The 111,973-nt window shown below is 45.0% G+C and overlaps 2 protein-coding genes and 1 long non-coding RNA gene across 7 annotated transcripts; all 3 read left to right on the top strand.

Moving 5' to 3' along the window:
* On the top strand, positions 8,275 to 14,777 carry LOC110261426. The gene is made up of 2 exons (XR_002345509.1): positions 8,275 to 8,790; positions 14,312 to 14,777. It is a non-coding gene; the product is annotated as an uncharacterized LOC110261426 (long non-coding RNA).
* CSNK2A2 (casein kinase 2 alpha 2) lies at positions 31,918 to 73,656 on the top strand. Of its 4 annotated transcripts, none has more exons than XM_021093948.1 (12): positions 31,962 to 32,065; positions 32,852 to 32,963; positions 43,779 to 43,880; positions 46,919 to 46,969; positions 57,247 to 57,306; positions 61,757 to 61,840; positions 62,840 to 62,950; positions 63,251 to 63,352; positions 63,838 to 63,938; positions 65,417 to 65,565; positions 67,505 to 67,598; positions 73,211 to 73,656. In XM_021093948.1, exons 1-11 carry the CDS (start codon positions 31,962 to 31,964, stop codon positions 67,579 to 67,581), a joined length of 1,053 nt encoding a protein of 350 aa, XP_020949607.1. In that variant the 3' UTR covers positions 67,582 to 67,598; positions 73,211 to 73,656. The 4 variants fall into 4 exon arrangements, with proteins under 4 accessions (XP_020949606.1, XP_020949609.1, XP_020949607.1 ...); XM_021093949.1 differs by lacking the exon at positions 73,211 to 73,656 and adding an exon at positions 71,880 to 72,097; XM_021093947.1 differs by lacking the exon at positions 73,211 to 73,656 and having other exon boundaries at positions 31,918 to 32,065; positions 67,505 to 72,085.
* Positions 79,303 to 93,988, top strand: CFAP20 (cilia and flagella associated protein 20). Of its 2 annotated transcripts, NM_001244786.1 has the most exon segments (6): positions 79,339 to 79,645; positions 90,118 to 90,197; positions 90,895 to 91,006; positions 92,379 to 92,567; positions 92,921 to 93,031; positions 93,557 to 93,988. In NM_001244786.1, coding segments are annotated over 6 exon segments (582 nt in total). In that variant the 5' UTR covers positions 79,339 to 79,561; the 3' UTR covers positions 93,563 to 93,988.

Genomic DNA, 111,973 nt, shown 5'->3' with positions numbered 1-111,973 from the left:
CCTCACCCGTGCTGCCTGCTGACTCTCCCTCTGCCCCTTCATAACACCACCTCTCCATCTCTGCTCTAGAGATGCTTCCATTCCCACAACCCTAACCTTCCCTCCTAGATGCCCTGGAAGAATGTTTCCTGTGGACTCCATTTCCCAGGCTCCCTTGCCTGCTGACTTCTGGCTGTTTTCAGCCAATAAGAGGGGTACTCACAGGAGGCAGGGGGTGGGAAGAGAGAGCTTCCAGGGTATTTCTTCCCTGCTCCTTCCCTGCTCCGGGACCCCAGTTCAGGTCGGGCTGAATTCCTTGAAGACCATACTTCCTGACATTCCCTCATTCACAGGGCCAGCCCTCAATGGACATGGGTTTCGCCATCTCTCCCCTTCACTTGACATCTAGAATGCTGCTGGTCCCTGGATGCCTCACCGTCTTTGTTGGATCCCTTAGCTCTCCTGCCCATGTGGTTGTAAATAGTCCTTTTACTAAGGTCTCTTCTGTTGAAATGCGTGGAATTCTGTTTCCTGCAGGACTCTGACTAACAAGCGCCTCTGGACTCCACCTGTCTGAGGAGTTCATCTCAGCTCCAAAAACTGTCAGAGACGTTTGCTGTGAAGATATCCCTGGGAGAGACAACTCTTGAATAGAAAGTCATTCACAAGGGTAGACCATTCATTCCTTTTCTAGGAGTCAGGCTTTTTAAACAGGAAGTACAAGGCATCTAAAAGAAGTAGGGAAGGGGCTGCCTGAAAGGTGGGGGAGTCAGGTGCAGAGTGTTTTAGCGGCCCAGGGTTCCAGTCCTGACTTGGCTCCTGGCTGCTTAACTTGGATAATTCACTCGATGTTTTCTGCTTTTTAGGGCTGTACCTGCGGCATATGGAGGTTCCCAAGCTAGGGGTTGCGTCGGAGCTATAGCTGCTGGCCTACACCAGAGCCACAGCAACACGGGATCTGAGCCACATCTGCAACCTACACCACAGCTCATGGCAACGCCGGATCCTTAACACTGAGTGAGGCCAGGGATCGAACCCGCAACCTCATGGACACTAGTCAGATTTGTATCCACTGTGCCACAACCGGAACGCCGTTGCTCAATGTTTTTGTCGCTCAGTATCCACTCCTGTGAAATGAGGATGACACATTTTAAGTGATGACTCTATGCCTCTTACAAACTTCCTCTTGGGCTCAAATGGGACAGAGTAAGAGAAAGTAGGAGTTTGGAAAGTATGATGTGAAGATGGGAATTCCAGCACCTCTTTCATCTTTAAGGAGCCACTGCCCTGGTTTGTCATCAGGCCATAGCAGATTTTTATGAGAAAAACTGACTGAGCTTGAAAGTTTCAGAAATGATAATTGTGATAATTGCCATTGTTATTTCTTAATATATTTATTACCAATTAGGTAGCATTATTGTTGCTTAATGAAAACACGGCAGTTACTGCTTCAGTTACTATTTGTTGAATGCTCGCTATGGGCTAGATGCTGTGCTAACTAAGCATGTTCTACGCCTTCCCTTGTTGCATCCGCATGATGGCTCTTTGAGATACACGTACCTTTTTAACCCCCATTTTACTCATGCAGGGACTGAGGTTCAGAGATGTTTAGCGGCTTTCCCAAGGTCACATAGCTATTCTGGGTGGGGCTGAAATTTAAACCCAGCTTCACCCCACTCTGCTCTGTCCTCTCATCATATTTGCCCCATTAGAGCAGTGTTCTCAGCCAAGGGGGTGGAGGAGACTATTTGCTTCCCCCCACCCCCTGCCGGGACATTCTGTAATGTCTGGAGACATTTTTATTTGTTAAAACTGAGAAAGAGGGGTAATACCATTTCTGGAGTGGAAGCCAGGGGTTGTGCTTGCATTAGTTTCCAGGGCTGTCATAACAAATCACTGCAAAAGGATGGCTTAAGACATCTCACAATTGTGAGACTTGTTGTCTCAAGTCTAAACGTCCAAAAGCAAGGTGTGGGCAAGGCCACACTCCCTCTGAGGGCTCTAGGGAAGAATCCTTCCTAGCTTCTCTTGGCTCCCAGCAATCCTTGGCATTCCTTGGCCTGTAGCTCTATCACTCTAATCTCCTCCTCCATCTCTATGGCTTTCTTCCTTGCATCTTAGGTGGCCTCTCCTCTTTGCATAAGGGCCCTAGTCACTAGACTCAGGGTCAGCTCTTTTTTTTTTTTTTTTTCTTTAGGGTCAGCTCTAAATCCGAGATGATTTCGTCTCAAGATCCTTAACTAATCACCTCTACAAAGATCCTCATTTCAAACGAGGTCACTTTCTGAGATTCTACATGGACACGGATTTTCAGGGATGCTGTTCAACCCACCACACTCATAAATACGCTGCAACACACAGGACCATCTCCCACAGCAAATAATTATATCAAAATATTGCTGCTGCTGAAGTTGGGAAACCCTGCTTTAGAGAGAGTGATTTCTTCTCTGGGAAGCAAGACCATGTGTCTCTGAAAGTCTCAGAGCAGCTTGAGATCCAGAGGCCACCCTCTCCCTCCACTTTTCTGGGACCCCTTTTCTGACAGCCTCCAGTATCTCCATGTGGATGCTGCCCCCTGCCTGGCATCTTTGTAGAGCTATGCAATTTGACTTAAGAATCATCTGCTCAGATCCACCCAAAATATTAAGCTTCAACCATAAATAAGTGCCTGGCCTCTTCCCTCCAAAATCAAAGGAACTCAGGCTCACAGGCAAATGACTATTTGCATGTTATGGCAAAGGGACTAGCCCTTCAAAGTGAACCATGATCTGATGGCTGCCATGGCGTTTTCTTCTAGTCTTTCAACAAATATTTGTTGAACACCTACTATGTGCTTGGCCCTGGGGATACAGCAGTAAGCAGCAAGGCTGGTGTGTCTGCTCACATGGAGTTCCCAGTCCATGTAAACAATTACAGTCCAGTCGGGGCGTGCTACAACAGGGAGGTACAAGGCACGCACATCTCAAGGGGTCATGGAAGGCCTCCCGGAACGAGTGAGTCTAACCTGAGATGGGAAGACTGAGTAGGATTCAAATCCAGGTGAGTCTGACTCTTTAGTCCAAACTCAAGCACAGCCTTAGCCCCCAAGAGAAGACCAAGAGAAGAGTAGTATTAGAGAAGAGAAATCCTGTGCAAAGGCCCAGAGGAGAGCGGGCAGGTTTGGGGAATTGAGAAAAGGTTGTCTAGACGTCACCCCTTTAAGAAGACAGTAGGGAGGGTCATGACTTACTCCCACCTTCTGGTTTATCTCCAGAAAATCAGAGGCATGTAGCTTAGGGCCCAGGGCCATGGTCAACACCACTTGTGTCTCCTGCTTCCTCTAGATCATAGAGGAGCAAAGGGGTTCAGATCCTGGGTTCGGAGGTGAACACAGCCTGAGTTCAAATCCCGTCCCAGCTACTTACTTGTTTTGTGGCTTGGAGCAAGTCACCTCACTGAGCCTCATCCCTTAGAACCATAGTGCTGCCCCCAGCAGTGTGTGTGTGTGTGTGTGTGTGTGTGTGTGTGTGTGTGTGTGTGGGCGCGCATGCGCGTCTAAGGGGGTCATGAGACCCTCCTGTAAGAGCTCAGCACAGGGCTTGGCACCCAAAAAGAGCCCAGGCCTTCGGGTCTGTTTTTTTCTCATCTTTGGCCATGAGCCCAGGTCCAGCCTCCTCCTGCATCCAGTTTCCAGGGAAGCTCTCTGGGCTGAGATGAAGGGTGCAGGAAGTGGGGAAAGAAAATGGGCCCTCTGTTAGGGCATTCTTTTTTTTTTTTTTTTTTTTTGCTTTTTAGGGCCACACCCACGGTATATGGAGGTTCCCAGGCTAGGGGTCGAATCTGAGCTGCAGCTGCTGGCCTACACCAAAGCCATAGCAACGCAGGATCTGAGCCGCATCTGTGACCTACACCACAGCTCATGGCAACGCCAGATCCTTAACCCACTGAACGAAGCCAGGGAATGAACTCAAAACCTTATAGTTCATTCGTTTCCACTGCACCATGATGGGAACTCCGGGGTATTCACTTTTTAAAAAGTATGCTTAGTTATAGAGTTCCTACTGTGGCCCAACTGTTGCCACAGCTGTGGCGTTGGTCGCAGCTCTGGCTCATATTCAATTCCCAGCCCAGGAACTCCATATGCTGTGAGGCAGCCAACAAAGGGGGGGGTAGTTAATTAAAGAATAACATAGACCAAAAGGTACACAAATCATAAATGTATAGCTTGACAACATTTCAAACACTGAGCATACCTGTGTAACCAGCACATGGCTGGAAAAGCAGAACATTACCCAGAAGCCCCCCAAAGACTCTTTCACTGCTGCCATCACCTCCGTGGGCAACCAGGACACCAACTTCTGAAGCAGGCAGAGCACTGCCTGTTTTTCTATTTATACAAGCAGAATCACGAAGCACAGACTTCTTAGTGCCTGGCTTCTTTTCCTCGCCATCGTGTTGATGAGAGTCCTCCACGTTGGCGTGGGTGGTTATAGATCACTCATTGCTGTGGTTGTATGGCGTTGCATTGCGTGCATCCACTCCACTGTTGATGAGCTTTGGGGGAATTTCCAGCATAAGGCTATTTTAATAAGCACCGCTAGGGACATTGTAGTAAATGTCTTTGGGTGAACATATGTAGGCTTTTATGTTAAATACAAACTTGGGAGTGCAATGGCTAGGCCATAGCATGCTCAGCGTTAGCACGTGCTGCCAGGTCTCCAGAGTGATCATACCAGGTGTTCACTTCCTAAAACAATCACGCTGCCTTCCTTCCCCAATGGTCAATCTTTCGTTCACACACATTAATGAAGCCTGGATCTGGGCCGGGCACTGGATGAACTATTGCAATGCCAAGGTAGAAAGATCATGGGCTAGCCTGAGATCATAAATCAGCCCTTTGGGGATCACATTAATAATCCCACTCTAGGAGGTATATTTTTGATACTGCATTATTTTTAATTTTTTATTTTGAGATAATTTCAATTGCAAACTATAAGAACTGTCATAACACTATTTACCTAGATTTTCCACATTCCCTAAACATTAACATTTCACTACACCTGGTTTATCATTCTCTCTCTCTCTCTCTCTCTCTCTCTCTCTATATATATATATATATATATATATATATATATATATGTATATATATATATACATACACACATACCCATACATTCATACATACAAATGTAAAACAAAGATACATAGATGAGTGATAATCTATACAGGAAAGGAGTTGAAAAAGAGGAGTTCCTGTCATGGCGCAGCGGAAATGAATCTGACTAGGAACCATGGGGTTGCAGGTTCGATCCCTGCCCTCACTCAGTGGGTTGGGGAATCTGTCATTGAATGAGCTGCGGTGTAGGTTATGGACGTGGCTCGGATCTGGCGCTGCTGTGGCTGTGGTGTAGGCTGGCAGCAACAGCTCCGATTAGACGCCTGCCTGGGAAACTCCATACGCCACAGGTGCAGCCCTAAAAAGACAAAAGACAAAAAAAAAAAAAAAAGAATTGAAAAAGAATGGATGTGTGAAATTATCACAGAAATTATCACAACACTGTAAATCAACTATATTTCAATAAAGCTTTGAAAAGATACATAGATAAAACAGTAGATCTTTATCTATATTTTTCTTACTCAAATATTTCTTTTTTCCAACACATCTGAGAATGATTGTGGACCTGAGGTACCCCTTCACCCCTAAATATTTCAGTCTGTGTTCCCTAAAAGCTACATTATGTCATAAGATTATAAAAATCAAGACGTTACATTGATTTCATATTGTGATTTAATATAGAGATCTTATTTAAACTATGTCGATTGTCTCACTAATGTATTTTATAGTAAAATAAATACATGAGCTTTTCTGGTCCAGAATGGCATTGAGTGGTCATGTGTCTTCAGTTTCCTTTGATCTGGAACAGTTCCTTAGTCACTATTTTTGTGACCTTGACATTTGTGAAGAGTCAAGGCTGGTTATTTTGAACAGCGCTTCTCAATTTGGGCTTGTCCGATGTTTCCCGTGATTAGATTCAGGTTCTGTATCTTGGGGAGAAAACCCACAGAGGTGATGTGTCATTCTCAGTGCAATGGGTCAGGAGGCATTTGATACCATGTGATGTTAATTTTGATCAGTTGGTTAAACTTCAGCACATGGCTGGTTTCTCTGCTGTAAAGTTACTGTGTTTCTCTTTGCTGTTCTCAAGCATCTCGTGGGAAGATACTATATAAATATATAAATATTCTGTTTCTCATCATACTCTCACCCACCATCATCAGTGGTTCTTGCCTGAATCAGTTGTTACAATAACAAGTGCCAAATGGTGATTTTTCTAATTTCAGGATTCCTTTTATAGGTATTATTGGAATTCTATTCTATTTATTTACATCTGGATAGACTCATGAGTACTTATTTTATTCTATGAGTTGTAATCCCTTACCATCATTATTTAATTTAATGCTCAAATTATCTTACATCTAGCCAATGGGAGCCTCTTCAAGTTGGCCCCTTTGTCCTTTAGATGTGTCCCCACCACTTGTTCTGTGCTTGCTTACTTTCCGACGAGCTTAAATGTTCATCGACATTTCCCTCGCCCAAATCTGAAATCAGCCATTTCTCCAAACAGCCCTAGTTTCCTTAGCAGAGAATTTATACTTCAATTTTAAAAAGGAGGAAGGGAGAACAAGGAAGAGGAGGAAATCAAGGAAGAGGGCAGTAGGGGGTTACAATTATTGTGGAATGTGTTTAAGTGTTTACATTTACAAATCAGAAGGGTTTTTTTTTAACATGATGCAGGAGTTCTCTTGTGGCACAGCAGGTTAAGGATCCAGCATCACTGCAGTGGCTCCAGTCACTGCTGTGGTGCGGGTTTGATACCTGGCCTGGGAACTTCCCCATGCCATGGGCATGGTCAAAAGAATGTGATGTAAATATAATTGTACTCCTCATAAGATAATTATACCAAAAGCCTACATTTGAGGTTCTTCCTGCATATGGGTCCAAATTATCTCTCCGCCTCCCCAGCGCCCTCTGCTAATGTGCTCAGATGAGGAGGAAAGGGAATTCCACAGTGTGATGGTGAATCTCAGTGAGCTCAGCTCTGGCTTCTCTGACACTTGACCTTGACTCCCACCCCCAGAGCAGCTTTTTTAGTATCTATTTTATATCTTCAAATATTAGGATTTTATTCAGTTTTATCTGGGGAAATTTTAGGGCAGTGGGGTGGGGTGATTTCAAATCGTGGATCTGCAAGTGACTTAACATCTCTATGCCTCAGTCACCTCATCTGTAAAATGGGCATTTACTGCCCCCAAAGGATTTTGGAGAGAGTGGCACTCGTTGATGTATGTCAAGCACAGGGAGAAGCAGCTGGCACCTAGAAGTATTATTACCCATGATGGTGGTGGCTGTCATGACTTCAGAGAGGCTGCTGCCTTTAGAGATACCTTCCCATTCTTAAAGTCATCAGGACACTCCCTGCCCTCAAGGATTGGTGCTCACAAACTATTGTTCATAGCCCAGGACTGGAAGATCTCCGCTCTGACGTGTCTTCATCCCCAAGCACCTGCAGGCAGCTGTGCATCAGTCAGGAACGTTTCCAGTGCAATGACAGAATCCCAACTCCTACCAGGTTACACAAAACAAGAATCCGTTGATTCCAGGGGTGCTCTCTCAACCATGCAGGCCCCAGGGACAGCAGTAGCTCTTGCTGATTTCCTTTCATCAACTCTCCTCAGTGACCCTGTCAAGTATGCCACCTGTGTGCTGCTGATGCACACATGAAGTCTGTCCTAATCAACCGCATAAGAAGGGACAGACATTGTGACAAAGTTGTGAGCTTAGAAATACTCTGTAAACCTCAAAGCCTTAGACCATGTTGGGGGTGTTGGTGTGTAAGTCAGGATCCCTCCTAGTCTTGGTTTCACCTCCTGAGTTCCACTGAGTGACATGACAAAGAGGAGAACTGGATTTGGAGTCCCAAACCAACCACCACCTTCCCTCTTATAGCTCCTACTTGCTGTGTGACCTGATCAAGTTACTCAGTTCCTCTGAGCCTCCCTGAGTGAAGAGATATTGTGGACCTGCCCCGAGGGTCTCTAGGAGAATGATGATGGTGGGAAGGGATTGCTCAAGTCTGGACTTCCCCACTCACTGTGCGTTGTGGGGCTTCTTGGGTATCTGCAGGTGCCTCCTTCCTTCTCGCTGATGGTTCTATTTATTAACATTTTGGCCGCAGAGGATCCCAGTCCTCTGCCAGCCACTCTCTGCATGACCTTAGAGGTAACCTCCTGTACCAACCGCCCCTCCCCTGCCCCGTGACGGTCTCTCTGAGCCGATCTGCGGCTCCTAGACGGCCAGCACACCATCTGTTTCATCCACTGTCGGATGCCCGTGCCTACAAGAGACCAGCACAGACCAAAAGCTCGATAAATAGCTCCGTGAACAGAGGCAAAGAGGAATCAGGGAGGACCAACCGTTGTTTTACTCCCAGGCGTTAACCAACAAAAAGAAGAATTATAAACACAAAGTTACAGAAATCGTCCGCACGGCTAGCGGGGCATCACCTGCCCGTGGGCTTCTCGCGAGACTGACGCGAGATCACGTGCGTGAAGCTCGGCGCAGTGTTCAGCCAGCAGATGCTCCATCGATGTCAGGGGGATTCGCAAACAAGGACCCCCTCAGAGACCGGCATTGTCTGAGGGTCCCTCTGCTCCTAGCAGCCTGGCACCAGCTGCTAAGCTTACATTGGATTCCAAGGAGGGACATCGTTGTCCTGGGGACAGAGGTGTCTTTCTGCTTCCTTCTCGAGGGACCCTGCGCCAGATGAAAAGGTAAGGAGAGGCTGTGGGCCGGGCTGAGAGGACACCGCCCTCAGCTCCTAACCTGCCCCTCAGATAAGTGGTCTCTTTTTTCCAGGCCTCAGTCTTTCCATCTGGAAAATGGGCATGTTTACACCAGCAGCTTCTGCCTCACAGGGGTCCTGAGGGCCAAATGAGGAAATCATTTAAAAGCTCTTTTAAATAAAAGGTCACTAAGGAAGCTCAATGGATGATGAAAACCTTTCACACTCCCAAACCAGACCTCACAAGGCCCAAGAGGTGCCCAGATACCCATTTTAAGACTCCTTCCCTGCTGCCCTCTATCCCCTCCTCTTCATCCTTTGCTCTAATCAATGGGCCTTGCACAACCCCCACCTCCCCGCCCTGTGCTGGCTCCGAGAGGGCTTTGTGTAAAGGCAGGGGTTGCAATGGTCCCTTATTTCTGTTGACTTGGAAAGGACTCCTCCTTTAGAATGACTGAAACAGGGTGCTCTATAGGCCCCAGCCCCACGGGCAGCTCACAGCCATCTCCACCCCTCCTGAAAGGTGAGTCACTCTGTCAACATGCCTGTCTGATGTCACAGCTGGTTCGACCAGATGCCCCTGGAGCTGGGCCCCCACCCTGGCCTCGCTGGAACCCTCACCCTCCTCAGTGTCAAAAGCCCATGTCACATGCCAGCCAGAATACCAGGACCCCAAAGCCCCACCTACTTAAAATCTTTCAGAGTATCACAGTCCAACAATTATTACTGAATGACATAGAGGAAAAAAGGGAAGTTTTCTCTCCCTCCCTCTCTGCCTCTATCCATGCCCCAAAGGAAACCACTATTAACAGCTTGCTGTAGAATTCCTGTAGCGGTGCAGCAGAAACAAATCCGATTAGGAACCATGAGGTTGCCGGTTTGATTCCTGGCCTCTCTCAGTGGGTTAAGGATCTGGTGTTGCCATGAGCTGTGGTGCAGGCCCCAGTGGCTCAGATCCCGCATTGCTGTGGCTGTGGTGTAGGTGAGCAGCTGTTGCTCCAAGTCAACCCCTAGCCAGGGAACTTCCATATGCCACAGGTGAGGCCCTAAAAAGACAAAAGACAAAAAAACAGAACAAAACAAAACCACAAAAACAGCTTTCTGTGGAACATCCTGGATTCTGTACAATGCCTATTCTATTTTATTCATTAGGATTTTGGGCGGTTTTGTTTTGTTGGCTTTTTTTTTTTTTTTTTTTTTTTTCTTTGATTTAGGTGCAGCATATGGAAGTTCCCAGGCTGGGGATTGGATCGGAGCTGCAGCTGCCGGCCTACACCACAGCCACAGAGCCACAGCAACACAGGATTGGAGCCACATCTGCAACCTACACGGTGGCTCACAGCAACGCCAGCTCCTTAACCCATTGAGTGAGGCCAGGGATTGAACCTGCATCCTCATGGATACTAGTCGGGTTCATTACGGCTGAGCCACAGTGGGAACTCCTAGGGTTTTTTTTTTTTAAGTTTGTAGCGTTGTGTTCATTTCTGATGTACAGCAGTTATACTCCCATGTATATTCTTTTTCATGTTTGTTTCCATTATAGTTTATGGTTTATGACAAGACATTGCCTACAGTTCCCTGTGCTATATAATAGGATCTTGCTGTCTATTTTTTTTTTTTTTAATCATCAGGACTTTATTTTTTGGAGCAGTTTTAGGTTCACAGCAAAACTGAGGGGCAGGTACAGGGATTTCCCATATACTCCCAGCCCCGACACATACCTAACCTCCCTCACTATTAACATCCCCCACCGGAGTGTGCATTTGTTACAAATGATGAAACTTGATGTATGATAATCACTCCAAGTCTGTAGTTTCCACTATGGTTTACTTTTTGGTGTTATGTATTCTGTGGGTTTGGACACAATACATCATCACATGTATCCATCATTACAGTATCATAGAGCGTATTTTCACAGCCCTGAAAATCCTCTGTCCTTTGCTCATTCACCCCTCTCTCCACCTCCGACCCCTGGCCACTAACCCTTTTATTGTCCCCAGAGTTTCGCCTTTTCCTAAATGTCTTATAGGTGGACTCCTATTGTATACGGATTTTTCAGATGGGCTTCTTTTACTTAGTAATATACATTTAAATTTCTTCCCATATCTTCTCATGGCTTGGTAGCTCATTTCTTTTTCTTTCTTTCTTTTTTTTTTTTTTTTTTTTTTTGGTCTTTTTACTATTTCCTGGGCCGTTCCCGCGGCATATGGAAGTTCCCAGGCTAGGAGTCGAATTGGAGTTGTAGCCACCAGCCTAGGTCAGAGCCACAGCAATGCTGGATCCAAGCCGTGTCTGCAACCTACACCACAGCTCATGGCAACGCCGGATCGTTAACCCACTGAGCAAGGGCAGGGACCGAACCCGCAACCTCATGGTTCCTAGTCGGATTCGTTAACCACTGCGCCACGATGGGAACTCCCTCTTTTTCTTTCTTTTTTGGCCACCTGAGGCATATGGAGTTCCTGGGCCAGAGGTCAGATCTGAGCCACACTTGCGACCTAAGCTGCTGCTGCTGCAACACTTGATCCTTAACCCACTGTGCCAGGCCTGGAATCAAATCTGTGTCCCAGGGACTACAGCGCTCTAGGGATACCACCGAGGTCATTGCACCACAGTAGGAACTCCCCTTCCTTCCTTCCTTCCTTTCTTCTTTGGCTGTGGCGTACAGTGGCGTGTTGTGGGATATCAGTTCCCAGACAAGGGATTGAACCCCGGCCACAGTGGTAAAAGCATCAGATCCTAACCACTAGATCACCAGGAGTTCACGGTAGTTCATTTCTTTTTTTCTTTTTCTTTTTAGGTCTGCACCTGTGACATATGGAAGTTCCCAAGCTAGGGGTTGAATCAGAGCTACAGCCGCTGGCCTACACCGCAGCCACAGCAACGCAGGATTCGAGCCACATCTGTGACCTACAGCTCGTGGCAACGCCAGATCCTTAACCCACTGAGTGAGGCCAGGGATCAAACCTAAATCCTCACAGACACTTCGTCCATTCCTTAACCTGCTGAGCCACAATGGGAACTCCTGGCTCATTTCTTTTTAACACCGAATAATATTCCATTGTCTAGATGTACCATAGTTTATTTCTCTATTCGCCTACTGAAGGACATCTTGGTTGCTTTCAAGTTTTGGCAATTACGAATAAAGCTGCTATAAACATCTGTGTGCAGGTTTTGGTGAATGATTGCTGGATCATATGGTAAGAGTATGTTTAGTTTTTAATGAAAACACCAAATTGTCTTCCAAAGTGGCTATAGCAGTTTGCAATCCCATCAGAAATGAATGAGGGTTTCCTGTTGCCCCACATTTTCTCCAGCATTTGGTGTTGTCAGTGTTCCAGATTTCGGCTATTCTAATTAAGGTGTGTAATGGTATCTCCTTGTTGCTTTAATTTGCATTCCCCTGATGACATATGCTGTGGAGCATTTTTTCATGTTTGTCATCTGTATGTCTTCTTTGGTGAGATGCCTCAGGTTCTTTGGCCCGCTGTCTAAATTGGGTTGTTTATTTTCTTAATGTCAAGTTAAAGTGTTCTTTGTAGATTTTGGATAACAGTGCTTTTTTTTTTTTTTTTTTTTTTTTTTTTTTTTTTTGCTTTTTACGGCCACACTTGCAGCATATGGAAGTTCCCAGTCTAGGGGTCAAATCAGAGCTACAACTGCTGGCCTATGCCACAGCCACAGCAATGCAGGATCAGAGCCGCGTCTGCGACCTACACCACAGCTCACAGCAATGCCAGATCCTTAACCCACTGATCGAGGCCAGGGATCGAACCAGCAACCTTATGGTTCCTAGTCAGATTTGTTTCCACTGGGCCATGAAAGGAGCTCTTTTTTTTTCTTTCTTTTTATTTATTTATTTATTTATTTTTAGATAACAGTGCTTTTTCAGATGTATTTTTTTCTAAGTATTTCCTAACGATCTGTGACTTGTCTTCTCATTCTTTTGATATATATTCAACTTGTAAAATTTAATTAAATTTTATAAGTAATACAGAATTTTACCTTCTTTGGGAAAAAGCTGCAGAACAAAATCTACCTTAACTTTTACCTCCCATTCGAGTCCACTCTCACTGTGACCTGTGTGTCATGCTTGTTGCCTCTTCCAAGTGTATTCTTCCCCGTTTTTCTCTTTGTGCTTTTTATTTGTATATATTTCTATTCCTCTGGGAAATATATAGCTCTATTTTGTGTGCATGTGTTTTACATCAGTGCTGGCATATTGTACTTATTATTTACCTGTCACAGTTGTACTGAATCCTGAAGACCCAGCCATGTCAAGACATACACAGCTATCTCATTGTAAGCATAGAGTTGCACGCCATTAAATGATATGTCACAATTCATTTAGCCTCTCCCTAGTGACATACTTGAGTTGCTCTCATTTTTTTCTTTTGCTCCTTTACAAAAGTTTTTTTTTTTTTAATTTGATCAAATTCATGCCTCTTGAGAGTTTCCTTCATGGCTCAGCAGTTCATGAACACTTAACCAGGATTCATGAGGATGTGAGTTTGATCCCTGGCCTCACTCAGTGGGTTAAGGATCTGAAGTTGCCATGAGCTGTGGTGTAGGTTGAAGACGCAGCTCTGATCCTGCGTTGCCGTGGCTGTGGTGTAGGCTGGCAGCTGTAGCTCTGATTCCACCCCTAGCCTGGGAACTTCCATAGGCCGTGAGTGCACCCTCCCCAAAAAATTCATGTTTCTTAATTGTATTAAGAGTAAATAAGATTCCAGTGTTTACAGCAAAAATCAGTAATGCATTCCCTTGCCTCTCCCCTTATATATACATTTATATATCCTGCTCCTCTGAGAAAATGACGTACTACTCTTTCAGCTGATTCTTCTGGTGTTTGTCTCCATATTTCTGAGTAATATGCTTATATGCTCTTGGTTGATGTATCAACCTGAGACATTTATCTTCTGTCTTCTTATTGGGGTAAATGCAAATTTCTTGCTTTATATGCACCACACCCACATACTTGCCTCTGCTCTCTCTGTCCTTCCCATATCGTTATATGACAATTTTCTGGGAGTTCTCTGATGGCCTATCGGGTTGAGACTCCTGCATTCTCACTGCTGTGGCTCTGTTGCTGCTGTGCGGTGTAGGTTCAATCCCTGGCCCAGGAAGTCCCACATACTGCCTGTGTGGCAAAAAAGAAACAAAAAACAAAAATCAAAAAATCCAAGCGAGAACCTGAAATAAATGTTGCCACTCATTAAAAAAAAAAAAAAATTCTGGTTAAATCAGTATTCTCTGTTTACATTACTGTGACTGTGGAAGTTTTGTGTTTTTTTTCCTGCAGCAGTAGTTCTCTACTCTAACAGTACCCAGGGAGCTTTAAAATCACCTAGGGAAATTTAAATAATCCTGAAGCCCAGCCTGCATCCCAGTTCCATTAAGTCAGGCTGTCTTCTACTTTTTCCTTCTCAAATGTCCATGGGATTTTTATTTCTGCTCTCACATTTTTAATTTGCAAGAACTCTTTCTTGTTTTCTGTTTGCCGCTGGTAGCAGACACTGCTGGCATACGCCCTTGGCATTCACCCCTGTGCGCTCCCCAAGGCTGTTTACTGCAAGAATCTATGATGCTCTGCCCAAGGGCTGAGTTCTTCCAAGTAGCATCCTCAGCCTGAGCACAAGACAAGCTGGAATTAGTGAAGGTCACGTCTCCTGGAAGCAGTGGATCCTTATGCACCGCTTGAGACACCTCCGAGGGATATTCTGTACCATCTTCAAGGATTCCCCAACGAGATCAAGCTCCAGATGCCCACAGTAGTTAACTGGCTGGAATAATGCACCTTTTGTTGGCTTCCTGTTGCTCCGCATCTCACTTCCCAACTCCTCAACCAGTATTTTCTCGGATTACCTTTCCATAATCACTTGCACTGAATCATTATCTCAGATTTGGCTTCTGGGGAAACACACCCAAGATATCCCCCTTTTTTAATTTAATAAAATCTCATTTGTGTTTCATGGATGCGATAACTTATTGTTTCTCTGAGAATATTAATTGTAGGGAGACCTTACATTTGTTTAATAAGTTTCACTCTTGGAGTTCCTACTGTGGCACAGGGGATCAGTGGCATCTCTGGAGCCCTGGGACTCAGGTTCAATCCCCAGCTGGGCACAGTGGGTTAAGGATCTGACATTGCTGCAGCCATGGCATAGGTCACAGCTGTGGCTTGGGTCTGATCCCTGGCCCAGGAACTCTGTATACCACAAGATGGCCAAAAAAAAAAGTTTCACTCTTGCTGCTACATGGAAACTTAGCTTGGCCCATAATATCTACAAGTTAGCTTTCTGGGGTCTCTCCAGAGATAATGCTCCAGTGTCTCAGGGAGGGTATGTGCCTGGCTAACAGCATCCTTAGAGCCAAGAGGTGGGAGGAACCAGGTCTTCCTACTCAGCACAAAGACTTTCCTGTTACATCCCAGTTTGCAGTATAGTGACTCTCCCTACCTTCTGCCAGACGTAGGTCTGGAGAATCCCCAGTTCCATTTTTTTGTAGAACAAACTTCTGCCAAGGATGAGATGGGGTAGTTGCCTACTTGCATCAGATCCGAAAGGGGGTCTAGGTGATTCTATTCCGGTTACAATTGCTAAATAAAAAGTTACCTCAAACTCATCAAAACAGCATTTATTTTATCATCTGTCATAGTTTCTGTGGCTAAAGAATTTAGGAAAGTCTCTGCAGGGTGCTTCTGGCTTGAGATCTCTAGTGAGGTTGCAGCCAGAAAGTGACTGAAGCTGGAATAGCAGGGGGCCAAAAATATCTCTTTCTGTTTCTGTGTCTCTGTCTCTGTCTCTCTCCTTAGTCTCAGGTCCAGTCCACGGGGTTTGGGGCACTACTTTGGGCTTCCTCACAGCATGGTGATCTCAGGACAGTCACAGCGCTTACATGGAGGCTTAGGATTACAGCACTGTGTAAGTTCCAGCTTTGGAAATTACGCAGCATAACCTCCACTGTGTTCTGTTGTTACAAGCCTGTCCCAATTCAAGGGGAGGGGACAGAAATTCCATCTCTCAACAGGAGGAGTGTCACGGTCATCCACGTGGAGTGAGAGACAGCTGTGATCATCTTTGGAAAGTACAACCCTCCGCGGTCGTCTCACTGCATCTCATACACAGCTCCTAGCCTGCTTCTGCTGGTGGTCCCTCTGCAGCTCCAACACGTCGTTCTGATTCAGCTCCTGGCATTTTTAGATTCAGTGCAGAAATATTTCTGCGTCTCATGGGCGCCCCCCTTGTACAGATCTACAAGCTGGGCAGTACTGAGTAGAACCATATCTTAGGGGTGCCATTTATCTTGTAAACACTGACTTTGTTTACTTGTTTTGATCATCTTCCAGCGGGTGGCAGGAAAAGGGGTGCAGTGGGAAAGAGCATATTAGGTCCATTTCCCACCAGATGGAAGTCAAGTATCTAGCGCTACTTCCTCTTCATCCAATGAAGCTGTAAGCCTAGCGGGGAGTCTGGCTGCTTGTTGGCACCCCCTTCTGCAGGTACCTTCAGCTCTGCTAACTCACCTGCTCTCCACCTCCTCCAAATTTAACACCTCTCATCTGCTACTATCCTCTCACCTGCTCTGCTCTTTTTGGTTCTTCTGTGGGTTGATAGGTTTCGGTCAGATACTTTGATTTGCGAAGGGCTTTGGGAGGGGGCATGTAAAATACTATTATTTTAACTGAAAGCACCATGCTTCCATTTTTTCCCCTCATATAAATTGCTGCAATAAAATCTTGTACACTTAAGCAAATGTTAATACCTCTCTGTATAGTTGACTTTTACAAAAATGCATCATGCTATACACGTTGTTGGGCAATTCCCTTTTTTCAGTTAATGTATCCTGGGCATCTCACAAGGTCAGTCTACCTAGATCTGCTTTATTCTTTATGATAAGAGTGTAATGTCCATGGGAGGGACAGAACTTTATTCCAGAGGAAAGCAAAGGGGGGGAAAAATCTCCTTTTCATCATCCTTATTCCCCCAGGCAGAGGGATGGTTCCCCAAGGGGCACCCCCAGGTCGGGGAGAGGGTTTGGTGGGAGGGGATAGCATGTACATAGGTGGTGTAACTATATCCATGACTCCATGTACATAATCATAATCATAATGTAGACACTTCAGATCCTAATTTTCCTCCCATGGCTTTATTGTTAAAAACCAAGTTTTCTCTTGGAGTTCCCATCTTGGCTCAGCGGAAACGAATCTGACTAGTATCCGTGAGGTCACAGTTTCGATCCCTGACCTCACTAGGTGGGTTACAGATCTGGTGTTGCTATGAGCTATGCTGTAGGTGGCAGGCGCAGCTCGGATCCCGTGTTGCTGTGGCTGTGGTGTAGGCCAGCAGCTGCAGTTCCAATTCAGCCCCTAGCCTGGCAACCTCCATATGCCATGGACACAGCCCTAAAAAGACCAAAAAAAAAAAAAAAAAAAAATTAAAACCAAGTTTTCTCAACTTAGGCACAATTCACATTTTGACTGGATGATTCTTTGTTGTGGGCTGGTCTGTGTGTTGGAGGATGTTGTGCAGCCTCCTTGGTCGCTACCCACTAGGGTAGCATTTCCTCCACACCCCCAGCCAGCAATGACAAACAAAAATGTCTCCAGACTTTGCCTAATATTCCCTGGGGCAAAGTCACCCCCCCCCACCCCCGTTAAAAACTGATTTGAAGTTCTCTTAGCAACAAAGGACCCAGTTAGCTGTTTTTGCTTCCTTTGTTTCTGGTAAGACTAGTTGGTTATGATTTTCTAGGAAAGGACATAGGTTTCCACGATGCTGTTCCCTGGAGTTGTTAAGATGGGGGGTAATTTCTCTCAATTTACGCCCAGATTTTTTTTTTCCTATCAAGTTTATTTACTGGTTTTCTTTTAAATAACTTTGAAAAACTTTGAAATGTAATACATATTTATGATCGAAAGTTGTCAAATACAGAAAAGCATAGAAAAGAAATTTAAAAATTCCCTTTAGGCTCCCTTCAGATAATTATTGATAATAGAATTTTGGTGATTCCCCTAATAGCCTTCCAGTCTTTTTTCTCCCTCATTCTCTGTATAGGATGTGTGTATATAAATATGCATATTGTGTGTATAATATTTTTTTTTGTCTTTTTTTTTGCTATTTCTTGGGCTGCTCCTGCGGCATGTGGAGGTTCCCAGGCTAGGGGTCGAATCGGAGCTGTAGCCACCAGTCCACGCCAGAGCCACAGCAACGCGGGATCCGAGCCGCGTCTGTAACCTACACCACAGCTCACGGCAACGCCAGATCGTTAACCCACTGAGCAAGGGCAGGGACCGAACCCGCAACCTCATGGTTCCTAGTCGGATTCGTTAACCACTGCGCCACGACGTGAACTCCCCTATTTTTCATATAGCATGGTAATCTCTCCTCTTGCTTAGGCCCCAGATGATTCTGTATTCATGCATCCAGAAAGCTACTCCTTACTGTTTAAATTCTGATTGTGTATACTGATTAAGCCGATCACTTTTTGAAATACAGCAAGTGACCTCTGTTCCCTGTTAAAGTATAACTTTAAAAGCATTAAAAAACATGACTCTCATACAAATGAGCATGCACCCAAGATATATTTAATTTGCTAATGAGGGAACCAATAGGACAGTGAAAGATGGTGCAAAGCAGGATTAGAGGAAAAGGCGTTATCCAGTCCATCAGGAAAGGCACGCTAAAATCAGTTTGCTAGAGTAGAGATAACACTGATTAATATCCCACAGGGCAGTAAAACTGTAACCTTTAGGTTGTCCTTTCTACCAGACAAAAACCATTTGCATCTCTACCAAACAACATTCTGCAAGTTTACACACAACTTTATAGGATCCAGTCCCCAAGCAACAGGAAAGTTTGTCAAACAAAGGTACATCCCCCAGATAAAGAAATCATTCAGAGGCGGTCTGTTAAACAATGCTCCAGCTCGAGCTTAAAGGAGACGCACACCTCCTTCTGCCTTATTTTCAAGTTTGGGATAATTTTTCTTAATATCCCTATTGAGAGCTGCTTCTCCAGGCAAATTCTGCAGTGTTTCCCTAAGGGAAAGGGCCGTAGTCTCTGCGGTCTCCTTGACATCTTCCATCTTGCTGCCTCTTCCCACATTCTGGGGAGGCGAGCCCCCAGGGACCTGGATATTTCCCATTAACTGTCATGTTGGGCCAGGTTTCCTATTCCATATGGCCCTTCTCCTTCCTCTCTCTCTTTTTCCTTTCTTACTTACATTTAAAAAATATATAAAACCGCTTTACTGACATGTAACTCCCTTGCCACACACTCATTTAAAGTGTACAATTTGGAGTTCCTGTCGTGGCTCAGTGGTAATGAATCCGACTAGGAACCATGAGGTTTCGGGTTCGATCCCTGGCCTTGCTCAGTGGGTTAAGGATCTGATATTGCTGTGAGCTGTGGTGTAGGTTGCAAACTCGGCTCAGTTCCTGCGTTGCTGTGGCTGTGGCGTAGGCCGGTGGCTACAGCTCCAATTTGACCCCTAGCCTGGGAACCTCCATATGCCGAGGGAGCGGCCCTAGAAAAGGCAAAAACAAACAAAAAACAGTGTACCACTCCATGTTTTTTGGTGTATCCACAGAGATGTGCACTAAGTTGTTAAATATGTTTATCATCCCCCAGAGAAACCCTGTACCCATTAACAGTCACGTGCCATTACCTCCCAGCTCCTGGCAAACAGTAGTTTACACTCTGCCTCTATGTGTTTGCCTACTCTGGACATGTTCATGGAATCATAACAGCATGTGAGTCTTCTGTGTCTGGTTTCTTTCATTTAACCTAATATTTTCAGGGTCCATCCATGTCGTACCATATATCAGAATTTCATCCCTTTTTATTGCCAAATTGTATTCCATTGGATAAATATATTATGTTTTTATCAGTTGATGAACAAAGAAGTTGTTCCCGCTTTTGGGATCTTATGAAAAACGCTGCTATAAATATTAATGACAATGTTGCATTAATATAATTTTGTGTGGATATATGTTTCCATTTCTCTTGGGTGGAGTTTCAGAAGTGAAATTTCTGAATCATAGAGTAAGGTTATGTTTGACCTTTTTAGGAGGTGCCAAGCTGTTCTCCAAAGCAGCTGCACCATTTTACATTCCCACCAGCAGTGTAGAAGGGTTCTAATTTCTCCACATCCTTGTCAGCAGCTGGTATTTTATTAATGCCAGCCTAATACTACCTAACCAGGTTCATTTGCCCAGTGTGCAATAAATCAAAATGCTGATATGCCTAGTTTTTCCGCAAAGAAAGGGTTTATTTAAAAGGGAGCCAAGTGAGGAGATGGGAGAACAAATCTCAAATCTGCCTCCTTGAAGGGGGATGCTTGGGATATTTATGGGTTAAAGAAATAGGTTGGTCTTAGGGGTGGGGAAGGATGTAGGAAAAGGTGAGATAATTGGTGTTCTCTTCGGGCATATCTGAATTACATGCTTCTTCATGGGATGCATGTTCAAAAATGGAGGTGCTTAGCATGACCTGAGGGTGGAGTTTTTGGCCATCTGACATCCAAAGGTCACCTAGCCGACACTGGTGCATGCCCAGTTGGAGGGTCAGTGGCCCCACCCTAACTTGCTCTGCTCTAACCAGACACCAGCTGACTCCAAGTGCCTGGACAAGAACTCTGGCAAACATCTTACTATTTAGGCTACGTGCAACTTGGAGGACGTGCAAGGTTTTTCGTAGCAACAATTAAAACTACCTTGATTAGTGGAGGCAGGTTACAGGTGTGACGGACGTACCTGATGATTACCTGCGGTTTTACTGGTGGCTGTGCAATGGTATCTCATTGTGCTTTTGTGGCCTTGCTACTTAAACTAGTCTTGCACAGAAAACAATTTTGCATACCATCGAGGTACTCAGCCCAGTGGCCTCAGTTATAAGCTTCTGTTGGTGAGTTGAGTCTGATGGGTGAGTAAAGGCTGCCTTGCTGAGCCATCCCATAGATGGCAGCTCCCAGAGGGCCAGGGCGGCTAGACCAAGCCCTGTTCACCTTGGGGAAAGCATCTAGAATGTGTAGTCTTCTGGCCAAGAGTGGATTTTGTTTTCTGGTAAATGGAGGTGGGAAATACCCGGGTTGTTGTGTGAGGCAAGAGAGGGGAGGAGCCCAGCCTGGTGCTGGACTGGACCCCTGCAAAGAGGTCCCAGACCTCTGTAAGCTGTCTTTTGAGTCTTGGCCAGAACAAAATGACCTTCTTCAACACGCTGCCAAACTGTCAGAGATTCCACCACTTTCCCCGAGCTAAGTAAATAAGTTGCCACCTTTTAAAAAATGTGAATGGTTCTGGGAGGAGCAGTCATCTTGCAAGGAGTCAATACCTTATTGTGAATTAGCTTATCAGATAACTACTCACATCCTGCAGAGACAGGGCTGGGAGGAAGTGGGAGTTTTGACTCATTGGGAAGTGGGGGGAGGGACAGGAGGGAGCTCTAGTTGAAAAGGGGTAGCTCTGCTCAAGGGGTAATATCTCAGGAGGCTAGGACGGGGCCAGAATTGGGATCAGGAGCCTGCTGGGAAAGTTTTCACCTCCATTCAGCAACTGATCAACAGAGATCATGTGTAGTTTAGTGTATGTCTTATGTCCTGCTAAGTGCTTTGCATACAAGTGTTCCATTTTATTTATTCAGTGATTAACAAACAATTTCGTGCCCCGCCATCTCTCACACTCAACATGCTACATCTAATTTATTGCAGATTCTGTTGACTCCCCCTGAAAAATGATTCTGGAATCTAGCCCTTCCTCACCACCTTCCTAGCGGAGTTGCTCATTCACTGGTTTACTGCTGGTCTCTCCGGCTCGTCTTCCTGCTTCCCTCTTTGCTCACTAGAGCAACCCTTTGAAAACAACGTCTCTCCTGTATTTGATGCTCCAGTGCCTTCCTACCTCGGTCATTATAAAAACCGAAGTCTAACAATGGCCTACAAGGCACTCGCTACCTGAACTATCCTCTCTTACCTGGCTGACGCCATCTGCCTACTGGCTCAGCTACAAGACTCCTGCTGTTCCTCAGACACGCACGAATTTCTTGTTCACCTCGGAGCCATGGCAAGGACTGTGTGTTCTGTCTAGAATGTTCCTCTCCCAGAAACTGCATGGTTTATGCCCCTACTTGCTTCAAGTCTCAGCTTAAATGTTGCCTCCTCAGAGAGGCCTTTCTTACCACCGCCTCCTCCACCTAAAAGAGCTTACAGGTTCCAGATTGCCCACCATCAGAAAAGAGGGTTACAAATATGGGGAGGGAGAAAACTAGAATCAATTCTATGGTGTAATAGTGGAATTAGAGATATGGAGTGAACTCATGGTTTCCAATATACGCAGATCTAGAGAGAAAGAAACATAGAAGGAAATGAGGTGTGTGTGTGCATACATATATATATATATATTCTCTAGCTCAGTCCCCTGGAGAAGGCCTGGCAACCGGTCCAAAAGAGTGAGCATGACTTATGCCCAGATCTTGGTTTCAAAATACTCTTTTCCGCTGAAAAGTATCAGGACACCTTGGAGAAATGGTTGATTCTGGGCCTGGAACATAGAAAGTACAAGATGGACTTGGAACATTTTTTTGTGCCAAAAAATTGAAAAGTGCTCAAAGGATGATAGAACATCAAAAGGATACAGGAGCCAGCTTGAAGGAGCTCCCACCAGCCAGATAAGGGACAGTTTGAACATCAAAATAACTGATGACAAGAAACTGACTATAATTCATTGAGTAAAATAGGAATCTTTGAATTCATGACAATATAAGGAAATACATAGAATGTTTGATGAGGACAAGGATAATTACCAGTTTTCAAAACACTTCCCCGTAAAATACCTAGTCCTTAAAAAGGTAAACGACATGAATGTACAGTGGAGAAATCTGACAGACACTACCTTAATAATCAAGTGATAGACGTTAATACCTCGGGGAGTTCCTGTTGTGGCTCAGCGGTAACAAACCTGACTAGTATCCATGAGGATATGGGTTCGATCCCTGGCCTCGTTCAGTGGGTTAAGGCTCCAGCATTGCTGTGAGCTGTGGTATAGGTCATAGACACAGCTCACATCTGGCATGGCTGTGGCATGGGCTGGCAGCTGTAGCTCTGATTTGACCCCCTAGCCTGGGAATTCTATATGCCACAGGGGTAGCCCTAAAAAGAAAAAAAAAAAAAGTTAATACCTTTGGTAATGGGATGATAGAAAATATACATCACTTGATAGGATGGTATGAGAAAAATGTGGCATTATTTTTGTAATATTTCTGCCAAGGACATATAATCTGAATCAAATCATGAAGAAATATTAGATAACCTCAAATTGAAGAAGAGGCAACAAAAGTACTGGCTTATAATTTTCCAAAAGAAACTGAGGAACTGTTCTAAATTGAGAGAGAATAAAGAACCATGACAGCTGTAAGTATGTGTGGTAATGGACATTAACTAGACTCAATGTGGTGGTCATTTCACAGTATATACACATATATCAAATCAACATGCTGTGCACCTGCAACCAATGTCATAACTCAGTCATTGCTCAGTTTTTTAAAAAAGGAACAACTAAAAGCCACATGTTCTAAAGGACATTACAAATGGCAATTGTGGAGTTCCCCTCGTGGCTCAGTGGTGAACAAATCTAACTAGGAATCATGAGGTTGCGGGTTCGAACCCTGGCCTTGCTCAGTGGGTTGAGGATCTAGCGTTGCCGTGAGCTGTGGTGCAGGTCACAGATGCGGCTCGGATCTGGTGTTGCTGTGGCTGTGGCGTAGGCTGGCGGCTGCAGCTCCAATTAGACCCCTAGCCTGGGAACCTCCATGTGCTATGGGAGCAGCTCTAGAAAAGGCAAAAAAAAAAAAAAAAAAAAAAGGCAAACAAACAAACAACAACAACAAGAAAAACAAATGGCAACTGTAAGGGGCAAATGGCAAAATTAGAACAGGGTCTAAGGATTCTGACATGGTCAGAATGACACAATTCTTGTGTAAATTAATTAGGGTGAGTCCCTGCTTGATTCGACTGTGGCTCCAGCAACCTCAAAGTTCTAGTGCATTTGCCACTGGGGCCACCTTCTCCCAGCTGTCTCTGTCACCAGTGTTTGTGTGTCCTCCCTCACTTTCTCAACGAAGGGATTTGTCCCCACCTTAGCGTGTAGAGTTCTGGTTTTCTCCTTGGGCTCGGATTGCCTTTCTGGGGCTGGCAGGTCATCCACAGGAACTCCTGTTGTACTTTATTTTATTGCGGCAGCTGAGCTGGCAGGCCTGTGCCTTCACAGGGGCAGCCCAGCACTAGCATTTGGGCTCCCCGTGTCATCTTCTAGTCAAACAGGAAGACTTCTGCAAGCATCCAGAAAGGATATGCACTTCCTAAAAAGAAAAAGTAGAACTTTCAGGTGCATCATCTTTTAGTTTAGCTGGTTCTTTGTTGTTGTTTTTGTGTGCTTTTTGTCTTTACTCCTCAGGCTATATCCCCTTGTATCTGTTGGAGGAAATAAAAGTGTCACATTTCAAGCTCAGAGTCTTCTAAACAGAGGCCTTAAGATGAGGAAGAGAGGGGGCTGGGAACCCAGGGGGGAAAGCCCAACATCAGGAGGATTCCTCCAGACCCTTTGCCTCCAACAATCAGAGCAGCTTTCCTGCTTTAAAATAAGACAAGCCGGAGTTCTCACCGTGGTGCAACAGGATCCATGGTGTCTCTGCAGTGGCAGAACACAAGTTTGATCCCCAGCACAGTGGTTCAAGGATCTGGCATTGCCGCAACTGCGGTGTAGGTTACACCTTCAGCTTGGATCTGATCCCTGGCCCAGGAACTCCATATGCTGCAGGGTGACCAAAAATGGAAAACGAACAAGAAAAAAACACCAACTCTAAATTGACAAGCAAATATCTGGGATTTCTGTGGTGACAAACTCGCAGGGACAGCTAATACTACTGTGCTTTGTTTTTATTCTATTCTATTCATTTCATTTCATTTTGCTTTTTAGGGCCACGTTTGCGGCACACTCAGGCTGGGGTCGAATCAGAGCTACAGCTGCCAGCCTGGACACAGCCACAGCAATGCCAGATCCAAGCGGTATCTTCGACCTATACCATAGCTTACAGCAACACTGGATCCCCAACCCACTGAGCGAGGCCAGGAATCGAACCTGCATCCTCATGGATACTAGTCATTTCTGCTGAGATGCAACGGGAACTCCCTATTAATTTTCATACTACATCTATAATGGGAAAAAATGCTAAATTTTATTTAGAGGTTAGTGAAGAAATTTTTTTTCAGCCACGTTTATGAGCTTGCTGATTTCTAGCCAACCACCAAGTTAAGGACCCTGGGTTAGCACATGGTGAGTCTGACAGCCCAGAAATGGCTGCAGGAAAGGACTCACAGAAAACCCAAGGAGGAAATGATTCAGGCTGAAATCAGGGCCAATGCTGTGGGCATCTAGACAGGAGGGTGGAAGGGAGCTGCCAGCTGGACAGAAAGCCAGCTGGACCTGGTGATGGATAGGAAGTGGGAGTTGATGGTGATTCTGGACAATTTAGAAGAGCATTTGGTTTGCCCGGAAGAGGATAAATGTTTTCGAAGTACAATGGCCTTGCCAGAGGGTGTAGTGCCTGCCTCAGTAGCGTTCAACCCACACCCCTCCAAATGCCCCCCTCAACCACTCAGGGTGGGCGCAGCTCTCAGGAAAATATTGTCTGCCCTCCAAAGTATCCCTCCACAGTCACTTGCCAGTCTGTGAGGAAGGATCCTGCAGGACCTTAAATGCAAATCCCTTTTAGAGAGCTGTAATTTACATTTTAGTCTGATTGAGTTTATCTATCTTTCCCTGAGAATAATGGGAGGGTTTAAATTTACTGAGCTTTTCAGAATAGGTGGGTGATGGGGGCAGGGATGAAAAGTGTGACCCCAAACAAGGCTGAGTAAAAGGGGACCCCACAGCAGCACCAGCAGAAAATTTCTGTTTTTAGTCTGGGCAGGCTCTGCCACATCCCCTCACCCCTCTTGGAGGGCATTTTCTGGGAGAAGGGCACACCATCATCCACACTTTAAGGATGATGAAGAAAAAAAAAGAATCAAAAAATGATATCCCTTAGCACGTGGTAGGAATGGACTCAGGTGGAGGGCTGCTGCCAGTGGGGCTCAAATGAACAACTTGATTCACCTGCCTGGAACCTCAAAGACACACAGAGGTGGGAGCCCAGCAATCCCTGTGGATGCTTTGGATTCCAGAGGGAATTAAAACCCTACTCCCCCACCCTCTGCAACCTCCCAACTGGTGAAGAGCCCTCATAAACCCATAGATTGTTGAAGGGAAGGGCTAAGATAGTCAACAGCATCTACACATTGGTTATTTTTTCAGACTGTAGGAGCAAAATCAGGGAGTTCTGTGGTTCAGTAGGTTAAGGCTCCAGCATTGTCACTGCAGTGGGTTTGATCCCTGGCTGGGGAACTTCCACATGCCATGGTTGGGGCCAAAATTATAATAATAATAATAATAATAATAATAATAAAAGTAAAATCAAATGATTCCAAGACTTAAAGGCACTTACAGTATCTCCTTGCTGTTCTTTTCCTATGCATTTGTTACAAGCCTGAGAATTTACCTACAAAGTATGTGCATACACTTTGGTACAAAGCAAAGCAAAAGAGCATATCTTATATTTTTTTATTGCAGAGAAAAAGGCCCGGAAGAATACATACCAAACTGCAGGCATGTGGTAAACATTTTATCTCACTGACTGAATTTCTTGAAAAAATGTTTGGTAACTATATTCTACTGAATGAGTTTCTTATTGCTGTTATAACAAATTCCACCAACTTGGTGGCTTAAAACAATACATATTTATTATCTCACAGTTCATGGGTTCAGGAGTTCAAACTTGCCTATGCCATGGGTGCAGCCCTAAAAAGACCAAAAAAAAAAAAAAAAAAAAATCCTGTTTTAATCACATCTGCAAAGTCTCTTTTTCCATGTAAAGTCATATATTGACATACTCATCTGTCGCAGAGACTAGAAAGTCGATATTTTTGGGAACAAGGCTGGCATCATTCTGGTTATCACAAATACTTGTGTAGTTTAAAAAAAACTATTAAAAACTTTATATAATTTTTATTATATAAAAATGCTAGAATTTTCTCATTACCTAAAATCCCTGATAGTCATAATTTCTAAAGATGTCTAATATTTCACTGTAGGGATACACCATAATTTATTTAACCTGTCCCCCAACTGGGTATATTCAGGTTGTTTTACATTTTCATGATTTTAAAATGATGATTTTCATGAAGAACATCTTTGGGTCTTTTGAGGGATATATTGAATCCGAAGTAGGTTAAGAGGAGTTGCCTGGAGGCCTAGCGATTAAGGACTCGGCCTTGTCACTGCTCTGGCTTGGGTTCGATCCCTGGCCTGTGAACTTCCACATGCTGCAGGTGCGGCCCCCCAAAAAAGAAAAAGAAAAAGCAAGAAAAGAAGTGGGTTAAGAAATAGACCTGGTGGTCAGAAAGACCGGAGTTCAAATCGAAGCTCTGCTTCAGTTATCCATGTCATTGGAGTCTTGGTTTCTGCAACTGCAAAAAGTGGATCTTTACCACAGCTTCAATATCACTGGCTTTTTTTTAAAATTTAATTTAATTTAATTTAATTTAATTTAATTTTATTTTATTTTATTTTTTTCCCACTGTACAGCAAGGGGGTCAGGTTATCCTTACATGTATACATTACAATTACATTTTTTCCCCCATCACTGGCTTTTTAAACAGCTTTCTTGAGATATAATTCACATACCACACAATCCACTCCATACGGGGTTGAATTCAGTGGCTTTTAGCCTGAGGGTTTTTGCAGGATTCAATGATATTGAACACACACACTGTTACTACTCTGGATAATTCTTTGATCATAATTTTCATTCTTTTCTTGGACTAGGTTCTTAGAACCAGTAATATAGTATAACAGCATGTAACAGCCTCAAATATTGTGGAAATAGGCCTTGTGAAGATAGAAGTTGTTCTTGCAAGGGTTTTTTATGGGGCGGGGAGAGTTCGGAGAGTTATTTTTTAGTATTTGGATAGAATTGTGGGGCATAGGAGGAGTTGGTATGAAATTGTTGGGTGAGTTGACTCAGGACGCCCTCTTTCCTTCTCCCTTGTGTAACCCTGAATTATGCTCACCCCAAACCCACACACACAGAGCAACTAGGGGAAGTCATTCTGGTTCACTGAATGGCCCTGGCATGTCTCCCACCCCTGAAGAGCCACTGGACTGCCCCTCTCCATATCCATCCAGTGAGAGTTGCATTGGCACCATCTCTGGTAGCCCATCTTAATTCACACCAAGCACATTGCATGGCAAACTGGCAGGAAGGAGAGGAGGTGGGTCTCCACCAAGTCTACGGGGTGTCCGATCTACCTACTAAGAAACCACAAAGGCATACTCCATTTGGCCGTGGGAGGACTGACTGCAGATTTCATGGCCGAGTTAGCAAAGTGTCAGGCAAACCCAAGAGCATGTTGCACCAGAGCGATGTGTGGGTGAATCCTCAGGCATCCCAGCAGGCGTGGGAGCAGGTTACATGAGATGGGTGTGGGTTTGCTAGTGAGGAATGAGAGGAAGGTGCAGGGAGGGTGGGTGGGGTCAGAGGTGGGCGAGGGTGGAGGTGAGGAATGGGGCCCCAGCTGGGGTTGGACCTAGTAGTTAGACCAGTAGTTTGGAACCATTTTTGGGTCATGGCCTCATTTGGGAATCTGATGAATGCTAAGATTTCCTGCACACGCACACACGCACGCACACACGCACACACGCACACACACACACACACACACCCCAACCCATAAATCTTGCACACAGTGTCAGGAGTTCCATCAACCTAAAAAGCTCATCCAGGGGCTCAGGATTAAAAACCTCCGGTCTAGACTAGTTCACAGGGACTTGTCACAAAGAAATCCAAAGGCTGCATTAAGAATTTGAGAACATTTGTTTTTTTGTGTGTGTGACAGAGATTTGGGGAGTTTTGCAGGTTTGGGAATTAAATTCCAAGGCCCACTTATTCTATAAATGGTTTTTTCTTCCAATTTTTATTTTGAGAAATTTCAAAGTACCAAAAAATTGCAAGCTCACATAGTCTTTAATCACATTCCCCAAGTGTCAACATTTCTCCTGAATCTCTCCCCTCTCCCCGTTCGTGCTTGTGCTCTCAGGAACTTATGTCTCTCTGCAGAACCGTTTGAAAGTTGCAGATATTATGATACTTCATCCCCAAACATTTGGCATGTAATTTCCAAGATCAAGAAAGTTTCTTGCCTAAACACAATATAATCCTCTCACTCATAAAACTGAACATCGATACTTTGATACTTTTATGTATTCAAGTTTCCCAAGTAGCCCCAATACGGTGTCCTTTTATCTGCATTCTTTCTCCTTCCCTTCCTCCCTCTCTCCTTCCTTTCCTTCCTCCCTCTCTCATCGGGGATTGAATCCAGAATTATACACTTTATTTAAAATAGTTACATCTCTCAGTCTCCTTTAATCAAGAGCACTACTCCAGAGGTTTTTTGGGTTTCTTTCTTTTTTTTTTTTAGAGTCCAGGCTAGCTGTTTTGCAGAAAGCTCCCCAGTTTTGATTTGTCTGATTAGATTCAAGTTAAGGTTTGGCGGCAGATGTTGTGTCCTTTCTTGGTGCAGCACATCAGAGGGTCCCTTGGTCCTTTACTGGATGATGTCAAGTGTGATTCAGGATTAGAGTGATGACCTCCAGGTTCCCCTTTGTAATTAACACGTGCTCTGTAGGGTAACACTGTATTCATTGAAAGCCTTGAGCTGTGGCAAGTGCAGGGTGAGCCAGTGGTGAGCACCTACCTAGACTCAGTTTTTGCTCTTATGCTGTTTTTACAGTGGAGGAAATAGACAATAACCTAAGAAACAAATAATTACAAGATATGCAATTTTCTGAAGAATGTGGATGGGTGTTGAGCACTATCAACTCTAATATTTAAAATGAACTTAAAGCACTGGGAACTATATCTAGTCACTTATGATGGAGCTTGATAATTTATGTGTGCCTGGGTTGCTGTACAGTAGAAAATTGACAGAACACTGTAAACCACGTATAATGGAAAAAAAATCATTAAAAAATAATAAAATGGGAGTTCCCGTCGTGGCGCAGTGGTTAACGACTCCAACTAGGAACCATGAGGTTTTAGGTTCGGTCCCTGCCCTTGCTCGGGGGGTTAGGGACCCGGCGTTGCCGTGAGCTGTGGTGTAGGTTGCAGATGTGGCTCGGATCCTGCGTTGCTGTGGCTCTGACGTAGGCCAGCAGATACAGCTCCAATTAGACCCCTAGCCTGGGAACCTCCATATGCCATGCGAGCGGCCCAATAAATGGCAAAAAAAAAATAAATAAATAAATAAAATGAACTTAAAAGTGAGACTTGGAGAGGAAAAAGGAGTCAGGCAGAGAAAAATGGAACTGGAGGGGGTAGAGGTGATGTCGGCCAAACTTGGAGGGTAGAAAAAACTGAAAGACGGGCATCTCAAGGAGAGCAATGTGTAGGGAAAGGCCCTGGTCAGATAATAATCATATTGAGCACTCAGTATCTGCTAGACACTGTTCTAAGTGTTTTTCATGGTTTATTTTGTCTAATCTGCTCCATAGTCGTGTGAGGTAGGTGCCATTACTGCTTTTATTTTGTAAAATCCACAGCATAGAGAGGTTAAGTTATTGGCCCAAGGTAACACAGCTTGTAAGTAGCAGAGCTGGCATTCAAACACGGAAGGATCTAGCTTCAGAGTTTGTTCTCTTAATTGTATCAAGAAGGAGGAAGCAGGGCCTCACCTAGAAAACAGAATATGAAAAAGGATTGGATTCAAAGCAACCCAGGCTGAGTGATTAAAAAATGTGGGATGGAAAAGCAAGACCAAAGAAAGGCCCAGAACATCAAGGAGAGAAGAGTGTTCAGGGCTAGAAGGCAACCTAATAAAATAGGCCAAAGTTTGGTTGGCCACCCCACCCTCAGTCCATACCCAACTCCTAGCCTGTCCCTTCAAGGCAGGACTCTCACAATTCTCCTGCTCTCTGTCCTCCCAAACCAAACCAAGGTATTTCTATGGTCTCAAAGTGTCTCCACACATTTTGCTTATTAATTACAAAGGGAAAAATAGGAACTTTACAGTGAGTAACTTGGCTGACTCCAACTTAACCAAGTGAGGATATGAACATAAAGAGAGTTCTTAGGGAAGGTTCTGGAAGGATATTTTGGGGAAAATGTAAGATAAGGGTTTTGTGGATGAAGAGAGAAGGGGAAGTCTGGAGGTTCAAGAGTCTGTGGGTGGCAGGGGAGAGTCTATCAGGGAAGATGGGCTGTCTCTGGGAGGGGTGGGGAAATCAGGAGTTGGAGAGGTTCTGAGTGAAAAGAGCAAGTTTCATGAGGGAGGGACTTGATGGGAACAGTTTGGGTGACAAAAGTGTCACAGCAGGGTCGGTATGAGAGGTCTGGTGGTGAAACTCTGGATGACGAAAGGGTAGAGAGCTTTGGGGTAGGGGGTCTCTAGGAGAGTCCTGGAAGAGTAGGCGAGGGGGCAAGGCTCTAGGACAGCAGCCTGTGGGCGGGGAGGCCCTGTGATGAGCGCTTTCTGCCAGACCAAGGATGGGTAGATTTGGAAGGGGATCCTGGAGGGGCGGGGTCAGGGGCGGGACCAGGCCGGCGGGCGGGTCCCCCCGCGCTGCAGGGGGCGCTGTGAGGCTGGGCGGCCCCGGGCCGGGCGTCGGCCGCTCCTAGTGAGCGCGGCCCCTTTTCCGGGTTTCCTCCTCCTCCTTCTTCGCCGCCGCTGCCGCTGCCCCTTTCCCGGCCGGCGGCTGCCGCTGCTGGTGCCGCCGACGCCGCCGCCGCCGCCTCGGGGCCGCGAGCCGAGCGGAGGCCGCCGCGGAGCGCGAGCGCCATCCGCCCCGCCGTCCCGCCGGCAGCTCCAGGGCCCGGCCGGCTTGGCCGGCGCCCCCCGCGCCCCCAGCCCGCCCGCCCCCGCGGGCCCGGCCTGGCGCGGCCGCCCGCCGCTGCGCTCCTCCTCCTCCTCCGGCGGCCCGCGGCCCGCCGCCTCCTCCGCCCGCCGCCCCGCGCCCCCCGTCGCGCCGCCGCCGCCGCCCTCGGCGCCCCGCGACGCCCCCCGGTCCCGCCCGCCATGCCGGGCCCGGCCGCGGGCAGCAGGGCCCGGGTCTACGCCGAGGTGAACAGCCTGAGGAGCCGCGAGTACTGGGACTATGAGTCTCACGTCCCGAGCTGGGGGTAAAGCCGCCGCCGCCCCCCGCCGGGCCCTCTCACTCCCACCCCCGCCCGGCCGTCCCCCCACCCCCCGCGCAAACCGCACTTGTCCCCCGCTGTCTATCTCCTCGCCTGCCCCTTTGCTGGGCCTGCGCTTCTCCGGTCTGGGGTGGGAGGTCCACTCCCCCCACCAGTGCCCTCGTCTTCCTCTCCTCCCTTCCGCTTCTCCCTCCCCGTTGTGCGTACCCCTTACCCCAGGGTATACTTCCTTACAAGTGTAGGGGTCCAGGGACCAGAGCCCGGTGGGAGTAAGGGAGCAGCCTTTCCTTTTACGCTTTGGGGTTTCTATTGGGGTGGGAAGTCAGCAGCTGTCCTCTTGAGCTATTAAAATTCTTTGCTTTTCTATTTTTTTGAAATGAGGATGGGTGGGAGGAAATTTTTTAAGGATGTCCAGATTCGCAAGGCAGGCGGTGTCTACCTTCTGGGTGTGCAATAGAAGGCAGGTGCTGGGCGGAGGGGCACCTCTGGGCCTCCGGGATGGATGCTTTGCTCACCTCTAGATTGAGTCAGACCCGTGCCTTCCACCTTATCTCCCCTAAGTTATGAGGGACCAATTAGGTTAGGAACTGCGTCTAGTGCGAGGAGCCAAGTTTATGTTGTGGCTTTCATTTAGGGAATGAGTTGTGGCATGATGTGTAGACACTTCCAAGTGCTTGATTAATGGAAGCGCCTGGATGGGGTGTGTAGTGGGCATAGGCTTGGTTAATCCTAAGTCCTGCCATTTATATTTGTCGCTCTTGGCTTTCACAGTAATCAAGATGATTACCAGCTGGTTCGAAAACTTGGTCGGGGAAAGTATAGTGAAGTATTTGAGGCCATTAACATCACCAACAACGAGAGAGTGGTTGTAAAAATTCTCAAGGTGAGTGTCTTATGAGCGGCGTTAAAGTTTCTTTTTCACAGGTCAGAAGGATATGAACTATTTCAGCCACATTCTCCAATGAGCAGTTTGAGCTCTCATTTTGCATCTGTTCTGTCTGATGTCCCTCTCCTACTCCTCCCACCTCATTTTCCTGTGAACTTTCAAGAAAATCTGCAGAAATAGGCAGACCTGTTTCAACTCTAAGTGTGATGGTTCAGGAACATGCTTGTTCTGAAATGTAATTAAAGGCTTCCAAAGTGAAACTTCCAAAGGGGCTCCATTTATTAGAAAATAAATAGGCATTCAGAAGCAAAAAGAGCCTTTTCATGAAGATCCTATCAACGCAAAGGCTCCTCAAGTACTGTATATGTTATTCCAGAAAGTTGTAAAAAAGTAGCTTCAAGGATGCATTTGAAACCTGAGTGGAGGGAACCACTCCTGTGGAAAAATGACTTGTTTTTTCCTTCTTGGTGTTAAAAGTTTCAGGTAAGATGGATATAGTGAGCCAGTAGTGCCAGGAAGATTCATTGTTGCTTATCAGCTAGTAAACGTGAAGTTGGGTTGTTTTGAATTAAAGCAAAACAACCTGTCTAGTTTATAGAACCCTGAATTTGTTAAAGATACCTTTTGTCATCTCTTGAAGGAAGGCTTGATCTTGATGAACATGAAGAGTTGGCTAAATTCTCTTCTGAGTAACTGGTTGTGTAGCTTTGATAATGTGTCAAAGGCATATAAAAAATAATTCTTAGACTCTTTTCAATGATCATTGCCTGATCATTTAATGTGCGTGCATGTCATTTAGTGAAATCACGAGAAGACCAAAGAGTTGATTAGTAGGAGCATATAAGCACTTTCACATATACAAGAGTTCCAATGTGGCCATTTTGGAGAGGCTCTGCGAACAAGAATGTAGGATTGAAAAGCTGTTTTTGTGCCTTAAGTAAAGTTGGGGCAGCTGTGTCCCGATTTAAAAAGGGAGGTCAGGCTTCGACTATCAGAAAATCACCTTTCAGAAAAGTGATTGACTCTGTTACTGCTACCATTCTAGCCTTGTGATGAAGAGGCAGGTTTGCAGAGAAATAGGCAAGTTATTTGTGCTGTCAGAAACACTGGGGGGGAGATGTGAGGAATTGATACTGAAGATAGGGAGTTTGACTCTCCTCTTCCCTAAATATGAACTGCTCCTACAAAGTCACGTGGTCTTTATTTTTTTTCTTCACAAATATTTAAAGAAATATTCCCATCAGAGAAGTCACCTGGGAAACCATACAGTTTTTTTCTGTTAAACATTAGCATAAATGTTTTTAATAGAGCTACTTAAAATCTCTCTAGGAAATAAGCAAGGCATAAATTGACATTAGGAGTACCCATATCCCACTGTTGTGCAATCAGAAGAATAAACTGCTGACTCTAAAGCAATTCCAGAAAAATGTCTAAACTTTGATGTGATGGTAGCATTTTTAGAGTAAGTATGCAACTTCCTGTGGCGTCTTTTGAAAGGGAACCACATTCAGGTGTGTATATAAGTAATAGTACATTCATTTAGGGAAGTGTCATATTGCCCTTTTGTCATCCTTGTGGAGAACTTCATAGCCTCAGTTGCTGGATAGTTTTCCCCTGCTCTAAAGATTTATAGGATATGTTTAGGGTACCCGATATGGAAACTGAAGGACATTTTTAACCAACCAGAAATTTAGGCACCAAGAAGCATATCTAACGTCACTATGTTGAAATAACCCTTGGCCAGAACTCCTGTTTCCTATTTTTTTCCTCTCTCTTACTGTTTGTTTTAGTGTTAGGTTGTAAGATCTTAACATTGAGCACAGAGTAAGTTCCAGTGTTCTAGAATAAGTCTTGGGAGGCCCCTGTGATGCTCTAGTTAATGAAGTGTTAGTTCTTAGATCTTTTTCACACACGTTCTTTTCAGGGTGCAGCCTGAACCACCTTGTTTCCACTGGTGAAAACTACTCTCAGTCTCCGTTTTTCAAAGCCCTATGACATTTCTGTCCGGATTTGTTCTATCTGAAGGATGGGGTTAGAAATTGCCTAGGATGGGAGTTCCCGCCGTGGCGCAGTGGTTAACAAATCTGACTAGGAACCATGAGGTTGCGGGTTCGGTCCCTGCCCTTGCTCAGTGGGTTAACGATCCGGCGTTGCCGTGAGCTGTGGTGTAGGTTGCAGACGCGGCTCGGATCCCGCGTTGCTGTGGCTCTGGCGTAGGCCGGTGGCTACAGCTCCGATTCAGCCCCTAGCCTGGGAACCTCCATATGCCGTGGGAGCGGCCCAAGAAATAGCAACAACAACAACAACAAAAAAAAAGAAATTGCCTAGGGTACTGTTGGATTTTCTCCTTCTAACCAGCTGAATTAAAAGTAGGTTAAAAGTATTTTATATATATATAAAAGAATAGGGGTACTTCCCGTTGTGGCTTAGTGGGTTAAGAACCCGACACAGTGTCCATGAGGATGCGGGTTTGATCCCTGACCTTAACTCAGTGGGTTAAAAAACCACTGGTGATGCAAGCTGCAGCATAGGCTGCTCGTGTGGCTCTGATTCGACCCCCTAGCCTGGGAACTTGAATATGCTGAGGGTGCAGCCATAAAAAGAAAAAAAAAATTAAAAAAGTAAAAAGAGGAGTTCCTGGTGTGGTTCAGTGGAAACAAACCTGACTAGTATCCATGAGGATGCAGATTCAATCTTGGCCTTACTCAGTAGGTTAAAGATCTGGTATTGCCATGAGGTGCGATGTAGGTCACAGACATGGCTCGGATCTGGTGTTGCCATGGTTGTGGTATAGGCTGGCACCTGCAGCTCTCTTTGACCCCTAGCCTGGGAACTTCCATATGCCACACTTGTGGCCCAAAAAAGCAAAATAAAAAATAAAAAGAATAGGAACTTGGAGTTCCCTGGTTGCTCAATGGGTTAAGGATCTGGCATGGTCACTGCTGTGGCATGGGTTCTATCCCTGACTCAGGAACTTCTGCATGCCTCAAGTGCAGCCAAAAAATAAAAATAAAAAGAATAGGGTCTTTACCCAAAGTTATGTGCCCCTATTCAGAGAAGTCAAAGTTGTGACCAATACCTACTGTGGTATTTGGCCACAGGAAATTATGTCCTTAACAGAGGGCTAGATGCGCATAATTTGGAAGAATCTAGAAAAAGGTTCCTCTTCATATAGGCCTACTGTATTTCAATTGTGGGAAGAAACTTTTTTTTTTTTTTTTTTTTGTCTTTGCCTTTTCTAGGGCTGCAACCTCAGCATATGGAGGTTCACAGGCTGGGGTCTAATCGGAGCTGCAGCTGTTGGCCTACACCAGAGCCACAGCAACACCAGATCTGAGCCGAATCTGCAACATACACCACAGCTGACGGCAATGCTGGATCTTTAACCCACTCAGTAAAGCCAGGAATTGAACCCACAACCTCATGGCTCCTAATTGGATTCGTTAACCACTGTGCCATGACGGGAACTCCTATTGTGGGAAGAAACTTATGTATTGATGTTTACATTGTGACTGAGGCAAAGGGTACATTCCTTGAGGACAGGGCTGCCTGCCTTTTTGGTCAACAAGATTTGCATCGAGTTCATTCTGATATGTGAGAATGATTAGATGGTGAATGACCACGGAGGAATTTTATATCATTTACATCAGTAGATTTCTAAATTTTTTATTTATTTATTTTTTTTGTCTTTTGTCTCTTTTTTTTTGTTGTTGTTGTTGTTGTTACTGTTGCTATTTCTTGGGCCGCTCCCTCGGCATATGGAGGTTCCCAGGCTAGGGGTTGAATCGGAGCTGTAGCCACCGGCCTACACCAGAGCCACAGTAACGCGGGATCCGAGCCGCGTCTGCAACCTACACCACAGCTCACGGCAACGCCGGATCGTTAACCCACTGAGCAAGGGCAGGGACCGAACCCGCAACCTCATGGTTCCTAGTCGGATTTGTTAACCACTGCGCCACGACGGGAACTCCTCTAAATATTTTTTTTGATCAAAGTATTGAAACTATGAAGAGGTTTTAGGAATTTAGAAATTGGTGGCGTTCCCTGGTGGCTCATTGGGTTAAGGATCCAGCTTTTTGGCTTGGATCACTGCTGAGGCTCATGTTTGATCCCTGGCCTGGGAACTTCTGTACATCGCAGGTTTGCTTAAAAAAAAAAAGAAAGAAAGAAAGAAATTGGTGAGCAGAATGTTTCTGTCCTGAAGTGAGATTCTGGGGCTGAAATGGTTAACTTTCCAGTCAATAGGGGATGATATCCTTTTTGACAGAAATTGTTTTGAGAACAAATGGAGTGGTGGTGGTAAGGGTTAACAGCAGAGCAGAAAGCCACTTTTGTGCTTGAAGTTTCATCTTTTGATTCTAAAAAATCAACTTTTCAGTTCTTTTGTAGTACCTCTTAGGAAGGTTTACACAGAAATATAAGCATTTGGCCATTTTGGACAATTTTTAATATTTTGTAAGTACCACCTCTGTGGATTTCATTTCTTTTTGTGTTCCTGGGATCCTTCAAATTCAACTGCTATTTCCTAAACAGAAGTTAAGAGCAGTAACATTTAAAACACAAATGTGTAGGCTTTTGGATCTATGCTGCAAGGACTGGAAATCCTCATATAAAACTTCTTTTTGGTAGTTTTACTTTATAAAGAACTTGACTAATTTTTTTCCCTCCAGAAATTATCAGGCTTCAAAGAATGATGGTAGTACAAGTTTGTTTTTTCCAAGCCTGCTTGTTTGTAGACATTTTAAAAATTTGTGCTGTCAGGAGGCAGTGTTAAAAGAAGAATAAGGTGACTATTGATTACGGATTATTTTTCTTTACTTTATAGTGAGCTGGTGATCATTTAGGTCATAACAAAATGGTGTTTTCTCCATGCTGATACTGTACTTTTCCCTTTATTTCTGTTGTCTCAGGTGGTAGTTTTTTTACTCTCCATTTACTTTATTAGATGAGTGTACCAAAACATCATCTTCCTAAAGCAAGACATTAATACTAATTTATCTAATTTTTTTGGTATTTCTAGTTTTCACATGTCTCATTATATAAAAATTGTTTTAAAAAGTTATTAAAGTATTAGTAACATTAAGGATAATATAGGAGTTCCCCTTGTGGCTCAGCGGAATGAACCCAACTAGTATCCATGAGGATGCGGGTTTTATCCCTGGCCTCACTCGGTGGGTTAGGGGTAGGGTGTTGCTGTGAGCTGTGGTGTAGGTTGCAGGCTTGGTTCCCACATGGCCGCGGCTTAGGCTGGCAGCTGCAGCTCCAATTTGACCCCTATCCGGGAACTTCCACATGCCACAGCTGTGGCCCTAAAAAGAAAAAAAAATAAATAATACAGGTTTTTTAAATTGCAAACTAATCAGTGCTATTTTTTCTTATTGCCGTTGTGAGATCAGAGATTAAGAGTGTGGTTAACCTGTTTGAAACAGAATCACAGAATGGGGAGCATAGAAGTTATTAGAACTGAAACTTTTTTTTTTTTTTTAAACAAATTAAGACCCAGGTGTTTGCTCAGGGTCCTATGGTTACGGGGCTGGAAGCACTAGGCCCATGACTGTGGAGTCTTTGCCGTGGAGTCTAGTAGATGTGAGGGGCACGGATAGGACGTTTGCTGGATGTGCTGAGCTGTGCTGGAAAGATGGACAGACACTCACTGGAAGACAAATGGAATCAATTTGTTTCTAATGATTTTTGGAGTTATTCTTCTGAGACTTGATGTCAGTGGGTTGCTCCTTAAAGTGTGGAATGAATGAATGTCCAGGAAGCTATAGGGACCCAGACTTGGATTCTCTGGTTTGTATCCACAGCAGCATGTTTAACGCTTAAGTGAAATGTTAGTTTCTGTTCTTGGTTTGACGCCAGAAGAACCAGTGTTTTCATACTTCGTTAACCCATATAGTTCTTCCAAGTCTCATCCTGATCACTTGCCAGATTTAAGGGTTAACAGTTTTATCCCTTTAATATATTAGAGTTTATTGGAGAGTGAACCATGTGTGAAAAGAATATCTTGATATTGAATATCCATTTTCATGTGTAGAGCATGGCTCTAGGTGATTCCTGGAGCCTGAGTTTTAGGATCTGTCACCTCAGTGATAGGGTGGTAAAGTGCAAGGAGTGCTGTAAATGGAGGACAGGGGCTCAGGTTCTAGAACTAGCTTCTTCATTTATACCCGCCTGAGTGATTTCTTACCTGTGAAATGAGTATACCTTTCTGTTGAACTCACAGGTTGTAGGAAAAAGCACATGAGGTACAGATAGGTGGTAGTGTTTTAGTAATCTACACAGTGAGCTTTCTGTTTTGTTGTTTTTTTTTAATGTGGTCCTGAAAGTAGACTGCCTGCATTCAGATGTTAATTCCAACACTTAGGAGCTTGTGGCCTTGAGCAGTAATCTCAACTTCCTCAGTGCCCTCCTGTAAAATTGTGGTAGCTAACAGTTTTCATCTCAAAGTACTATTAAATGTGAATTAAATATGCCTAAAGCAGTGCCTGCACTTAGAACAGTAAAATATGGTTATAACAACAGTGTTTCAGTTTGACCGAGTGAATGGTTTTAGAGGGCAGAACCAGAGTAGAAAGGACTGTACTGCTCTCTTGATGAGATTTATTTTAAATTAAAAAAATTTTTTTAATCCTGAGAATAGTTACCCTCAAGAAGTTGATAATGTAATTAGGAAGATGAAACTAGGGGAAGTTGCTGTGAAGAAGTAAACACTGCTCAGATAAATGTTCATATTTAGGTTAGTTGCAGTGGATTTTAAAGATGCTACCAAGGTAATAAAAGCCATCATCCAGACTGAGCTTGCTTTCTACTCCATCCTACATTCCTCACAACCATTGTTCACTGTAATTGTTTATTGCAGCTGATAAAATTAATATCTTAATGGGGCAGTTGTTGCTTTGGTAGTAGAATAAAAGTAATCCCAGATTGGAAAGTTCTGCTGCCTTCCTTGAATTTATTGGTTCAGTGGTGCTTGGAAAGAAAAATATGGAGACCTTGCTTGTCAATATTTGCTGGGCTGTATTCAGGTCATAATTCTTAAACCTTTGGTAGACATTACTTTGCAGATTCAATCACAATTAAATGTTAGTAGTTGAAACCATTCTCAGATCTGGCTTTTTATAAACCAGCTCTGGCCGGGGAACCTCCATATGCCATGGAAGTGGCCCTAGAAACGGCAAAAAGACAAAAAAGATTAAAATAAATAAATAAATAAAAACCAGCTCTGGAGTTCCCACTGTGGTGCAGTGGAGTAATGATCTGGCTTGTCTCTGTGGCGGCCCTGGTGCCCTCCCTGGCCCCGCACAGTAGGTTAAAGGATATGGCATTGCTGCACCTGGCCCGGGAACTTCCATGTGCCACGGGTGCAGCCAAAAAAGGAAAATAAAAGAAAATAACAAAAGCAACTGTGAGAAAATAAGTCAGCCAGATTACTTTATCAACTTTTGTCTTTCCAAGCAGCCCATCACTAAATTGGTCTGTTGTTTTAAAATGTTTAATGTTGGTGGATAGGAAAAGAAAAAAAAAAAAGAAAAGGAAATCCTTACTCTTGGATTACATTAAACAAGGTCTCCCAAATAGCTGAAACTCTTCATTTGTAAGCAGAAACCTTCTGAAATTCTTTTCTTTCTCTTCAGAGCTCATACACAGAAGAATTTGAATTTTTTCCCTTTAAACATTCTCTTTAGGTGTGTGCCAGAATTCATTTATTATTGAAACTAGATTTAATACATTAATTTTTTTTAGCTTTTTGCCATTTTATCTACTAGACTCTGAGTTTAAATTTTTTTGTTGTGTAAAACAGCGAAACTAATTCAGTTAGAATCATACACTTTCTGAGTTGGAATAAATGAAAGTTGGGTGAGAGAGAGGCGTTTTCTAGCACGCAGAATGAAATGTGAAATGATGAGGTTGTGATAGAAATGTATTCTCTGTTTTACTGGTGGTGAATGAGTCCAGACCCTGGGCTAGAGGGTCGGAGCATCTTTATTTCTATAAAAATTCATGGTCTTTTTTCCTTCAGATGCTAAGGGTCCTCCCTTAGAAATTCTAACTTTTTCTCTCCAATTCTAGTTATGGAATTTAAATCATTACCTTCAGTCCCTGGGAGCTCATTGGTTTTTTAACTCCTGCAGCATCCCTCAGGTTCAGAGGAGTAAGCTTGAAATTAAAGGGAGTTACCTATAGCCTGGTTCCTTTAGAGACTTGGTGCCCCTGCTTTGGAGGGGAGTGTCCTGAACTGTCCATCACTTTTCCTTTTTTGCAGTATCTTGGTCTTTTGCCAGTTTGTGAGGATTCCAGCTGCGGATTCCAGCTGCAGTGTGACTCCATTGTACCACTTTAGAATTGTCCTGCTGTCGTCAGACTAGTTTGGGAAGTGGTTGAACAGGTGACACTAGGGTAGCAAAATATGCTTCATTTCCTCTATAAGTTATCTTTAGACATAATGAAAAATACGTTTATCTTAACTGCGTTGGCTAGGAACCGGGTGCCTGCCTGGTCTCTTGCTAAATAGCAGAGAACAGAGCAAGGATTTATATTGGGCATTCTCATAGGAGCAGATTCTTTAATGGGTTACCCCTGTACTGATTGACTGTTAGAGGGAGAGGAGGACTTTTGGTGAACACAGGCTTCTTTGGCTGTGGTGTTTTTCTCCCTCTGTTACCACTCCCGCAGACTTGTAACTGCTTTCTAGTATGGGATGACAACTCTAGAATATGGTAGCAATGGCTGAGTTTTTAGATATAATAGCCAGCTTTTTTTCTTTTAACTTTCTAGCAAAATTTCAGACTTAGAAATCATAAAAATTCTTGTGTCTCTCAGATTTCTCGAATACTGGCATCTGTTTTACTCTTCTCTCTCACTCTCTTGTGTATATATTATATACATATAGACGCATACATGTGTTTATGCATAGATATAATTATATTTGTTTTACATGTCTTAAGTGCTTGAGAGCAAATTGCAGTCATCCCTAATTTCCTACATTGCCTGAAGAACAATTTCTTATAAAACCCACAATGCCGTGATCAAAAATCAGAAATGAACATTGATGTAGTGTTGTTAGCTTATCTACACCCTTTGTTCTCATTGGCCAGTTGCCCTTATGATGTTATAATCTTTATAGCAAAGGAAAAATCCTGGATCATGTGTTATATTCAGTTGTCATACCTTTTTAATCTGGAGTAGTTGTTCATTCAGTGTATTTCATGATATTGATATTTTTGAAGCTTATAGGGTACCTATTTTGTAGTATGTCCTTCTCTGGCTCTTTTCTGACCACGTCGTACTTCATGTTCAGGTGCTTCCTTTTCCCAAAGTATTGAGCTCTGTAGTTAAGAAAAAGGGTAATTAGGAGTAAGATTCCTAAGTGGATGCAGGGAAGACCTGCAGTGGCCAGATCTGTTCTACTGAGAACCCTGACCAAGTGAAGTGGGCATGACTGTGGTAGCTGGCTTGGAAGAATGCAGCAGGATCTCTCAGCCAAGGACCCTGTTACAGGGGATGCAGGTGTTTTGTATTTAATAATCTCTCTCTGTTTTGTTGTGTGTTCAGAGCTGTAGCTTGGTGACCAGCAAGAGATGATGGTTTCTCTCTCATGTGTGTATATAACAACTCCCCACATCCCACCACCACCACATACACACAGACTGTTTTAATCTTGTTTCATGGCCAATCCATTGGACTCTATTTGCTTGTGCTGTTATAACAGTGTCTCAATGATGGGACACTCCTTTCCTTAGTTATATCTCTCCCATAGCTGCACTTGGGAAATGAAAACATAATAGCTAAGAGTGAGGAAGGCCTGGGGACTGTCTAGTTTTGAATCCTACCCCTACTCTTTACTATTAACTGTGTGAGCTTGGGCAAATAGCTCAACTTAGCCGAGTCTACTACATAGGAATTTTGTGAGGAAGAAATATGATTTATCACTAACGAAAACTTTAAAAATAATAAAGCTAACATTTATTGAGTGCTTCCTATATGCCCGTTAAGTACTTTATAAAACATAATTGATTGTGATAACGCTTATTTTTCCACAGCTGCTTTTATTCTTCTTCAAACTCTTTAGCCCATTTAAGACAAGAAATAACATGTATAATGCTACTCTTTCTGCTTAAGGTTTTTCAAAAAAAATTTTTTTTTTTTTTTCTCCAGGGAACTGAGTGGTTAGTAGGTAGCAGGGGTTTTCAATCACTGCTATGTCAAAGATCAGTTTCTCCTTTGCTGATCCATCATCTCTTTCTTTAGGAGTGGGATCAATTGGGAAGTTTTACTGGCTCTGAGCTGATTTCAGATTCTAGATATTAAGGAAATGGGAATGGTGACAGGAAATGGGACCTAGCAGCTGGGAAACAAGTTTGTAACTTGATGTCAGTGAACTGGTCTTCACTCCTAGAAGACAAAATTACATACAACTCATGGGAAGAGCAGGTGTCTCACCATTTTGTTTCAGTTTTTCCATTTGTGAGTGTGTGATAGACAGCTGTTCAGAGTTATAACATTTTCCGTTTGGCACTTAGCTAGTAAGCATTTTATTTTTAAAGTATGACATGAGTGTTCAAGATTGTATGTGCCCTAATCGTAGCTACTTAAGCTATATGAGTCTGTGAATTCTTTGGTTTTTCTTAAAAGTTCTTATGGGCAGGCCCATTTTATTTCCCTACCCCCTTTTCCCCTTCTAATTTAGACATGTTCTTTAGCATAACATGGTGTGCAAGATAGTGCAATATCCATTTGGTATATGGATTTGAATTTGTATTTATTAACTTCAAAAGGAGTCTTACTTCTCATTACGCTTGTGTATTTAAGCCAGTGAAGAAAAAGAAGATAAAACGAGAGGTTAAGATTCTGGAGAACCTTCGTGGTGGAACAAATATCATTAAGCTGATTGACACTGTGAAGGACCCTGTGGTAGGTGCCTGGTGTTTGTGGCAGAGTATGTGTGTGTGTGTCTCATAGAACCTTAAAGTAATGGGAAACATCATTACAATATAATGATTATATTTGTCTTTACAATTTAATGGTTTTGAAAACCAGAAAAAAATCTTGGTGGCCCAGTGATAAAATAGCCACCACCACTTTTATGGAACCTATATGTAGAAAAAAATCCCTGTCCCAGATTTATTACCTCATTATTTTGATTTGGCCCACTAACATTTGCTGAATATCTCCTTTATGCCTCTGCTTTTCTCCCAGTTTTGAGAGTACTGCCAGTTAACATTATTTTATGTCATTTAAATAAGACTGACATTTGAAAATCTGGGTTTATATTAGGAGATAGGAAGTGTCTCCATGTGGACACTTGGCATAGAGAGCTGAACAAATCACAGCCCCACAGATACCCTGAGGTCACTATCTTGCTCTTTCTCATACTGATCTTTTAATTCAGCATCCACCATTAGGGCTCACATTGTGTGGGCAGATGCAGTTTAAATATTTTTGTTAAAATGCTTAATTGTTAGCAGTTTTACGTATGTGGTTTAATTTTGTTTTCTCTCCCCCTAGGGAGTAACCTAACTGTAAGTGTTTATGATTAGCAGAGTTTTTTGTTTGTTTTGTACCACTTCTATAGCACTTCCATCTAATTTCTGTCCTTCACCTGTTCTACCTCAAATATTCCCCTCTTCTCCTGTGAGCTTTTGTTTAAAAAGTAGGTCTTTGCTTCTGTCTGCTAAAGACATCCTCATAATAACGTAGCTAGCATGCATTGCATGCTTACTCTGTGCCAGGCACTGAGTGTTTACTGTATCACATCATTTAATCCCTACAGCAATTCAGTGTGTAGGTACCATTATTATCCACATTGTCCCATTGTACAGATAAGAGAACTGACGTCTGCAGAGATTAAGTAATTTGCCCAGGATTATACAGTATTGTTGAATTGAAAAAAGAGGAAAGTTTTTCCTTTTGGACTCTGAAAATCAGATTGAGAAGGATGGTTGTATGCTAAATTCTGTCTACTTGGCATTAAAAATGTATCCTAGCCTTATAAGCTCAGATTGAGTTTTACACTGACTTAACGTAGTGTAAGCCAGTACATAGTTTTATACCTGAAGTATCTTCATCCTCCCCCCGCCTTGTTTTTTTTATGTTAACAAAACTCAGTGATTTCCTGTCTTATTATTTTTGTAATTTGTTGCACATGCTTTCGCGTGTGTGTGTTTTATGATGAGTAACGCAAGTAAATGGAAGTGAATGAAAGCTAACAAGGAACCTTCGTTCCCTAACTTGTAGGGGAACAGGCTTGCTCTCAGCCTGTAGAGGGATCTGGTAGTCTTGATTAAACCCATTCAGCATTGGAATAGTGAGGAATCCTTGGGCCAAAGCTGATGCTTATTCTGGCAGAGGCATGCATGCATGTACTGTGGCCCGCTTCCTAGGTAATTTTCACCTGCTACCTTGAACAAAATCTTGTAGCCATCAAGATTTTCAGGATGATATTGTTTCTTTCTATAAGAAACCCCTTCTTTAAACTTCTCCTTTTCTCTCAATTTTGAGAGCTTATTACCACCTGTTAGCATTATTTTACCTTACTTAAGTAAACCCAACCTTTGAAAATCTGTATTTACACAAGGAAATAGTAAAATTTTGTACTCATTGCATTAAAAATTATGCTTTAAAAATATGTGATTTTATGGAGTTTCCATTGTGGATAGTGGGTTAAGGGCCTCACTAGTATCCATAAGGATGTGGGTTCAATCCTGGCCCCACTCAGTTGGATTAAGGATCTGACGTTACTGCCGGTTGTGGTGTAGGTTGCAGATTGGGCTCAGATCTGGTGTTGCTATGACTGGTATAGGTCAGCAGCTACAGTTCTGATTCAACCCCTAGCCCAGGGACTTCAATATGCCACAGATGCGGCCCTAGAAAGAAAAAAGAACATGTGATTTTATATGATTTGGGGGGGGAACATATCTTTGTAAAGCAAGACATTCTCTAATTGTCCCTAGGCAAGGCAGTAATTTCACATTATAACTTATACTCATGGACTTCTTTTTTTAATCCTGTAGAGACTTATGATAAATTCACAAGACCAATGATAATTCTGTAAAATGCATCTGGTTCTTTCATTGAACCAAAATTAAAACATATCCCTCTTTTTGTAGTTGGCAAATTGGAACACTGCAGAGTATAAATCTTCACTTAATGTGCCACACCCAACACCCACTGACAGGTTGGTCAGAGAATATATCTCTTTTTCAAAAAAAAAAAAAAAAAAAAGCAAAACCTTTATTATGAAAAATTTCAGGAGTCCCCTTATAGCTCAGCAGGTTAAGGATCCAGCTTTTCACTGCTGTGGCTCATTCCCTGGTCTGGGAATTTCTGCATGTCTTGAGCATGACCAAAAACGTCAATGATTTAAAAAGATAAAATGCATAATATAATGAGCCTCCCTGCACACATCATCCAACTTAGCTCAGGTTAATCAGCTTGTGGCCAGCTTTGCTTCATCTATACCCCACCCACCTGCTCACTGCCTTCCATCCCCAGTTATTTTGAAGCGAATTCCAAACATAAATTTCAGGATTTTTTCTTAATAGGCTCTCCCTGATGAGCGAATTTTTTTTTTCATCTAAAGTGGGATTGGGGGAGTTCCCGTCGTGGCGCAGTGGTTAACGAATCCGACTAGGAACCATGAGGTTGCGGGTTTGGTCCCTGCCCTTGCTCAGTGGGTTAATGATCCGGCGTTGCCGTGAGCTGTGGTGTAGGTTGCAGACACGGCTCGGATCCCGTGTTGCTGTGGCTCTGGTGTAGGCCAGTGGCTACAGCTCCGATTCAACCCGTAGCCTGGGAACCTCCATATGCCGCGGGAGCGGCCCAAAGAAATAGCAAAAAGACCAAACAAATAAATAAATAAATAAAGTGGTATTGGGGATGGACCAGTACATCAGAAGCAAATTACATTTATTGTTTGAATACTTATGAAGCATTAATATTTTCTCTTGCAGTCAAAGACACCAGCTTTGGTATTTGAATATATCAATAATACAGATTTTAAGGTGCGTATATACTTTTTCTTTCTGGCATGGGGTTAATGGGGAATGGGGAGGTGGCCTAAGTACTCCTGATACTCTAGAATATAAGGAGACCAAGAGAGGTCATTAGTAGGAGCAGAAGATAATACTGGATTCCTTGTAGCATTAGTACAGGTTGCAGAAAGCAATTAGGTTCTTGCATTGGATGAAACTACTTACCACCTTTGTGCCTCACTTATCTGGGAATAGCTCCTCTGCTGGGTCTAAGTTAATACTTCATCGTTAACACTCCTGTTGTATACAGCATAGTTTTAGGTAGATGTTAGATTAAATTTTTGTAGGCATATTACATTCCTGATAGGAAGTGATAAGTGGATACAGGGCTTGTGTGAAAAAAGGCAATACAGTACATTGGATTCAAGTTTCATGTGTGTTCCTGCACACTGCATACAAAGCACATGACACAGAGTCACTGTGCTTTAGAAAAGCCTTTTTTTTTTTTTTGGTTATTTATATTTCTTATGTTTATAATGCATATTAACTTAGGCTTTGGAATACCCTTCTAAAAGCATGGGGTTTTCTTTTGTGATCTTTTTGCTTTTTTTTTCCCCAGGGCTACAACCATGGCACATGGAGGTTCCCAGTCTAGGGGTCTAACCAGAGCTAAAACTGTCGGTCTACACCACGGCCACAGCTACAGCAATGTGGGGTCCGAGCCGCATCTGCAACCTACACCACAGCTTACAGCAACACCGGATCCTTAACCCACTGAGCGAGGCCAGGGATTGAACCCAAAACTTCATGGTTCCTAGTGGGATTTGTTTCTGCAACACCACAATGGGAACTCCTAAAAGCATGGTTTTCAAGCTGTTTTTCATGAACTTATTTTTATTGTCATTCAAACACTGCAATCTTCTGATAAGATTTTGGGGGCCAGGCATATTGGATATGATAGAGCATAATGTGAAAACCAATGTAGGATTTCCTGTCATGGCTCAGTGGAAATGAATCTGACTAGCATCCATGAGGACTCAGGTTTGATCCCTGGCCTTGCTCAGTGGGCTAAGGATCCGGGCATTGCCGTGAGCTGTGGTGTAGGTCGCAGATATTTTAGGGGCATTTAGAGAACCTTTAGGTAATTTTAATTCTCTGTCAGTGAATAAAAGGCTTGTGATTTCATTGTGATGGAAGTTAGTACAAAATGAAATGAGTAGTTGAAAAATGCTGATATCAGGAGAGATACTCTGGGATGAAAATAAAAGAATCTTATCCTCACATTTATTTTGTCTTAGATAATCGCTCTAAAATAAGGTTAATTAGTGAAAAATAAGCAGAAGTAGATATTATCACTTATAAAACAAGAAACAGGTTTTATATACAGTAATCACTTGGTATCCACAGGAATTGCTGATTGGTTCCAGGACCCCCAAGACTACAAAAATCTGAGGACTTTCAAGTCCTTAATATAAAATGGCCTAGTATTTGCACATAACTATGCCTGTCATCCTATATACTTTAAATCATCTCTAGATTACTTACGATACCTAATACAGTGTAAATGCTATGTAAATAGGTGGTGGAGCGTTCAAATTCAGCTTTCTGAATTTTTGTTTCTAGTCTATGCTTGGTTGAACTGTTGGATGTGGAGGGCCAGTTGGATAGCTTTTCCAGTTGGTAACAAGTTTCCTTGTTGCTATGACTCCATAAGGTGAATAGTGAACTCTTAAAAAGTGGGATGTAAATTCTTTCATTAACTAGCGTAGCACTGCTTAGCTGGTAGAATATTGTGCTGATGTATGTAGCTGATTTTTACTATGAACAAAAACTGGTCTTAATGGAACTTCATGGTGAAATCCCTCAGATTTCAGTGCCGCTGCTTCCTCAATGAGTTTTTACCAGTTATCTAGCCATACATGAAAATTTTCTCTTTAGCATTTTTGTGTTTCTTAGACAGCTGCTCTATTGATTAACATATAGACGATCAGTTTTTAATTCCTAGAGAAATCTTACAAAGGGGAAATTTTGATGGCATACGTTCTCTTGGAGGTTCTTTTAAAAGTATCATGAGAAATGATGTTTTTGGAGGCTTACATACCCCAAAGCATTTTTATTTTGTCCTCTCAATTAATTTATTTGCCATGGCATAGAATTCTAGGTTCTAATTAATAATTTCTTCAGAATTTTGAAGAGATTGTTCCACTATTACCACCAAAGCCATTATGGTTTAATATTATGTGATCTGTGTTTTTGTTTCAAGCTTTTAGGATTTTTCTTTTTGTTCTCAGTCTCTGAAATTTCACAGTGATGTACTTTCATGTGGTCACTTTCATCTTTTGTTCTGGGGGCTTATACTGGGCTTTTCAGTCCAGAAATTCATGTCCTTCCTTTTTGGAAAAATATTTTTAATGTTCTTTTATTTTCTTCCCTTTCTTCTTTCTAGAACTCATTCAAATGTCAGATTTCATATCTTAGAGCTCTATTTTCTCCTCTGAATTCTTAAAAATAGAATCCTATTTTATGTTTTATGTAATATCTTCTATTTTCTCACTGAGGATATGTGGGTTTTTTCCCATTATGTTTTCTTCATGCCCTTTTCTGTTTTTCTTCCAAATTCCTTTTTTGGGGGTGTTGAGCTACAGTCGTCTGAAATGTCATGGTTTTTGAATGTCTACTCATACTTTAGGGTAGTGAAATTACTGATTACTGAGTGTCAGCTCTTGTCTTGAGGATCAAGCCTGGCTGCCAGCTGAGTTGACTCAAGTTGAGAAGAGCCCTCAGGTGTGCCTTGTGCACTTAATGCCCCCTTGCCACTGTGGAGTTTTAAACTCATTATCCTGTTTTCAGCTCAATCTCATTTACCCTCTTTCAGTGATACCTTGTCACCAATTCCTCAGACTTTGTGCAGTTTTCAAGATGAAGTGTTTGTTACCAGACCCCCTCATTGGCCGAATGTTAGCTGGATTCTCATCTTTTTTGGTCTGCTAAGGCAACTAGACATCTGTTTTATAGCTTCAAAATTTGTTATCTCTTCATTCTCTTAGTTACTGTGAGTTAGTCCCCCCTGCACCTCTTACAGTTATTTGAGAGGAGCTTTGGGAAAAAACAGAGGTAAGATGGGCTTGTACAACCACATTAAACTGCTGGTCCCCTTTGAATGCTCAAGCCATGCCATTTTAGTCATTTTTTTTAAGATCTTATGTATCAGGGAGCAGATGTGTTGTTTGGAAGAACAAATCATAACAGGAAGATTATTTTCTTTTCTAGATCATATGTCAGGCCACAAATGGAGAAACCAGTTGATTTAATGTCCAGTGTCCTTCAGTCCTTCAGGCTTTTAATTTTTGTCTGGTGTTCATCTTATTAGGTTTTTTGTTTTGTTTGTTTGTTTTTAGGGCTGCATTTGCAGCATATGAAGGCTCCCAGGCTAGGGGTCAAATCGGAACTGTAGCCACCGGCCTACACCTTAGCCACAGCAGCACCGGATCCTTAACCCACTGAGCAAGGCCAGGGATCAAACCTATGTCCTCATGGATACTAGTCAGATTCATTTCCACTGAGCCATAATGGGAACGCCTAGGAAAGGTTTTTCTTTTTTTTCCCCCCATTTTACTGTTAAGCGTTTTGGGTTTTGGTTTTTTTTGCCCATGGCATGCGGAAGTTCTTTGGCCGGGAATCGAACCTGAGCCACAGCAGTGACAACTTCAGATCCTTAACCACTAGGCCATCAGGGAACTCGTGTTAAGTGTATTAATAACTAATTTTAAGGTATCGTCCAGAGAATGTTTGTCCCAGGTTTAAGTATCAGGGGTGAATCAACAGTGATACAGACTTTTTTTTTTTTTTTTTTAAGAGCCACACCTGTAGGATATGCAAGTTCCCAGCCCGGGGGTCTAATCAGAGCCACAGCAGTACGGATGTGAGCCACATCTGCCAGGGATCCAACTCGCATCCTCATGGATATTAGGTTTGTAACCTGCTGAGCCACAATGGGAATGCCTCAGTATTTTTATTGATACAATTGAAAATTTTGATCTATGATTTCCTTTTATTGTAGAGTCTTTCTTATTTTGTTATCAAGGTTATACTAACTTTATAACATTAGTTAGCTTTTCCTTTCCTTTCTCTGAAAGTTTATATAAAATAGGCATTATCTTAGTATAGGATGTTTTTTGGGGTGGGGAGAGGAGACTTTGGACTACACTTTTCTTTTTAAAACGTACTATAGGTTAAAGTTTTATCTCAGTTTTCTGTCTCGAGTGTTTGGATGATTATTTCTAAAGTTTTCTACTTTCAGTTATATTCATATGAAGTTGTTCATAAATTCTCTTAGATCTGAAAAACTTAATGTGTCTGTAATTATGCTTTCCTTTACATTTGTACCATTTTTACCTTTGCTCTTTTTTCCTCTTTTTTTAAAAAGAAAAAATTGGTGTTGCTAGAGCTCTCTTACTATTGCTTTCAAAGAATCAGCTTTTGGTTTTGTTAGGTTTTCTGTTTTATTGTTTCTGCTCCTCTCTTATTTTTTTCCATCTTTCCTCCTTTCTTTAATTATTTTCTTTCCTGGGTTTTCACTGTTTTTCCTTTAACTTCTTGGGTTGAAGTCAGCTCATTTGATTGTTTCTGTCTTTCTTGGTCAATAGTAGGTATGCTTTAACTTTCTACACACCCAAATACCATTTCGCCACATTCTGTTTATGGAGTGCACTTCTATATAGTTTTCCAATTACAAGTACAAATTATAAACTTGTGAATTTGGATTTTTCTCCCCAAACTTACTTTGAAAATGCCTAAGCATACTGAAAATTGGAGAGTAGCACAATTAATACCCTTACATTACTCATGTAGATTTACCAGTTATTATTATTTTGCCACATTTATAGTTATTTCTCTCCCTTCTCCATCCTCCTTTCTTTGTCTCTCTTTGTTGAAGTCATCTTAAAGTCTCAGAAATCATTCTGCTTTACTCTTTAAGTGTGCTTGCAGTGGAACTAGCTAGGACATTTTCCTGTATAACCACAATACTGTTAGCACACGAGAAAATTAATATTTATACAATAATGCCATCTAATATGTATCATAGAGTTTATAGTCAGAAGTGATAGATTTGAATCCTGCGTTGCTGTGACTAGTGTAGGCCAGGGCAGTAATTATTGTCCTAGGAACGTCCTTTGTGGCTGTATGATTTAGGATCTCTTTGTTTTATTTTTAATGATTCCTCTAGTTTGTTAGTGATTCTTTTAGTTTGTGCCTAATTTGATTGCACTGTGTCCAGAAAACTTGATCTGTAATGTCAGTTATTTGTAATTTGTTGATAGTTGTTTTGTGACTTTGGTACATAGTCATTTTGATATCAGAACTTGCTAATTTAGTTCAGATCTTTGATGGCCTTACTAATTTTTTCCCATGAATTTTATTTTGTGGTAGAAGTACTGGTTTAGTCCATTTCTTGAAATCATCAGTTATGCTTCACATATGTCAGAGTGATGATAAAAGATATATGGTGATACTTAGATCAGAATGCTACACTTTGTGTACTTTTTTTTTTTTTTTTTTCCTGTCTTTTTAGGGCCATACCCATGGCATAAGGAGGTTCCGAGGCTAGGGGTCAAATCGGAGCTACAGCTGCCAGGCTATACCACAGCCACAGCAACACGGATCCGAGCCACGTCTGTGACCTGTATCACAGCTCACAGCAACGCCGGATCCTTAACCCACTGTGCGAAACCAGGGATCGAACCTGTGTCCTCGTGGATGCTAGTCAGATTTGTTTCCACTGAGCCAAGATAGGAACTCCCAAAATAGTAAACTTTAAAATAAATGCGTAGGAAAAGCCAGTTTCTGAAAGTTGGAATGAATAGTTGGAGAAAACTTCCAAACTTAAAATTGTGTGAAGGAAACTAAGGTACTGGTTTAAGGTAGAAAGAGTTTTTGTTGAGACATGCTTCTGAGTTTTCTGTGCCTCTGGAAGAGCATAAATAAAAATAAATGTATATTCTAAATAAAATGTATATCATTTGGGCATTTTAAATGATAAGACTTCTGTCTTGAAAAGATAGTAGACCCATATTAGTCTGTGGAAAATTTCTGTTCTTTTTTTTTGCTTTTTAGGGCTGCGCCTGTGGCAAATGGAAGTTCGCAGGCTAGGGGTCGAATCTGAGATACAGCTGCCGGCCTTCATCACAGCCACGGCAGCATAGGATCCGAGCTGAGTCTTCGACCTATACCACAGCTCATGTCAGTGATGGATCCCTGACCCACTGAGTGAAGCCAGGGATCGAGCCCACATCCTCATGGATTCTAGTCAGATTTGTTTCTGCTGCGCCACGACAGGAACTCCAGTCTGTGGGAAATTTTGTATCACCCACATAAAAGTGGGCCTTGACTACCCCTCTATCTTGAGACCTTGTTAGTGCTGTTAGGGTTTGATCTGGAGAGGATAAGTGCACAAATGATCCTTAACTGGAGGGACAAAATTTACTATTATTATAGGTCACTGGCATTATTTTGTCATTTCTTTGTAAGACATTTTTAGTAACTTTGGTGTGCTTGATTAATGATTTGTTCTGCTTCCTTAAATTTCTGAAAATGTTGCCCTTGATTTCATTCTGGATCTTGGGATATATTATGTGAACAGTGCCAAAATGGGTGCTTCTGGCATCCAACGCCTTTCACTTGAAATCCCACTCCTCCCGCTTTCTTCTCCCCACATGGGGACCACTGGTTTCTGGACGTAGACTGGGCTGTGTATGTCGGGGAACGTGCACACTGTGTGTGCAGGATGAGAGTTTGCCCTGGTGGTGATTCCCACTCCTGGCTGGAAACCTTCTGGAAGTAACAGATCCTCCTGAATGACAGTCGTTGGGGATGGGGCCGTGGAATGTGTACCTGAACTGCTACCGGAGTCTAAAGAACTGTGTGTAGACAGTGTAAATGAGGCCCATTTGTAGCCTTTCCTTTCTGGGCGTTGGATTCTCTGGATCAAATTGTATTTTTCCCATTATTCTCCTCAGACTTTGTGAGGTTGATTAAAAGTCCCAAGAAATGTCTGCCTTGGGCCTTTGAATAGTCCTGAAGTATAACTGATTTTGGGGGAAATGCCCAAGGTGTTTGAGGCTTTGGGACTAAACTAGGATTGGTGAGTAGTTTTCTTCCTCGACACCTTTGTAAATGTGTGTGTGTGTGTGTGTGTGTGTGTGTTTAGGGCCGCACCCGCAGCACATGGACGTTTTCAGGCTAGGGGTTGAATCTGAGCTTCAGGTGCTGGCCTGCATGACAGCCACAGCAACACCAGATCCGAGCTGTGTCTGCAACCTATGCCACAGCTCACAGCGGCACAGAATCCTTAACCCACTGAGCGAGGCCAGGGATTGAACCCACATCCTCATGGATCCTAGTCGGGTTCGTTACTGCTGAGTCATGACGGAAACCCTAGGCTTGTTTTGTTTTTGATAAGTCTCTTACTTTATGAATGTAAATAAAGCCAAACTTCCCAGCAACATTTTGTAGTTGGTTGGTTAATGATGTTCTCTATGTAGCTGACTAAGAAAATGGAAGTGTGATTCTTGTGAAATTTCCTTTTCTGATTTGTCATGGACTCTTAGTAGTTCTACTTCTTTTTCTTTTTTTTTCTCTCTCTTTTTTTTTTTTTTTTTGGCTTTTTAGGGCCACACCTGCGGCACATGGAGGTTCCCAGGCTAAGGGTCTGATCGGAGCTGTAGCCACAGGCCTATGCCAGAGCCACAGCAACGCCAGATCTGAGCTGCGTCTGCGACTTACACCACAGCTCAGGGCAACACCGGATCCCCAACCCACTGAGCGAGGCCGGGGATCAAACCTGCAACCTCATGGTTCCTAGTCGGATTTGTTTCCACTGTGCCACAATAGGACTCCTACTTCTATTTCTTGAAAGACAATTTTAATTTGAGTCCATTGAATGGTGAGCATTATCAAAGACATACTTATGGACCACCTTCTATATGCAAGCAGAGAACCACACCCTACATGCTCTGGGGTATGGAAAATGTATTGCTCTGCTGTGCGAGGACTAGAATACAGAGTTTTGGAGTGGACCCTTGACATAGCTTGGGGAGGGAACGTTCGGAGACCTTGAATCACCAAATCAGTGACTGCCACGGCTCTGGCACCTCTTCCTCCCCATCAGGTATATGCCGTGGTATGCAGGGGTGGTGGCATAGGACTCTCGGCATGTGGACAAGGTGGAGACGCCTCTTGTTCACAGCGGAGTGAGAAGTCATTTTGAGGATGTGGGTCACTGTCAGTACCTGAGTGAGGAGTGTTAACTCTGGGACGCTGCTGCTGTCGGTGTCCTGTGCGCATCCTGGAGGATACTAGACAGCTTGGCAGTTCAGAGAAGGAAGAGCTTTGCCAACTCTGTGGAGCTCAGATGGGATGGTTATGACTTTTCTAGCTGAGGGGGAGGGGCGGGCATTCTAGATTTGATGGGGGGAAGAATGGAGGTGGCACACAGGTTTGTTTGGTCAGAGTGGGAAACTCCAGGGCTCTGCAGTGGAAAAAGAGCTACAAAAGTTGGAGGAGGCCAGACTCTGTGGAATCCTGAATTTCAGGCCTAGGTGGTAAAATATTAGTTTGGTCTCCTCCTCCCCAGAGCTCCTGAGAAATGACAGTGTGTGTCAGCCTGTCACTCAGGACTTTGTAATGTAGAAGGCCTAAAGGGTCCTAGTCAACTAGTATTTTTTTAAATTACATAGCATTGGTATTGGTTGGAATAGCTAGAAATACTGTGTTGGCAGTCCAAGGACACTTGTTTTTATGCCTTACATACCATTCACATGAATGCTTGGTACAGATACCACATGATATGAGAGGAAGGCGTCTCAGATAATCAGAAGTAGCCCATATTTGTATTCTGGAAATAAAGTATTCTTGCTCACTAGGGGTTAGAAAATGCCCTTTTCACATTCATGGCCTATTTTATTTGGCTGCACCCAGTGCATATGGAAGTCCCCGGACCAGGGATCAAATCTCACGCTGCACGTATTCCCTGTCCCATAGCTATGGCAATGCCAGGTCCTTATCTCACTGCACCACAGTGGGAGCTCTGTCATGGCCTATATATTGACTTGAGGTTCAACGTGGCCTGGTCTCTTGGAGTGATCTCCTTAACTCTCAGAGGAAGAGCTGATTTGGCACCCAAAGAGATGGTGTCTTCGGCCTGTGTCTATGCATCCAAGCTGTTGTTGTGCTGGCTGAGAAGCCTTTCTTGCTGTGCAGAGCTGGGACATCACAAAACACTTGGATGTTTGGCTGTTATGCGGTTGAGTCTCTCCTGAGTAGAAGCGATGGCCTCTTTGTGCCACTGGGCCTAAATGCGCTTCAGTCCCAACCAGGGTTGGCCTCAAGTAACGGAGCAGCTCCAAGGCACCACCAGTATACTGCCGAGTGTGTTTTCATTTTCTATAGTGCACTGAGCTAGCTGCTACCTGAGGTTCAGGAAATCAGATACTCTGACTAATCTGGAGGGAGAATTCTTACTTGAAAGGGGAAATTTGAGAAAGGCTAAATCTTGGTATTAGAAAATGTTAGATTTCATTCTTGGCATGTCCGTTGTTTTTCTGAAGGTGAAAAGTCTCCTTCATTCCCCTGTGCCCCAGCCATCCATCCCCTGCACACATATATACATGAAACGACTTTTCATTATTCTCTTTTGTAACATTCTTACATGTGTAGTTTTAGTTTCCCCTCCATTTACACAGACACATTGTGTACGCTGTTCTGTACGCCTTAGATTGCTTACATGGCTTGAGTTTTCCAATAATTAAGAGAAACAAAACAGGTTTAATAAAGGTGTGCTGGTTAACTTTATAGGAGGTACTGCTTGGATTGATGGGGAGAGTTGAAAGTCTTTTGTCATCTCCAAATGCTATAGCAGTTCACTTTCCTCATCTTTTATAAATAGACCGACTGTCTTACCACTATTTTATTGTGCGAGCTAATGAAGTTTTTCAGGTTCTGCTGTCCACTTGGAACTCAGTTCGCTGAAGTAAACTGTGGTGCTGCAGTGGGGTTAATTTCTTTGAAGTGCAGTAAAAATATGAGGACAGTTGGACAACTTGGACTTCATCTCCATAATAATGTAATTGTGGGTGTTGAAATCCTGGAGCATTATACAAGTTTTTTGTTTTTTTTCTTCTGGAACAAATAAGTAGTAAGTTCTGGGATTCTTGAGTGACTTAATAAGCACTAAGTTTACAGAGAATGATGACCAGCTTTGGAATAACAAGATGCCATAATACTAAACTGCTTTCTGAAATCTGTTTCAGCAACTGTACCAGATCCTGACCGACTTTGATATCCGGTTTTATATGTATGAACTACTTAAAGTAAGTGACATTCATGACAATGAATTTTTTAGAATTATTCATTAAAAGACAAGTTTTTGAGAGGACAAAGAGAACTCAGGAACTCAAGAAGAATGTTTCTTGATACCCAGAGATTTTTAGTGGTTTTTTTACTTGTTTTTAACTTACATTGAGGCCTCCAACGTGGAATCTTTACATAGAAACTTTCCAGTGGAACGGATAAAAATAGCCAGTTAGAGTACCGGGCACCTGATACCTGAAGTTAGAACCTCCCTCTTTATAGCTCTGGTGGTCCTTCGGTTTTGTTTTTCTTGTTTTTGCCTTCTTTTTTTTTTTTTTTTTTTTTTTTTTTGCTTAATACTTATTAGTTTTCATTATAAAAAATTTCTTGCAAAAAAAAATTATAGTGACGAAGTAGGTATATGAAAACATATCAACCCATTGATGTAAAATGTTTTTATCTTATGTTGTATTTTGGACTATTATTATATTCACACTACAAAATTTTAGTTTTTATACATTGTAATTTGTCAGTATTTTTGATCATAAATTTTTCTGGTGTTTCAATGATGAAGAAAAGATAATTCCTTTTAAAAAAAAATCTCATGCAAACCTAGTGACTTTTTAAAAAAGATTTAGTCCCATAACTCAGTGGGTTGGCTGGGTGAGTCTTTTGGTCTGGGTCACCTGACTGGGGCAAACTGGTCCAGGGTTGACTCCGCCCACATAGCTGAGATGGCAGCTGGAAGACCTGAGGTCTCATCCCCAGGAGATTGGTCTGGGCTGCTTCCTGAGCTGGTCTCAGTGGGTCTTATCAGCAAGAAAGGGCAAACCTTGACAGGCTCTTTTCAGACCTCTGCTTGGTTCACACCCAAGGTATTATAGTCCTAATTACTTTATTCCTTTGGGCAAAGACGAGGCAAAATTACAGAATCAATACTTGCTGAATTTTCGCATGAAAAAGGAAAAAAAATGGGGATGGAGAAGAGCAACCATCTAACATCATTGAAAATGGAAGAGGAGAGTTCCCGTCCTGGCTCGGCAGAAACAAATCTGACTAGCATCCGTGAGGACGCATGTACAACCCTTGGTCTTGATTAGTGGGTTAAGGATCCGGCGTTGCTTTGATTTATGGTATAGGTCCCAAACTCGGCTCGGATCTGCTGTGGCTGTGGCCGGCAGTTGTAGCTGTGATTCAACCCCTAGCCTGGGAACCTCCATATGCCAAGGGTGTGGCCCTAAAAAAGACAAGAGAAAGAAAGAAAACATAAGAGGAACTTAGGCAGAAGGCTGCAGAATGATTGCTCAGTGACTCGCTGAGGCTTTCTACCTTGTCTGAGTCTTGATTCAGATTTAGGGAGGTGTGTTCTCAGGAGCCTGGTTTCTGCAGCACTGCTGCCAAGCCACTGTGGACTTGCTGTGGACTCTGGTACAGCTGACAAAGAGAAAAACAAGACAAAGAGAAAAATTAAGTAGAACCTACATAGATGAAGTGAATAAATCCTAAGGGTACAGTTTTTTTAGATTTTGCATGAGTGTGAAACCGTCACCCACATCCACACAGAACTGTTCCATCCACTATAGTAGTTACTGCTGAAGGTAGCTATTTCAGTTAAGTAAAATTAAAAATTCAGTTCCTTAGTCACATTTCAAGCATTCAGTGGCCTCATGTAGCTAGTGGCTACCATAAAGGGCAGTGCAGGTGTAGAATATTTCTTTTCCTTGCATCGATTATATTCTCACCACTCCCTCTATAGTTTAGTTTTACCCGTTCTTGACCTTCGTACAAAAGCATCATATGGAGAGTTCCCAGCTGGCTCAGCAGGTTAAGAATACTGCATTGTCACTGCTGTGATGAGGGTTCAATCCCTGGCCTGAGAACTTCCACATGTCTTGGGTGTGGCAAAAAAAAAAAAAAAAAAAATCGTTGTATACTCTTGTCTAGGGGAGGTAAAATTTGCTGGACCTAGGGACCATTCTCTGGTTTATATACTCCCTCCCATGTAAAGATGCCTAGTGCAGTGCCCTTGCTAATCTAGTCCAGTGGTTCTCAACCAAGTTAACTTTATCCCCCAGGGGACATTTGGCAGTGTCTGGAGCTATTTTTGGTTGTCACAATTAGGAGGGATGCTGTTGGTATCTCCTGGGTAGAGGCCAGGAATTCTGTTAAACATCCAATAATGCACAGGACTGCTACCCGTAACAAAGAATCCTCTGGTCCAAAGTGTCAATGGTGCCGACATGGAAAAGACCTAATCTTGTCTCTTGGACAATTCCATCTTATAAGAGCTCTCAATGCCAGGCGCATCAGTAGGTACTCTTAAGATTGTGGATTGCTGTCATCATTACTCAAGGAGTACTTTATGGATAAGACATAAAATGTGGGACTCATAGGCTTCAAGGGCTTTTTAAGACAAGCCAAAGGGCCCAACGTTGAAATTTATGAAAATTTATTTTCTGTATTGGAAAACGCAGATTTAGAAGCAAATTTTTATATTCCTTAAAAACAAACTTAACCCAAGTAAGAAATGGGTGAAAGATTTGAATTAACAATTGTCCAAAGAAAAGATGTGTAACCTGATCATTCATTATAGAAATAGCAAAACCATAATGAAATACCTCTTCAAACCCACTAGAAAGGCTCTAATCAGAAAGATAAACAGTAACAAGTGTTAGTGAGGATGTAGAGAAACTGGAGCCCCCATACATTGCTAATGGGAATGTAAAATGGTTCAGCCACTTTGGGAAATAATTAGGCAAACTCTTGAAAAGTTTATTGTAATTATAGCCCAGCACTTCCACCTTTAGGAGTCTACCCAAGAGAAATAAAAACATATGTCCTCTAAAAGACTTTTTTTTTTTAACTCCTTTTTTTTTTTTTTTTGTCTTTTTGCTATTTCTTGGGCCGCTCCTGCGGCATACGGAGGTTCCCAGGATAGGGGTCGAATTGGAGCTGTAGCCACCAGCCTACGCCAGAGCCACAGCAACGCGGGATCCGAGCCTCGTCTGCAACCTACACCACAGCTCATGGCAACCCCGGATCGTTAACCCACTGTGCAAGGGCCCAGACCGAACCCGCAACCTCATGGTTCCTAGTCGATTTGTTAACCACTGCGCCACGACGGGAACTCCTCAAAGACTTTTTTACATCAGCAGTGTATTCGGTCACTGGAATACTACTACAAGGAAAAAAAGCAACATGGATGAATCTTAGAAACGTTATGCTTAGTGAAAGAAGATAAAGAACTGTATAGGGAGTTCCCGTCATGGCGCAGTGGTTAACGAATCCGACTAGGAACCATGAGGTTGCCGGTTCAGTCCCTGCCCCTGCTCAGTGGGTTAACGATCCGGCGTTGCTGTGAGCTGTGGTGTAGGTTGCAGACTCGGCTCGGATCCTGTGTTGCTGTGGCTCTGGCGTAGGCCAGTGGCTACAGCTCCAATTCGACCCCTAGCCTGGGAACCTCCATATGCCGCTGGAGCGGCCCAAGAAATAGCAAAAAAGACAAAAAAAAAAAAAGAACTGTATATATTATTTCATTTTATGAATGTCCAGAAAAGGCAAATCTGTAGCAACAGGTGGTGGATCAGTGGCATAGGTCACAGCTGTTGCTGGGATTCGATCCCTGGCCCAGAAACTTCCATGTGCCATGGGTGTGGCCAAAAAAAGAAAAAAAAAATCTTAGCTGCGTGTCAGTGGTCTTACAGGAAGCAGTTTTCTCCTTCAGAGTCATAATTCTTTAACTGGATCAGGGATTGTTTTTAAGGAAAATTCTAATATTAGAATACATCTTAGTCTACAAAACCCACGTGGGATTTTGTAAAAGACAGGCCACACTGCCAGTATATTTAGATGTCATTCTTCATGTCTACATGGGTTCTTACATGTCATTTGAAACTGGCATGAGGAATGACTCCACTGAGGTTCCTAGATCTGGTTTTAGGCACACCAAATTAGACCAACAGATTCATGTACGTTTTAAATTCATGCGACTAATAGTTGCTTCCAGCCATAGGTAGAGACAAATGCCCAAAGAAATATGTAATTTCCCCCTTTTAAGAAATCTTCATGGATTTCCTGCTGTGGCATTCTGCAGCACCAGGATGCAAGTTCAATCCCCGACCTGGTACAGTGGGTGAAGGGATCTGGTGTAGCTGCAGTGTCGGTCTAAACTGTGGCTCAAATCTGATCTCTGGTCCAGGAACTCCATATGCTGCAGGGTGGCTGAAAAAGGGAAATCATCATAGTCCTTGGTGACTCCCCTCCACAGCCCCCATTCTGCTAGCATAGTGTGCTCAGAGAGCAAGGGGTGCCTTCTGAAGCATGTTTTTTGTTGTTGTTACAGACAGTAAGCTGCTCCTTGGGAGACTATTCAAATCAAACTGGTGCGAACAAGTACTAAGAATATGCTTGCATTGGGAGGAAGGTGATAGAGGGTTTGCTTACTTTTCTCTGTGCTTTCTTATCTAATAGGCTCTGGATTACTGCCACAGCAAGGGAATCATGCACAGGGATGTGAAACCTCACAATGTCATGATAGATCACCAACAGAAAAAGGTACCATTACAGCCAGGCAGTGCAAGCCTTTCATTGAAAGACTTTGGCCAGTACCTAGCTGGTTTATAAAGACCCATGTTGTTTTTTTCTTTGGAAGACTTGTGATGTTGTATTTCTTCAGTCTCCAGTGTACTTGGCGTAAGCATAGTACACAAGGAAAGTAGACAGCTGACCCTAAGTGTAGTTACTTGTTTACCTTGATGATGGTTTTCCGGGGGGCCTCAAGAAAGAAATTACGGTTGCTGATTTCTACTTCCTTTCTTAACGATCCTCAGACCAGTCGGCCTGGCCTTATGATTAAAAAGTACACTTGGATGCCACCTCTTTTCAGTATTCAGTCCTGATTGTACCTCACTGGTGAATAAATGAATTAGCTAGTGTTAGATTAATGAAAAGCTAGAGCAGTGCTTCAGTCCTAGAACAGGGCACATGCTCCATTTCTTTCTGTTATGACTAGAGCTTTATAATGAAAGCTGTCAATAATGAGGTGGATGTGTTATCACATGCAACTGGATGGAGGCAGAATAAAAACTTAAGCTTTATTGATCTAAAGAGAATGATAAGGAGTCCCTTTTGTGGCTCAGCAGCTTAAGAACTCAAACCCTTGTCTCTGTGAGGGTGCGGGTTTGATCCCTGGCTGGCTTAGTGGGTTAAGAATCCAGCGTTGCCACAGTATAGGTGACAGATGTGGCTTGGATCTCACATTGCTGCAGCTCTGATTCCACCCCTAGCCTGGGAACTCGAATGTTCCCCAGGTATGGCTGTAAAAAGGGGGAGGGGTAAAAAGAATGATAAGCCAGGATAATTTAAATTTTTAAAAGAAAAAGCAAGTAAGATTCCAGGTGCTCTGCTTTAGAAATAATCTTAAATGTAGTTGCTGAAAGTATCAACAGTGTACTTTATGTGGCCAAATACTTATCTAAAATGATGTGGCCTTGTTGTAAGACACAGGCATCTAAAAAACATTCCTTTCCCACGTTTTATTTGCCATACTTATAGCTGCGACTGATAGACTGGGGTTTGGCAGAATTCTATCATCCAGCTCAGGAGTACAATGTCCGAGTAGCCTCGCGGTACTTCAAGGGACCAGAGCTCCTTGTGGACTATCAGGTAAAATTGTTAGTGAAGCACCTCTGGGTTCCTTTTTTTTTTCTCTAGGGCTTTTCCTGTGGGGTTTTTTTTTTTTTTTTTTTTTCTTCCCTGATTTTTATTTAGTCAATTTGGATACGTTCAAAATCCTGTCTATTCTATCTCAAAATGATAATTACTCGTTTTTCTCAGCTTCTTTTTTCTTTTTTTTTTTCCTTTGAATTTTAAAACATCTGCAGAGGTCAGCTAAAGACTAGAAACTCAGGTCAGAAAAATGGCATTTGTAACACCCTTGATGACTGGTTGTCTTTATTTCCTCAGATGTATGATTATAGCTTGGATATGTGGAGTTTGGGCTGTATGTTAGCAAGCATGATCTTTCGAAAGGAGCCCTTCTTTCATGGACAGGATAACTATGACCAGGTAAGCAAATACCATCTGACTCCTATCCATTTGGGGACAGATGCCAAGAAAATAGCATCTTGTAGGGATGCTATGCATATAAGCTTTTTTCAGAGTAAAGAATTTCACAGAATCTTGTCTGTAGTTACCGGGTCCCTATAGATAAAGACAGATAATGCTGTTATGCCCAACTTCCAAAGTGAGTCTGTGAAGAAGTCAAGTACCTCCTTGTCTAATAAAATAAGGTTCTAATCATTAGATGTTATACCAACATAACTGTTATTGCCTTAAGTTGTTGTTACTGTTTTAAAGGCATTTTGGAAATTTGCATTCATGTGAACTTCGTATCCATGGGTCTGCTGCCTGTCCACCCCAGGCTCAGATCTGTATCTGGTCCCTGGAGATTTACTGATGTGGAAGTCTTCTGATTCCTTGGTCCAGCATGTCCACGGGCTTGGCAGTGAGTTCTGTGCTCAGTGATTTGGTCAGTTTGTTTTGTGTTTCAGCTTGTTCGCATTGCCAAGGTTCTGGGTACAGATGAGCTGTATGGGTATCTGAAGAAGTATCACATAGACCTAGATCCACACTTCAACGATATCCTGGGACAGTAAGTAAGAGAGAGAAAGAAAGAGGGTTTTAACTTAGCCCATTTCAGAAGTGAAAAGGTTAGCTTTCTAAAAGCTCTTTTCCCCTTTCTAATCGTGTCAGGATGGAAATACTTTTTCCCCCCATTTGTATTATTTTTTAACTTACCTTGAAATATTGGGCATTGTTTACACATGTGTCTTCTAATCAGTATAATTCTCTGAGAGATAACCTGTTTATCAATAGAAAATGGAAGACAAAATCTAGTACAGCATATGCTTATTTTAATGGAAAAATTTTTTGTATTTTTTTATTACAGTACAATTGATTTATACTGTTCCAATTTCTTCTGTACAGTAAAGTGACCCAGTCATATATATGTGTGTTTGTGTGTATATATGTATATATATATATACTTATATCATCTCTTATGTTCTGTTCCAAGAGATTGGACACAGTTCCCTATGCTATACAGTAGTAATGGAAGATTATGGAAAGCTGTAATTCTTTGATTTTTGGGGAGTTCCCATTGTGACTCAGTGGTAACAAACCTGGCTGGTGTCCATGAGGATGTGGGTTTGATCCCTGACCTCGCTTGGTGGGTTAGGGATCTGGCATTGCCATGAGCTGCAGTGTAGGTTGCAGACTGAGCTTGGATCCCGCATTGCTGTGACTGTGGTGTAGGCCAGCAGCTATAGCTCTCATTCAACCCTTAGCCCGGGAACGTCCATATGGATGTGGCCCTAAAAAAAAGAGAGTTGGTTGCTTATTGTTCTGTGTAATGGATTTTCTAGAAGGGAGCAAATTTTAAAGCATGTTTTCAGATACAGTACAATAGTGTTGAAAAGTAAATGTAGTATTGACAATTTTTAGACAGTAATTTATAGAACCTCCGTGTTTCTAAAGCTAATGCTGTAAATGTACCTGCTAAACAATAAAGATTACTCAGCTACCTCTTTGCCTAACCCAGAATTGACAAAGCCTGGGATATAAAAATTTATCTAAAAAGGTTCCACAACTTCTAAATCAGATGTAGAAGTTTTAATTAATTCTGTGTTAGCAGTCACAGAGCACTTTTTTTTTTTTTGAGAATGTTGTGATCATAACTGTGAGGGGAGGTGGGACAGGCACCAGTAAGAAAGAGGTTTAATGAGCTTGTCTTTTTTTTTGTCTTTTTAGGGCTGCTCCTGCAGCATATGGAGGAGCTGTAGCTGCCAGTCTACACCACAGCCAAAGCAATGCCAGATCCGAGCCACGTCTGCGACCTACACCACACTCATGGCAACGCCAGATCCCCACCCCACTGGGCGAGGCCAGGGATCAAACCCGAAACCTCGTGGTTCCTAGTCAGACTTGTTTCCACTTCGCCATGACGGGAACTCAGATTTAATGAGCTTGTAATCAGCACAGTGTTCTAAGACTTTGCTGGCTTGAGCCCTAATACGTAAGGATTCTTGTTGAATTAGTCTCAGAATACCAGTGCTTTCCTTTTCTTCTCAGACATTCACGGAAACGCTGGGAAAACTTTATCCATAGTGAGAACAGACACCTCGTCAGCCCTGAGGCCCTAGATCTTCTGGACAAACTTCTGCGATATGACCATCAACAGAGACTGACCGCCAAAGAGGCCATGGAGCACCCGTACTTCTGTGAGTCTCCAGGGGCCTGATTTGTCAGAGAAATTCTTCTACCCTTTATCTTAGAGGCTGGTTGAGAGAATTCTGCGTATCTGGATGAATCATCCTTGGTATTTGGCCTCATTAGTTCTAGACTATTGAAACAACCCTGCAAAGGTATTTGCTTATTCACCACTGGGGCTCCCTTGAGTCTGGTCTGTTGGACTGTAGCCTGTGACTCTGAGTTGATAGATCACAAGTATCTAAAATTTTGTTTTCAAATATGTACATTTGTGTGGAAACCTATTCAGAGATTTCCCCCCACCCCCGCCAATAAAACATGATTTGGAGTTCCCACTGTGGTCTGGTGGGTTAAGAACCAGACTGCAGCAGCTCAGGTTGCTGCAGAGGTACATGTTTGATCCCAGCCTGACACAGTGGGTTAAAGGATCCAGCGTTGCTGCAGCTGTGGATTGGATTCAGTCCGTAGCCTGGGAATTTCCATATGCCACAGGTGCCGCCATTTAAAAAAACAACCAAAAAACAAATGATTTGTTGAAAGTAATAAGGTGATCATAGTGTATTTTTTAAGGAGGAAATAAGTAAGTACAAAGAGTTTGAGGAAAGGAAGGACCTTACTAAAATCCCGAGTTACCCACCTCTTAGGTCTCACCTTGAAGTATGTGTGTATATTCACTTTATGTGGATGCTTATTGGTATTCATGTCTATGGTCTCCCCGCCCCCGGTAAAGTATGTCCCGGACTTTGATTATAGACAGTGCAAAATGCAAGGTCATTTAGTCCAGTGACAGAGAGACTGTGTAAGGGTGGTCGAGTGACATGTCTCAGTTTTCTCTCTGTTGCTTGACCAATACACTATCTTCCTTTCTCCCTTTTCTCCTCTCTGGAGGTTAACTAAATCTTGCCCAAAGAATACATGACTCTGTGATGTTGAGCCTGCTGGTCCGTAAGCATTAGAGGACAGCAAATGTTGGAGTTCCTGTCATGGCTCAGCGATAACGAACCCAACTACTATCCATGAGGATGCGGGTACGATCCCTGGCCTCGCTCAGTGGGTTAAGGATCTGGCATTGCCATGAGCTGTGGCATAGGCCAGCAGCTACACCTCTGATTTGACCCCTAGCCTAGGAACTTCCATATGCCACAAATGTGGCCCTAAAAAAGACCAAAAAGAAAAAAGACTACAGTAAATGTAAATAGTCCTACCAGTCATTCTTCCAGGCCTCAGACAAGTGCAAATGGATGTCCTCTGTCCAGGATCTGTCATGAAAAGCTATTTTTACCCTCTGAGTTGGATTGAATTAAGGACACTGGTGTTTATATTATGTAAATCATGACCTGTCTCCTTTTTCGAACACATTTTATATTTCTGTAAAAGAATTTTTATACTATTGCTTAAAATGGATAGATCTTCTCATGTCTCCTACCCTTTCCTCCAAAGTGTTCATAATTGCACATGCTTTGAAGTTGGGGGTTGGATATGATGTTAGTATTCAAGGAGAATAATAAATAAAATTTGTAGGAGTTCCCACTGTGGCACAGCAGGAGCGGGGTGCCTCTGGAGCACTGGGACACAGGTTTGCTCCCTAGCCCAACACAGTGGTTTAAGGATCCGGCATTGCCACAGCCGTGGCATAGGTTGTAACTGCAGCCCGAATCTGATCCCTGGCCCGGAAGCTCCATGTACATGGGGCAGCCAAAAGAGTAGACAAAAAAGAAAATGAGTAGACATTTTGAATGTGTTTCTGTACTCCTTTTCTCTGAGTCTCAGCATTTGAACTTGCACTCTGTGGAAGCATACGAGCTGACTGTATTTCCCCTGATCATTTCTCAGTGTCTGTGATTGGCGCCCTGTCTGTCTCTCCCTGTAGAGGAGGGTGGGTCTGTCCTGATGTTCTCCCCCGCACTGAGCTGCCAGGCTTCTGCTGACTGAGCCCCTGTTTTCTTTCAGACCCCGTGGTGAAGGAGCAGTCCCAGCCTTGTGCAGATAATGCTGTACTTTCCAGTGGTCTCACGGCGGCCCGATGAAGACTGGAAAGCGACGGGTAATGCAGCATTGATGCTTGCCAATAAAACCAACCAACCAAACACAAACCTTGAAGGAAAACTACAGTGTGATAAAAAGAAATTCTAGCCATTCCTTCTAAACGCAAAGAAGAGTAAAGACCTAAAAGTCTGTCAAAAAGAAAGAAACTCCCCAGTACTAGTCTGCAGGGAGCTGCCGTGCGGCAGCCTGTCGATGCACATAGTTGAGGATCTGAGGAGACGCTCCCTTTGGAATGCATGGGAGATGAGAGACTCGGAGTTGTTGTTCATTTACTTTACTTAACAGAAGACCACTGTTGAATTAACCCGTTCAGTCAACAAGCTCTGAATATCTGACTTCCTATCTATTCCACTGTGGTCTGGGTTTCCTTTGGTGAGATTCAGGCTCAAGTTCTAGCAAAATGTCAGCAGTCTGTACTGACACACCAGCCTCATTTACAAAAAGGAGAAACTAAAACAGTGACAGTATTTTTTTTTAAGCTCTTTTACAAATTCATGTTTTATGTATTTTTTTATGACATGAGCTCTCTAAGAAATGTACCTCATCCCTGCAGTTTTCTTCTAAGTGTTTTCATTTGTGAGCAAACTGCAGTCACTCTCACAGGAGTCCCCTTGGATGTCAGGAGGCAGCACTTTAAGCCTTGTGACGCCAGACATGTCCATCTGTCTCATCAGAGTTGGAGACTAAGTGCATAACTCAGAGCTCAGTGTAACTTTCGTTGATTTGCCTAACCATAAAATCTTGTTGCTCTTTTTTTCATATAGCTTTTTTTTTTTTCTTTCTTCAGCCTCTTAAGGAAAACTTCATTTCCCAGCACAACCCTGTGTGTGCATCTATTTAAATGCATGTCTTTGAAACAAAGACTGTGTTCACAGCCATAACTAAAGCTGGAAAGTCAGGCTTCAGGGAGGGAGAAAAAGACATCGTATTAGAATTTATTCAGGAAAGACTATTGGGTGAAAAAAAAAATACTCCTCTCCTACCCTCCCATCCTGTACCCCTCTCTATCCCCATGAAAAACAATTTCCCACTGTAATCAGGATTATCTGTGTATTTAAGCTCTGATAGGTAACATGCGAATGTGTTGGCACAGATAAGTCTTTCTCATGTGCAGGGACTAGAGTTGTGTGGGCAGGGCCACCCACTACCCCAAGGCTAACATCCAAGGGGCTTAGAGAGGGATTGGAGCTCCTGGGGTGACTATCAGAGCTTGGGGCCCATTGTGCTAGCCTTGACATTAGCAAAAGAAGCTGAGTTTTGTCTAAGATAAAAAGTAGGGCTGATTTCCCTCTGGGGACTTGTCATCCACACGGTTTGCACGCAGTCCCCTGACCCCAGCTGCAGAGCCCCCCCCCCAGCTGTGGGGACCTCAACACACCTAGGCTGCAGCTCAAGGTGTCTGCCACCACATCACACTTTAGAATTTCTTTATTAAATATTTAATAATGCCGTACATTTTTATAAGGTTAGATTGTTTGTTTGAAAACATCTGTTTAACATTCCATGTTCCAATAAAATCATATTGGTATTGGTAGCAGGTCCTATCTCTAAATGTAGGTTTTATATTTGTCATTTGGTTGATGGGAACTTAAAATACAAATAAAACTCTTACTATAGGGTTGAGCTTGTAGAGTAAAATAAGATCCCAAAGCCAGGAAATGCATTCAGTTAGGTTCTCATACCAGTGCTACCTGCCTGCATCGTACATTCTGTATGTTAATATGTACATTTGTTCTACCTGAAAATCAAAAGACACAACAGGAGCTCTTGGCCAAACCTGTATTGATAAAGCAGGCAGCAAAACTCAGTGTTTTGGATTATCAGAAGCCTTCTTAATGTGCCCTTCCAGGCAACACTGAACTGTTGGTTATTATTTATCAGGGAGATGTGCCACTGTGTGTCTTTCCTGCCCCACCCATCTCCTCCTCCGTCACCCGTTCCCTCCTCTCACCTTCTTTTTTAAAGTCACCTATCTGGACCAGGCAGGAGGAGCCTAATGGATGGTCCTGGTGAAGCAGTAATCCTGTTTCTTTCTCTTGGGTCCCCCAGAGGCAATAAAAGCATCTGGAGGAGAAGAGTCAGGTGACTAACCTCTGCCTCTCTCCTCCAGTTATATGATCTAGTGGATGCAAACACAGCTAACCTCCCTGTCCTTGGGTTCTCTGGCTGAAGCTTGGCAAAGGAGTAATTCTTCCTTTTTATGCATACAGTTTACCTTTCCGCCACCTGTATACTTTTTACCTCTCTTCATGCCTTAGACATACGGCATAACTAAGTTTAAAATGCCCACTCCTTTCTGAGTCTGGTCTTGACATCCAGCTTCTGGCTGACTGACTATGGATGGTTCTTTCCCAGACTGAGCTGAGTCGTCTAGACCGTTCCTCTTTTACCATCTCCAGAACCATTCTGTGTCCACATGGACCTCGCTCTCCTGAGGTTTTAGAGTATTTACCTGGGTTAGGAGGCGGTCTTGGAGGGTTCCAATAGAAGGATAAGCGCGTGCATGCATGTGCGTGCGTGAGTCTGGTCTTAAGTGTACGTAGACAAAGCTATGGTAGATTTACCCGCTCAGTATCCTTTTTGGTTAGCGTGTTTCTAAAATTCATCTCAGTGATTTTCGTTAGACATTTCGTTTGCTTCATTACCTTGTAACAGGTTAAAAGTGCCTATGATAAGGACTTATTTCCTAAAGAAAAGCAAAAAAAGGTGGGGAACAGGGTAGTGTTACACTGTCATCTCAGGTACTGCCTGTGTTCAGGAACATAGACCTGGTGTGGTGAGAACAAAAGGTTCCTGTGCCAAATACAGATCCACGTATCATTGGTCATTGGCCACAAATGAGCATAACAGTAAGGGTTTGCCCCAGCTGAGCAGTCCCACGGCGAGAGCAGAACTGATGAAGTGCTAATGTTTTCATCAGGTTTGCCTGCAGTTCACTCTCCCGGGGATCTGTCTGCTGGCCTGCCCCATCCCGTCCCATCCCTGCAGTAGGTGACCAGGTGGGAGAGGCCAGTGAGTGTATCACGCAGCCCAAGCATCCCCAGGTCTGACCCGTTAGAGGAGCACGGTGCCAGTTCTGTGAGGCACGTGAACCTCCGTCTGCTGGGTCTCCTAACAGATGTTGTCCAGCACGTCAGTACTTATGAGGCTCAAGGCATGTGTATTCCCTTGCAGAGCAGGAAGGTACCCTCAAACTGATGAGAGGAGGCCGAAGAGCTTGTAATCCCTGGGAGCCGGGAGAGAAGATGGGAGAGGGGGCTGTTAAAATAAAGAGAACCAGTAAAAACAGTTGAAAGGTCCATCTTGAGGAGGGAACATGACTTCTTGAGGGGAGAAAGCAAGGAGCGGGGAGGCACAAAGTTCAAGTTCTGGAACATGTCCTGAGGTGGGCACTGCCCCTGGGATTGGTTCCGGAGGGACTGCATGGTGCTGCTCTCAAGGCAGATGCTGAGTCCCAGAGAGAGCCCGCAGCCGTGGGTCTCACTCAGTCTGCGCCTACTCAGGGAAATGACTTCGCTTCTCCCAGGTGCTGCTTTGATGAGGATGGAAGCAAAATTATTTTGGGACACAAACAATTGGAAAAGTTTTTGTATATGCATTGAAATGTATCTGAGAGAGCCCTGGTGACAGTTTTCTTTAATGCCAGTTCAGATTAGTGATTCATTTAGGAACCTGTGTTATTGCACAAGCACTCACAGGAAAAAAAGCAAACTTCCCTCCTACAAATTAATAGGAGTGGATGGTAAGTGATCAGTCAAGGCCATTGAGGTATAAACCCCAAAGCAAAAGCAGGGTCCACATGAGCACACAAGAAGCCAAAGTTTGTCCGTGAGCTTAATATAGCTGAGTAATATCTTGCCTTTAAAAACTAACCCCAGGGTGGGGATGAGGGGATGGTAGATGGCGAGGAAACATCTGGCTGAGAAAACCAGTAATAACGTATGCTTTGGAGCTGTATGGATGTGTCAGTGAAAATGACCCCAACCAGGTATTGTAGAGGCTGGGGAAGGTGATGTGATGGAATTATACAGGTGATGCATACTTTTGTGTGGAGACTCAACAATGTGCTACAAATGTGATACTTAATCCTGAACTGCATGTAATGGGGATTGTTTAAAAAAAAAATTTCAATGAATCAATAAATTAACAGTTTTTCACTTGCTGGCTTTTCTTGCTGTAAATCGTAACTAAGAGTTTGGGTCAGAAATCTTGACAACCAGTGGAAAGCTTGGATAAATCTTCAAGAACCATGGAGCCGACTGTTTCCTTCTGTTTGCAGAAAAGCAACACTGCCTGGGTCGTGATCCTTTACTTATGACTGCTTCAGACACAGTTGGCCACCTCTTTGTATCACTGGATGACCTATGTATGATTTATGTGCTGCTGCCCTTAGAGGAAAGAAAGATGCCATGTTTAATCCTGTTTTCATAAATAAAAATGTTGATAATCACCAGCCTTCCCAAGTGGGAGATGAGCCACTGCCAAGAGGACCGTAAACTTGTATTTCCTGTCTCTTGGGGGAGAGGAGGGGTAAACCTTGAACTTCAAAGATGTGTGGGTGGGTTGTTGCAGTTAATCACTTTGGTGTGAAGACTTCCCTTAAGCAGAAATGGTGGGGCTGGGGCGGGGTGGCAGGGATTGTTCTGTGTCTGGGTACTTGCTTGTGAATTGTACCACTCAGAACTTGCTGCTTGGGATTGACCATTTCATTGCATGACTTTAACCTTTATGGCAGAGCGTCCTGCACTTAAGAAAACCCACCTGCAGGCCCATTCCTGGGAACTTAAGCGGGCACATGCTGTTGTTTAGCAGATGGTGGTGTCTTTCATTAGTACACTTGCTTCTCACTTGGCAGTCATGTGCTGAAGAGTCATTTCTTTCTTAACTGTGCACCATGCAGCCTTCCTTCAGGACTAAGCAATAGAACCCTTTACCTAGAAAAAGTCTGGGTCATGAAATGTTTCTGTGTGACAGCTTTGCAGGCACATAGTCCCTTCTGATGATGCTTTAATGCTGTTCTGAGATGCTGCTTCTAGAACTCTGCTGGCATCTTACGACTCACTGGACTGTGCTGGACATGGAAGGAGAAATGAGGTTTTCAGGCCATGCCAGACAGCCTCTTCCAGGGGAGAGTTTAAAGTATTTGTGCTCCCTTGGCGAACTTTATTAGTGAACTGGGCCCTTTCCTTGTGTAAATAAGGTCATCTGATTCTTGGTCCCAAGATGTCCTCAATAAATTGGGGCAGGTCAAATAGGGATCTGGAGTTGGACTGCTGACCTTGTAGCTTGGTTTGCACAGAATGGTCAAGAGTCTCTGGTGCTTCTAGAGCATCCTGGACCCTAGAGAAGAGGAGGGACTTGGTCAAAGAAAGGCCGGGACAAAGACTGCCTCTGTAAGTGGCGGTCAGAAGAGGAAGGAAAAGGGTACTGTTTGCAACTGGAGATCCTAAAGTCAGTCCTTACCTGGTTCTCCACGAAGTGCCCTAGGAAAGATGAGCTTGCATCCCAGCACTCCCCAGCAGAAGGGCACGCACGCCAGTGGAGGCCTGTCCTCACTGCAGGTCAGATTGATTAATGCCGTCTTTCCCCTCCTCCCGTCTCTCTCCCCAGGTCTGTTGCGGTTCCTCCCACTTTTCCATAAGCAGAACGAGAACCAAATCAAACGTCTTAACGTGTGTAGAGCGATCACGTTCCGTGAGCAGACACAAAACGGTGGCAGGTTTGGCGAGCGCGAACTAGACCCACCGAAGGGCAGCCCACCACCGTATATCAAACCTCACTTCCGAATGTAAAAGGTTCACACGCCTTTGGCTTCCTGTTGACTTCCTCCTGACCCAGAAAGCATGGGAAATGTGAAGGGTATGCAAAAATGGTTGTTGGTTACTGTTGCTCCCCGGTGGCCCGGCTCGTCCGTGGCGGCCTGTTTCTCCAACAGATCACGTTAACTTGCCGACCACAGACTCCGCAGTGGGGCTCGGGGCGAATACGGCATGAGGGGCGGTTACATATTATAATTTTCAAATTATATATTATTGAATAAAAAGTTTTAAAAGAAATGTATGGAGAGTTTTCAGTGTGGAAGGGGCCATTCAGTGAGACCCGTAGCCACAGGACTGAGCGAGATAGAACTTTTGTGCCAGGTTCTAGCAGAGGAAGGAGGGCCAGTCCCAGAAGTGAGGAGGGCGGTTTCAAGGATGCTTCTGGCGGGACACGTAGAAGAGGGACACGTAGAAGAGGTACGTGAAACCAACCGTCCTGGCAGGGGGCGCCGCAGGTGATTCAAATAGACTTGAAGCCAGGGAAGCCAGAGCTTGCCTAGAACACATGCATCTTCCTGGACCCTCCTTCCAAAGCAGGTGAGTCACCCAGCCGTTTAGGTGTCACCTCCGGTGAACTCAGGGAGCTGCCTTAGTCCCTTCTCTGCTTTCCCTTTGTTCGTGGCACTGTATTCCATCCCTCCTCCCAATCCTGCCCCCTCCATACACGCACACCCCCTTCCAAAAGCATCTCACTTTGAAGGCTGGTTGAGTCTGCTGCCCCGAGACCGGGAAGGGGGCGGGTCTTGTTGTAGAGCATCCTGAGGGTCCCGTAAACTGGGAAGCATCCCATTCAAGGGTGAAAGAGGGAGGGATAGAAGCACCAGGTATATCTGTTAAGTTAGGAAATGGACCTGTTTTACAAATGAGCTTCCCTGGCTCCCTCAGTCCTCCCCTCCCAGCCCAGCTGTGCGACAGGGAGATGCAAGCATCGGCCTTGGCCTATGTCCTCCCACCGCCTTAGAGCACAGAAGCAGTGGGCAAACCCTGATGCTCAGATGGCTGGATGGGCACCAGCTAGTTCTCCACAAAAGCCTCGTGGTCTGCACAACCTCCCTCTTCTTCTGTCTTCTCTGCTGCTTGTCCTGAACAGGTGACTATGTGGATGCTCAGTTTTTGAAGCAGAGGCCCCTCAGGGCCGCCACAGCATCAGCGTTCCCTGGACCAGCTCCTGTCATATCCAAGCAGCTCCTCAGAGGTGGGAGCTCAACACTGTTCCTGCCCCGGACGTCAGCAAGCGAGGGCCCACAGGCCTACCACCAGCTGACTTTGTAAGGCCAACAGGACACCAGATGGACTTGGTACTTTCCAACTCCAGCACTGGCCTCATGTTCTCAGGTGGTCACAGTCTCATGAGGCCCCCCTTTGTTTTTCATCCATGCCTGTGGCATGCAGGAGTCCCCAGGCAAGGGATCTAACCTGTGCCACAGCAGTGACAACACCAAATCCTTACCCTCTATGCCACCAGGGAACTCCATCATGAGGCCCTTTTTTGACTCAATGCTCTGTGAACTTCTGTTGGTCTCTCACATCTCTGAGACAGCATCTCAAAACTTTGTTTTGATGAGCACATCCCGGAAACTACTACAAAGGTCCTCGCATGTGCGTATCAATCTACATGGCATGGTATCACCTTGTTGACCTGCTGGTGTTGGCGGTCCTTCCAGAGCCTGGGCCTGGGAATTCTTCAGATGCTATGCAGAACTTAAAGGCTAGCTTTATCCAATTTCCTGTCTCAGCCAGTAGGAAAGTCTTATTTTTCAGAAACCTCTCAAACAAGATAATCTTGATTTTTGTGGATCACTACAGTTGGGTGAAGTGTTCTGCTATAGAAAGAAGGGAAAGAGGTTATTCTGACTTCGAGAGAAGGGAACAAGGAACCTACTCACCTAAGAACAGTCTGAAGCTTATCCACAAGGTGCTTGGACATTCAGAACATCAGTTTACATCTTTGAGTAGTCCTGCTTGTGCTTGGGGTGTTTAAAGTAATATTTATTGACCTTTCCTGATTACCAAAGTAGTATATGCTCATGATAAAAAAATTCAAATGTTACATAAAAGTAAATAATGAACGTCTCTGCCAACCACATACCCACACATACAAAAACGCTTTCCTCCCTTGGAAGTAAACACAAATTTGGCATGCATCTTTCAGGTTTTTTTCCCTGTGCATTTACTAACATTTTTTAATTACAAATTTTTAATATAAAATATACATTTTAATAAAAGTATCTTTATTTTACAGAACTATAATCAAATTATACATTATTTTTCTGCAACTTGTGCTTTCACTTGGGAAAATTTTAGTGTTAACATGTACAGATAAACTTCACCCTTTTCATGGCTGTGTAGTGTTCCATTGTGTGGTGTACCACAGTTGAAGCAATCCTTTATGGATAGACTCTTACCAGTACTATTACCAGTATTGCTGCAATGAACAAATTTGTGTGTACATTTTTATATAGTCTGTATATTTGTAAATCTTAAAAAAATAATTTTTGTGCCATATAGCTTTCTATCTCTCTCTCTCTTTTTTTTTTTTTTTGTTGGCAAGAGTATTGTTATAATTCAGAGAAAGGAGTCTTCCATTCACCTCCCTCATTGGTGTAGGTTGGCGTGGTGATGCCTTTAGCCATGAAAGTCTTGTAGTGCTCTGAATTCTGAGGACATTAAAAAAAAAATTTTTTTTGGCTGCTCCTGTAGCATATGAAGCTCCTGGGCCAGGGGTGGAATCTGTGCCACAGCTGTGACCTATGCCACAGCTGCAGGAACACTCGATCCTTAACTCACTGGTTGGTCCAGAGCAATGTCTCATGATTTAAATTTGCATTTTCTGGAGTTCCCACTGTGGCTCAACAGTATCTGCAGAGTCTCTGCAGCACCAGGATGCAGATTCGATCTCCGACACAGTGGGCTAAAGGATCTGGCATTGCTGCAGCTTCGGCATAGGTAGCAACTGTGGCTGTTACCTGATCCCTGGCTGGGGAAGTCTATATGCCATGAGGCGACCAAAAAAGAAAAAGAAAAAAATTTGCATTTTTCTAATGACCAAGTATGGTGAGCATCTTTTCATATGCTTATTGGTCACTTGAATATTTTATTTTTCAAAATTGGGTTTAGTATAGTTTGTTTTTGTTTTTTCCACATGCGGAAGTTCCTGGGCCAGGAATGGAGCCATGACTGTAAACAGAGCCACAGCAGTGACAATGCTGGATCCTTAACCCAATGAGCCACCAGGGAAATCCATACTTTTTCTTATTAGTTTGTGGGAATTCTTTATATATTCTGGATAAAAGGGTTTTTTTGGTGTGATACATGTATTGCAAACACTTTCTTCCAGATTGTGGTATGCTTTTTCACTTTCCTAATGGTTGCCTCCCCCCCCCCCGCCACTTTTTGGCCATTCCCGAGGCATGCAGGATTTCCCAGGCCAGGGGTCAGACCCACGCCACAGCTGCGGCAACACTGGATCCTTAACCCGATGCATCACAAGGGAACTTCTCTAGAGTTGCCTTTTAATTAATAGACTTTTAAAATTATAATGATGTCCAATTTATCTCTATTTTCTTTTATGTTAGTACACTTTGTGTCCTATTTAAGAAATTCTTGACTACCTCAAGTTCTTAAAGATATTTCTAAGTTTGGGGTTTTTTTTTTTAAAGTAAGACCTTATTTTTTGGGAGCAATTTTAGATTCAGAGAAAAATTGAGGGGAAAGTACGCATTTCCTATAATCCCTACCCCCACACATGCAAGGCCTCACCCATTATCCACATCCCCGACTAGAGAGGTACATGTCTTATAATGACCTACATTGATGCATAATAATTACATAAAGTCCATTGTTTATATTAGGGTTCGCTCTTTGTGTGTATATTCTATCAGTTAGGACAAATGTCCTAAAATCCTCTGTGCTCTACCTATTCATTTTTTCTCACCTCCTCACCCTTGGCAAGCACTAATCTTTTTACTGACCCCATGCCTTTTCCAGAATTCATATAGTAGAAATCATAGAGTATGCAGTGTTATTGACTTCTTTCACTTAGTAATTTGCGTTTTAAGTTGTCCTCATCATTTCATGGCTTAGTAGCTCATTTATTTTTACTAAATAACATTCCAATGTCTGGGTGTACCAGTTTATTTATCTGTGCATCTTTTGAGGGACATCTTTGTTGCGTACACGTTTTGGCAATTGCAAATAAGCCTGTAATAAACATCTGTGTACAAGTTTTGTGTGGGCATAAGTTCTCAACTCCTTTGAGTAAATACAAAGGAGTGGGATTACTGAAACCTATGGTAAATGATCCAAAAATAACAGCTTCATACAAAAAAAGTTTTGACTTTCTACTGCAGTCAGATTATATTTTCCCCTCTATATCTGGAAATTCTGGTTGGATTGTTCATGTCATTGCCACAAGGATTAAACGATTTAATAAAGGCTAAAGCACTTAGTATAGTGCCTGACATGTAATAAATGCTCAATTGATCTTAGCTCTTATTAGTTGTTACAGTGATAAAGTTAGCTGCAAACTACTTTTCTGTCAGCCACATAAAACCAGCACAGGCCTGAGCAAGAGTATGATATCCAAGCAAATGCTCAATGAGTGATTGGTTTCCAACACCCGGGATTTCTTCCACACTTGAAATAGCATAGCTTATTTTATGCTTTTTAAAAAAACATTCTGGAGTTCCCATTGTGGCTCAGTGGGTTGAGAACCCAATGTAGTCTCCAAAAGGATGCGGGTTGGATCCCTGGCCTTGCTCAGTGTGTTAAGGACCTGGCATTACAAGTTGCAGATGTGGCTGAGATCCAGTGTTGCTGTGGCTATAGCAAAGGCCTGCAGCTGCAGCTCCGATTTGACCCACTTCCTTATGCCACAGGTGAGGCATAAAAATAAATATTTTTAAAAATTAAACAATGTTGGAGTTCCCATCGTGGTGCAGCAGAAATGAATCTGACTAGGAAACATGAGGTTGGGGGTTTGATCCCTGGCCTTGCTCAGCGGGTCAAGATCCAGCATTGCTGTGAGCTATGGTGTAGGTCTCAGACAGGCTCGGATCCTGCGTTGCTGTGGCTGTGGTGTAGGCTGGCAGCTGTAGCTCTGATTAGACCTCTAGCCTGGGGACCTCCATATGCTGCAGGTGCGGCCCTAAAAAGACCAAAAGGAAAAAAAAAATGTTCTAAGAACTAATTGATTAAAACCCTGCTGCTAATTCAACCTATTCAAATGTATTTTAATTGCATTAATTTCTGCTTTTATCTTAATGTTCAGACCTTGTTTTCTAATCATGCATTTAAGGTGATAAATTTTCCTTGAAGTATTGCTTTGACCACATACCACAAGTTAAGATATCTGGTGTATTCATAGTGATCCTGTTAATAATTAAAGCAATGATGCCTTTAAGACATTTAATGTAGTTAGTGCGCATGTACTGGTTAGCTGCTTTAACCTTATCAAATAATGCCAAAGAGCATTATTTGTTATTTGCAGGAAACCAGGCAAGCACTTCCTTACATCCAAGCCACCCGTGCCTTTCCCCACTTTTCTTTCGCGCTAGTAACTCCTACTGTCCCCTAAGGGGGCGGGGCCTGGACTTCACGCCTCTGACTCCACCCCCTCCAGGTTCCCATGACACTGGGCAGATGCTAACAACTCATTCTATAACCTTGTGTCTCCTTCCGCTTTCTAGAAGCCGCTCTGAGACAACGATGGGAAAATAGTCCCTTGGCAACGAGGTTCTTTTTTCCAGACGGCGGAACTAGGGCGGGGCTTAAGAGCGGAAGAAACAGGAAGTCCGTGATCCCTGTGGCAGGATTGGGCCCCGCTCTCTCGGGGGCGAGCTCAAGCTGGCGGAGGGATCCACCTCTGGCGGCGGGCGGCCCACCGCCTCTATTTAAGGAAGGGAGAGAGGCGCAGGCGGCAGTTGCTGTGGTGTCGGTGCTGAGGCGGCTTCGTTCTTCTGCTAGTGAGCCTCGCGGATGTAGCGTCCCGCGTCTAAGTCCTGCTGTCTGCGGCTACCAATTGGGAGGTCAGGAGCGCAGGGTACTTTCTTTGGGCCAGAGCCGGCCCCCTTTTTTGCCTTCGCCACTAAGTGAAGCCATTTAGGTCAGCTTCCGCGCGGCTGAGGAGAAGGCCGCCGGCGATATGTTCAAAAACACGTTCCAGAGCGGCTTCCTCTCCATTCTCTACAGCATTGGCAGCAAGCCCCTGCAAATCTGGGACAAAAAGGTCAGGGACTGGGGGCGGTGGCGGGGCGGGGTCCGCGGGCTGGGCCTGGTGTGGCGGGTAGTTATGTGGAGCTGGGGGAAGGCCGGGCGGTCGCTGCTGTGCCCCGTCCCCAGCCTGGCGTGACTGAGGGTCGACGAGGGAGCGTCGTGTAAGCAGCTGGAGTGCATGTGGAGTGGGCGTGGCTGGGCTTTAAGTGACCTGCGGCCGTGGTCCAGTTAGGACAGTGGTCCCTCTTTGCAGATTTGACTGGGTCACTGGATTCCTAACCTTCGGTTTCTGCATCTATAATATGGTGGGGTTGAATAGTGCCCGTTTCACAGCGTTGAAAAGCGTAAACTCACGTGATGTTGCTTTGGGGACGTGCACATGAATTGCTGTTCACTGATTTCACAAACATTTACTGATACCCTGTATTGTGCCAGGCCCTATGCTCGGCACTAGACACAGAACCTTTGTTCCAGGCGCCCTTACAGAGGCAAAGCCAGGACTCAGTTATGTTTGGGTTTCATTCATTTGCTCCCTTCCTCCCACTGATCCCGAACAAGCCAGAATTCGGTGGCCCTTGGCACTTGCTCCACACTCACTGTGACTTGGGGTCTGTACTCTGCCTTTCCTTATTTCTCCATCAGGAAAATTGCAAAATGGTGATAACGTCTTGTTTGGGTTAACAAGCACAGACCCAGGTAAAACATCTTGTTTTTTTTTTTTGTCTTTTTGCTATTTTTTGGGCCGCTTCCACGGCATATGGAGGTTCCCAGGCTAGGGGTCTAATGGAGCTGTAGGCGCCGGCCTACGCCAGAGCCACAGCAACACCGGGTCCGAGCCTCGTCTGCAAACTACACCACAGCTCATAGTAACGCCAGATCCCCAACCCACTGGGCCAGGCCAGGGACCGAACCCGCAACCTCATGGTTCTTAGTTGGATTTGTTAACCACTGAGCCACGACGGGAACTCCTAAAACCTCTTCTTCATCATCACTCAGGTGTCAGCTGCATGATACTTTCACTGACCCCACGAAATGGTGACCTTGTCCATTTTTTGGAAGTTTTGAGCAGGGGGCATGTGTGTTTTGCAAGTACAGGTTGGTCTGCATTTGATTACTTTGATATTTTCTTTCTTATGCAAATTCCCAGGCAGTCTGTACCCTTCTTTGAAAAGAAGTTAATATAAGTGGAAGACAGGTGATTTAGGGTATAACCTTAGTACTGCCTCCTCTTGGGAAAATGGAGAGAGGTGGTGTGCTGACTGCTGTTTTTATAGAGATGGATATGGGATAGTCCAAATAAGCAGTTTATTGGTAATGAGGTAAAGAATTTTGGATTTCACCTCAGAACAATTCCCTGTCTCCCCTTAGCGGAAAATGAGAGTTTTGTTTGGGCCACATAGAGACTTGGGGATAATACGGACAGCCTCCTGCCTGTCCCCATTAGGCATTCTGAGAGCAGCTGTGGAGATGGTATGTTTACAGTGTCATTTTTATAAGATAGTTGAGAGATCTGAATAGAATTAGTTTGGCCTTATGCATATGTGAAAAACCTGACCCGCTCTCCTCTTTCACAGTGATTCTATCTACAAGCTAGAGCTAATGCCAAGAGTTCCTTATTTCAGAGGAAAGCAGTTCCTTAAGTGTTTTCCTACATCATTGAGCTTTTCAGTCCATGGTTTTGTTCACAGTGGAATAAAAACCATTGTAAACTCTGAAATTTTACCTCTGCAAAGAGAACCCGGAATGAGTGTACCTGGAAACTTTGTAAGGATGATGGCTTCTCGGCTGTGGCTTCACTGAGTTATGGACAGTCAAAAGGCATGGAGAGAGTGGATTGTATGCCAGTTGAACTTGGAATTGTAACAGAAGTGTCAGTATGAGGCAGTTGAATTAGAGAATGGGAATTGATCTTGGAGGAGAGGTTTTCAGAGCAGGTCAGAGAATTTACTGACATTGCAAGAATTCCAGTGGTAGGGCCGTCTCAGCATTTCTGTTAGGTGAAACTTTTATCAAAGTTGTCCTGTTTTAACCTTTCTGGAGTTGATCTTTTGCAGTGTGTTTTGTTTTCCAAATGCAGCTTTTTGGCTAGTCAACATGTTTACACATGGAATATAAAAGCAAAGTAACCATGGTGCATCATGTCCCTTAGCAACGCCGCTAGAGGTCAGATGGTACCCTAATGACATAAGCATGTGTGAAAACATCAACTGGCAGGATTATGTGGAGTAAACCGAGCAGGCAATTTGACAAAGAAAATCTTTAGAAGAATCCTCATTTTAAGCAAAATTTTCATAATATAAAAAGTAAATTATATGTGCTGTTCTTCTAATTTAGACTAGATTGAAAGGTACTTATCTGTGAAGTTTTTTTTCCCTTGTTGCAAAGGAAGGAAAAGGAGGAAAAAATGGGAAGTTTGGGGCCGCATCCATAGGCTTTGGTATATGTGTGCCTTTCCTCAGCTGTCTTATAAAGCCCTCAGGGGCGTTCCCTTTGTGGCTCGCGGAAATGAATCTGACTAGCATCCGTGAGGACGCAGGTTCGATCTCTGGCCTCGCTCAGTGGGTTAAGGATCCGAGTCACCGTGAGCTGTGTTGTAGGCCGAAGATGTGAATCAGATCTGGGGTTGCTGTGTGGCTGTGGCGAAGGCCAGGGGCTACAGCTCTGATTCACCCTTAGACTGGGAACCTCCATATGCCGCCAATGTGGTCTAGTATGACCCCCCCCCCCCAAAAAAAAGGATAACCTGAAAGTTGAGAGTTAGGTTTTATTTGGGGCAAAATTAGAGCTTAAGAAGCACAGGGAGACAGCATCACAGGTAGCCCTGAGACACCTCTCCGAGGCAGTGAGGAGGAAGCCCGAATTATAAAGGAGTTTTTGCAACAAAGGTCAGGTAGCAGGAACAAAAGAGGCCTGGGCTTACTGAAATCCTTCCTTTGATATGCACTTCCACTATCGGGACCTGTATCCTGAATTTTCACAGCCTATGGGACTCACCAGCTCTCAACCTTGAGGTGACTGCCTTCACAGATGACAGTGACATTCTTTGTTTTATCCTTAACTACATAGCTCTGAAATACCACCCAAAGAGGAAAAGGAGGAATATTAGGATATGAGAAAGGTGAGGGGTAGGTGCATGCAGTCATGCACACTTTTTTTTTTTTGCTTTTTAGGGCCAAACCCCAGCATGTGGAAGTTCCCAGGCTAGGGGTCTGAATCAGAGCTACAGCTGCTGGCCTACACCACAGCACAGCCACACCAGATCTCAGTTGCGTCTGTGACCTACACCACAGTTCACAGCAATGCTGGATTGTTAACCCACTGATCGAGGCCAGGGATCAAACCCGAATCCTCATGGATCCTAGTCGGGTTCATTAACCACTGAGCCATGACCAGAACTCCCCATGCACAGATTTTAAAAAGTTTGCTTCTGGTCTCCTGGAGGTTACTACTAGTCACAGGGAGCAGACATCACCATGAAGGATTTTAGTGTTTTTCTAGATATGAGGAGATGCAAGAATTGGGCACATAAAATCTTCTCCTAAAAATAATCTATATGAAGACCTGTTTTTCCAGTTTTCCTGGAGTACAGAGTGCCTCCCTCCTGTTTTTCACCCTGAACTCTGACCCTTGGCACTGCTCATGTGGCAGCTGCAGTGGCTCATGATTTTTTTTTTTTTTTTTTTGCTTTTTAGGGCTGCAGCCTCAGCATATGGAAATTCCCAGGCTAGGGGTCAAATCGGAGCTACAGGTGCTGGCCTACACCACAGCCACAGCAACGCCAGATCCTTAACCCACTGAGTGAGACCAGGGATTGAACCCACATCCTCATGGATCCTAGTTGGGTTTGTTAACCACTTAGCCACGAAGGGAAGTGCCATCATGATTTAATCCATGTAGAGGCTGATGGCAAGTGCCAAACTTCAGTTCATACTGCATATTTTGATTTCACAAAACTTGCCTATTCTTTCTGAGTTTATGGAGAGGAATATTTGTAATCTGTTTACAGAGAAGAACAGTCTTGGAAAAATTAGGTTCAGCTTCTGTTTAGGCTCTGTATCTCCTTATGAATATAATGCCATATTTACAATACTAGTGAATTTGTAAACTCCAGTTTGTGGTTGTAGCTACATTTGTAACATCTGACACTCTGACGTTCTTAGCCCCTCTCCCATCTCATCATGCCAGTATCAGCTTAAATATTATTTCACTGGGAAGTAAAGTTAGGTCTCCCCTGTGCTCCTGTGGCACTCTATATCACACTGTATGGCAGTTGCTTATTGTATTTTTCCTGTTAAACTACAGATTCCTTTAAGGGGAGAATGGTATCTTACCTTGAAACATTAGTGCTAGAGTGTGATCAGTCACCTTGGATTTGCATCCTGACTGTCCTGTGCTGTGTAAACATTGGGCAAGTACTTAAATATTCAGTTTTCTCATCTTGTAATAAAGCCACTTCATTCTAATGCTTATGGAGATTAAATAAAGATATATATCAAATGCTTAGCAACAGCGATGGATACAGTATTAAATAGGACAAGGAACTGAGGCTTTTGCTTAAGAGTAAGTGAGAAATTTATAACTAAGCCCAGTATTCAAATGCATAGGAATAGGAATTTCAGTAAAACCAGACTTTTAAAATTAGAATAATTTAGTCATTGTACCATGGCTTTCCCAGTCCAAAACTTTAATGTGGCTCTAAGGCCGTGCAGCTCGTGATCTGGTGCCCATCTAACTAGTTCTCAAGGCTCACCTACGTCAGAATCCCCCTCTTAGCAGTGACCACCACAAAGCTGAAAGAAGTCTGTTCTCGCTCAGCTTCAGGCTTTTGTACTTGCTGGTCCCTCTGCTATGACCCTCTCTTCCTCTTCATTAGTCTCTAGGTCACAAATCAGAGGTACTTACTCAGGTTAAGTTAATTTATATCCACTTATAGAACCTCTGTTTCCTCCTCATCACACTGGTCAGACTTGAAATTAGCTTCTCAAGATCTGTATTCCTGGCTGGACTGTAAGCTTCATGATAGAGACCTTTGTAATTTCTCAAATCAAGAGCTTAGAAGAAATTGAAGATTTCTTAATACTCCTGTAACTTCTGGAACCAGCAAATATTACATTATTAAAGAACTCTCATGCTTAATTTAAACATTACTTATGGTTTGTAAAAAAAAAAAATACGAGGAGGTTCTATTCCCACTAATACCTTTGTAAAACATAAAATTTTCAGTTTCTACTGGTAATATTCAAGAAGTCTATTAGATGAGAATGTTTCATACAGCTTCTCTTTCTATCCTCTCACCTTGTCTTTCTCTCAGCTGCTACTGAGTCTCTCCTATTCCCAAAGGAAGTATTAGAACCGGAGTTCTTGTGGTTGTTGCTGGAAAATATTAGATTCCCATTCCCTAGTTTTAAAAATGAACAAAATCTCTCCAGAAAAAAGATTCCCCCATTCTGGCTTTCAATTAGTAGACTTTGTTGGTACATGTTAAACTAATGCAGTTTCCAGTAGTAGAATTGAGAGCATTTTGTACCTGAGGGTATTACAACGAATTTTTTCAGATTATCCCTAGGTCAATCTGAGGATGTTCTTCAATATTCCAAATATTAGCTTTTACTGTAATTGGGCGAAGGCATGGGTTTTAGTTACACTTGCCCTTTCAAGGAATTGTTAGGAAGAGACTGGTTGGAAATACACATAACTGTCCTTTAACTAAGAGGCTGTTTGTAAATGCACAGATTTGCCTGTATGCTGTCTTTATTGTCTGTCACTGTTCAGTGCCACAACGGAAGAGAGAAGCCTTTGCCCCACTGGAGTCTGCAAGGCCCAGGCCTTGAGTCAGAGCTATACCCAGCTTTCCCCACAGAGGTCTCCCTCTGCCTGTTTTCTAACTTAAGAGCCCAGCCCTTAGCCCAGGGCAGAAACTTTCCTGCTGAAATGGACTGCTCTAATGGCTTAATGTAAATTGGAACATGTGTCATTAAGACTAGGATGCCAGATGGCTGAGTGCTCAGCTGTCTGCCAGGATAAGTGGGTGGAGCCAGAAAAAAAGAAAGGTAGGAGTAGGAATGGGTGCAACTCACTCGTGTTATTTTTAAAGCACTTGACAAAATATAGAGCATTGGCCAGCTTCCTTCCTATACCAGGAGTACTTCCCCCCCTCAGCTTGATCTTTCTCCCTGAGGATTAGTGTGTGTGTGTGGGGGGGGGCAACCAGTGTTCTTTATTGGTTGCCCTAGCAACCAGGGAAAGCTTAAGAGAATGGTTGCAAGAAGGGCTTGAGGGTTCACTTCATGATGTCTGCAAAGGCGGAGAATCATTCTGATTGTTAATTGCCACTAGCCTGTGCTCTGAAGCTTCTAAAGTACCTCCAGCTTGTAGTTTGGGAGAGAAGGGGAGAAGCTCATGAAATTTTAAAATGTAAGATGGGCTTTATTTATTATTATTATGGGTGTGGGAGGAATAAAACACTTATAGGTCGCACTGTGGAAATGTGTCATATAAAAAGGAATAAGTCAGAAACAATCGGCACCTTCTAATTTAGAGGGGGAAGTAAAATAAAAACTATTTGAACCAGGATCAGTAAGTGCTGACCAGTTCATTTTATCTTCATTTCAAAGCCAGGCCTGCCCCGTGGCCTCTGAACTGCAAGGGACTAAAGAAAGGAAGTTGATGCTTTCTGAGGCCTGTGTCTTGTTATACATGTTTGTTGGAAGTTGGACTGGGGAGGAGGGGTTGCTTCCTGAAAGATCTTTACAGTTTAAGGCAGTGACAGCCAGATTACCAGGGTGATTGGGAGGCCTTGTCCCAAATTGTCCACCTCTTTCTCCCCTTTGATCCTAGTTTTATAGCCTAGAGAGAGGTTTTGGGAGCTTTCCCACCCTTTAAGTGCTTATATCTCTGATTAATTGCACCCCTGCCTGCACTCTACTCTTTTCTTCCAATGAATTTTTATTTGTAGCCCTTTGAATTTAATAAAGAAAAAAATCATAATTCACTAAGAAATCAACTTAATTTGATTTTAAAGCTCTGGCAGCTTGTGATATGAGAACACTTGTGTTTTTCTTCTTTAAGGACTGAACATTGTCCTTGGGCAAAGCCCTATTTAGCTTGTTCTCCCCACCAGGCAGGTTAAACCCCTAGAGACTGGTGGGCATTCCTTCAAAGAGCTGCCTTTTTCCCCTCTGAGGTCTCTTGTTTTGTGGACTAGGTTAGTTCATTTTGTGAGAATTAAGTTTGTGAGTGCAGTTGTTGGTGTGTTGTGAAAGAATTTTTTCTTTTTTTTAATTGGTTGTACCTGTGGCTTTTGGGAGTTCCCGGGCCAGGGATTGAATTCAAGCCACAGCTGCAACCTTCCTGTGGCTTTCACCCACTGTGCCAGGCTAGGGATTGAACCCAAGCTGCTGCAGGCACATTCTTAACCCACTGCTCCATGGTGGGAACTGCAGTTTCTCCTTAGAAGTTATTGAAAGTTAGCTTACCTCTGGGACGAAGTATAAGAATACACAAAGTCTATTTTGGTTTTCGGTCTGTGGGCTTCTGTGTGCACGTAAGGCATTGTTTTCTTCTGAATGGTCACATTTCAGAGTCATCTGCTATAAACCTTGAGGTGGACAGAAGACAAGTTTCCTAACATTTCCTTCCTGTGCAATCTGGCTGGGCTTCTGGAGCTGAGGGAGGCTTCCCATTGACTCTGGTCTGATAGACCTTTGGGGATGTACGATTTGAGACCACACTTTATTTATTGCTTTTTAGGGTCACATTCATGGCGTATAGAAGTTCCCAGGCCAGGGTTCCCGTTGGAGCTACAGATGTGGCTCATGCCACAGCCACACAGGATCTGAGCCACATCTGCAACCTATACCATAGCTCATGGCAACTCGGCATCCTTAACCCACTGAGTGAGGCCAGGGATTGAACCCTCATCCTCAGGGGTCCTAGTTGGTTCGGTAATTGCTGAGCCATGATAGGAACTCCCTGAGGGCACACTTTAAAACAGTGTTGGATAAATAGCAACATATTGCCTTTTAGCAATTATAGTCCTTGGGCCCTAATTACTTAATCCTTTCCATTTAACCATCTGTTTGGTTTGTTGGATTCTGTACCTTTTTAAGAAAGAATGAAGTTATGGAGAATAATTAGTGATGTTTTAAAATTAGCATTTGCTTATTGTTGAAATATTGCCAGTTCTTAACAATGTGACTACATCATATTATTTGGAAAAAATTTCTTGATGAATTCCTTCTTCACCAGCAAGTCTGCCTGCTTGTCCACAACAGCTGTGGGCTAGCAAATAGAGGAGGAATATTGCCACTTTGGGAGCATTTATATGGGGAATGAGGTGGGCAGTGTTGGCATGTGCAATACAGATCCAAGTCTTTGTGCTCTTAATCTTCCTTGGAAAGAGGCCCAGAATTCAAAGCAAGAGGGCATTAGATGTCGCCAGCTTTGTTTGAGAAGCACTTCAGTGTGATGTTTGTGACTTGAGAATCCAGAAATGCTACATTGGCAGAGATCTGGGGTACATCCACCCAGCATTCTGTCTCTGACAATGGGTACCAAAGGATGATTTGTGGGAAGGCATTCTTCATGCTGGCAACCTCACCAGCTTTGTGATATAACCTAGGATCTCTGGTAATGGTCCATGGTGGATTGTATCCAGGAATTTTTTTAAAAATCCTCCTTAAATCTCTTCATCTGTGCCAACTTTTAGGGTGACAGATTCCAGAAGTCAGCAAATATTTGAATGCTTAGTTTATGCCTAGCAGAGTACTAAACATTATGGAACAGAAACAATGCTTAATATTTGATCCTTGCCCTTGAGCTTATACTTTTTTAGGAGATAAGATTCAGTTGCATCTTGCAAAAAAGGATGAGCAGTAATATTAGATGTCACCTGGGAACACCAAGCACACCACACGTGGATCACATTCACAGTAACAGAGCTCACAGAGACTTGATGTCTAAAGATAGAATGCCGTATTATGAATAATCAGTGTCGAACAACATGACTATCAGGCTTGACTCTGTATTCCCTCCCTACATGGAGATATAATGGAAAACCAAATGATGAGTCATTGACTATGACAGCCGCATTTTCACTTTAACTAGAAAAAGACCACATGCTGGTCTTTCTGGTGCATCCAGTGATGTGTTTCGTGTGTTTATACATTCAGCCCTAACAGTCCAACCCTGTCTCCGAAGTGCCTTTGCATGTCTGCTTTCCCCATATTGGGTGCTTGAATGTAATATTTGAAGATAATTGTGCTTTCCTAAATATTTTTGAGAGGAAGAGTCCATATTAATATTGATTCCTGGAGTTCCCGTCGTGGCGCAGTGGTTATCGAATCTGACTAGGAACCATGAGGTTGCGGGTTCGATCCCTGCCCTTGCTCAGTGGGTTAACGATCCGGCGTTGCTGTGAGCTGTGGTGTAGGTTGCAGACGCGGCTCGGATCCCGAGTTGCTGTGGCTCTGGCGTAGGCCGGTGGCTACAGCTCCGATTCGACCCCTAGCCTGGGAACCTCCATATGCCGCGGGAGCGGCCCAAGAAATAGCAAAAATAACAACAACAACAACAACAAAAAGACAAAAGACAAAAAAATATATATATATATTGATTCCTCTCCATTATGTACCTCCTACATATGCACCAAACAATACAAAACAATGTAGGATGAAGTACTAAATTATGTGTCTAGGCTGCATGAGCCAGAAAAACAAATCATAAGAGAGGTTGGTGTGGGCTGAAAATGCTAAGTAAAGAAGGCTTCTGTGTGTGACACAGATGGGACTTGAATTCATTCTTGAAAAAGTAGAAACTCAGGGAAAAGAAGATAAGGAAGCATGAAGTAAGAATAAACCTGAAGTAGGAGTAATACTTTCAGTAATACTTTCATACTTTCATTACCACCCTCCTCAGTGACACTCAGCATTTGACCATTCTCACCAAAGAAGTGTATGAGGCAGTATAGGCAGTGGAAAGCCTGGTCATTAATCCTGCCTCTGACTTAGGATCTGTTCTCTGCACTCCCTGGGTGTCTTGTCCACATCTGTAAAGTGGAAACTACCTTGTGATTTTCGTTGCTGTTAGGATTGAAATTGTTGTTGTTCAGAATAATAATAATAATAATAATAATAATAATGTTCAGAATGATAATAATAATAATGTTGTTCAGAATAATAATGCATAGTAGACACTTGGTAAACGTTAGCTGAATCTGAATCTAAATTGAGTTCATTTCTTTGGGGAGAAGTTTGTCCTGATTCATAGATTGCCAGGTTACTCTCAATTCCTGTGGTGGTTGGGCAGGGCCTGTATAGAGGTAACAGCATGTCTTACTTATATAAGCTTCAGCATACCATGTCACAGACTTCTGTGTTATGCTTCTTGGGCTACTGCAGTTTTCTTTAAATAATCCTATTCCGTTTTCAAAATCTTAGTTATTGTGAAATATTTCAGTATTAAGCAGTCTAATTTTCTTCCTTGTAGGTGAGGAATGGCCACATCAAAAGAATCACTGATAATGACATCCAGTCCCTGGTGCTAGAGATTGAAGGAACAAACGTCAGGTAGGTTGTCACTCTTCTCCCAGAGACATTGTATGCCAGAGGAGCAGTACATCATAGAGTTATTTAAAGGCACGGACTCAGAGTCAGACTGCCTGGTGTGAATCTAGCTCTGCCACTAAGTTCACCTTGGGCAAGCTACTTAATTCCTCAGGATTTCGTTTCTTCATTTGTAAAATGGGGATGATAATAGTACATCTCCCTTCGAGAGTTATTGTGAAGATTAAATCAATTAATGTGTGTAAAACACTTAAAACCTGCTTACTACATAGTAAGAACTGTGTAAATCTTAGTTATTAATATTTAACCAAGGTTATTGTGGGAGTAGGGGTGTTGTCATTAGTCAACTGATGAGTGGGCAGTGTAGTTTTCAGTGCCAGAATGGTCTTAGTATTGATTTCTATAATTTCATAGTTTCTTAGACCAGAATTCTCACTGGAAGAACTTCATCAGATCCACTAGTCCGGTTTTGTTTTTCAGATAGTTTATTGCTGATGTCTAGTGCTACATTAAGCTTTTGTTTCAGAGTCCACATTTTTAAAGCACTAGCGTAACTTAAAGGTTGAGGGATCATTGGCTGATGTATCTAGATCTTTTAGATCTGCCTTCCAGTTGATGCTCTTGGGCTGAATGTTATTGTTGTGCATACTACAAAGGAAAAGGCCAGTAGTGTGTTTATTGGTGTTTCCTCTTTCTACAGCACCACATATATCACATGTCCTGCAGACCCAAAGAAAACATTGGGAATTAAACTTCCCTTCCTTGTCATGATTATCAAAAACCTGAAGAAATATTTTACCTTTGAAGTGCAGGTAAGTATGTGCATATGGCTGTACCAAAGAGGTGTCCTGTCAGTTTATAGGAAAAAAGTGGCCCTAGAAAGTATCTTCATCCTTTTGTGTGTCTTCTTTTCTGCCTCTACTGTACACTTGATGCAGCCATTATTATTGTTACGTAATTTTGGTATTAGTAATCAAAATTTAATGCCAAGTTTTAAGAACAGCAGTAAGCACTAGAAAATCTAATTAATAGCTGCAAGATTTTGGAGTTCCGGCTATGGGGCAGTGGGTTAAGAATCCGACTGCAGGGAGTTCCTGTCATGGCACAGCAGAACCAAACCTGACTAGGAACCATGAGGTTGTGGGTCCAATCCCCGGCCTTGCTCAGTGGGTTAAGGATCTGGCCTTGCTGTGAGCTATGGTATAGGTCACAGAAGTGGCTCAGATCCTGCATTGCTGTGGCTGTGGTGTAGGCCGGCAGATGTAGCTCTGATTGGACCCCTAGCCTGGGAACCTCCATATGCTGTGGATTCGGCCCTAAAAAAGAAAAAAGAAAAAGAAAAAAAAAAAAAAAAAGACTGACTGCAATGGCTCGAGTTGCTGAAGAAACACAGCTTTGATCCTCAGCTCGGTGCAGTGGGTTAAAGGATCCAGCATTGCAGCAGCTGTGGCCTGAGTCACAGTTGTGGCTTAGATTCAATCCCTGGCCCAGGAACTTTGATATGCTGTGGATGTGGCCAAAAAAAAAAAAAGGAAAGAGGGAGTTCCCATTGTGGCTCAGTGGTTAACAATCCGACTAGGAACCATGAGGTTGCAGGTTCAGTCCCTGGCCTTGCTCAGTGGATTAAGGATCTGGCGTTGCTGTGAGCTGTGGTGTAGGTCGCAGACGCAGCTCGGATCTCGCGTTGCTGTGGCTGTCGTGTAGGCCAGCGGCTACAGCTTCAATTAGACCCCTAGCCTGGGAACTTCCATATGCCCAGGGAGCGGCCCTAGAGAAGGCAAAAAGACAAAAAAAAAAAAAAGAAAAAAAATGGCTGCAAGATTCAAAGCTTGAGGGTTAGAGTAGTATCCATTTGGGAAATAACGAATACTGGGCTATTGTTTGTCTCTATTCTAGCATTTTAAATTTTTCAAAGGGAAGAATGTTTATAGAATTATTCTATGGTCTGAGGACCTGACGGATGTGTTATATGTCATAAGCAGCTGGTGTTGTCTTGGTAACAGACAAGATAAACTAGCTACTTCCGGGCCATCTGCATCCAGTGTGACCTGTATCTGTTCTGTTTATTCTCCCTTGGGTCTCTGCCTTGGGAAACCAGGCTGTGGGAGTTTCAGGTCCTTGTCTTACCAAGGTTATTTGCTTCTTCCAAGATGAAGTTATGTGATTCTTCTCTGTATTTCATAGGTACTAGATGACAAGAATGTGCGTCGACGGTTTCGGGCAAGTAACTACCAGAGCACCACCCGGGTCAAACCCTTCATCTGTACCATGCCCATGCGGCTAGATGATGGCTGGAACCAAATTCAGTTCAACCTGTCAGACTTTACTCGTCGGGCATATGGCACAAATTACATTGAGACCCTAAGGGTGCAGGTACTGGCTTTTTTCCCAGTTGGAGCCACAAATGGGAGAGGGGACCACGCTCTGTTTGTTACTGGCTTTTGGCTCATGACAGAACAGTGTGGGTTTCTGGCAAAAGTTCCCAAGTCACTGTCCAGGGGACTTTGACCTCATTGAGGCCCAGGAGCTACTAAGGAATCTGCTCAGATACAGTGGGAAAAGACAGCAGGCAAAATACCCCTCTTGTCAGAATCTACGCTAAGTCAAGGTGAGGAGATGCCAAAGAGATAACGCTTTGACAGCACCATGAGTGGGGCTCAAAGAGAATCAGGAAGAGAGGAAAGACAATCATACTTTGCTTCTTAAAATTAATCTTGCATCCACAGATCCATGCAAACTGTCGCATCCGACGGGTTTACTTCTCAGACAGACTCTACTCAGAAGACGAACTGCCAGCAGAGTTCAAACTGTATCTTCCAGTTCAGAACAAAGCTAAGGTAAGCCGGCCTTCCTCAGAGGAAGGCTAGACAGTGATTTGGAGGAGCTATGTCCCTGGAAATGCTCTGTTCTACGAGTTAAGCTGCCGAGCCTTGTTGACATGGAGTATAGAGGACTTTTACATTGTAAGATCTTACTTAGGTCATCCACCACCAGCACTGAGTTAGGAATGATCCAGTGAACTGTTCTGTTACTACTGTCTCACCTCCACAAGGTGATCCAGTCCCTCCCTGGGGGGGGCAGTGGCACAGCGGTGTCCTGCTGCTTCCTGCTCATAGGCCTTCCTTGAAGAATGTCTTCCAGCGGAAGCTCTTCATCAGCCCCAGCCACTCTCAGACAATCAGTCCCCGCTGGTGCGGCGATGGGTGCTTATGTACCTTCCCACTGCTGACATATATGCATCTCCCCACAGTCAGCGTCCCTAGAGTGTAACAGAGGTTGGGGGTTAGTGGCACTGACCATCTGTTTTTCTGATAATTTAAACTGATGCGTCTTTTGTATTTTTTTTTTCCTTTCCCCTCCAGCAATAACTGAAATGCAACTAAAGGAATAGATCCTGGATATGACTCTTAGTTTAAAGGAAAACTATCTGGAGGACAATGCAAAAAACATATATTTATCTTAGTTCACCGTACTGTGGTTCTTTTATCTTCTACTTCGCATCCCTTGTCATGGACACCAGTGACCGTGCCGTAATGCCATAATTGCATTGTAAGTACAGTGGAAGATAAACCGTCCTTTGATACATGAATGCTGGAGTTTATCTTGCTGCCTGCCTCAGTGTGTGGGGAGGTACATTTACCATGAACTTAGAGAATTAAGGATGTCCTAGAAGGCAATTTCAGACCAATATTTCTTCCTACAGTTCTTTGTTTTATATATTATCTAAATATATGTATATGCTGTGTAATACTCATAATCCGGAAATGAATAAAATGTTATATTCTTGGTTTGTACATTTGTGTCTTTTTTATGGTGACATTTCTCTTTCCTTATGAAAATAGAGCAGTTCCCATCTTGGCGCAGCGGAAACAAATCTGACCAGGAACCACGAGGTTGTGGGGTTCGATCCCTGGCCTTGCTCAGTGGGTTAAGGATCTGGCGTTGCCATAAAACTGTGGTGTAGGTCGCAGATGCGGCTCAGATCTGGCATTGTGGCTGTGGCACAGGCCAGCAGCTACAGCTCCAGTTAGACCCCTACCCTGGGGACCTCCATATGCCGTGGGTGCAGCCCTCAAAAGACGAAAAGAAAGAAAATAGAACTCTCTCCAAAGAATATCCCATACATCCATGCCGTGAAATAGTTTGCAGTAAGCACTTAAAGAACACATCTTACAGATGCTGTTTTGGAACAGCTTACAAGCTAAACAAAATGCAAAGAAACACGAATAGTGTAAGACTAGTAGAATCACCAGACTAGAGGTGAGTCCCATGGCGCTTTAGACAAAATACCATATATTCCAGGCAGCTCTTCAACATCTTAGGAAGGTGTCATGTTGGAGCCCCACGTGCTCTATTGTAACAGTCGGCACAGCTCGTGCTCCTCGGTACTGGAACAGTTCACTGTCTCCCTGTTGGAGATCTAGATGAAGTATTGCCTTGAATTTAGAGGCTTAGAGGAAAAGTGTTTCTTTAAGCATTGGACTCACTTGAGAAAACTGGAACCTCACATCACTCCCTAGTCACACTTATCCTGGAGCACGTGCTCAGTTAGAGGAATGACTTGGCACAGATAAATTTGCAAAAGTTAAACCCTTATGTGATATAACCTATCGTATGTAATATTTTGGGGAGAAAACCAGTTTGGAGAAGAGCATACGTAGCTATACCTAGATGATCTCATTAGGACACATTAAAACTATATACAGTGATTACATCTGGAAAGAATGGCTGTATTATTTCTTTTTTTGTACTCTAAAAATTTTTCTTTGAAAGGTAATATTTATGTAACAAGAATTTCAAAGTCAAAAAAGAACAAAAGGGAGTTCCTCCTGCTTCACAACAGGATTGGCAGTGTCTCTGCAATGCCAGGACGCAGGTTTGATCCCCAGCCTGACACAGTGGGTTAAAGGATCTGGCATTGCCACAGCCATGGCACAGGCTGCAACAGTGGCTCGGGGGTCTAACTGATCCCCTGGCCCAGCAACTCCATATGGCTCGAAGCGGCCAAAAAATAAAAAAAGACCTGGCTGTGAGTGGGTCATTAAAAAAAAAAAAAAGAACAAAGACCATCCTGTATACTGTTCTCTCCCCAACACTCGCTCTGGATTTGGTTTCATCCCACAGGATGAGGCTGGAATTCTGGGCATTGGCCATTTTGACTTTGATTAAAGGTAAAAACACAGTGCTGAATTCTTCCTCATGGTTACTGCTTCCTGAGAAGTTCAGTGACAAGAAGCTCTGTTCTGCTGCATCCTAATCCTCCAGCGTGCTCTGGGTAAGCCTCCCGAACCTCTGAGTAGGGCAGGGCTGCAGAAGGTGGAGGGGCTGAGGGCAAAGTGCTCCTCTGCTACCTTAGACACTCACTGAGTTCTCACCTCTTACAGTGGTCCAGTGCCTGACACTTGGTGAGCTCAGTCAAAGCGACTCTGCCTTCCTCGTCCTGCTAACAGCTGGGCTGGAGCCACCATCACCATGGATGCCACCCCTGTCCTTGGAATGTCACCATCGTTCCACATGGCGGAGCACCCGTCAGCTCAGGTGACAACCCGCTAGCTCAGGACCAATGCCAGTTGCATCTGAAACTTACCAGCTTCTCCATCCTTAGACACATTAGCATTGCTGTTGTTCGACACCTTGTGTCTGTCTCCCAAGCTTTCTGGGTTTCAGAGGGATCCTCATAAGCGGGTGGGTGGTGGTCAGGGGTTTCAACAGAACATCTTATCACTGGCCGCTCTGCAGTGAAATCTTCCCTCCAATCTGGAGTCTCTTGTGGGATGAAAGATGCTTTTGTGGAGGCGAGAAAACCCAGTTAACTTTTCATCTTTTCAGTGCCAGTGGCGTGCTCCTGGAAGTCCAGAGAAATACAGTAATGCACTCTCCTCCAACAGAGCCCCTTTCACCCTGAGGCGCTTGTCAGACTATGTATGGGGATTACCTCACCATCCTCTCTGGGTGGAAGGCAGCAGCTGCTGACTTCCCAGATGCTTCACATATCCATCCGAGAGGAAATGAGGGGGCGTTGAGGGTGATGGGATGTATTATCTAAGCTGGACCCAGGCCAGTGTGAATTGTGGCACCAATGACTGCTCTGCCCTCGGCTTTCCAGCTCATCAGGAAGACGCCAACGACTAATTATGAGGCCAAGGGAAGGAGGAAGGAAAGGAGAGGCTGCAGGGCCCAAAGGCCTCCTTCATGGAGATGGGGCCAGAGTGACCTTAGGTTGAGGAAATTGGAACAGGCAGTCATGTTACCTGACCCCTTGGAAATCATGGTTTGTTTTAGGAGGAGTTGCCTTCCAAAGGCTAGTGTTAGTTAATTGACATGAACTTGAGTGGACAGACATGCAACCCTTCCCAACAGAGCCCATCTTGGAGAGCAGATCCTGCTACAGCCCTTACTTACCTCTGCTTCCCCTGCAGTCAGGCCCCCTCCTGGGGCATTTCTCAAGGAGGCAGGTGTGCCAGAGATCAGCCAAGTTAATTTCTCTAGCACTGCAGCAGCTTTAGCCCAAAGTCTCAGTTGTCAGGAATTCACTGGAAAAGGTCTTGGCATGCTTTTATCCAAGCCCTCTCTTTCCTGATTTTGCTAATGAGGACACTGTAGCCCAGAGATTTGGGATGGCTCCCCTAATAGTGGCAAGGGTGGAACAAGGGCCTGAATCACCTGATGGGAGTCATATGCCATCCTTGTCCTCCCTTGTGTTGGTGTCTCCCTGCTTCCTGTGTGGCTGGCTGTGTCCTTTTTGTCAAGACAGGTCAGATAAATGTCCACTGGGGAGGCTGGGCCAGGCCAGACTGGGCTGCTCAAGAGAACTTGAGGCCTAGACTCTGCTCTGCTTGTGCAGTGAGGGCTTGCCTGGTTCATCCCATCATGGTTGCACGTCAGCTGCACTTCAGGGCCTGAGGCTTGAGGGTAAAAAGCTGTGGGGCAAAGTTTTGTGTCTAATGGATCATAAAAGTAACATAGACTCATGGGAAATTCAAACCGTACAAAGAATATGAAGAAAGATGGAAGTTCTTGTTCCCAAAAAGTATTCAAATGGGTCAGGCCAGGTTTTAACTACTTGACCTGTATCGTTTTACTGAATTATCACAGCACTGAAACAGGAACAATTATTCTCATTTTACTGATAAGAAAATCAAGACATAGAGGTTAATGTACTCATGCTTACACGGTGATACCTCTGTTAGAAGCAAATTTCAACTCAGGCTATTTACCCTCTGTACTGGGCTGATAAATCACTTGACTTCTCTGACCCACTGTTTCCTCCTCCATAAAATTAGCTTCATGATAAAACGTGAAATTTACCTCAGAGCTGGGCTGGGAGAGCTATCCGCCTATGAACAATAGATTAGATTAGTTTTGTTAACTTCACACAGTGACATACTCTACAGAAATGAAAAGAACAAATTACCGCCAGGTGCGACAACAGAAGAACCACACAACCATAAAGCAGAGTGAAATCAGCAAGGTACAATATATTAGGGACGAATCCATTTCTATGCCGTTTTCTTTTCTTTTTCAGCTGCACCCATGGCATATGGAAGGGATCTAATCTGAGTTGCAGCCTGTGCCACAGCTGCAGCAACACTGGATCCTTAACCCACTGTGCCAGGCCAGGGATCAAACCTGTGCCACTGCAGGGACAATGCTGGATGGTTAACCCCCTGCACCACAGTGGGAACTCCTTTTCTATACAGTTTTTAAATAGACAAAACAATTAGGATGCATTTATAAACAACAATACCCCCTTATCCGCAGTTTTGCTTTTCCTGGTTTCAGTTACCCGAGGTCGACCGGAGTGCGAAATTTTTAATGGAAAATCCCATTAAAGGAAACAAACAATTCGTAAGTTTTAAACTGTGCGGCATTCTGAGTAGCACGAGGTACTGCCCCATCTGGGATCCCCAACCATCGACATTGTCATGGCTTGAAGATGCAGGATCCGCTGAAGCAGATGATCCTCCTCTGGATCGTCACAGGTCAGTAGCAGCCTAACACTGTGTCACCATGCCTGTGTCATTCACCTCACCTCATCTCAGCACATCGGCATTTTATCCTCTCACATCGCAAGAAGCATGAGTGCAGTACAATAAGATCATTTGGGAGCGAGACCAAATTCACATAACTTTTAATATTTTTATAATTTTTCTATTTTATTGTTAACGTCTTGCTGTGTCTAATTTATAAATCACACTTTATCATAGGCATTTATATTTCAGGAAAAAAAAAGCAGTATATATAGGATTTGGTACTATTTGTGGTTTCTGGCATCACTTGGGGTTCTTAGAACGTCTCCCTCTTGGAGATGGCTATGTGACAACAGGCAGAGGATTGAGCATCTCGAAACTCTGGAGAATGCTGTATCTAGAGAAGGGGTAGTTTAGGGGGTAGAGTCACGGGCGATGGGAGAGGCACTTCCGGGGCTTCCACAGACCACCAAGGCTTTATTTCCTAACCTGGGGAGTATTGGCACATAAATGTTTGCTTCATTACTATTGGAATTATGCGCGTTGAATATATTCTTCTGATTCTAGTTCTCAATTTCCAAAAAAAAAAAGTCAAATTTGAATTACTTAGTTCTGGCCTTTCAATAATGCAGGCTGTTGGTGCCCAGCTCATTCAACTGTGGATTCTCTTTCAGAAGATCTAAATCTAGCCCAGAAATCTATATGTTAATATCTTCCCTGGTGATTTTTGGTGTTTCTGTCACTTGAAACTGCTGCAAGTTGGAGTGAGCAAGAGTTGGTGTGATACCTCTTAGTGTAGAGACAGATGCAGGGAGGGCCGAGAGCATAAAGCAGCCCACCCTGGCACATCTGCAGACAGCCACCCCCATCCCCCAAATCCTTAAGTTCCCTTTATACAAAAGTCTAGTATGTAACTTATATCTCTGTATCCTTTCTATAACTTGAAAATGTGGAGTCCTGTAATGCAAACTCCCAGTGCCTCTCAGCTGCAATAGAGGCCCTCCAACTTGTAAATCCGCAAGGCATTGAACATCTGGACAGAGCATGTGCCTTGGAAAAAGTGTGCTTCTTGGTATCCATGGTGTCTGCAGCAAAGCAAAACTGTGCAAGGGGTGGAATATGGAAACACGTTGGACAGAACCCTTATTAAAGGGTGTAAAGTGTCACTGAGAGCCTCTGCTCTTTTACTGCAGGAGGGTTATAAATATTAATAAGGGCCTTCGTGAGTTCTCTCATCACATGGGTTTCCCCCAACTGTTTTTTCCATAAAGTCTTAAGTTGCGAATCCTCCTGGTATTTGGAAAGGAATACAGTAAAATCAGGAAATAGAGCAGAATCGGTCCACATACACGCCAGCCTTTGGGTCCCAAGTCACTCTCAAAGATGTGTCCCCACCCGCAAGTCTGCTCACTTTGAAGCCTTCCTCAAGCATTCTTCCAAGCCCTGGGATTCTCTTTGGTATTAGAAACTGACGTAAGCCAACATGTCAGAGTCCTGGTAACTCTCGGGGGCCTCCAACTATCAGAGGTGGGCAAGCTGAATTCTCTCCCCTTCATGCTGGCTACCACATGGTGTGCTATGAAAGCAATTCTCAGATCGCTAATTCAAAATCGACAGGGCAGAGTTCCTACTGCGGCTCAGTGGGTTAAGAACCCAGCCGGTATCCATGAGGATGCAGGTTCAATCCCTGGCCTTGCTGCGAGCTGTGGTGTAGGTTGCAGATGTGGCTTGGATCTGACATTGCTATGGCTGTGGCATAGGCTGGCAGCTACAGCTTTGATTTGTCTTCTAGCCTGCGGACGTCCATAGGCCGTGGGTGCAGCCCCAAAAAGAAAAAAAAAGTTGATCAGTGCAAAATTGGCATGCTGAAAATATTCCTGCCATCTCCTCCTAAAGCTCAGTGAAGTGTCCTCGCCCTATCTCTTGATGCACTTTCGTGGGGAATGTAAGGATGTGTGGACAGTAGGATTGTACTGAGAAAGCAGGATTACATTCTTTGCTAAGTGTGTGCAATGGGAGGCAGGAAGGAGTTGCAGGTCCTTTCTGAGTTCCAGACTAAAAGGTTCTGAAGGTCTTAGATGGCCGGGCTTGCCAAATTCTTATGCCCCATTTCAGTGAGAACAGAGATACCTGTGTGTTCCTGGCCAGTCACATATTTTAGACTAGACTCATTTCACCAGTGGCAAGGTAGTTTTGATGTACTGCTTTTAGGGGGTAGAAACTCATTCCCAGAGGCTGTGCTCACTTCACTCCTTTGCTGGCAGAGGAGTAGAGGAGGGGAGATGCTCTCCCCCAGTCCTCAAACAGGAGACATGGAGAAGCTGGAGCTTCCTTAGGGGCCACTGGCCTTCCCCTGTGGGATTTGGGCATTAGCTTTGTCCCACTCTACTCCCTGTGCCCAGGCATGCTGTTGAGGCCTGAAGAGTGCTTCAGGGCATCACCCAGTTCCCCAGGAGGCTAAGCTCACCTGGTGTGGGGACCTATAGTGGCTGCCTATGTTGTTACATCCTGCTAATTTGGGGGCCTCCAATGAATGCCGCCTCCCAGGATTCACATCTGGTGTAGTGCTGGCCCTGCCGCATGCTTTTAACTACAGAATATAGCAAAGGCAGTGTGGTGGCAGTTCTGAGCCAAAGCCTTCAGGAAGACTAGCTGCTTCTCCTTTTTAACTGTGGGAAGCGCTTGGCTACTTTGCCAGAGTGATATTGTCAGGTGACTGCATGGAGAGAAGGAGCCAGAGGACCAAACTCTGTGGAGAAGGGGAAGCTTAACCTCAGCCCCCAGCTGAACGAGCTTCACAAGACTAGCAAGACCAGCTGAAGACCTGCCCAGAGGCTCAGCCAAGATGGAAGAATCAGGAGCAAATCAAATGGCAGTGGTTTTGGAGTTCCCATTGTGGCTCAGTGGTAACAAAACCTGAATGGTATCCGTGAGGATGCAGGTTCCACCCCTGTCCTCACTTAGTGAGTTAAGGCTCAGGCATTGCTGTGAGTTCAGCACCCGTAGCTCTGATTCAGTGCCTAGCCTGGGAAGTTCCTTATGCCGCAGGTGCGACCATAAAAGAAGAAAAAAAAAAAAAAAAAAAAAAAAAGGAGGTGGTTTTAAGCCAGAAACTTTTACGGTGGTTCCCTGGGTAGCAAGAAATTACCAAAAGCTAAATGACACAGGACACAGGTAATAGAGGCACGCACAGCCCCTCCCTCTTAGTAACCCCTTCCCTGGGCTGCCCTCCTCTCCTCAGACCCCATGTGCCCTTAGGCTGCATAAGAGAAAGGCAGAATATTTATTTACTAACAGGTGTCTCATCTCAGTTCCAGAAAGTATATGAAGTGGTTTATCAAAAAGCATTTCAGATTTTCTTACACGTTGGAAGGGTGAGGCGGAAGGGGGAAGGCTGAGGGTGTGAGGGTCAGGTGCCACCTGCCGGATGAAGGTGCGTTGACATGCCAGCTCTCCCTCTCGTGCTTGCTTAGGGAGGGGCTGGCCTGAATGTGAATGTGTGGCCTTGAGAGCCCTTGTGCACAAGACCTGCAGGGAGAAAACGACCATCCATCAGCCTGCCTCCAGAAAGGGATGCAGGGACCTTGGGGTGCCTGCAAACTGAGGAGGAGCCACACGTGGGGGTGGAGGGTGAGGTGGACCCCAAGTGGCCTCAGGGAAGAATGGTGCAGGCCCAAAGGGACTGTCCCGAGAGGGAGGCAGCAGCCACAGAGGTGGCAGGGACAGGTGGCAGGGACATGCGCACTGAGGCTGGCATTCCTATGACACTGTCCTGCCTTGGGGACTTGGCCTGGAGCTCTCTGGGGGCCTCCCTAGCCCAGTCATGCCTCCCCTCATCCTTTGGCTGAGCTGGCCTTGAGTGAGGCCTGGCCTTCAGTTCAACTCTGGGGTCTAAGAGAGCTCCCCCCCACCCCCGGTCTCCTCCCATGGAGGGTGGCTCAGCCCTCTCACTGAGTCGCCCGCACCAGGGTCAGTCCCCATGAGAAGTACCGCTAGGGATGGTTGTGTGGGCAGGTAAAAGGGTATAACTCGTGGCCTTTGAGTTTTGTCAGAGGCGTGGGGGGATCAAGGCAGGCTCTGTGGAGGAGGCCTTTGTGGGGCCAGGAGGTGTGGACCCCAGGCCATAGGAGGAAGAGCCGGCCAGACAGAGGGAACCACAGGAGCAAAGGCCCAGAAGTGGGAACTTCCTGCTACAGCAAGAGCATGCTGTTCCTTTTTATCTTTTTAAGCAGCAGCTTCAGGCTGGGTGCCCAGGTCTGGCCACAAGTGGGCCCGCTGGGGCGCTGGGCTGGGGGAGGCAGCTGTCCTTCACCTCCTTTCTTTCACCTCCGGCTCTTGGGAAAAAGGACTTCATTGCAGAGGAGAGGCTGCCATGGACTCGGGGGTGGGGCAGGCTTCTCCCTCCATGTCGGCGGCCCAGCCTCCAGCTTGGTGGGTGGGGGGTGGGGGTTCTCTGGTTCCATTCCGCACCCCTAATCCCTTGCAGCTGTTGTCCTTCCCAGGACAGACAGTTGTGTTGGAGGGAAGGGAAGTCGTTATTTTGAGTTGGTCAGTGGCTTCTGACCAGGAGAGGTGGATGGCTCTGTTGGGGCCTGGCAATCGGGTGGGCGAGCAGCAGCAGAAGCGAGCCTGTCTGGGAGGGCAGCTGGGACGATTAATTACAGGAGGTGTTGGGGAAGAGGACATGGCCTCGACAAGATGGGGGCGACAGAGGAGAGTGAGGGATGAGGGATGAAACAGGTCCCCAGTGGGGAAGGCAGAAAACAGCCGGTATCCTGAGTGTTGTCTGGATTGGGTGGAGAGGGTGGGGAAGGTGGACATAGCCTCCCCACATTGGCCCCTGTGTCACGGGAGGTCCCTGTAACCTCGACTGGGGCTGTTGGGGTGGGTTGTCTCTTACTGAATGAGCTGCCTGTAAAGGACTGGGCCGGCTCCTCCGAGTCCTCCCTCTTCCAGGCAGCACCCCCGACCCCAGCACCTCCCTCCCAGCAGAAAGCAAGTTTGATGGAGACCAGATCCTCTGGGGCATCTGCCCTTCCTGCCTGTGGGGTCATTGTAGGGCAATGGGATGAATGGCTGCACCCACTCTGGGCCTGGAAAAGCCAAGTGACCAGTGGTTAAGCCGTTCCCTGTAGGGCATGCCAGTGTCGGCTTGAATCCCGGCTCTACTGCTTACCAGCCCTGTGAGCTCAGGGGGTACAGTTCGCCTCCCTGAGCCTTCCCACTTTACAGAAAGAGGAAATGCAATAGCAACAAACACCTTGTAGGACTGTGGTAGGGATACGCTGAATGAGTGGACTTTGCTTAGGGTAGGACCCAGCACTGGGTGGGTGTTGTCATGGTGATTGTCATTGTCCTTGGTTCTTCATCCTTAGGGGTGTCAGCAAGGTTGGCCTTCTTGTGTCCTGGTCCAGGCGTGCCTCCCTGCTTAGAGGGGTTTCATGGAAAAGAGAAACGAAGAAATCTTCATCAGGGAGGAAGACGGAGGCTCCCAGAAACATGGGGCGGGGAGGAGCCATCAGACTGTGTGCCCCAGAGGACGGAGCCCATGTCCGTCAACTTCCCTGCTGTATCCGCAGCACTTAGGATTGTGCCTGGCATGGGTTCGGTGCTCAGAGCAAATATTTTGAATGAATAAATGAATGAATTTTTTAGTGAATCCTAGGTTGCCTTGAATGCGGACCGGACTCCCTGGCTGAAGGTGATTGGATGATGAATTCTTGGTCTGGTCAGTGACCCAGGGCACAGCTATCAGGCCCCTCTGTCTGGAATTTGAATAGGGAAATAGAGAAGGGGCACTTGGCAGCAGAGCTCAGGAAATGGAAGTGAGAAATAGGCCCAACAGAGCAGGATGGAGTCGGCCCTTCCAAGAGGGAAGCAACCCTGGGGGAGAAAGTGGTACCTCCTCCCTCTCTTGGGCATCCCTTCATCTCCCCAGCCACCTCAAGTGGCCAGAGCAGGGAGGGCCGTGATCCCTGGGGCCTGTCCCCCATCCTAGAGACCCTCAGCCATGAGCAGCTTATTCTCATTCACAGGCCCCCGACTGAGCAAACACTGAGCCTCTGCTGTGCATCAGCTATGGGGCTGAACCTCAGCCCTACAGAGTGGGTTCTACCACGGGTAAGAGTCCAGAGAGGAACTCATAGTCCCAGCTTCATGGGGGCAGGGGGAGAGCAAGCACCTTGGAGGGAGCTGTGTTTGCTGTTTGCCTGAGAGCTGAGGGATGGGTGCAGGTTGGCCAGGAAAAAGAAAGGGGTAGTTAGTTTCCAGGCAGAAGGGACAGCACAGGCAAAGAGAGAGCCTGGCCAGTTGGAGGAATTGCAAGAAGTTCTGTGTGTCTGGGCAGGGCTTGGTGAGAGATGGGGCGAGAGACCACACTGGATGGGGTCTCCACTCTGGGGTCAGAGCCTGCCTGTGCCATGGCATCCAACCAAACCCTGTGAGGGGCAGCTGCACTTGAGCGACTTGTTCTCAGAGCAGAGCCAAGTGCCAGGCCTGGGGCCAGATAGAGCCGGGCCCCATCCCCAGCTCCGCAGCTGGCTGGCTGCGAGACCCCAGGCAGCTCGCTGCTCCTCCCTGGGGCGACTTCCGCATCTGTACTGCAGAGGGCCCAGCTTTGGAGGTGGGTGGGAGGATGGAGGGGGCAAGAAGGCAGTCTGGAGGGGTCAGGCAGCCCCACGTTTGGCCTTTATAGGGAAGCCCCTTTTCCAGAGCCCATTGCTGGCATCACTCCAGGTCCTCGGATTAGGCCTGAAAGGGATGGATTCCAATGTCTCCTGGCTTGAGTGGCTTTGTTCTTCTCGGAGAGACTGTCCCCATCTATAGACCAGGCCCTGGGCCGCTTGGCCCTCCACTCCCTGCCAGGCCCTGGGCTGCCTGGCTTTTCAGGGACGGCTGACTCACAGCTTTGGCAGCCCCAAGCTCAGCCTTTTCTTCCAGCTGGGGGCCGAAGGGAACCAAGCCTTTCTCTGGAGTCCTTCCCACACCGGAACTTCCTGGCAGCTTCAGGCCTTTGCAGAGGGGTCTGCGCCTTCACAGTTTGGTCCCGGGAGCCCTTTCTGGAGTTCTCACCTGTGCTCCTCACAGATGCACCTGCTAAGCAGGTGTTACTGCCCCACTTTACAGGGGCTGAGGGAGGTGGGGAGCCCTAAGGTTCCGGAGGGAGTAGGAGCTCTGCCTGAGGCGATGAGGCTGGGCAGACCAGCCGGGAGGGAGGGGGAGGGGAGGAGCTGCTCCTCTCTTCTCACAGGGACAGAGCTCTGCTTGAGGACTTGGCATCAGGCCCCGGGCCAACCTGTAGGGGAAGGATCAGGCTGTCCGAACATTCCCTGAGGGCTGAGCCCTTCTTTCCTTGGGATCCTGCCAGGCTGGAGATCTGGTGTGTCAGGGTGGCTGTCTCCATAGGGAGCACATGGGTTAAAGGTATGGCTTTTGGAGTAAGACAGCCTTGAATCTGAATCCCAGTTCTAGTTCTTTGTCAATACGTAGCTTGAAGAGTTCCCTCCGTTCTCAGATGGAGAATCATTGTCCTGTGGGTAGGACATTGTCGTTCCCCACCCCCCGCCCGCCCGCAGGGCGGGAGAAAGGGGGAATGAAATCATCTCTCTGTTCATTTGAAGAAATAGTCATTGGGCACCTATTGTGTATCAGGTGGTGGGACATGAGATAAATGAAAAATGAATGTGTTTCCTCATCGAACTCACACTCAAAAACACAGATGCAACAAATGACACAGTAGGCTGCAAGGTGAGGAGCTGGGATAAGGGGAAGTAGAGCCAGCAGTGGGAGGCAGAGGGGAAGGGGTCAGAGTGAGCACCTTTGAGGTGATGAGAGAGTTCAGACATAGGGAACAGTGTTCTGGATGGAAGGAACAGCGTTGCAAAGTACCTGCATGGACTGTGCAGGTGACTCAAGCAGCAGTGAAAGCAGAGGGGGTGAGGGGTAGAGTGGATGAGAATGTGGTCAGCGATGTGTGGTGGGGATGGGGGCTGCCCCTCCTCTGTGACCAATTCCTCAGGAATTCACTCCTCTGCAGCTGTGAAACCCCACCTCCTCCTGCTGCCCTTTGTCTCCTTTCTCCTTTCCTGCCATCACATGGCCTCTTCCTCAGGTCCTTGGGCCCAGAGGCCTCCCCCAGTATGGCTTGTGACCCTCTTCCCCACAGGGCAGCCCCCACCCCAGCTGAGCTCCCTGCCTCTGCCTCCTGTTTGAGGAGGGTGCTGTGTCTGCTCTGGCCAGTTTCAGGGAGCATCACAAAGGCTCCTTTCACCAGAGGGCATTGTAGGGGGACTGGGAGGGGACGCGGTGCCCTCCTGCCTGTGGGCATAAAGACCCCCTTTCTCTTGTGCTGCGTCAGTCCTCTGTCTCTCTCTCTACTGGCAGGCAGAGGGGCCCCGTGCAGGGAGATTCTTGTCCTTCCTTTTAAAGTACTGGGGCCAGGCCAGACAATGACGGTGATTTATAGTTGCTGGGCCGCGGGGCTGCCTGCTGGGGTGGCATTGATTGGCCAGGAGTGCCTGGATGCAGAGAACCCTGCACCACTGGGTCTGGGGGTGTCTGCCTAGGACCCCACAGGGGGAGCCCTGACTTACCAGCTATTAAGTGAAAGGGTGCTGGTAATTTCAGACTCCTCCAGCTCTGCTGTGCTGGGCTGCTGCTTCAACTGGCCTCTGCTTGAGTCTGTTAGCTCTGGATTTCTCAGCCCCAACTCATGTCAGAACCCTTGCACTGCAGCTCCGACATTCTGTGCTGGACAGAAACCAGGAAGTGGGAGCACACAGGAGCCACAGGGATCATCGGAGGGGATGAGGGGGAGCTGGGGGAACAACTTAGAGGTATGATGCCCACATATGCCCGCAGAACAGCTGGATCTGTGGTGGGGAGTGCTAGAGAGCCGGAGAGAGAGGGATGGGGAGCGGGTGTGCAAAAGGAGGGAGAGAGAGGAGCCAGGAGAGAGGAACACACACACACAGGAACAAGAGAGAAATGATTCAGAGGAAAAGAGAGGGGGAAAGCAGGAGGGGGAGGGGGAGAATGGGAGAAAGAGGATGAAAGAGGTGGAGGCCAGAGCCAGGCGGAGCAGAAAGCAGAGCAGGTGAAACGCCAGAGGACTTCTCCCCAGTCCTCACTGACCTTCCCTCCCACTGCCCGCCCCACGCCTGCATCCCCACCCGAGGCCTCGCTGGCCGGGGAGGGAGGCAGGGGCATGGTGGGTGCTTGTCTGTCCTGCAGTGGGGATGATCTTGTTGGACGTAAGCAGGAACTCTTATTATTTATTTATTTATTTTTATGGCCACCCCTGCAGCATATGGAAGTTCCCGGGCAGGCATTGAATCCGAGTTGCAGCTCTGACCTGCACTGTAGATGTGGCAACACTGGACTGTTTAATCCACTGCACCGGGCCAGGGTTGACCTGAGCCTCTGCAGCGACCTGAGCCACTGCAGTCAGCTTCTTTACCCACTGTGGCACAGTGGGAACTCCTAGAAGGAACTTCTAGATTAAACAGCATGACAGGCCCACAAGGGAAGTAGCCCTTCATTGGAGCCCTGGCCTTCCTGAAGCAGGGGACTGGCCACCATGACCTCCCGTCTTGTCTTATTCTGAGTTGATAGTACCCCCCCGGGAAGAAGGCAGGGTCATGGTCAGGGGCTTAGGCGCCGGAGTCAAGCTGGGCTGGTGTGGTCACAGCATCTGTCCAGGTGGGCCTCCTGACCGACCGGCTCCTCTCCACCCCCAGCTTTTGTTCTAGGAAAAGGCAGCTGGGGGAGGGGGTGGAGGGCAGGAGTGTTTCCAGGGAAAAAAACAGATCCTTCCATGGAACAGGCAGCTGGCGCCTCCATCTCCCGCCACTTCACCCCTCCGCCTCCATCCTGTCCCCCTCCTGCCACCGCCTCCATTCCTTCCTTCCTCCCCTCTGGCAGGAGGAGCCCAGCAGCTGGAAAAGCCATGCTCTGCTCCCAACTCCCACCTCAGCAGTGCTGAGCCCAGGGTGGCCCTGCAGAGGGTGTGTGTGTGCGTGTGAGAGAGAGAAAGCACTGCCTGGCCACCATCGCCTGTAATGCTGGCAGCGGGAGAGGCAGCCTGAGCTGACCACTTGGAGCCTTGGTTTTGTCATCTGAAATATGGGCATGACCCTTGCCCTGCTTCCCTAATAGGGTCACAGAAACCAAGGAGGGAGGGGCAGGAACATGTCCCTGAGGCCCCCTGATCCCTCATACCAGTCATCAAGGCAGGTGCTGTTATTAATGTCCCCTTTTCCCAGCGAGAGCCTGAGGCTCAGAGATGTAAAGGGCCCACAGCAGGAAGGGTAGCCCAGAGACTGCAGCCCAGTTCCGACCAACACGTTACCCACAAGGCCCCTGGGCGCCGCTTCCTCCCTCCAGGGCTCTGAGGCTCCTAGTCCCTCATGCTGAAGAACTGCCTCTCCCCAGGGACTGGGGGGCCCTTCCTGACTTAGTGGACTTTCAGCAGGCTGTCTCAGCCTAAAGAATCCCCACAGCCACCCCCCTCCCCCCGTCCAACTCCTTGTCATTTATTTGAGGAGCCTGAGGCCCAGGGGCCTAGAGCTTTAGGTTGCAAAACACGTGGGACAGAACTGGGATTCCGGCTTCCTGCCTAATGGTCCTGGCTGTGGGCTGTTTTTCTCTCTTCCTTCCTCTAAGCCCGAACTAGTTCCTGGAAGGGTTATCAACACAGGCATGCTCCCCTTCCTCTCTCTTTTCTGCCTGGCCCAAACCCCACCTAACCCTCCCCAAATGGGGGGCTCAGCTGGGCAGGGATGCTGAGTGAGGCTTCTGGACATCCCTTCTGGCTCCCTTTCCCTTTCTGAGGTGTAAGCTCTGCCTCCTGCAGGCTGCTCAGCAGGACCCAGCCCTTCTCCAGACCTCATCTTCACCCTGACCCCCTCATCCCAGTGTAAACACCGTGGCCTTTGGCTGAGGCCCCTGAGACCAGCTCCTTGGTTGGTCAGCCTGGAGATCCCCCCACAACCACCACCACCACCAGGGCACAGGAAACAGCCAGAAACAAGCCCCTTCCCCAGTATCAACTTTTTCCTGAGTCCAAGTCTGAGGAGGCTTCCAGGAGGAGAAGGGATTTAGGGAGTGCTTGCCAGTCCGAGGTGGCTTGGGTAGGGATGGTGCCCAAAGCAGAGAGGGGAGTGAAGGTAGATGGGGCTGGGGAAAGTTCCAGAACATACTTGGCACGAGACCTGCAGCCCTCCTAGAGCCGGCTGACCAACACAACCAAAGGGACAGAGGGGGGACACAGCCAGAGGAGACAAGGCCTAGGGGCACAGATACCAAGTCTGCTGGGAAGACACTGGGGCGGGGGTGACCCCCACGCACCCGGGCTCAGTCCACTGTGTCAACCACTATCAGCCCTGAAGCTGCTGCTCTCCCTGGGCTCAGCTCAGTCTGTCACATGTCATGGCTGTTTTGGGGTGCCCGGTTCTGAGCTCTGGGGTGCCTCAGATGCCATACCTGCCCCTGGCAGGTACCACTTGGTGGGGCACTGCACACTCCCTGCAGCAGGAGTGGTTCCTGATGGCCCAGATCCCTGGGCTGGTGCTCCCGTCCCTCAGCTGCGTGCTGCTGGTAGTTCTCAGCTCACCCCCTCCAGAGGCTGCCCTTGGCTGATGCCTGCAGGCATTGATATTACGTGGTGATGCCTGGGAAGTTATAAGCAGTGACTGACTGACGTGGGTGGATAGCAGCCTGGTCCCCTGGTCTCTGGAGTCCACAACTTCTTCGGTGCCATTCACACTCCGGGATTCCCAAGAATCAGGCTGAGGCAAGATTTCTCCTAAAATTATGTCCCGTTCAGCTTCTTCCTCTGCCCTGTTCTGCTTCCCTCACTTTCATACCGATTGAAGCTTTCAATAAAGCACTTGCACAAAAATTCCATCTCAGTTTCTGATTCTAGGGAGCTGACCTCAGATACCCACAGAACTGACCTGGTCGCTTCTCCTATAGCATGGCATTAGGCCTGGGGAAAGGGGATGGGAGGCCCAGTCTTAGGGCACAGAAAAGCCTCCCCAAAAAGGTGACATTTGAATCAGGGCCTTGAAGGTTGAGTAAAATTGTTGAGCTGAATAGTGTCTGCTTCATTTGATAAAGTTTGCCTGATTTAGGGAGTTCCCGTCGTGGCGCAGTGGTTAATGAATCCGACTAGGAACCATGAGGTTGCAGATTCGATCCCTGGCCTTGCTAAGTGGGTTAAGGATCCGGCGTTGCCGTGAGCTGTGGTGTAGGCCGGTGGCTATAGCTCCGGTTCGACCCCTAGCCTGGGAACTTCCCTATGCTGTGGGAGTGGCCCAAGAAATGGCAAAAAGACAAAAAAAGAAAAAAGCTTGCCTGATTTAATTGCTCAGGACATGAGAGGCCAGAGATGCAACACGAGCAAAGGCTCTTGGGCAGGAAAAGGCAGGGCAAGTTCAAAGCGGAGAGTGGAGCTGCGGCTGGAGGGGAGGGGTACGGAAGGGAGGTAGAGGAGACAAGACTAGAAAGGATGCTAGGGCCTGAGCAGAGGGTGGTCATCCCCGTGCTGTAGGCTCATGTCACCTAGCACCACACAGCGCTCGCAGCTGATGGACCGTCAGACTCTTGCTGAGCCCAGACAGAGCCTCAGAATCCTCACCTGGTGCCTGGCAGGCTCTATCAGTCTGCTGAATTAGCATGTGAGTTGACACCCAGAGAAAGGCCAGGCTGGGCCAGTGATGGGATGTGTGAGCCAAACCCAGAGGCCTGCGGAGAAGGAGCCCATGTACAGTAGAGGGCTCCCCAGGGAAGTGGCCATTGTGGCCCATAAATAGGTTAGGCGGCCAGGAAACAGGAAATCCTGACAATACAATGAGGCTTGGAGCACAGGGGTTTCCTCCAGGCTGAGGGCTGAACTAAGGATGCTTCTTGGGCCTAAGGCCTTATTGAAGCAAGGTTCCCTGATCACTGGCCTCAGATGCCTGGCCAGGCCTCAGGGTGAGGCCCACCCTCACTGGCCCCGGCTCAGCCAAGGGCGGCTCAGGTCAGGCCAGCACACGCCAGGACAGGCAGCAGAACCCTGAGGGAAGAGTCATGACGGGCTTGGCTCCCAGCTGAGCTTGGAACTGGGCAGTGATGGAGCAGCTAGGCAGCCAGACCAGGGGCCAGGGGCTCCCCCAGGATTAGGGGGTACTTCTACCAGGCCCTCCAGCCCAAGGAGCCTCTCTATACCTCTAAGGCTACGTTGGTGGCTTGTCCCTGCCCTGGCTCCCCAAGGGCATAGCAAGCACTAGGCTGGCCCTACCTGGACCCCAGCAATGGAGCAACAATGAGGTCCCTCATTAGAGAACTAGACAGGCTGGAAAACCATGTCCCAAAATAATAGTACTAAGAAAATCAAGTAACAAAACATGATGTCCTATGGGATCCCAATTTTGTTAAAATACAAACAGGGTAGTTCCCGTCATGGCACAGCGGAAACGAATACAACTAGGAACCAGAGGTTGCGGGTTTGATCCCTGGCCTCGCTCAGTGGGTTAAGGATCCGGCATTGCCGTGAACTGTGGTGTAGGTTGCAGACATGGCTTGGATCTGGCGTTGTGGTGGCTGTGGCGTAGGCCGGCAGCAATAGCTCCCATTAGACCCCTGGCCTGGGAACCTCCATATGCTGCAGGTAAGGCCCTAAAAAGACAAAAGATTAAAAAAAAATACAAACATAAAAATCTGGGCGTGTGTGTGTGTGTGTGTGTGTATGCCCATGCTTGTGCACAGAGGAGACTGGAAAGAGGACCAACAAAATGTCAAAGCAGTAGAGTGTCAGGGAATTTTTAT

This window comes from Sus scrofa, chromosome 6 (assembly GCF_000003025.6).
Source record: "Sus scrofa isolate TJ Tabasco breed Duroc chromosome 6, Sscrofa11.1, whole genome shotgun sequence".
In the NCBI taxonomy this organism is placed as follows: Eukaryota; Metazoa; Chordata; class Mammalia; order Artiodactyla; family Suidae; genus Sus; species Sus scrofa.
Note: the sequence above shows the minus strand (reverse complement) of the source record. Positions and strands in the feature narration are given on the sequence as shown.

Bases quoted from the DNA above. Each gene is read 5' to 3' on its own strand.
- CSNK2A2 (XM_021093948.1), top strand. From the start codon at position 31,962: ATGCCGGGCCCGGCCGCGGGCAGCAGGGCCCGGGTCTACGCCGAGGTG. The intron at 46,970-57,246 runs GTGCGTATATAC...AATCTGTTTCAG, and splicing joins TCAATAATACAGATTTTAAG to CAACTGTACCAGATCCTGAC. The intron at 63,939-65,416 runs GTAAGTAAGAGA...TTTTCTTCTCAG, and splicing joins TTCAACGATATCCTGGGACA to ACATTCACGGAAACGCTGGG.